The following is a 144,179-nucleotide window of genomic DNA, read 5'->3' as shown; positions in this document are numbered from 1 at the left end:
CAAGCCTGTGCTATGCGGGAGGGTAAAAGATCACATGAGTATCCTGGAAACCGGGGAGAGCTTTGGGTCCAGGAATTGCAAGGCCAGCAAAACAATCCCGATTGCTTCGGTAGACAACTCAGAAGACATATTTTTGACTTGTCTATATCTTCATCACCAGGTCATCTCCTCCATAGCTCAGGAGTATGCACCAAGGCACGCTTTGTGTGTGTGTAGGGGGGGGGGCAGTTAAAAAGTAATAAGGACTGGAGAGATGGTTCGGCCACTAAAGGCTAGGCTCACAACCAAAACCATAAAAATATTAATAAATCTAAAGGAATTAAAGTTATGCAACCCATGTTCTCTAACAACAATGACATTAATATAAAAGCCACAGAAAATCATCTGTAGGAATACCCAAATAGTTAGAAATTTAAGCAATAGCCTTCCAAAAATCCCAGAGAGTCAGAAAAGAAATCACACCTGGGTGCGGTTAGACACTTACAGTCCCAGCACAGGGAGATGAGCTGAGGCAGGAAAGCCTCAAGGTCAAGAGTAAGTCTGAGCTGCACAGCCAAAATCTGCACTCAAAAGTAGAGAAAAAAAAAGGAAAAGAGGGAGAAAGGGAGGGAAAGAGAGGGAGACAGGATGGGGAGAGGGAGAGATCGTTTCAAACTGAGTAAGTCTGGGATCAAAGCACAGACTCTGCAGGATGAGAACAGAAAGTTCCAGGCCCTGAAAGTCTGGAACACTAACGGGAGTATTGATACTGGCTTTGCAGTTTCTTCCCAACTTTTTTTCTTTTTGAGGTGAGTATTCCCCTGACATACACCAGACAAAGGCGGTACAAAACAAAACAAAACAAGCATCACCACCAATGACAACAACAAAACCACCGCAGATCAACGTCTCCTAAACTTCTCCATAAACTCTCTCAACTGCCACCTGGGCAGAGGACAGCAGGCTCTGCCTTGGTTTGCAGTGGTGAGTCCGCAGGGATGGGTCAAGGCTGAATCCTGAGACCTCGACCGGACCAGAGTCTTGATGTTTGAAATGAACAGGCAGGAGGCACCTGTTCTCTTTAGTTGAGCCTGAGGATGTACAGAAGTCAGAAACTGTAAGCACTAGAAGAGTGGTAGGGTAGCGGCATGTCCCACCGCCAGCAGGTGCCACTAAAACTAGAGGCGACAACCAGGTGGCCTTGCCATTGGACGGTGCAGGAAGTGTGGGTTGACTCATCAGGGTTTGAAATTAGGTGACTGGCCACAGCGCTGTTATGAAATCCAGGACCGGCTGCCCCTCACCAGCAGGCAGCAGGCCCTGCCCTGGCATCACTTCATCTGTACAACGGGAGACCCTCGTACCTGTGGGATAGAATTAGGGTGCTGATTTAAGACAGATCCTGCAAGCCCGACATAGAGACGCACACCTTTAATCCCAGCAGAGGCAGGCTGATCTCAGCTAGTCTACAGAACTTCCAGGACAGCCAGAGTTACATAGTGAGACCCTGTCTTGGAAAAAAAACAAAAAGACAAAACAAACACACAAAAAAACCCAACAATGATGAAATAAATTCTTCATATATAAATGAATAAAGCAGGGTTGGGCATACAGTAAGCACTGCACAGTTTTACATGTCAAGGCAGCAATGTTCCTGTCTCCAATCAACTATCCGTTCTTGTATTCTTTTGTTTTGTTTTGTTTTTGTTTTTGCTTTTTTGAGACAGTTTCTCTGTGTAACCTTCACTATCCTGGACTTGCTTAGTAGACCACGCTGGTCTTGAACTCACAGCGATCCGCCTGCCTCTGCCTCCCAAGTGCTGACATTAAAGGCATGTACCACCACCGCCTGGCCCACTCTTGTATTCTTTCAACAAACATTTACTCAGCAGTTCGGCTAGCAGCTGAGTTGCCGCCATTTTGTTACTGTTGTCTGTGTCTTTGTAATTCCCTTAGAAATGGCCAGTGTCAATCCGTCAGGCTCTCTTAACACACTCTCTTCCCTCTGTTCCACTTTTATTCCATAACCATGGCAGTTAACAATGAGTTCAAAGTAGAGCTGGAGGTTTACCATTTACACCAAAGAAATAACATATATACCAAAGTTTGGCCTGCCAACAGTGATCTAGAAAAACCCAGATGTCTGAATAATAGAAAAATACAAGGCAGTTTTTCACTGAAGAAGGTACAAGTCACATAATTTGCAAAAGATATATTTAAGATAGCAATTTAGAAAGGAACTTATGAGGCAAAAAAATGCATCAAAATGCATAAATGCACTCTTAAACTCTACATCATAGGATGCCATCAAACATAATGTGCTTCTTATTTTGATCACTGAAGATTTTCATAATTAAATATATTTATAGGGCTGAAGAGATGGCTCAGTGGATAAAAATGCTGGCTGCCTAACAACATGACTTCAATCCTTGGTACCCACAAAAAGTCATATATGTGATGGCACACATCTGCAATCGTGCACTTCTCTAGTGAGATAGGAGGCAGAGATCTGAGAATCAACAAGCAGCTTGAAGGCCAACCAGCCTAGAATTCACAGTGTCAGCAACAGTGAGAGTCCTGCCTCAATAAGCCAGAAGGAAAGGACGGACTCCAAAGCTGTTCTCTGACCTCCGTATGTGCATCTCCACATACGCATGTGTGGGAGCACGTACCCGTGCACACTACACAAATAAGAAATAAAAATAATTTCACATATGTTTACATGACAACTTCCTACTAATGAACTCTTAAATTTCAGGCCCAGGAGTCTTGAACAATCTAAAGGGCAGGAATCATGTATTATTCCAAGTTTCAATTCCATTGGGTTGGGGAATTATGCAAGATTTAGTAATAGTATAGTGGTTGGTAGGTTTGGGCTTGCATTTTCTCTTTGATTTCTAAGCCCCTTCATCTTCCACAGGAGAAAACATTCAAAAAGACCAGAGGTTCTCAGGCCTGTCTGTTCACTACTGTTAACTGGGACTATCTGAAAACCATGAATTTCTAGGCCTAACCCTCAACTTCTGAACAAAGAGGCCAGCCATCAGTAGTTTCATAGGCTTCCGGAGGATGCTGGGGTGCTGCCAAGTGTTGAGAATCCCTCGTAGAAAGTTAAAGGTTGGTCATGTTGAGCGTCACACAGGTACTCGGTGTCCTGCAGTGGTAGAGTGCCTGTGCCTGCTCCACGTAACACTCGGTACTAAATGTCAAATGTCATGCTGTCCTTTGAGTCAGCGCTCTTGTTTGTACTACCCTTGCTGTGGTAAACAAAGCAGCTTGTTTTATGGCTATCTTTGTTTGTTTGGGTTTTTCACTTTAGAGATTCGGTCTTGCAAAGTAGCTAGTTTCAGACTTGAAGTCCTCTTTCTCCTCCTAAGTCCAGGTGTTGCAGGCTTGTGACACCATTTCTTCTGACTTACAATATTTTGTACTTATTTAAGCTCTCTCAAAAAAAAATGTGCCTTTCTTGGGGCTGGAGAGATGGCTCAGCAGTGAAGAGCACTTGCTGCTCAGTTATGAGTTCAGACCCTAGCACCCATGATCAGGCTACTCACAGATGCTTATAACTCCAGCTCCAGGGGACTGGACATCCTCTTCTGACTTTTGTAGGACACACACATGTCCATGCATGCACACAGAAGCATACACATGCATAAACAGTTTTTAAAAAAGAATATTTGTTTCTTAAATGCTAAACAACAGCAACAACCCAAAATCTACTTGGGCATCCTCTAGTGGCAGTCATTCGCTGTTGCTATGACTACGTACCTCACGCTTTGACCTTGGGATGACCCTGTCTCTCACCTTCACACCTGCTGAACACCTCTCTTGTGACTATCACATCCGTTCTTTCTCTGTTTTCTCATCGCTCACCTGAACACTTTCCTTTCTTTGTGGAACTCCACTTACCACTCATCCTCATTGTTTCTAGGGTTCTGGTCCCCCAAATATTACTTGGGCAACTATCCAGTTCTTCCTCGTGGCTCGACACTGAACTCTCACTCTTTTCCACTTTCTCCTTCTCATCCCTTCATCTCACCATCGCTTTTCTGCTAAATCCTCATAGATAGGAATGGCCTTCCTGAAAAGCTTCCACTGCCTGTTGTACAAGCTTGTTATTGCTATTACATAAAACATCACGGTCAAGAGTGGCTTATGGAAAAAAGAGTTTATTTTAGCTTACAGTTAGGAGAGCACAGGATGGCCAGGGAGGTGTGGCAGCAAGAAGCCGGAGCAGAAAGGGAAATACCACATCTTCAACCACAGACAGAAAGCACAAACTGGAAGTAGGGTTAGTCTATTATCTTCAGAAAACCTGCACTCAGTACTGCACTACCCCAGCAAGGATGCCCCACCTCCCCAACCAGAGCCACCAACTGGGGACCGAGTGTTCAAATACCTGCCCCAATGGGGAACGTTTCTCACTCAAACCACCATAGCTGTGAAAGACAGCTAAGGAGCATAGTTTCCAGCCAATATTGGGTAAAGTGGCTGAGGGAGACCTGGCTCACTTATGGGAAGAAGGTTTAATTGTCCCACAACAGCAAGTAGGGCAACAGATTAATATGCAAGAGCTGTTGTCAAAATACCAAGTAGAAGACTTGAGCCAAGAGTAGTGATACGTCCCAGGATCCATCCAAGAAGAAAAAGGTTAGAGTCAAGGACAGATATAGAGAAACACAAGTAACAAAATGCAGAGACCAGGCCCACGAGTGACATAGATATTTGTATTATTTATAGCTACCTAGATTTATTGCCACACAATACCATTTTTGTTTATTTGTTGGTTTTGGTTTTTTGAGATAGGGTTTCTCTTTGTAGCCCTGGATGGCCCAGAACTCACTTTGTAGAACAGGCTGGCCTTGAACTCGGAGATCCACCTGCCTCTGCCTCCCCAGTGCTAGGATCAAAAGTGTGCAAACCACCTCCTGGCACAAGAGATCTTTTTTATAATGTCACTGGATCAGGGCTTTTCACAGGGGATGGAATGTACCAGAAAGAAGTATTGGCTCAGAAGGCAGAACAAGAAGTAACTCAAAGGGCAAATCAAGTTGCTGTGAACAGAAATCAGAATTTGTGACTAAATAATAGCAATTGGAAGGACAGAGTAAACAAAGAGCCACAGAACAGAGATCAATAGGTCAAGAGGTCAGGAGGTCAAAAGAGGCCAAAGCCAATAGGGCCAGACATCCTTTCATGAGACAAAGCGAAATCATGAAATAAACATTTTATATTGTAGGCTGTACACATGACACACACACACACACACACACACACACACACACACACACACACACACACATCACAGGAAGAATCCACTTACAATGAATTTTGAACATATGTACTAGGAGCATACGGCTAGTTTGGAGGAGGAGTGTCAGGTAATCTTCAATATATCCCTTCTGTCAGACAGGATAACTCCAGTTCCCCATCTGGATTTTTCTTATCAGAAGGCAGAGTTACTCTCCAAGGAGGATGTGAGTTAGCCTATGACAGAGGTTCTCAACCTGTGGGCCTCAACCCTTTTGGGGGTCAAATGATCCTTTCACATATTAGACATCTTGTACACCAGATAGTTACACTATGATTTGTACCAGTAGCAAAATTACAGTCATGAAGTAGCAACGAGATAATTTCATGGCAGCGGGTCCCCACAACATGAGGGACTGTATTAAAGCGTCACTGCGTTAGGAACGTTGAGAACCACTGCTCTAGAGCATCCTTCCAGTCTATGCTCCTCCCACTGGACTAACTCAACCTCCTGATTGTGAGCAATGTCAACCTGACTCATGATTATTTACATAAAGACACACTTGAGATTGCTGTGTGGCAGACAATGGGTACTAAAATTTGGGGGCAGAATAACATATGTAAAAACAATACTGAGAACCAGTAAGAACTGTGAACTTTGTAGCTTAGACTCTCTGTCACAGAGAGGCACAACACAGGAGAGAGAGTGAGTCATGGGGCCGCCTATGGGATCCTGCTCACCTTCCTAGCCAGCACTTACTGACCGTGGACTCTTATTACAACGTCTCTCCTGCAAGTGATCCTGGGAAACCTGGTCTACACACTCTTGTGGTTGGACTCCTGGATTTTATCAGGAGATGCGATAGAAAAGCTACCTACCAATACCAGAAAACGGGATGGTCAGGAGAGATGAACGCAGAGAGCTGATAGATGTAAACACAGCAGTCACTTCTGCATCAGCCCCTTCTCATCTTTGTCACCATGAAGGTATAGAAAGCACACCATTTGCCTGGCCTCTTCCGAAGTAGTTCTGCCTTTAACTAAGAGAATTCCGTGGCAGAATATTTTCATTCTGGGTTCAGTAGCTTCCAAAATGTTATAGAAAAGCCATCTATGAAGACAGCATTTCAGTGTCGGCGTTTCAGAGTAGATACATACTGTTTATTGTTATAATTGTTATTATTTATTTATTTATTTTAGCACAGCCTTGCTCTGTCCTTCCTGAGTGAGGGGTACAGAATCCACTCAGAGGCCAGCATCCTTCTCTATCAGTAGCCATTTGAAGTGACAGGAGGAAAAACTGTCTATTCGCACGCACGTCTTCCTTGGCCCTGAAACAACCAGCTTACTTACTACAGAGTAAGTAAAATTGCCTGAGCCAGCAAGGACATGGTCACTAAGTATCCTGCCCAGTCATGCAGATGTGGGCAGAGGACCCAGAAATGGAACTCTGGTCAATTTTTTTCCACAGCTATGATTTTATTAACTGAGTTAATACTACCTCAAAGCACAGATAAAGAACAGTGTTTGGGAACAAAAATAGTCATGTCCTCTAGACAATAGTTGAGGCTCGCTGGTTTTAACATTAGCTCCCGTCACAAGCAACAGGGAAAGAGAAAATGAGTACAAATTAGAAGCACACGGTGGTTGGGAAGGGGCCAGGGCCCAGCTCTGCTTAAACACTAATATAAAGCCATGGTACATTGTCAGTATTCAAATCTCCTTTAGGGCGGATGGTGGTTGGAATGACAAATGTCCCCCATAGGTTCATGCATTTGACCACTTGGTCCCCAGTAGATGGCACTATTTGGGCAGATTTGCTTAGGAAGTATTTCACTAGGCATAGACTTTGAGAGGATATAGTTCTGCCCTGTGACGGACGCCTCACCTCTGGAACTGTAAGACGAAATAAACTCTTTCTTCCACAGGTTACTTTGGTCATGATGTTTTATCGCAGCAACAGACAAGTAACTAATATGGGGTACGTTAAAAAACAATGTTTGGTTTTGCTTCAATTCTTTTTTCAGGGGCCAAATCTGTTTTGGGCGATTCAGTGATTTTCTCAGAATGTCTAAGTTTAAATTCTCATTCTAGGAAAAGGAGCTATCGGTGCTCCAATAGGTCTACCAAAAATGATCATTTAAACAAGAGGTAAATAGGAAGAGTTATAGGATTATTAAAGAAAAATAGAGCCATTTATGGTCTGAATCTGAAATGTCCCCTATGGGCTCATGTGCTGGGGGCTTGGTTCCTAAACTTGGTGGCACTAATTTGGGAAATTGCAGACACTTTTGGATTGGGGCCTAGCTGGACAAAGGTTGTCACTGGTCCTTGGGGATACAGTGTCCCTGGCTCCTTTCTGTGATTCCTGCCCTTCGTAAGGTTCTGCCAGGCATGTGAGGTCAAGAGGACGTGAAATGAATCCTTTGAAACTGTGAGGCAAAATAAATCCTTTGTCCTTTTAGTTGTTCCATCTGAAATTCTGGTCATAACTGTGTAATATGAACTTCTACAACCATATTATAGGAAATTACAAAGTAAAAGTCACACATAATTCATTCTTTATCAAACACTATTACCATTTAGTGCAATTTATACATACTTTTATAATACAGTTATAGACTTTGTAACAACTGCACATATATTCAGTGTCTTGTTTGTTTGTTTGTTTGTTTGTTTGTTTTTTCAAGACAGGGTTTCTCTGTGTAACAGCCCTGGCTGTCCTAGACTCACTTTGTAGACCAGGCTGGCCTCAAACTCACAGAGATCCACCTGCCTCTGCCTCTGCCTGCCAAGTGCTGGGATTAAAGGTGTGTGCTGATGCCCAGCTTTATATTTTGTATCTTACTTTTAGGGATAATACCGCATCTATTAATATCCACTTTCTTATTTTGATTCATACCTCTGAAATGGTTTGTGTAGCACTATAATATTTAATTAAATGGACTTTACTTGAATTATTTCTCTCACTATTGGATATTTAAGTAACTGAAGGCTTTTGCTATTATAAATTATTCTGCAGTGAACATCTTTATGCAAATACTATCTTATTTACATAGAGTGTTTTAGATTCATCACTACTTAGGGTCACTACCTAGGCTAGGATAGGCCTTAAGCACCATGTATCTCAGTTAAAGGACTAACAAGCTAACCAGTCTCTTCTGCTTTTATCCATCCTGTATAGCACTAGGGATGGGTCATCCTATAGGTCACGTTCATGATACCTTCTACTTAAGATGCCATTGCCCTTCTTTGCCCATTCCTCATACAGTAGTGTGGCTATGCTATCGCTCTTTGGCTTAAATATAAAGCAATCTGGGCCAAGGAGACTAAATTTAGAACACTCTATCCCAGAGGCGAATACTGGGGCTCAACATGCATGAAATAGTTTCAATCAGGACAACAACAATAACAACAAACATCTAGGTCTAGATCAAGTTGTGGTCTTTACTTAAATTATTTAAATTACCTGAGTCTCATCCAGTAAATGAGGGCACAACATCAATAGTCACGGAGTGGTGATGACACGCATAGGCAGGCAAGACCAGAGTCAGAACTCAGGAGAAGTATACCAGCTGAAAAGAACATGCAGAGTCTGTCACTGTGCGGCACAGAGCCAGCAAGAACTAACACGGCAACCGTCCAAACAATCATGCCTGAGTATGTGGCATGGTCTGGCACAGGGGGCCAGGGCAGAACCCCAGCTGTACCAATGAGGTCTCCATGTAAGCACTGGGCAATTTTCTAATAAGTCATTGTTTAAGGGAATATCCACATTAAGTTTCTGGTTTCAAGCAATAATCAGGATCTGGAATTAGTGTACCTGGGTTTCTTAATTTTCCACCCACACAGTAAAAAAAAATCCATTAACCAGGGCCTGGAGAAACAGTGGCCTGGACACACACCTACTCTGTGTGTGTGTGTGTTTGTGTGTGTGTGTGTGTCTAGCAGAGACTGGCTTCTGAAAAGACTCTCACACTGAAAATAAAATGAGTAAAAACAAAACACATATATATGTATGTCAAATCAAAAGCACATATATAGTAGGTAGACTCCTTGCATACAATTCCATTTTCAGCACTTCTTTCTCTTCCCTTGACTTGAAGCCATCATCATTGCTGAAAGGTATAAAAAGCTCCATCAGCTTTAAACATTTGGGTTGGAGACTAAGAAGAGGTGTGTGTGTGTGTGTGTGTGTGTGTGTGTGTGTGTGTGTGTGTGTTTCCAATATTTTTTCAAAATATCTGTTTAAACTCTGTGATGGCTATACTTGTCAACTTGACTACGCCTGAAACTAAAACCCAAAAGTGGATCTTTGAGGTGGAAAGACACGCCTAGATTCCAGATCTTTTGATGGGGGAAGACGCACCTCTAACCTGGGCCACATCTTCCTCTGGAAGCCTATTTACAGGCATGGAAGGAGGAAGCCTTTTCTCTTCACCTGCTCGCCTTCACCTTGCTGGTAGGTCCATTTCTTCACTAGCATTAGGGCCTACTTCTTCAGGATTCCAGTGTATACAGAAGACCAGCTGAGACATCCAGCCTTGTGGACTGAGAAACTACTGGATTCTTGGGCCTTCTGCTCACAGGAAGCAATTGTTGGATTATCTGGACTGCAGTGTGTAAGGTATTCCAATAAATCTAATAAATAAAATTTATTTACGTGTATGTATGTGTATAAATATAAATATATTTGTATTTATACAAATATATACATATATATACATATATATATAAATTCATTCTATAAGTTCTGTTACTCTAGAGAACCCTGAATAATACAAACTCTCATTATAAATATATAGAGATTTTATATATATAATTGGAGAAATAGAGAAAGGGAGAGAGAGAGAGAGAGAGAGAGAGAGAGAGAGAGAGAGAGAGAGAGAGAGGCAGACAGGGAGAGGAAGTTCTACGAAGACCTGGGGGCCTAGCAAAGCTAAAATCTTCAAGGTATCCTACAGGCTGGAGACAGAGGAAAGGTCACTTTGGGGCCAAGTATGACGACCCCTGGAGGCAGAATTCTGTTCTTTTCAGGCACCTGAGCCGCCTTCTCTGAAGGTCTGCCTGCACTGTGGTGGTGTAACCCCCAACTCAAATTTCTTATTTGGACATTAGTCACACCCAAGAATGGATTTCACGGCAACATTTTAAATGCTTTTTGTTAAAATTAAGACATTGGAGCCAAAACCTGGCACATAAAATTACCTCAGTCATAACACAAGATGGCGAGCCTCTGAACATGGAAGAAAGACAGGGACAAACATTTCTTTCCAGACTTTTCCCACATTGTATAACCAAACCTGAAGCTCTCCTTATACCTAAGGACTGACTTCTCACAGGTGCTGAAGACAAACCTTCCTCACAGAACATGCTAGTTCTTCCTCCTGTTTGCTCGTGTTCACCAGCCAACCATGGCAGACCTTGGCGCGCAGGAGTCCTGGCCTCTTCTGCACAGTCTGGCCCACCCGCTTCACTCAGGGAAAAGCTCACAGGGATGGACCTCAGCCAGGTGATGTGTGGGCTCAGACCTGTTCACTTATGGCGAAATCTAAAAAAGAAAAAGGAAGAAAGAAAGAAAGAAAGAAAGAAAGAAAGAAAGAAAAAAGACACAACAGAAGGCACACTGGAAGAAATGAAGCCCGGAACCTCCCCTCTGCAACCTTGGGTTCTATTTATGGCCTTTACCCTCTCTTCTTCCTCTTTAACGTACATCTTTCATTAGTGTTATTAATTTGTTATAAGTGATAAGTTGATATGTATACATTATAACTATGCTGATGGCATACATTAGACTGTCATTTAATGACTTTTGGCAAATGTATCAGATACCTAAAACTAGTTTCATACAAAATAGTTTCACTGCCCTCAAATTCCTCCATCCCACCTATTGGTCATATCCACTGATGACTGATCTTTTTTACTGTGCTCATATTTTGCCTTCTGTAGTGTATCACATAAATAGAATTATACAGCATGTGGCCTTTTCAGCTTTCGCTTGGTAATACACAGTTAAGGTTATTTCATGCCCTTTTTGTGGATTGAAGCGCATTTCTTTTGATTGCTAAAAATTCCAGTGTGTGGCTCCACCACAGTGAGCGTATACATTCGTTTGTTGAAGCATCTTGTTGCTTCCAAGTTGGGACAACTATTAAGAAAGCTACCAATAACATTGTGTGCAGGCTTAAAAAAATTATTTATTTATTATGTATACAATGTTCTGCCTGCATGTGTGCCTGCCCACCAGAAGAGGGCACCAGATCTCACTATAGATGGTTGTGAGCCATCATGTGGGTGCTGGGAATTGAACTCAGGACCTCCGGAAGAATAGACAGTGCTCTTAACCTCTGAACCATCTCTCCAGCCCAGCTGCCTGTTGTTTTCTTTTTCCTTCCTTGATAATTTTGAGTACTGAGGATTGAATCAAGGGCCTCCTGGATGTAAGGCAAGTAAGTATTGTACCACTAAATAGCATGCCCAGGCCTAAGAGCAGGTTTCTGTCTGGACATAAGTTTTCCATCCACTAGAGCATATGATAAGAGTACCTTTAGTTTTATTAGGAACAATCCAACTGTCTTTAAAAAGCAGCTTATTATTTGGTATTCTTAGCATTTGCCCTTGTCAGTGCTTTGGAGTTTAGTAGTTCAAATAAGTAGTGAGGAGTATCTTATGGTTGTCTTGATCCCTAATTCCTCAGTGATACTCGGTGAGCATCTTTTCGTGTGCTTATGTGCCATCTTTGTCTGCTTCGGAAACATGTCTGCTCAGTCTTTCCCATCTTTCATTTGGGTTGTTTTCTTAGGCTGAGTTTTAAATTTTATATACCAGACTTTTCATAGGATCAATTCTGTAAAGATTTTTCTCTCAGTATTTGCACTCCTGTTTTATCTTACAAAATTGTCCTTTTCATAGAACACAAAGCTTCAACTCGGCTTACTTTGCTTTTAGTGTTATTACATAAAAAGTTATCAGCAAACCCAAAATCACCTTGATTTTCTTCTATGTCATCTTCTGGAAATCTTAGTTAGGTGTTTTATATTTAGGCCTAAGGTTTGAGTTAGCCACTGTGAAAGAGATTTCGTATGACATTTTTATATGAATGCCCAGTTGTTCCAGTAGCATCTGTGGAAAAAGTTATCTTGTTCTGTCCTTTGACAGAGATCAATATAGCTATAGTATGCGGATTTCGTTCTGTACTTCCTTTCTTTGGAGATGCACTGAGTCTACAGACTAAGACCAAAAGAAATGGCCTCTTGACAATATTGTGTTGTCCAATTTATGTGCATAGAAATCTCACTTTAGGATGGATCCTAGTGTAAAGGGTTTTCTGTATTTGAAGTTTCACTTGTTTGTTGGATAATTATGTCATCTGTGCAAGGGCGAAGTTGCACTTCTTTTCCTTTCTATTTCCACTTCAATGTCATTCATATTGTGAGAGACTTCAACTTGAATAGGAAGGAGTAAGAAAGTCAGACAGTTTGTCTCACTTTTGTGGGGAAGCATTAGGTATTTGATTAAGAACGATAGATATCCTTTATCAAATGAAGAATTGCTTTTGTGTTTCTACTTTGCTGAATTTTTAAACATTTTTTTAGGTTTTACTTTATGTGTTTGAGTGTTTTGCCTGCATGTATGAATACGCCATGCACATGCCTGGTGCCCATGGGAGTCGGAACAGGGCATTAGATCCTGTGACACTGGAGCAATGGATGGCTGTGAACCACCGTGTGGGTGAAGGCACCTGAGCCTGGCCCCTGTGAAGAACCCTGAGTCACAGCTCCAGATTCTGCTAAGATATTTTTAATCATGAAACTTTCTCAAATGCTATTTCAGCGTCTTTTGATATGATCACTTTTTTTAAATTAATATGCTTACATGAATTTTACAGTTGCATTTCTAGGAGGCACCTAATTTATCATGATCTGCACTGCATCTGATATTTGCTGATAATTTTTACACTTTCTCTGTGAGGACAGTGGCTTTCTGTTATGCTTCCTTTACGCTTTCTTTGGTCCTAGTATTTGGATAATATTGGTCCCATAAAACAAATGTTTTTTTTTCTAATTTCTGAAAGATTCATGGAATATTACCCCTTCCTTAAATATTTGCTAAGGAATTCGCTATTGAGATGTTCTGGATCTAGTCTTTTCCTACTGGGAAGATTTTTAGTAGCAAATTCAGTTAATTTGATGTAGGGTTGGTTACTTGGGTATGTTTCTCATTTTTTCAACCTTGAAAAATCTTGTTTTTTAAAGAACTTATAGGGTTCACTCAAGTAATCTATTATTTTGGCCTAAAGTGGTTCTTTAAACATTTTTTTATTAGGTTTATTCATTTTATATGTGTTTTGCCTTCATGTCTGTGTATGTACCACATGAACGCTTGGTGCCCACAGAGGTCAGAAGAGGGCACCATATCCCTCGAACTGGAGTTACAGGTGATTGTAACCACCATGTAAGTACTAGGAATCAAATCTACAAGAGCAAGCAACAAATGTTCTTAACTACTGAGCCATCTCTCCAGCCCTAAAGCAGTTCTTAACATTCTCAATTTATTTGATGTCTGTAAGATCTATAGTAATAGTTAATAGGCAGCTCAGTCCCCATAGGGGGCTATCTACTCTTTGATTACTTACCAGGTCAATGAGGAAGAGGATGCAGGCAGTCCTGAGGAGACCTGATAGGCTGGGGCCGGTTGATATGGGAGAGGGGCTCCCCTTCCCTGAGGATTAGGGCGGGGGTGGGGGGGTGCGTGCAACAGGGGGAAGAGGACGGGAGGGAGGGACCAGGAGAAGACCAGGGAGGGGGATACGATTGGGATGTAAAGCAAATAAATGTTTTTTAAAAATCTAAATTTTAAAAAGATCTAGCTCTTCTTTCACCCCTGACATTGATAATTATATTTTTCTCCCCTTTGATCCTAATAGATAGTTCTAGACTTTTTTTTTTTTTTAATCTCTTCAGGCTACCTTTGTCTTCGTTGCAACTTGTTCTTCTCCTGCTTATCCTTGGTTTTTTGTTTTGTTTTGTTTTTGTTTTTGTTTTTTTAAGACAAAAAGCTCACTGGATAGCCCAGGCTAGACTACACCTCCTAAGTGCTAGGATTGTAAGTATATGCCACTGAACCCTACTTAATATCACTTTCTTACTGTTTTCTTATAGTTTTGAGTTTGTCTTTTGTAGACTAGACTTTTAGACAACTTATTTTAAGCTTTACTTCTTCCCTAAAATAAACATCTGATATAAAACAATTATTGTATTTTCTAACTTGCTTCATGCTTTTTTCCCCCCTCATGTGTTGTTTTAATGAGTCTTGGTTGATTCCAAATATTTGGGATTTTTCTGTTACTGATTTCTAATTGAATTTCATTTTGATCTCAAAACAAACATTTTCCCTCACCCAATCTTTAGCCAAAATTTACTGGCACAGATTTGATAATGTAGCATTGTCTTAATGTGTGGACATTCTTCTTGTCCTCGAAAGGATTGAATTTTCCAGTTATTAACTGTTCTAAAAATATCATTTAGGTTAATCTGACTAATGATATCCTTAAGAATGTGTATATCTCTGATTCCGCTAGTTACTGAGAGACACGTTAAAATCTTGAACAATTTTGAACTTATTTCGTATAGCTTTCCTTCTTATATTTTGAGCATAGTCATTTATAATTCCTTGGTTTTACCAGTAGATCTTCATTCATTATCACCACAAAATGTCTCATGCCCCTTGCTAATATTCCTTCTCTCCAACCCAGTTCTGATATAAATAGAGTTATTCTAGGGTCTTTATGTTTTTGTCTGTCATGGCACATCTTTTTCCATTTTCTTCTTTCAATTATTGGTTAACTTGTATTCACATTGTGGAAACGTGATTCTTGTGGAGATCTTTTTTATCCAGGCTGACAATTTCTGCCTCTTAATTGGAGTTTTTAGATAATGTTAATTTAATATAATTATCTGTAGGATTGGTTTAGGTATACATTTTGCTATTTGTTTTGGCTCATTCAACTTATTCTTCCTTTTTTTCTTCCTTTCCTGCCACCTTTTGTATTTTTAAAAACTATTTTGTAAATACATTTAATTCTCTCATGGCTTCTTAGCTAACTATCTTTGTGGTTTTATGATTATGTTGTGATGGTATGTACATGTATGTGAGTGTGTGTGTGTGTGTGAGTGTGTGTGTGTGTGTGTGTGTGTGTGTGTGTGTGTGTGTGTGTGTGTGTGTAGGCCAGAGTTTGATATCAGGTGCTTTCCTCAATCTCTCAATCTTTCCTTTCTTTCTTTCTTTCTTTCTTTGAGAGAGTCTCTCACTGAACCGGTTGCTCACTGTTAGACTGCCCGGCCAGCAAGCTGCAGGGTGCTTCTGTTTCTCCTTCCCACTGTTGGGATTATGAACATTTTACATGGGTGCTGGGGATCTCAGTAAGTACTCTGTTCACTCAACTATCGCCCCAGACACTTTATTTTATTTTTATTAATAGTTGCTTTAAGGATCTCAATACACACCATATATCTATCTATGAATTTACATTGTATTAGTTCACATAAAATGCAAGAACCTTATTTGTCTTATCCCCTGTAAGTTTTATGACATATCTATCATATTTATAACTATTTATTATAACCCCATAATAAAGAGTTGTGAGTTCCATTATATAATTCTATGATTTTTTTCATGACATTAAGAAAAAAGCAAAAGTACATATAGTCTTACATTTATCCAATATTTATTACTTCCTTTCCTCTTTATTCTCCTATTGGATTCAAGTTACCAAGTAGTACAATTTTCCCCTCCAACTTCTAGAATTCCATTTAGCATTTCATGGAGCACAAATGTGCTGGTGACACATGTTCTCGGCTTTTGTTCATCTGAAAATACCTATTTTACTTTCTTTTATGAAAGACAACTTTACTGCACATGAAATTCTGCATTAAAACTTATTACAGTAGCTAAAGATGTCATTCAATTGTCATGTTGGGTTCCGTGGGAGATAGACTCTGAGATGAAAGTTCATCCATCATGCTGTTTACTAACAATTAAATATCCTTGTCATCAAAACTGTGGGCAGGAGAAGGAATCAGGAGTAGTTAGAAAAACAAAGTGTAACCTCAGCTGATCCCGGAGGAGATGTGGCACAAAAATGGCCCTTCAGTGTCGTGTTGTATCAGATCAAGGCGTCAGGCTTTCCCACATGGACTGATCACTGTCTGCAGCTACCTCAGGAAGTCTATGGCTGCAGTGAGGTAGCTCCCCACAGCTGAGGCCATCTCTGAAGGAGAGGACAACTTGAAGGCTCTCAGCTAACAGCACTTCCCACTGCTGGGGTGGTTCTTCAATGGAAGGTTTTACTTGGGCATACATCATGATATTCTGTTGATGAGAATTCTAACATATATATATATATATATATATATATATATATATATATATATATATATAGTTTTCATTGTGTAGTGCATGGGGCTTATCCTCCAACCCCTATATCTTCCCAGCTTTGATGTAGACATGGCCATGCACTTAAGAGTGGGTTTCCTAGCATTTACTTGTTTTTCACTAACCTGTGGTCCATTAAGTTTGTCTGGGGAGTCTGATGATATTACTCAAATATTTCCCCCATTCATTTATCTCCTTATGGTGGTCCAATTACTGCCTTGGTGTTTTGTATTACATATTGCATTTTTCTGAGGATTTATTCATATTTTTCCTCTTTCCTTAAAGGTAAATAATTCCCAATCTATTTTCAAATTATGTTTGTATGTTCTACAATCTGCAATTAAGTTTATCAGTACATTTTTCATTTTGGCTACAGTATTTTTCATCTAAAATTTAATCTTTTTATTGCACTGCAACTGATTTCCACATATTATATTCCCCAATAAGTTTTTTTTTAAACCATAGCTATAATGACTGGCTTCTCTGATGCTAAGTATTACCTAAGGTTTGCTGTCCACTATTTTTGTCATTGCTGTGGTCCATGAATCAATTTTGCTGTTTCTTCGCATGGTTGACCTTTAAAAATTATAAATGGCATATTATAGAGAGTTTGGGTCTGTCATGTTGCTTAGCTTTAGCATGGTTGGCCTCAAACTCCTGAGGAGCCTCCCCTTTTTTGAACTAAAGCTAAAATCTCTGGTTAACTCTATTTCACTTTCTTAGTTTTTCTCTTGATGCTTATTCCGAATACAGACAAGAGTGTTAGTGTGTATGTGTACAATTTAGAGCTCATCGCCCTATGCTGCCCATGCTTTTAGGGTTCCTATCTTTCCAGCTGGTCTTCAGTCGTCAATACTGCGCTCACACACCACAGTCTACTGTGACTGAGACATCACCCTGAACTGCTGGCAGGTATCTGTGGTCAAAAGTAAAACCCAGAAGTCACATTGATGGAGTGCTACTCTTTTAAGAGCATGCTCCTCTCTAGGCTTTGCTTACTTATAGTTTCCTTCTGGTGTCTTATATAGCTATCTTTTATATTTAAATTGAGATGTCATAATTGTTATCTGTAGAAGCATTAATCCAACTGATTTATCTCACGTTTACCAGAAGCTAAATTTCCTAACGTGTCCATGTTGTTCCACTAGAACCACACTCTAGCCCCCAGCTTCTCTGTTAATAGTATAAGTTTTCTCTTCCTACATGAGCGCTAATTAGTCTATGAGTTTAACTCATTATCTCACGTCAGCGATGTGAGTAGGAAGAGCCAAGTACCAGGAAAACAGAAATTGCTCTAAATATAAGGTAGTCTAAATATAAAGGGTATAAATGTGAGGAGGTAGTGATCACTATCCGCTAGAGGAAAAAGAGAGAGAGGCAAAGCATCAGTCAGAAATCTACTACTGACCCTCGACCTGAACCACTCAAGCAGATGGTTCTCAAAACCCATCTAGAAGTTTCCAGGAGACTCACAAGCATTCATCTCCTGCCTCCAGCTGATTGAAGAATTGGCCTTCTACCACAGATGGGCTCAGGGGTCCTTAGTAGACAGACTATCTATCTATAGCACTGTTACAGGGGTGGCAAAGAAGACTTTCCTCTTCAGGGCAAAGACCTTAGAGGAGGTGTGTGGTTATGCTGGGTAGTCAAGAGTTGATCCTACAGAGATGTCCCAAATTAACCACAGGGCAAGGAAGAGAAGGAAGCTGGAGAGCTTCTAGAAAGTTATTTGTTGAGAAACTAAGCAAAAAAGACCCCAGAACAGTCACTTTCCATCTTCTTTATTTTTATGTGACTCTTAGAACTGAGCCCGAGAAGAGTCTGTGTAAGCTGCACTTCTCATACGGGAGTTTCTCCTATCTACTCCACACTGTATGGCTATTCATTACTTCGTTTCAGAAATATTGATGTTATGTCTCCACTGACGGTATATGATGTGCAGCTCATACACGTATGGCTCCTTTCCCAAAAACTGTCCGTGTGATGGTCCGTCAGCCCACATGCTCTTCCAGAATTTTCACATCTCACCGATTAATAAGGTCTCTTTCTTCCCCTTGAAATGGAGTGACTGTCAATGACTGCCTTGATGAATAAAAACACAGAAGTGACAGTATTTGACTTCCAATCCTATAGAGTCTGCCTAGCTTCTTTCAAACCGCTCGCCCTGGGAACGTCAGCATCATGTTGTGAGGAAGCTCAGACTCTATTTGTCGTTCCACACGCAGTGATACCCTGGGTTCCACTTCCAGGGAGCCGGTCTGGACCTCACAATCAAAGGTCCCGTTTCTCTCAGGAGTGGCCTAGAGTGCTCAGGTGGAGGCCTGTGGGCTAGGCGAGGTTCCCAGTCTCAGGACAGTGGTTGTGGTGGTGGTGGTGATAGTGGTGGTGGTGGAGGTGGAGATGAGTTTCCTACTGGGTGTGGGTGTTACAGTTAGCTCTTTTTAAAATGATATTATTGATGACTGCAATGGAAACTTGGAAGCTCCAAAAGCCCATTTTAGCAACAAAAGTGTTACAGCCCTTTGTTAAGCTGCCATGCTGAGCCTGGCAGTGGATGCAGGTAAAGGCCTAAAACTGGCCAGAAGGCATGTCCAGTGAGACGCAGGCCTGGCAAGTGCTTCCCTGGTCAGCACCAAGCTTGCTGAGACAGAGCAGGCTTCAGTGGCTACCAAGATATTTCCATCATCGCTGTCCCCCCAACACCCCCTCCCCCATGTCCAGCAGCAATTCTTCCCCAGAATAAATGAGGAGACTCAGATGGTGGAGTGAGAGAGCAAGACAGCCAACTTTTATTAGTGAATCAGGAAGTTATAAACCTTGGACAGTGGGGAGGGCTTTGAGGGTGAATGTGTCTGATTCCTTGGAGCTAGAGATGCCATGGATACTTAAAAACAGCCCTACCATAAGAGGGAAAAGGAGTACTGAATTACCCTATGGGTGGAGAATCTCCAGGTACAGTTAAAAGGTGATTGGTTGAAAGCCTAGACACCAAGACATCTCATTAGCATGGGGGGGGGGTATCTCCAGGAATCCCCAGGGTCTTCTGAACAGGTTTCTTATCAGGAAAAGGGTCAGGCCTGTAATCTTCCCTGAGGACTGTGTGACGACACTCTTTAGGGGATCTAGGGTTCCCAGGATCAGGCAAAGAGGGGACACCCCTAAGAAAAGCAGTCCCATCACCGTATATCAAGTTCAGAGTCTATCCAGAAATGCCAGACTTAGACCTTACAATGGGCTCCCACACTATTAACATCATGTGGAGATGTTCAAATCCATGGTCCCCAGTTAGGTCTCAACTATCATCTATCATCAACTATCTGACGCAGCAGCCTCAGAACATCCTCCTCTTGGCTTCCAAGGGCCCCATCTGTTGGCTGAGTGGAGCAAAGGGAAGGCAGTATGATCCAGGGACCTCTAAAATGCAAGCTAACAAGAAAATGGATGCTTGGGTTTTAAAGCTACTACTACATTTGGGGGTAACTATTACATAGCCATAGTAACTAGAAGGCCACCATGCTGCCTTGCTTGGATGTGAAAGTTCCAACCAAGGCTTCAGATAACATGTAGGTACAATAATCTTGTGTTTTAAGACATGGTTTTGGTGGAATAAGAAATCCTTTGTGGATAAGAAGTTAAAGTCTTTTTAGGCTCAGGAATAGTAGCTAAGATTTGAAAGGTCCGAAAGACATGCTTGTTAATGTTCAATGAATGGAAAAATAAATATGGTGTAGTTAGCAAGTAGTAGTTAGAAAGTTTCTAGAGGTAGTTGACTATACTTATACTCAACAAGTTTTGCTGCCTAGAAATAACTTGGGATGTCTTGTTATAATTATTTTCAGTTTAGGAGCTACAAAACTCATTAATTTTCCTCTCTTGTTCTTATAAAAATGTGTCATGATTACATATATTACCTATTGAACTATGCCCCAAGTCATCCTTGACTGATTCCAAAAGTCAATGCATTACTGAGGATAACCAAAATAAAATTTTAAAATAATTTATTTATTTTCCTTGCACTGATGTTTTGCCTGCACATATGTCTATGAGAGGATGCAGACACTGTGGAACTGCAGTTTCAGACAATTGTGAGCAGCCATGTGGCTACCGGGAATTGAACTCAGGACCTCTGGAAGAGCAGCCAGTGCTCTTAACCACAGAGCCATCTCTCCAGGCCCCAATCAAAATAGTTTAACAGAAGGTAATTTCAAAATAAGAGATTCCTGTGTTTTAAACAACACAGTGTTCAAAGGCAATGGAATGCTATGATGCAGACATAAACATTTCAGCATCCATGGTAATATCTCTGAACAAGGAAATTTTTTTTACCAAATTTGGAGTGTAAGTTCTATTTTGCATGACAAAAATATAAGTTTATTTTTCTCATGATCATACCTCATGTCACACATATATTTAGCTATATGAAGACAAGAAGGAGAAAAGAGGTAAAGAGAAAATCAATATTGTCATAAAGGCATGAACAGATAATGCCCATTTGTTTTTTAATGGTCCTATTGGGAATAAGTATTTTCATTTTTCTGCAGGGAATGTTATAGTAATGGAATAAATGAAGCACTAGCTTTACAGCTTCACAGCCCCACATTTGTTTAATCAGAAGTTAATAGGTCCTTACCGCCCTGCCTTCCTCCAGCCTCACTTCGTGTCAACTGCATAAAGCTGAGTTGTGTGTACAAGAATCTCAGCATCACTCATTCTCACAGGAAACATCAACGTGGCAGCAAAAGTCCTTGCAACAAATATAAATGCCAGCATAGTCAACAATGCCAAAAGGGAACAACGCTTACAGCCCACAGCAAAACCTTACTTCTCTTCCTAAGTATATCCCAGAGCCCAGTGGCAGCACCGCATCCAGACCCCCTTCATTCACTTCCTGTTCCTCCATAATTGTTCTATCACCTCCATACCTCCTACACACACACACACACACACCACCACCACCACCACCACCACCACCACCACCACCACCATCACCACCACCATGTGCTGCTTTCTACCTCAGGTCATCTGCAGAATCTATTCTTTCCTCATAGGCGTTATTTTGCCACCTCTTCTTGGTCAACCAGATTGGCCTGGGACCCATTTACTTATTTTCTTCTTCCTTAACCTGATCCTACAATAATGGAATTCTTCCTTTCAAGGCAAGAAGGGAGAAGAAGCTATGAGTCATAAATATAGTCATACCAACACCTTCCATGTGGAATTATGTTTTTTTCTCAAGGGGTGATAGAATATAGGTAACCTCATTATTAATCTATACAATCGGAATACCAAAGTGTACTAACCCTGGCTACAGATTCAGATGAGCGGGTCAGGGGATATGTTTACAGTTACATATGATCTCAGCTCTGCTGAGATCTGAATAAATTAGTAATAATGTAAATGTATGGGCATCTAATCTGAAGAAGAGCTACCCCACTTCCAAGACCACCCCATTTCCTTTACCTGATATCTCAACAACACATTCTTAGGCCAAAGGGGAGTTTATAGCCGCAGAAGCTGGCCTGGCCGTCAGAGTCAAGTATCCTCATATATATAAATATAAATATAAATATATATATAACGGTTTATATATCTTCTCCATCTTGCTTTCCCTCTGTACTAGGGCTTTCCCCTTAGATATCTGGCAGCCCTAGTAAGAGGCTTATCAACCACAGCTAAGTATATTAAGAATGGAAATTCTTAGGTGTAGACTGAATCTAGAAACACACACATGCACACACATGCATGAGGGTGGGGATAGAGAGCATGCACACAAGCACACATGCTAAAACATCAAGGCAGGTTTTGTTTTGTTTTTTAAGCCTGTGAAAATAGGAGGGTCAGACAAGGCAGTCTAGAGCATGAAGATGCTTAAGTGGCTGAAAATGTTTTGTTGGTCCAGCACAGACAGAAACCAAGTCCACGTGTGTCCTTAAAGGAATATATAAGGTTGTAGCCGTGTAAAAATTTACTAGTCAGCAAATGTGTACAAATAAGCTCAATTCCAAAGCAAAATACTTGTAAGAATGTTTGAAACTCTACATTGCCAAATCGAGAAAACAAGCAGATTAAAGATATAATAAAATGTACACTAACCGGGGAAACAAAGAGGTCTGGGGGGACTCCAGAGGTGAGAGGAACACTCTCTTAAAGATGAAAAGCACTAGTAAAGAGTGAATAGAAAAGTGAGCATCAGAAGTGGTAAGTGAAGTCTAATTGCTCTTGCTTTTTAATTCTCAGTCTTGATGGCTCCCATGAAAAAAGGAATTGCATCCTGTTCTTTGCAAAGATTAATGCTATGGCAATATTACTTCAGAGGACTAGTTACCATTTTATCTATCCACATCAGATATATTTCTATTTTGCTTGCCCCATATTTATAAATAGAAATTAAACAAGTAGATAACTGATTTCAGAAAATCAAATGATGAAATCAGAAAACCCACATGTTTCCTATTTGTGTTGCTTCCCTGTTTTTAAAAACTAAATTGCCACACAAGTCTTAGACCTCATCAAAGTGTTTCTGACCATAGCTTCAACTGTAAAAGGTTCTGCAGATGAAAGCCGTCTCTGGCTCTGCAGCAAGGATACCATAAGGAAAGCTTCTGCTACGAGATCGGCAGCTCTGACCACAGTGTGGTCATAGCTGAGTGTTTAATTTATCCTATGCCCATAAGAGAATTTTCTAGAACTTTGGTCCATTTCTTTTTTTTAAAGATTTATTTATTATTTATTATGTATACAGTGCACATTAGATCACATTATAGATGGTTGTGAGGCACCATGTGGTTGCTGGGAATTGAACTCAGGACCTCTGGAAGAGCAGTCAGTGCTCTTAACCGCTGAGCCATCTCCATTTCTAACAGACTTTCTCTGAATGGTTTAAAGTCTTTTCTGAGGAGCTTTCTCTGGTGAGGCACATCTTGACTATCTGATAGTTTTCCTGAAACTCTGGCCTATTTGTCACATTCAAATCTTGGCCCATTTCTCTTACAGCCTGCTGCGTTGGGGATATATGGGGAACGCTCTGGAAGTGTGACTCAGTGATAAGAGCTGTCTGAGAGAAGGCAGCGCTTCCCTAAGGACAGACTAGGGAGTTCTGGGGAGGCTCTCAAAATGCGGAAGGCAACGGAAAAGACAGATGTCTCCATGGGTTTTGAACAAAGGCTCAGGCAGGAGCAGACGAAGTTGTCCTGCTTTGTCCCTGCTTGCTTCTGCTGTTCAAAGGAATGCTCTTTTGCTGACAGAGTAAATCAAATCCACAAAGCGTAAGAGAGGGAACTGACCTACACTTCCCCGCTCTCCTTGGCAACTTCTTCTGCACGGGCAATCGCTGACCTGCAAGAATCCCATTCCTATCTTGTCTCCCACGTTTCGGAAGGGACAGCCTACGGCAAACCCAGTGCACCTTCCTCACTTTGTCTTACTGCAATGCTGGAAATGGGACACTAGTCCTCCTGCATGCTGGGCTCTACCACTGAGACACATCTCCAGGTTTAGCTTGGTAAAGAACCTACTCGCTGAGGGCAGCTGTCCTTTCAGCTCATTTCCGTGTGTTTCCTCTATAAGCCTTGAGACCCAGAACAAACCGCTTTGCACAAAGACTAAGGGACTGAGTTAATAAATTACACTCTCCGAGTTGCTAGTGCTTAAAACACGCTAGTCTCAAAAGTAAAACAGTAACAAAGAGACACCAGGCCTTGATGGTTCCCACACAGATACCGTTACAAAGAGACTGGTATGCGAACTCAGGGAAGAACGGAACGTCAGCCTCCTCAGTTGGCAGTTGGTGCCTTTCACTCACATTAAATTCACCATAAGAAAATGCCTGAAAGTGTCAGGCGTGGTGGGCACACGCCTTTAATCCCAGCACACAGTAAGCAGAGGCAGGTGGATCGCTGTGAGTTCAAGGCCAGCCTGGTCTACGATGCAAGTCCAGTACAGCCAAGGTTACACAGAGAAACCCTGTCTCAAACAAACAAACAAAGAAAATGCATGAAAGTCCTGTCAGCCCAGTTCCTCATCGAGGAGAAGAACAAAACGAAACCATAGCAACAAAATGTGACTGGATTGTCTATAGAACTGTTCACTTGATCTTTATGTCAAGCCTTCATTGACATGATTAACCAGAGACCGGAAACTGAAGACATGAGAGAAGGAAGGCTACCTGATTGTCTAATCCAATTTTTAGACCTCCTGTACAATTAGTTACACATCCTCAATATATTGGTTCCTATAACTTTATCTAATCTATTTCCAATAGGTTCTAAGCATTGTAGCCCCTTTTGGGAGCCGTTTATTACAGCTAGGCATTTTTTAATGTACTCAACAGTCTTTCTGAAACTTTGATTCTAATTTACTGCATTTGAAATTTGCCTCATTATGTTGTTAGACCCTCTTCTCCAGACCACGTCATAGATGGCTTTTCACATTCCCTTTCAGGAATAATTTAGCCACACTTCTCACAAAGTAGCTGGTTTGTGGTATAAATTATTTTTTAAAAAACAATGTGATGTGTAAAGATTCTATAGTGAATTCTATAGTGAATAAATTAAAGCAACAATTTCATATGCATTAAACTAACACTTTTTAAAATTTGTAGTTCCCGTAGTTTTCAGGCCTGGTTCTGAAGTATCTGGCATGGAGAAACTGAATGGAAAAGATCACTCTTAGAGTGTATTTCACAGGCTGGAGATCAGTCAGCCTCTCCTAGGGATAGTTAAAAGTAGAAGAACCTGTAAAAGTAAAAGTAAGTTTAACATGGAGGCCCTGCAAAGATTTATGATGTTAGTTGGACAGGTGAAAAAGACTGAGCTTAGCACCTCCTCAGATACAATCAACACTAGTCTAGCAGTTAAGAGAAAATAAAGGTACCAGTTGGGAGAAGACATTAGCACCCTCTATATATGTGCAAATAGATGCACAAAATTGAAAGTGACTGACAAACCCAAAATATACTTACAATATGAAGGGAGGATGGTTTTTTTCTTATTTAATGTTAATGTCTATGTTCAGAGGGAATGGTTTCTGATTTCTATAATGGATGCAGAGCGAATGAGCAAACATGAAACATCATCCTATGTAAACACAGGGGAGAGGGTTCTCTGTAGACCTGGCTAGTCTCAAATTCACAGTTATCTTCCTGCCTTAATCTCATGAGTGTTGGGGTTAAAAGTGAGCACAGAGCCGAGAGCTGTGGCTCACACCTGTAACCTCAGCACTCAGGAGGCAGAGGCAGGCGGATCTCTGAGAGTTTGAGGCCAGCCCTGTCTACAAAGCGAGTCCAGGACAGCCAAGGCTCTTGTTACACAGAGAAACCTTGTCTTGAAAAAAAAAGTGCATGTACACATACCTTTTAAAATTAGATTTAAGAATCAAGTTTTAATTCTCTTACTGATTTCAGTTTTCAAAAATATTTTCTTTCTTTTTTCTTCTCAGTATTTATCACTGAGCCTGCATTTTCCCTATTTTATTTATTTCCTTATTTCCTATCTCCTTCAGCCTATGGTCTAACAGTTAAGCACTTTGAGGATGAAAATTTGCTCAGTTTTCTAATTTGCTTTAGGCTTCAGAATGCTGTCTCACCCAGGCTAGGCGTGCTTAGGTAGCCTTATGTCAACAACACACACACTGGAATAATTTTGAGAGAGGGAACCTCAGTTGAGAAAACGTCCCCATCAAATTGGCCTGTGGGCAAGCCTGAGCCAACTTTTTTGATTAATGATCGATGTGGGAGGACGCAGCTGATCGTGGGCAGTGCCACCCTGCGCTGGTGGCCCAGGGTGCTGCAAGGAAGCAGGCTGACCAAGCCCTGAGGTGCAACCCAGGAAGCAGCACGCCTCAATGGCTTCTACATCAGCTCCTGCCTGACTTCCCTTCATGATGGACTACAAGGTATACGGAGAAGCAAATCCTTTCCTTCCCAAGTTGCTTGGGTCATGATGTTTCATCACAGCAATAGAAAATATAACCAAGCCAGGCGTGGTGATAGACGCCTTTAATCCCAGCACTGGGGGGATCGCTGTGAGTTCGAGGCCAGCCTGGTCTGCAAAGTGAGTCCAGGACAGCCAAGGCTACACAGAGAAACCCTGTTTTGAAAAACAAACAAAAAAAGAAAAAAGAAGAAAGAAAGAAAGAAACTATAACCAAAATAGTAGGGAATCAATAAATATCTTAAAGGTATACATTTACTTATTTGACACTCACTTCTCTATAAGAAAGCAATCTCAAAGGCATAATACACTTTTTCTGCCAAAGTAGCTAGAGAATAAAAAAGTGTAAATCATGACTAAAAAAGAATTTCCTTAAACTCACAAAGGTAGGTTTTGAGATGATATAGATCCTTAAAATACACACGGGGAAGCACATGAAGTGAACTATCTCAATAAAAGCCCTAAAGATGAGTTCCACAGGCACACGGGCCGTGTTTAATCACATCTCCTGTTACGTAAACCTGTAACATCAGCTTGGATAAAGTACTAAGAACCAAATGGAAGAGCAGACAGAGACAAGGCAGCCAGTAGGTTAAGCTGTTACATTTACTAATGTGTGTATTCTTCACACTAACTCTGCTTGGGTAGTACAATCACTGTCCTCAATTTTCATGTGGTGAAATTATGAAATAAGGGCTAGGTGCTCAGCGATGGTCTTCTAGCGCTAAACTCACTCTTTGGTCTTGTGGTCCTGGAGCTGCAGAACACCTAGCTGCCAACAGAGGGCATTAAAGAGATGTCCGCAGGATCATTACTTCAGGAAGACCATAAACAGGCACTTGCTCTCGGCCTGAGCCCAGTGGCCATCTAGGAAGGTTTCAATGCCCACCTTGCAAAGTCTTCTGCTGCCAGCACTCTGGGTGTTCTGTGGTTGTCACATAGTCTTCAAAGAACCCAGAACCCCAAATTTGGAGTGGAATCAGGACATTATTTCTACTCCTTTGCTCCTTTACTGTGTACTTTTCTTCAGCCAAAAAGTAATGGGTATTTTGTTGTGTTGTTTTGTTTTGTTTTAATTGGCTATTATTACCACATAGATACCACTTTATTTACCCAGTTTTATTTTTAATTACTTACACACAGGGTCTTACTAATAATCCAGGCTGCCTTTGAACTCAGCATCTTTGTACCTCTGCCTCCCAGGCTGTTTTTGTTATTTTTATCCAACTTAGTAAATAAATGCCATCTACATGTTACTTTTTTGTATATTTGCAATATATAAAAATTGACATTAGTTTTCCCTAGATACAGTACCATTAGGGTACTATATCCCATCAGATGCTCATATGCCCAATACTGTGCCACTGGGAGGCAATAAATAAATCTGAGTTTCAACTCCATGTAGTCTGGTAACAGGAAATACTCTTCAAACTACTATGCATGTTGCCTGGCCTCTAGCATGTAAGATAACATTCAATTTAACATTCATTACAATCTGAACACCTCAAATGAGGGAGAACCCAAGGCTTTTGTTCAATGGCAAAAATAAGAACTATAATTAAAGAACTAAATAAATTACTTCATCTCATCTTCACATATATGGCATAAACTAACAGTATTCAATCTTCAATTATTTTTTTCAAGACAGGGTTTCTCTGTATAGCCTTGGCTGTCCTAGACTCACTTTGTAGACCAGACTGGCCTGGAACTCACAGTGATTCGCCTGCCTCTGCCTCCCGAGTGCTGGGATTAAAGGTGTGCGCCACCATGCCCAGCATCAATTTTTATTTTTCAACTTACTTTCACATACAGAGGTCAACTCAAAGAAGTCTGTAGCATTGGTGTGGAATAAGTAATTGTTTCTGCAGCAAAATCGAGGCCCACAAACACCAAAACATCCCTCAAATCTGTTGTATGCAGGTCACATAAGACCCGCTGAGAATGCTGGGAGTACCATCAGTCCTTAGACTTAAAGTGTGTTTGTTCCAGAGACAACATGTTGGGAAGATGATGAACGGTGCCTTATGCAGAAAAGAGAGGTTAGATAGAATCCAACCAGCGGGGCTGTAAAGGGGAGATTAGTGCCTGGTGACCTAAATGGGATCCTTATAAAAGACAGGCAAGAGTATATGCAAAACACAAACTAGACTTGGTGGGTTTTGGTTTTTTGTTTGGTTGGTCTGGTTTGGTTTGGTTTTTCGAGACAGGGTTTCTCTGTGTAGCCTTGGCTGTCCTGGACTCACTTTGTAGACCAGGCTGGCCTCGAACTCACAGCGATCGGCCTGCCTCTGCCTCCTGAGTGACTTGGTGGGTTTTTTAAAAAGCAAGTGTTATAGAGGGGGCAGTGGGTCCAGGGGGCGTTAAAGGTGAATGTGACCAAAATAAATTGTATGCATGCAGAATTCTCAATTAGTAAAAAACTTAGAACATTGGAAGAGGGAGGCTTACCAAAACTGTGGTGTGAAAACAGAAGCAGAGCGATTAAGAGTTCACACCACCATAATGCAAGGAAAGCTAGCACCTTACAGAACCAGGAAGGGGCAAAACCAGACATTCCCCTGGGAAGTCTCGATGGAGCTCACCCTTGCAGAGACCTTGACTCCAGCCAAGTGGTATTGAGTTTAGATTGCTAGCCTCTGCAAATGTGAAAGAAAGAAGTCATTGTTTTGAGATGGTAAGTTACGATGACACATTGTGGTAGCTCCAGGAAACCTATACACTAGGAAATTTAGGTTTAAATAAAAAGTTTATGTTGTAGAAGACAGTATCCTAATATGCCATAAGACTTAAATACTCAATTTCATTAAAACTAAGACCATTAAGATGCACATTTGTTTGTAATACAAACATTCTATAAGATTTCTATCCAAAGTGTATAGAAAGAACTCTTTCAATTTAAGTTTTAAAAAAGCCATCAAACACACACACACACACACACACACACACACACACACACACACACACACACACCCTAGATGCCAGCATGGCCAATAAGCATATGAAAATGTGCTCAACATCACTGGCTTATTATTGGGGAGTGTAATTTAACATCCTAACAAGACAATATGCCATCACCTCCCCAGAACTAAGATAAAAAGTTTTAATAATACTAAGTGTTGGCAAAGATACAGAATAGCTAGGACTCTCAGACATTGTTAATGGAAGTGCAAACTGAAAAAACTACTTAGAAAAACTGCAATTGACTGAATGTAAATATATGCATATTCTCTAGTTCAGCAACTCTACTCATATATAAATAAAGTATGCTTATATGCACACAAAGACAGTGCAAAAATGAATAATATTCATCAATGGTAGAATGGGTTTTTTTTTAAAGTGCTATAGTCTTCTAATGAAACAATGCACAGCAATGCAAGGAAATGGACTAGAGTCACAGCCAAGAGGATGAGTAAATCTTAGAGACATGTTAACAGCAGCAGCAAGATGCAAAACAGTATGTAATACATGATTCCCCTATAATTTAGTCCATCAACATGGTTTCCAAGGGTGGGAATGAATGTTCTGGGATGGGTCTCAAGGGAACTTGCTCACATGTATAGAAAGTTCAGTGTTTTCACTAGGGCGGTGGATGCATAGATTAGTAAAAATGGTTAAAAAAAAATTTAGTAAAATTAAACTGCAGTGTCCATATAACTTTAATTTAGGTCTAAAGAAAAAAAAAAAAACAAGAAAACTTTATTTTAAAGAAATGGAAGAAAGATAGGCTAACAATCACTTGTTACAATTTTAGAAGCAGGCTTGGTGGAGGTGGCGGCACACACCTTTCATCCCAGCACTTGAGAGGCAAAGGCAGGCAGATCGCAGTTCAAAGCCAGCCTGGTCTACAGAGCAAGTCCAGAACATCCAGGGCTACACAAAGAAACCCTGTCTAAAAAAAAAAAAAATAAAAACAAACAAACAAACAAAGAGAGAGGAAGGAAGGAAGGAAGAAAGGAAGGAAGGAAGGAAGGAAGGAAGGAAGGAAACTGGACTGTCAACCTAATGTCATTGAGAAAAAGGGTCTTATGAAAACAGATTTTTTTTCTGTTGCAAAACTGGGACATTAATATACACTCAACTTGGAGGGCGGTTAAGAGAATTACATCCTATATAAATACACTAAGTTGCTAAAGAAACATAAACACAAGGTAACACCTTTAAATACAATTTCAAAAGTCCCATTTCACTGATATAATCTCTTATAAATACCTCTCTATTATTTTAAAATACCATCACCAGAAGTAAACTAGAATGTGACCCTCTATGAGGCCAAAGAACAAACTGAGCGATAGGGGCCACTGTAGAGTTATCTGTACTGCCTATGTGCCTTAGGATGAGTGATGTCATAAAACTGAGAAGCTAAGACTGACACTAAGGGCTCCCAGAATCTATTTAGGGATACACATTCAGTTCCAGAGACTCCAAAGATACGAATAGCTCAAGCTTGATGCTGCTGCTGTGGTACTCACTCCTTTCTGTTTGAGGGTTAACAGTTGAAGCTAACCTGCTATAGTCACATTTATATACATACACAGCTGGTTCAAATCTTGAAACTTCTTTAATTATAAGCTGTCCAGTATGGTAGCCACAGATGGCCTGAGGCTATTAAGAATCCAAAATTTAGGTGTAAAATACACCTCACGTACTAGTTTCAAAACTTTGTACAAAAAGGATATAAAACATCTCAAGAAGCCTGGTAAGGCGGCACACACCTGTAATCCTAGCACCTGGGGAGGCAGAGGCAGGCGGATCTCAGTGAGTTCGAGGCCAGCCTGGTCTACAAAATGAGCTCAGGACAGCCAGAGTTACACAGAGAAACCCTGTCTTGAGGGGGGGAAAAATCTCAAGGACATTTTACTGATCACATGTCAAAATGATAATAGTTTAATCATTTCTGTTAAATAAGATGTACTAATGAAATTAATTTAATTGGTTACTCTTTGATGTTGTTAATAAAAAAAATCCAAATTATACATATGACTTCTGTTATGTTTCTTTTGGGAAAAGAGAGCTCTAAATAAATATGGAAATTTTCATAATGCTGTTTATTTCTTTTTGGACAGAGAGTTCAGAGAATTTTAAGAATTTATGTTACAGTTGTTTAATGTTACCTAACCAGATTACCTGTCTTTGTCAAAGATTAAAACCTATGCTTAATCTTTATAATCAACTGGGTTTGGGGATGGTCATATAATAAGATGTTTGGCATGCATGATGTCATGGAATGTTTGCCCAGTCTTCCCCAAGCTCCAGTTACGTGTAAACCTGTGGTTCTGAAGTTTCTGGGAACTTGTAAGTACTGAGCAAAACAATGACCTACTAAATCTAAAGGCTTTGCCAGGGGACCTCAACCAGACACTACATTCAAACACAATCAACCCTGCTGACCCTCAGAAGCCCCACGTTGAAGCCCCAACCTCTAATATGACTGGATATGGAGACGGGAGGTGTGTGTGTGGGGGGGGGTTAATTGGTGATAATTAAGGCTAAAAGAAGTCAAAGGGTGGCGCTCTCATCATAAGACTGTGTGGCCTCAGAAGAGAAAGGGGGTCCTGGAGAACTGGCTCAGCAGTGCTTGTTGCTCTTGCGCAGGACCCAGATTTGATTCCCAGCACCCCCATGGAGGCTCCCAGACATCTGTAACTCTAATTTCAGGTAATCTAATGTCGTCTTCTGACCTCTGTGGGCAACAGGCACATATATGGTACACACACACACACACACACACACACACACACACACACATTCAGGCAAAACACTTATAAACATAAACTAATAAGATAAATAATGAATCTAAAACATATTTTTAAATAAAAGGGAGACCCTTCTACCAGGTGAGAATATGCAGCAAAGAATGTAAGTAATTGACAAGCAAGGACAGGAGCCTTCCCCAGAAACAGACTGTACAGATCATGAGCTTGGTCTCCTTGGAATCCTTGCACTGACATAAAGCAAATTTCGTCAGTCAGCCAGTGTTACTTTGTTAACTTAACCTAAACAGACTACTAAAGATGCCTACTCACTTAAGGCAATCTTAGCTTAATATTACTTAATACTAACTGTAGATCTATAAATTTGCTAGGTAAAGCCACAGTGCTTTGTATCAAGTAGAAAGTAAATATAACTTGTTGAATTTCTGTTTCATATCCTTTACACACCAACCCACTCATGGACCATCTTTGGAGGGTTCAGCCAAAAGGGCCAAGAAGTGGTTACTATTATTTTTAGATATTCCCTCAGAACATTGCCCTAACTGTATAAAGAATATTATCTTCCATAGATAGAATTCACATTCCTACTTGTACTTAAAAGTGATAACTTGTTAATATCTTCCCTAGGGATTTGCTTCTTGGGATGACACCTTCAATGATATCATCACCATAGTTTAAGCACAATAAAGTCTTACTTAATGCTCCAAGGCACAAACAAACTCGGTATTATTCAGTCAGTATAGGACTCAGCCTTGTGGCTATTGGAATAAAATTTGACAAGGAAAACCACACACAGGGGAGGGGGGCAAGGGGGTCCCAGAAGGGGGTATAGAATATTTCTTACTTTAAACATCATTGGGTGTTTTAATCCTGGTATTAAGGGGGGAGGGGGACCAAGTGGGATAATCGCCTAAACCATTATCATATTAATCCCTTCAATACCTATTTGAATTCTAAGGAAGGAGATCAAAGAAGGTCCCCAAATACAATTTCATTTCCCCATACACTTTTCTGCAGAAAGGGCCCAGCCCCTCACATAATCTCAAAGGAGGTAGACCAAAAATAATAATAATAAAAATTTTAAAATTGACCATCTATTAAAAGGGTTTGCTTCCCTGGGCTGAATGAAAGCTCTTGGTCTCACCCCTAGGCCAGCCAGGTTTACACTTTCCCATCTCTTGCTCCACACCTGTATCCATCTTGTCTCCAGTTGGTTTGCTGCTCACCGGTTCTCGGGTTTTGTTTCCCAGGTATGTTTGCACTGGCTGCCTCCAACGTTCCCCCTCCTTGCTTGCTGTCCTGCTCTTAATGTCATTGCTTTACCAGAGCGGATTCTGAATGGCTGTCTCAGGTGAGTAGGACTCACCCCATTCATCAAGACACCCCGCCCCTCCCCCTCCCCCGCTTTCCTCACTACTCTTCGGAGCAACCTGATCTTACCTTGGTGCTGGAGCAGTAGCCCTTCCCTTCATCTCCTTTGTACTTTGGTCTGGAAACCGTAGATTTGGAGGCAGTACTTTTTAAGCGTGCCAGATCATGTTCCCATACTATCCTTCCCAGGCGATGTAAAAATCTTTTCTGCTCCCGCTTAAAACATGTTGTAAGAAATGGCGCCTACAGTGAGTGCACACTTAGCTCCCCTGAGGAGACTATTACGTAAAACTACCAACAGCCATCTGTGGATGTCAATTATTTTGGTATTTCTGAGTCAAGTGGTAAAGTCCACTGCACCTGCTATGGCCACTGTTTCTCTAAGAGCCGGCACCCCCTGTACTCCCCTCCCAAAAACCCCATTCCAAGCACTGCCCTTGCATATAACTTCCTCCTACAGCCCCCAGGATGAGGGTAAACTTCACCCCATCCCACAGACTTCTTCGCAGTAAATTCTCAAATCTCTTCCCCATTTGCTTGCAGAGAGCGGATGGGTAAGTTCTTCACCCCCTGCTAAAAGTTGCCTAAAATCGGCGTCTGGCCCAGGCACCGCCCGGCTCTCAGACAGAGCGAGGGCTGGCCACTAAGGAGCGGCGATCCCTGGCTTATTTCTGAAGGCAAGCTCGCCTCCCGGGAGCGGCGGAGGGAGGCCCCGCAGAGCCCGGCATCTGGCCAGGGGGCAGCTCCGCGGGCCGGCCCGCCACGGATACTGCGCCGCGGCCTCCGTGCCTCATTGGGGCGCCGCGCAGCGCGGCCGAGGCCAGCGGTGGCGGCTACAGCCCCCGAGGGATGGCGGCGGCCGGGCTCCGCCAGCAGGTGGCCCCGGGGTCCCGGCGGCGCCGCCCCCTCCGCCGGCGCGGCCCCTCCTCCCGCGGGGGCGGTCAGCGCCCCGGCCGCCGCTCCGCACCCGCCGCCGCCGCCCTCCCTCGGCTCGCCGCGTCCCCCGGGCCGCGTCCGCAGGCTGAGCCCAAGCGGGCCGCGGCGAGCACCCCGCAGCTCCGCGCCCCCGCCGGGCCCCGCTCCCGGCGGAAAGTTGGGCTGCGGCGGGAGGCGTTGGGGAAAGAGCGAGGCGGCTTGATGGGGCACCGAGGGGGCGCCTAAGACACCGGGAAGGCGGCGCCGCTCGAGGGGACAACTTCGCCAGCGGACCCGCGCCTGCAGCCCCCGGCCGGGCTCGCGGTGGTTCCTCCCGTCCCTCGGCCTCCCACCCCCCACCCCCCACCCGCCGATCGAGACGCGGACCTTGGTCCCTGCGGCTCCGCGGCGGTGACACGAGCTGGGCTCAGCCACCGCCTCAGTCTCCTGCCGCGCCGCCACCTTGCCCGCACCATGGAGTTCTCCGAGAGGAAAAGAAGCAGGAAATCCCAGAGCTTCAAACTGGTGAGCCGAGGTAAGCTGCCGGCCCGGGGACAGCGGCGGGAAGCCGGAGCCGCGCTCCGCGCACTCGGCCCCGCGCGCCCCGGCCGCCCGCGGGCTCCACGCCGGGGGCGCGCCCGCCCCGACCCCCTCGTCCCCGCCCGAGCCTGGGGCCCGGCGGGCCGCACACGCCCCGCCGCAGGGAAAGTTGTGCTTGAGGGGACCCTTGGGGTGTTGTTGAAGGTAAACAAGTCGGAGGGCACGTCAGGAAATTAGCAAACAATGACACCGGGGAGCCGAGCCCGCACTAGGGGTGCCACCACCGCGACAGCCGCAGGGCTGGGGTGGCTGAAGGTTTGCCTGGCCGGCAGGCCAAGAATGGACTGCGATTTGTTTTTGTTTTCGTTTTTCACCCCCCCCCCTCCACGCCAAGAGAAGGAAGGAGAGGAAAAGATGATCATTGTTCTTTTTAAGAAGAATCAGCTCATTAGGGATCCAGGCTCAAAGCAGAAATTGTTGACATACAGCATCTTTTCTAGTTGAGTGGTTTGGGTGGAAAGGTGTTTTATGACTAGAACCTACACCAGTCAGACAAGTGTCATTACAAGAAAGAAAGAAATCCAGCTATGTCCTGCCGACTAACAGGTGTACAGCACACTCCTTAGGCTTTTATTTTTGTCCAGGGAGGAGAAAGTTGAATAGTGTCTCCTCTGGGTTCTGTTGCTTGTTTGAGTCTGTCTTCCTGATTTGAGTCTTTAAAAAAAAAAAATGATGACAACTCGAAATAAGGAACACACCTGTCAAAATGTTGTGAGTCACCAGAGGAGGGGTGACAACCTCTCCCCAATGGTAAGGACACAAGTCCCAATACAGAGTTCCAACCCACCCTCTTTGAAATATCTTTGAATCAACTTAAGGTCAAAGCCAGATCACAGAACCTGTCCACTTTTCCTGGGTGAGCCACGTGATTGTTCCAAGGACCCGCAAAAGTCACGTGTAAACAGATGACTATTGGAGGGTGATTGAAAGCGATCGAGTTTTTCAAACTCAGCTAAACTGAAATGAAGATTTTTATAAAGCCCACTTTCGTTGGTTAGCCTGGAAATGGTTTAATTATAGACATTTTGAGGATCTGCTCATCTGTGTTTCCCCTAATTTAGTTTTGTACTGTGTAATGATAGAGGCCTGAAATAGTGTATGTATTCAAAATATTTGGCTACTCTTTCTTGGTACCCACCTCCCCAACAAGGATGTTGATTCGTGGAGTTTTGTACTTTGGAAGTTTGTGATGACCCTGTTCATAGAGTGTGCTTCGCTTCGGGAATGGAGGCTGCTTTCTTATTTATGACCTCAGGGAACTTACTACTCTATCTTAAAAGAGTGTGGTTTTCTCATATTGTCCCTCAGCAGCTAGGGCAAACAACAAACAAACACACCCACCAAAACCTTGGGTAGTTGGGTAGTTGCTGAGAAGGGGCCTCGGTTTTCATACTCCAGTGGTCCTGCTTTGTAAAGAACTACATTACCGCAGTGCCGAGGCTTCCCGGGAGATGGGAGATGTTATGTGTGAAATTTGACATAGCAAGTTTCTCCTTTTCTTCTTCTTCTTCTTCTTTTTTTTTTTTAAATGATGAGTCTGATTCTGCTATGCAGGTGCTTTTCTTTTTCTTTTTCTCTTGTTTTGAAGATAAACTATTGCATGTTCAGTAAGTACAGTAGTTGAATGCAAAAGATTTATTTATGTAAAAGGTAAAAACTTGCTTCATTTTAAAGTATACTTTTAAAAAAATCAGTATCTTTTTATTAAAAAAAAAAGCGTGGTGGTGGTGCACACCTTTAATCCCAGCACTTGGGAGGCAGAGGTAGGCAGAATGTTGTGAGTTCGAGGCCAGCCTGGTTGACAGAATGAGTCCAGGACAGCCAAGGCTACACAGAGAAACCCTGTCTCGAAAAACCAAACCAAACCTACCAAACAAACAAACAAAAACATGTGCTTACTTTTAAGCTGAGATTTTTCTAGTTAAACTGAGTAGAGAGGCAGTTCTGAAGCACACTGTTGATACTCTCACAAAAATGGCTTGTGGAAATAAATTTGGGAAATTCCCTTGGCTTGCCTGTGATTTGGCAAGATTTCCCTTTCCTTACAAATATACTTGCTGTGTCAAAGAAGAGAAACCCGATAATTGGTGTCTGAGGGCAAATTTTACTGTGAAAACTGTAGCCAAGCATACCTGTTCTGTAAAATCGAAGTAATGGCTCAAGTTTGTGTGCTTCGTAGTAAGCAAAGTTTTGCTGATTACCGTTGACTATAGTTTCTTTGAGAGTTCTTGAAAATATGCCTGTAAGTTATACGTACAAAGAGTGGGAGTCCTTAATTGCTTACCCCTATGTCTTGAAGTCATTAAAATTCTAATTTTCGGTTATTTTTTCATGCCAGATTATCACCATGAGGTGTATAAAATCTCAGAATTCAGCAACGATGTTAATGGGGAGACCAAAGAGACACAACCCATTTTTTTAGGTAGGTTCTTATGTCAATTAATTTCTCAGCAAAACAGCATGGTGTGGCCATTTGCAATTTCAGGGGCAGGGTGGTGGGGGAAGAGAGCTTGTGCATGAACGGGAAATGTCTGCCATTGCTTAATGTATGACATTCTTTTCAAGACCTTTTATTTTACAGATTGCCAATATATCCCTTATTAACATTGCTAAAAGTTGTAATTTCAGACATAAATGTTTATTAGTGTCTACACACAGTGCTAATTATCACTCAGTCACAGAGCCAGATGCTGACTGCGCAGTTTCGTCGCTCGGCGCTCACCCCATTTACATTGCATATTCGCTGGCATGCTTCACTGGCAATAGTTTGTGTAATTGGGGTATTACATCTTTGACATCTGGATAACAGAAATTCAATTTCCAGGAAGCTGCTATTTGTTTGGTTCTGCTTCTGCCTTGGGTGGGATAAAGGATGAATGTGCTGTCTTATTATAATGTCCCTTCACCTCTGTGGCCTGGTTGCTAATCCTGCCATGACAAAATTAAATTAAATCTATAGTCAAAAAGCATAAGGAGGATGAAAGTTTGACTGCCTGCCTCACCACCTCGACAGTGCCAGTTACTACCCAACAGCTTTTCGCTTCCTGGCTCGTGTGTCTTTCTCACTTAACATTGGTGGTCAGAGAGAAAAGCTGACTTTCTCCTGCCATGGTCCTTCCTGGTTTGCCTACCTCGGGGACAGGCAGAGCAAAGACAGCATCCTCTAAAGTTTCTGACAAGTGTTGTTGCCCCACAGATGTATAGGTAGCCAAAAGTATAGGCTGTTTGCCTATGTGTGTGTAGCTTGGCCATACGAATGTATATGAAGACCTTTTGGGGGGGGGTTGTTTTTGTTTTTTGTTTTTGTTTTGTTTTTGTTTTTGTTTTTTTTTTTTTTGAGACAGGGTTTCTCTGTGTAGCCTTGACTGATGAGGAATCTTGTGTACACAGTTTGTTACCTGCAATCTTTGGGCCAAAAAATTAAACTGTTTAGGATGTTTCCTTTAAAAGTGCTTATCAAGGCAAAGTGCAGGGTAAAAGGTGACATTTGGCTTCAACTTTGCCGGTCCTGGACTCTCTATAACCTCAGGTAGTAGGCTGAGGGCCAGGTACTGCATAAGCAGGAAGCAGAACATGTGAGAAAATCAGGGTCAGAGTGCTCGAGTGCAAGGGCCAGAGCTGCCCAGTGGCTGGAGATGTCTGTGCTTGGGTTGCTGCTGAGATCCAGATTGGTAGGTTTCTGTTGTTCTTATTCTTGTTGGTTTTACAGATTAAAACATTGTAACAGCTGGAGAGTGTAGTGTATTTTTCCCAAGATCTTTCTGTTTTGGTTTAAAGAAGACTAAAGGTGCAAAGCCTGCAAAGGCCCAGGCAGAAGTCACACTGACAAAGGTGAACTAGGGGAGACATGAGCTGTTCCCACCAGAATGATCACCACAGGCACTCAGATCTTTCTAGTAAAGCAGAGAACGTTACCACAGCCAGCACCTCCCCCAGCACCTGTTGACTGTTATGAACACTGACCACCAAAATCAAGTGAGATGCTATGGCCTAGAAAGAAATGTGTCTCAGATTACACTCTCCTCAGTGCTCTAACCTGGGTCAGGTGAGTTCCTTAAGTACCACTTGATTTAGCCATTTGAGACAACAAATTTGCGTTCTGGTAGAAAATTTACACCTGTCATATAAGTGGAATATGGCTTGGGTTCTTGTCCAGCAAAGGTCTCCTCACAACTCTTTCCCATTAGTTGCTTGGAAAATAGTAACGATGTTAGTTAGTAGCAAATTGTGACTCTGAAAGGAAGGATAGTAGGGCGCTAATGCTCGGAATTCAGTAAAAGCAAGCGCTTGGGCAAATGTTTTCTTCCTCATCTGAACTGGAGATACAAGAATACCATTAAAGAGCCAGGCGTGGAGTCCATCTTGAAAGCGGTTTGTAGAAAGGCCTTCCGAGATCCAGTTCTTAGGAAGATCAGATATGGTTCCCAAAGATCCTCCAGGTCAATGAAAAAGAAGCGCAGATGATTTGGAAACATAATTTCTAGAGCAGGAAATGGCTACAGATAACATCTGAAGTTAAGAATTGTGTTGCTGACAGTGTTAGAGTTTGTGTTACTCCTCTCCAAACACAGATTTATACCAGGCTTATCTCATAAATTGCTGAAGCCCATTCATAATAGTACCTAGCATGTGGGCCTAGGAGAGTTTGACATGAAAGGCTTGAGAACTGCACACCTGAAAAAAGTACTAGCACATAGCCCCCATGATTTTACATAGGATGCTCTGTATTCAGACATGTGTGTCCTCTGTAATGCTCTGCATCTGTAAGATCCAAGTACGAGTCTCAGGGGAATAGAGAGTACCCTAGAATTTGGCAGAGCTTCCCGCGTCAAATCTCTTTCTTTGGAGTATTTTTAGGCCGCTAACTAATGTAGCGTAACTGGCACGGTAAAGCATCACTCTGGAATGATGGCTTGTGTAAGTGTGTCGGGAGTTACTCCCGTGGTTTTGATTTGATTAAGGGCTAGAAGAGGTTAACATCACCCTGTGGACTTTGACTTTCTCGCGCTAGTTCTATGAAACAACGGTGGAGATTTGAGCACCCTTTGAAAGGGAGCAATCTATGCAATCAACTCAGCCAGTGTTTCTGTGAGGAGCGTCCGTGAGCGGAGACCCTTTCTGGAATGTGAATGGGATCAGAAATGGATGGAACCAGGGACATTGCTTTGAGAACTAAAGTCCTTTGGGGCATGTGTGGATAAGGCAATTCAGGAAGAAAGGTGCAACGTGAACCAGTCACAACAGCGGAAGTTTGAGTGAAGCATCAAGGCTCTTTATATGAATGTTCACATTTACTCCTGGGGCACATCTGTCCCAGTGTCGTCATCTTCATTTTTGCTAAGGCTTAGAGATGTTAAGGAAGTGTATCAAAGGTCACCCGGTAGGACTTAGTCTAAGTGGAGTCCTAAGGCTAGTTCTGCCTTAGCTTTAAAGACTCCGCTGTGTGTGTCTCTACCTGAACAGTAATTAATGACAGTTGGAAAGGAACAGGGAAGGGAGCGAGAGCTAGTTGGAAGGGTAGGGCGGGGAGCTAGACCTTGAACAAGTAAAAAGATTGCAAGGCAGAAGATTCCTGGAGGGAAGGGAGGTACCGGCCAACACTGACCAATAAGCAGATACAATTAGATCTTAAGTGTGTATTGCACTTTAGAGCATGCATTCTCCTGTTATCTGGGAGTCTTTTTATAATCAGTTGTTATTATTCCCATAATAATGAGGACTAAAGCTCTGAGTGAAAGGGAGCATCACTAGCCACAGAACCTAACTTCCCCTCTACAGAGCCCAGTCAAAGATTATTGAGGCTTTAGCTAGTAGAAAGACACTTTTTAATAAGTCAATGCATTCTTTGTAATGACGATACAAATATTAAGCGAGGTTCTTTTTTATACTTTAGATTTTAGTTCAGATTTACTTTTTGTAGTATGTAAAACTGAGGCATATTTCCTTTTCAGGTGATCAAGTCTCATTAATTTATTCATTTAGCAAATGTTTACTGAGCTCCAATCGCATGTGTGCTGGCCCCTGTTTGCGTTGTTCTTTTTTATATTTCATTCAGTAACACAGCTTTTAGCATATGAAGTACATGGTTCGTAGTGATGCCATTTGATTGGGGTCCAGATCTCTGAATTTTGTCATCTCTTTTTTGATGAGAACTGCCCCTACCAAAGGCTCTCGAATCTTCCCCCAAGAAATCACTCATAAGGCTCCCACACCTCTTCAAGGCGGTGACATAGTCCCTAACCACAAGGCAGCGCTCCTCTGTGGAGAGCTGGGACGGCCACTCTTCACCTAAGGATTAAACATTCTCGGTCCCACCTCAGGATGGCCCAAAAAAGGACTGCCTCAGGACAGAAAGAACCCCGATGGATGTCTCCTTATGTAGCCAAGAATGAGATGTAGCCTCAGGGCCAAGGGAACCAAGGAAAAAGAATCCCAGCATCTGGCATCTAAAATGTTTCATTTATTCCTCTTACCAGCACTTTCACCCTCAGTGCCATGCCCACTTATGCTCTGTGTACCTGCTTCCTTTCCTTGATGGCACAGTGAGGAGACATCTCTGTGTACTAGGAATATGACAAATATAGGTACCATTTACCAAAAATCCAGATGCAGTTTCATACTAAAGAACTTGGTGTGTTATCACATGCATTGTCTTAATTTTTTTAAAAAAAAGTAGTTACTTCTAATCTGTAAGAGACTCTTGAGGGTTTACAGAGTTGCTCAGTGGCTCAGCACTAGCATGTAAACCAGTGTGTCTCCCCACAGATCCTGCCCTTGGTCACATGGCATGCCTAATTCAGATGCATTCACCTGCAGCCCCCACCCCCGCCCCCACCCCCCACCCCCGGCATGATAAGAGGGGGAGCAAAGCTGCCCCAAGAAGGGTGAATGAGACTCAGAGAACCTGCACCCTCTATGGTTCAGTGAACCCCCAGCTTGTTAGGGTACTGCAGCAATTGCTCAGTAGAGCCTGAACTCTGTTTTCTAAGACTCCAGTCAGCACCAAAATCTGTGACCAAAATCTGTGACCGTACTCTAGCCTCCCCAACCCCACCCCTACCCAAGACTTCAGAAACGTTTGAAAACTGCTTCAGTGTTAGAAAGGCTCTTATGTACTGTGTGTGTGTGTGTGTGTGTGTGTGTGTGTGTGTGTGTGTGGTGTGTGTGTGTGTGTGTGTGTGTGTGTGTGTATAAGTTTGGATGTAGACTTGGTCATTCTTTTTTTTTTTTTTTTAGGATTTATTTATTAATTATACAGTATTCTGCCCTCTTCTGAGCCTGCATGCCAGAACACCAGAAGAGGGCACCATATCTCATTGTATATAGTTGTGAGCCACCATGTGGGTGCTGGGAATTGAACTCAGGACCTCTGGAAGAGGAGACAGGTTGCTCTTAACCTCTGAGCCATCTCTCCAGCCCCTGACTTGGTCATTCTTAAGCTATTCCTGGCTCCCCCAGAGTTGGGGGCATTTGTGAGTCTTGTCTCACTGCTTTCATTAATCACATAATTGCTACCACTGCTATACTAGGAAACACACCTTGGTCTTCTGCCTGTTTTACAAATGAGAGACTTATCTCAGAGATAAAAGTGGCTTGCATAAGGCTACCCAGTGGTTAGCAGTTGACCACACTTAAAATCAGGTGTCTTGACACCCTGCCCAGGCCCATGCCGAGGGCTGCTTCTAACCCTTTCCCCACTCTCCCATTGTCTTCACGTGAGCTAGGCTGACTGGGTGACTCTTTCTGAAGGGGCTATAGAATCACATTTGTTTCTCTTAACTCAGCATTCAGCATCCATAATCCAATCCTACCAGCACGTCTCTGCCTCCAAATCGCTGCTCCCCAGCATGTAGGACTTTTCTAGGTGAAGAAGGGCGCCCCAAGTAGGTGGTTGTTTATAGCTCAGATCCAGAAAAGCTCAGGAACCACTGAGAAAGACAGGGTTGTTCGTGGTCTCCTGTGTGCTCAGCCCCTTCCTCGCTTTCCTGTTTTAACTCCTGACACTTCTGAGAAGGCATTTCCATTTGTAGAATGAGGGAAGTGGGGGTGTAGAAGTGTCCACTTGCCCTGGGTTGGGGAGCCAGTAACAAGAGCTGGGTTTGAGTGTGGCCTGGCCAGAGTCTTTCTGTTTCTGCTTCGTGGAGAAAGGGTGGCCTGTCCTTCTCATCCTCCTGTTCATTGTCTTCCTAACTTGCCTGGCCAGTCTTCTTTTCTACTTTACTTCCACTGAAAAAAATATTGTGTGTCAAAGTAGTCTTTTCTTATAGCTCCCCCGAAGCTCCATGCTTTCTTATCTCTGCCCTCTTAACAAGGCTGCTTTTGCAGTCTGCGCTCTCCTACCCTGCTTTGTCCCAGTTCCAGACTCCCAGCAAAATCCAGTCTGCCCTGGCAGTGTTTAAACTTCAATTCCAATGCTGTGTAGGTCCCAAGCCTTTTCAGTTTATAGCCTAGTAGAGGAAAAGCAGACTTAGGTCCAGAAAGCTCCCGTTTGATCTCAGGTTAGCTCTTACTACACTTTGAGGGGCTGAAGAGATGGCTCAGTGAAGAGCACTGGCTGCTCTTGCAGAGGCCCCAGGTTTGAATCCCAGCACCCACAGGGCACTCACGACTATCTGTCACCCCAGTACCAGGGGAGCTGACCCCCTGTTCTGTCTTCCACAGACATACTTCATGCATGTGGGTACACAGATACACATGCAGGCAAGACACCCACACACATTTTCAAAATAAAGTTTAGAAGATTGATGACACCTTGAACAAAGCCCTCCAGAAGTTTTCCTTCTCGTCTGTGATGTAGTAACTCCTCCCGCCAGACTACGTCGCCAGGTTCTCCCTCAGTACATACAGAATCAATCCTATCTTAAAAAAACATATTTTCAAACCGCAGAGCTCTGTGCTCTTAGCTTGCTCAGTCTCCTTCCCCATTCTGAAGTGGTTTCCTTCTGAATGTTTTCCTACTGAAAACCAGCACCATTCCTCCCCAGTCCTTAGCATGCCTGCCTCATCTTTATTTATGTTTGTGCCTAGCTTTGGTGTTGTCTAGGTGATCATGCAAGTCCTCCCCCAGACCTCTTTTAACAGTCATCACATCCAACTGGCTGTTCATTTTCACCATCTCTCCTAACCTGCCCTCATGCAGATTGTCAAATCCTAGAGGCAAGTGTGGCCTGCATTCCTCCTCAGATCCTCAGAAGCACTTAGCACAGAGTCATGTTTATAATGGTGCTCACCTGCTAAGTCTTTGTTTCAGTGCGTGAACATACCAGACACTGCTGTGTCAAACTGAAGGATTTTTTTTTGGTTTTGGTTTTGGTTTTTTGGTTTTTCGAGACAGGATTTCTCTATGTAGCCTTGGCTGTCCTGGACTCACGTTGTAGACCAGGCTGGCCTCGAACTCACAGTGATCTGCCTGCCTCTGCCTCCCAAGTGCTGGGATTAAAGGCGTGCCCACCACCGCCCAGCTGAAGATTCACCTTAAAATGCAGTACTCCGTTTAGACTCTAACAACAGCTGATAAACCAAAGCTCAGGGTTTCATAGACCCTCTCTGAGGAAGTCTTGTAACCTACCATGCTGTCTCAGTCACTGCTCTGTTGCTGTGATGAAGCACCATGACCAAGGCAATTTAGGAAAGGAAGCATTGAGTTGGAGGCTTGCTAACAGTTTCAGAGGGTTCAACCATGGTCATCACTGAGGGGAGCATGGTGGCAGGCTGGCAGGCATGGCACTGGAGCAGTAGCTGAGAGCTACACCCTGATCTTGAGTCAGGAGACAGACAGAAAGCGACACTGTGCCTGGCTTGAAACTTCCAAAGCCCAACCCCAGTGACACACCTCCTCCAAAAAGGCCATACCTCTTGATCGTTCCTGAACTGTCCACCGATTGGAAGCCAAAGAGTTCGAACATCACAGGTATCGTTCAAACCACCTCACAGGTTAAAGCTAAAATTTGGGTTTTCTGATGTTGGCCTGTGCGATACAATTTGAAATATTTTCTTTTACAAATCCAGAAATGTTCAAAAATGAGAAAATTGCCTGTAAAATTACCAGTAACATGTTAAAAACTAAAATTTGAAAGGTCAGGTGTTTGGCTTGTATTGAACCTTGTCATGACATCGGAACCACTTTACAGAGGCAGCGTGCCTGAATTAATACTGACCCATTGAAAAATCAAGTCACACAAAACTGGGTTTTTTTACTTAAGAAAATAAAGCCAATGCATCATACAATTCCAACAATCACCAAAGCAGTCATCATCACCTTCCAGGGGCAACAGATCCCATATGTACAGCTGCTCAATCGCACCTTCCCAGGGACAAGTGAGACTGGCATCGCCCGTACCCACTCTTGAGAACCCACACAGGGCAGTATCTGTCTTGAGGAAGGCTGCCTCTCTCTCTTGAAGGCTCTATGAAAACTGTAGGTCTTACATTTTACTTTTCCTATATTGATTGTCATTAGGTCACTTAAAAATGTCCTCAAAGGGCAGAATCTGAGACATATAGATAGTTTCTCCTTTCCGGTTCCCCTGACAATATGCCTATGCTTAAATATATGTGGGCCTTTATAAGAGAAAGTAAAAATTTGGAATAGTGTATTTTGCATCTTAAGGTTTAAAATAGGCCTAGGACATTGATACGGGAAGCCTATTATTTTTATAAGTAACAGGTCACTGGAGAGAAAACAACATAAAACGAGTTGTAGCAGCAACAGCAGGGGAGACATCCAGGGCATGCCAGAAACCCAGACATGCAGGAGTTGATTCAGGGGACTTCTTTAGTTTCCTTGCAGCATCATACACACCTTGGTTTGCTCCCCTGACTGACATGCCTCATCATTTGATGCTATCTAGTTAAGACCCACACTCCTTAGCATGTTAAGCCTCCCCACCCACCCCCACACAAATTATTTGTCTCCTTTCCATTTATTCCTGGCACTTCCCTTCTCAGCCCTTATGTTCAGCTAGACCAGCCACGTTTCCCTCTTACAACAAGGCTGCTTCCTCAAACTGTGGCCGTGTTCCTCGCCACCACTCCCTGCCACCCATCGTCCACCTTCACTGGCTCTGTGTCATTCCGGAAGTGTCCTCTAGGTAGTCAGAAGGCAACCCCCTGCCTCTTGTGAGCAGCATTCCTAGGATCCCTACTGAAGCAGAAACTAAGAAGTTTACGCAGCCCTGCTGTCCTCACTAGGAACATTAACAGAGCCTTAATGACTGAAGGAGAGAAGTCTCTGACGTTATATTGGTTTGAAGTGAAACCATCTAATTTGAAACTTTGTTACTTAACATCTTAACCTCTTCAAAGTTCTTGCTCTGGTGGAAATGTACACATTTAGTAACTAACCGGACCTCAAGTTTCAGAATTAAAATAGGTCAACAGTAACAATGGGGTAGTTAATTGTGTATGTTTCCTATTTCACTAGGTTAGGAAGAACCCACCCTCACCCCCAATCTATCCCTCTGGAAACAGATACTGTTTTGTGACCCTGTGTGTCTCCTACCTCCATGGCCTTAGGTACTCACCACTTGTGAAGGTGACCCTGAGATGCTGCAGTGTGTATTCTTGGGCACAGCCACTGCTGATGTCAGTCTAGAGTGACCTGTGGTCCTCTTCTATGTATCCAGGCTCAGCTGAAGTCTCTTTTAAGGGCAAGACTTCTGAGTCTAAAGGCTTGTGGTGTTCCTAGTGCAAAATTTGGACAGGCTCTTAATAACCATTTTTGATTGATTGAATGAGTCCCATGTTGAAACATGCTAACTATAATTTCCTACTAGTTGTCAGCTAATCTGATGAGACAGTGCTTTGAGTACAGGACAGTTTTCTTGCATAGAAATGCCCCGTGCAGTAGTGCAGTGAAGTCTTCCTTCTGTCCATAACACGTTGACAGTATAAATATATATAAATGCCAGTAGATCCCATCAGGATGTTATAAAAATCAAGCATGCCTCCTATATATGTGACCTACAGCATAGTCCTTAGCAGGCCACGGTGTGGTATAGTCATTTTCAGGCAATTTATCTTTGAACAGGTGAAAGCTACAGCTGTGCAGCACTGGGCAAGCCTGTCACTGTGACAATCATAGAACATACAAAGCTGGGATGCTGCAACACTGCCATCTGCCCCAATCTTGTTGCCCACTGTCGCATATTGGTTTCTTGGTGAAAACCTTGTTATGTGTGGTCCAGCACTGTCCCATTACCATCAGCTGGCTGAGCCCTCTTGCCTCGGTGCTTTGGTTGTTGTCTTTTCCTTGTCTGTCTATCTCACAGATGAGAGACTCTGATGAACCGATTCAGCCTCAGGAAGAGAGAGATGGAGGGCACGTTCCATTCATGGTCAGGTTACTGTGCCTCCTTTCTGTACAAAGGACAGCTTATTACATGTGTGCTTGACAATGTATTTAAAATCATTGCAAAGTCAAGACAGATTTTCTTTCCTATTCCAGACAATCACCGTCCTTGTAAATAAGAATCCATAAAATTGTTTTCTGAGTATTACATTTTTTTCAAACTCATACAAATATACTGTGTTATCCGAGTTCCAAGGGTTTTACAATGTTTCTTACTTGGAAATCAAATTTTTTTATCTGAAAGGTTAATGGAGAAAACTAATTATGCTATCTGATAACCAAATGTGTGATGAGACATTTGTCTCTGTAATTAACAGCAAGGAACTTTTATAGTTTCATAAAATCGAGTGCTACATAGAGTATGCTGTGAGCATTTGTTTGGATGAGGTGTCCAAAACAGAGATGTTTATGGATGATATAAAGTTGAACTGAAATGGAATGCAGGTGTCTGTGCATCTTACAGCATTTCTCATTGTTGAAGTGGAAGCCAGAAGATTAATAACTTTACTTTGTCATGATAAAATAAGTAATGTGTTCTTGGAACAGTGGTACGGTACATAAGTTACTCAGTAATTCCAAGAATTTATTCTGTTCCAGGAATAATATCCGTAACAATTTATTTTTACAGAAAAAGTTGATGCAACATAATAGACTGTGAAGTTGTGTGTGTGGTTAATGGAATTATATCTCAAACATGACTTTACGCCCACATATAAAATGTACAGAATCCCCCCCCAAAAAAAAAGCAAGGTTAAGACACAGCTAAAAAGTACAAAGTCAGGGGAGGCAGAAGTTAAGGTTCTTCCATTAACACTAACTCATTCTCACCGCACATATATAATTTTTTCGATTACAGCAAGACTTTAATGGGCACCTTAATATGCACAGCATGAACCATGGCTGGGGAGCTGCTGCTGGGGAGGTCTTAGCGGTTGGATTTCTCCCCAAATTCAGGATTCTTCCTTTGAATGCTCCTCTGGCAGGGCGACCCTGGGCTGGAACACAGCAGAGCTATGTGGCCCCTACCCCCCCCCCCCAGGTTACTTTGGGTATTCTCCATTTGTCAAGTACAGGGAACTGTTTCTAACATCTTCCACACTGGATGCACTAGGTGGGAGAAACAGATACTTCCCTTGGGAAATGCTTTCCCAAGACAAGATCAGGCAGAAGCACATGGTGGCCCTGTGTGCCGTCCTGTGCTCACTCGATGGAAAGGAGACATTCTTTCAAAGGCGCCACAGTTGCCTGTGTGTTTATTTGTTTATTTTTAACTTTTATTTCATGTAATTTGGTGTTTTGCCTGCATGTATGTCTTTGTAAGGGTTTCAGATCCCCTGGAGCTGGAGTTATAGACAGTTGTGAGCTGCTATGTGATTGCTGGGAATTGAACCCCAGTCCTCTGGAAGAACAGTCAGTGCTCTTAACCCCTGCCACCTCTAGCCCAGCCAATTTGCCTCTTATAGACCAGGCTTGGGGTTTTTTTGTTGTTGTTGTTTTGTTTTGTTAAGTTTTCCTTAACTGAAACTTTCTACCCTATCTGTGGCTGAGACACTTAGGACAGGCTGAGAAATGTTAAACCCACTGGGTCCCATGGGAACTTAGGGGGACTCAGGAACATGGCCCTTTAGAAAAAGGCCTTTTCTCCTAGTCGAGTATTTTTATGGAGTAGATTCCTGAGTGTGTAAATGAGTGGGTCTCTGTGTCTCTGTTTCTTGTGTTTTCTTGGGCTCTTCCTCTGTGTTTGTCTTGTCCTATTGTGGTGTGTTAGTTTTTGTTTTATCTTATTTTGTATTTTATTTTACTAGTATCCCTTAGAAGCCTGTTTGTTTCCTAATGAGGGACAGAAAGAGGATGGATGTGCACAGGAGGAGAAGTAGGAAGGAACTAGGAGGGAGTAGTGGGAGTGAAAACCATAGTTAGGATATATTATGTGAGGGAAAAGAATCTATTTTCAATAAAAGAAAAAAAAAAGAAAAGAAAAGAAAGAAAATGTCTGAGCCCTAAAGATGGAGCCTGAAGGTGGGGCTGAGCATTCCGAGAGATACTGGGTGAGGGGCACTGATTCATGGAGGAGCTCCAGAACCTCTGGAAGGCCTTTACTGTATTTAAAGCCGTGGGTCTGCTGGCCTAATGTGACAGCCACTCTCAGATCAGACATTACCCACATGATTTTACCGTGCAGCCAGACCTGAATGCCACTGCCGCAGACATCAGGAGAGAGGTGGCAGGAACTGAGAGAGGAGGCCAGGCAGGGAGGTCAGAGAGCCATGCCGGGGAGCTCTGGCTTCATCCTAAAGTTTGTGGCACTTCACAATCAGATTTGTGTTTTTGAAAGACCCCACGAAGGTCAGGGTGGAACTGGAGGAGAATGATGCTGAAGAAGAGTGATGCTGAGGCGTCTGGGCAGCATCCTCGTCAAGTGATGTGGGAGTGCAGTTGTAGTGATGGAGAAACACCCTGAAGTAACTAAAAGAGGGCAAACAGAACTTAATGATTCAGTGGCTGGAGGAGCCGGAAGAGGAATAGTTCCCAGGCATCTGGCTTGCACCGCGGAGCAGGTGCCACTTACTAACGCACAGTCACAGCAAAGTAAAGCTGGACGTATTTGATTATAAGATGCATAAGAGAGGCTAATAGACAATTGAATAAAATGGGTCTGGGATCCTGAAGTGAAGTCTGCACTGGACTTCTGTATACAGATGGTCAGTGGAGCCAAGAGAGAATCAGGTAACTTCAGCAAGAACGTGGAGGGCAGGAAGACACCTGAGCAGACATCCTGGAAAAAAAAAAAACCAACCTAGGACATTAAAGGCAATGCTTTGCAGACCAGCGGCTTTGACGTAGAAATGGGTTGTGATATCAACTTAGTGGGTTATCACCAGCACTGAGAACAGTAACAACAGAAGGGGCAGCAGTTGTTGTCATAGTAAATAAATAAGTAAACAAATAGATAGAAAATGGCAAAGTGCGTTGATAATGAGTTACAGAATTCGTGAGGCTGCCACCCCATTTGTGTGCATACTGTCCCTGCTCTGGGTTGTCATGGAAATGTGCTTCTTACTTGAACTAAGTCAGGAAGTTCGGAAGCTGCTCACTTAACGCCACCGTTGCTGAGCCCTAGAGATTCCCACTAGGGCTGCGGCTCTCACTCTCGGAGCACCTTTGGGTGCAAGGTTACCTGAATTCATGAGCTCCTTAAAAGAAAAAGACTGCAAATGGGACCCACTTTCATCAACAACATTATTTATATTGAAAAACAAAACTGTGTCACAGCATGCGTATTTGACTAGACATGTATTAAATTATTTAATTACTGAAGAAATGCAATACATCCAGCACTCAGTCATGTCCACATTGAGCTGATCCGTGATGTAGATATGGAAATTAGCATCTTGGGAAGCAGAGATTTGCACTTGTGTATTAGAGCTCCGTCAGAAGATTTCTGTACAGTAGATTAGAGGATCAGCATTTCAAATTATATCGAAAAGGCTGTCTCTTTCCAAACAGTAAGTTATGAATATTTCATCTCTTACTGAACGAAGGCAAGGTTTTTATTTACATTACTACGAGAGTTCAGAAGCATCTCGTGTTTGGTGCTGCCTCTGTGTGTGTGTGTGTGTGTTGTTGCTTTTGGTTTGGTTTGTTGGTGTTGGGTGTGCTTGTTGTCTTCTCTCTCTCTCTCTCTCTCTCTCTCTCTCTCTCTCTCTCCCTTCCTCTCTCCCTCTCTCCCTCCCTCCCTCCCTCTCCACACACACACCTTTTGGGTTGTTTTGCCTTTGCAGTGCTGGAAATTGGAAGACAGCTCTTAATCTGCAATCTTGTTATTTCTGTCCTATGTGTATTGTCAGCTCTTTTGCTATATGTGTCACAGAATGACTAACATAAATACATTCAGATGCTGCTTTTCCGAATGAATCATTTGTCTTTCACAAAACTAACTGAATTTATATGAATCAAGTTTCTAATTTAAAAGGAAATTTATTGCCCTTCTTGGGCTTAGACTAGAGTAGCACAGCTAAGTCAGAACCCATTAAGATGCCCCGTAAGGAGCCCACGGCTACCACCATGTGCGTTGCCATAGCTAAGTAAATAAGGTGCCAAGCAGCATCCAGCTTGTGTGACACAAACTCCTTGGATGGCACACATCGTGAACATGGCATGGAGTCCCGCTGCCTCTCACTTGAGTGGGCACGGAGAGAAGCAAGCAAACCGGGAACCCAGCTCAGTCCAGTTCAGTTCTCTGACCCATGCAACAGTTCTCCCGAGGACAGTGCATAGGTGGCAGTGTTAGAAATGCTCTGCTGATCCTCAGGGTAAGCAGGCAGGGCTGATTCTGCTGCCACTGCAATACGTATGTCTCAGGATAGTAACGCGTGCTGTTCAGTCCATATGTAGATGGGACTGTGTCGTGGTGATAAAAGGCCAGGCGCTTCTGCATAGAGTACTTGCTGGAAAGCTTAGGACAGTGATTTCCAACCTTCCTAATGGTTTGACCCTTTAACAGAGTTCTCATGTTGTGGCGACCCTCAACCATAAAATAATTGCATTGCTAGTTTATAGCTGTAATATTGCTACTGTTATGAATCATAATGTAAATATCGGATATGCATGATATGTGATATGTGACCCAGTGAAAGGGTAATTTGACCTCCAGGTTGAGAACCGCTGGCCTAGAACTTAGTTAAAAAAAACAAACTCTATAAATCATAGCTTTAACATTATTTCCCCTAAATAGACACAAATCCCTTTATAAATAAATATAATACACAATTTATATGGGATTTCAAGGAAGATGATCTCAAACACGTATCCCGTGAGTTGCAAAATACGCAACCCCACAGCACCTTCCTCTCCTGACTTGCTGCTTCCCCAAGCCGTGTTTGCCTAACTTCATGGTGATGTTTTCATTCCCAAAGCTATTGCTGTCAGTTGCCTTATTCCTAGTTCTAGAATACCACTGGCTGGGGACGGGGTTGGGAGGGATGTAAATAATTTCTCTAGAATAGTTTTTTTTTTAAAGTAATGCGTGTTTGAAAAAAATATTTTAGAGGTTAAAACTTGTGAAGTTGAAAATGGGGTAAAAAGTTAAAGTTCCCACCCCCATCACATCTTCAGCGTTAATAATAATGTTTGTTGAAATATGTATCTGAAAATGTGTGTGCATTGCCAGGAGACAAAATGGAATTACATCATATCACGCGTTGCAGGTTTTTTTATTTAACTCAATCTGCATTTATTTCACTCATAATTATTACCTACCTTGAGCCAGCCAGGCAGTCATAGGTCCAGGTTACCCGGCAGTGAGCGTGGTCATCATGATCATAGCCTTCATGGGGTTTATATGTACTTTCAAATTCTTATGCAATGGTCGCTTTCACTTTTTCATAAACGTTCCACCAGTAGCATTTGCATTGTTTCAATCTCAGCATTTCCTTAAGGAAATGATTCTACAGAGACTGTCCTTGTGCTATGCCATAGGTGATTGTCGAAGTGTTTCTATAGAATTAATTCCTACAAAGCAGCTTGCCAAATTTCACTTCAAAAAGGTATTTTGCTTTGTTTTACCAAATTATATAGGTACCAGGGACATACAACAGTGAGTGTACCCCTAGTCAGCAATGGGCTTTATGAGTCCCTGCTATTTGCCAAATAAAGGATAATGACATTCACAGTAATTTTCATTACATCAATCATCAGGTACACAAGGAATGGAGAATATTTATCAAATCATTTGTTCCTCTTGTTTACCAAATCATTTGTTCCTCTTGTGAATTATTTTTGTGTCACTTTGTCTAGTTTTCAGTTTAGCTGAGTCCTCAAACATGTGCCTGCGTATTCGGAGTCTAATGGCCTTATCGGAGCATCTGCCTCACTGATTCAGTAATCTGTGGCCGCTTCTTCGCCTCTTCCTCTTCAGCGGCATTCAGACTATGCTGTGTGGAGCCCTTGGAGTTCTTGAACGTCCTCCAAAGGCCTTACAGGAAGCTGGGACCTGGCACAGCCTCTTCAGTGGAGCTTGCTGATTTTATTTACTGGGGCTTCATTGAAGATTGCAATTTAAAGGGGGGGTTCATCACAGAGAAAACCAATGCTCTCTCCTACCTTGCTTCTCAGACTATGTTCTGTTGAGTTGGAACCCCAGTCTTGTGTGCTCCTATAAGCACATCCCACCGTCAACCCCACCCCCACCCCCACCAAGGTATGCCTGTTGGGAACCTTTACAGTACTTGCATGCTATTATGAGCCTGGAATGAGGTCCTAATCTCAGGTCTCTCATAGACAGCCTACTTCAGATTCCTTTTCTTCCAGTTCAGCGGCCGAGATGTGTGGTGAGGAGAACTGCACCGTAGGCATGAAGAACCTGTCTCCCTTCCTCCTTTGCTCGTGGCTAGCATTTGACAGCTCCTAGCTAGTTCTTCCCTAAGACATGGCTCCAACACCAGCCTCTGCAGGTGTCTGAGAGGAAGTAGTTTAGACGGTTAGTGTAATCCTGGTCAGCACACTCCTTCCCACGGATAACCGCAACTTTTTTTTTTTTGTATTTACTTTAGCAAGCCATTACCTGAAAAATGCAAGGAGTTTTAAGCATGCTTTTTAAAAGTACTCTCCCAGTGTTGTGCAACCCTCACCCGCTATCTGGTTCCAGAACATTTTCCTCATCCCCAAGAGAAAAGTACTCTCATTGTTACCTCTTGTGCAGAGGCTTCTGTGCCCCGACGCTAGCATTTATGAACTGGAAAAGCCAGCGCTTTAAGACCATCTGTTGCCTACCCTCCCGAGTGGAAGCTATTTTTTTCAATCTGCTTTTTGCCCTGTTGATAAAGGCTAGTGTCCTACTCACAACACCCATAGTATAGTTGAAGATAACTAAATCACTCAGTAACTATTTCTTAAGTGAAACAACCCAACCCCTTTAGCCTTTTCTTGGCTTCTTTTAATCATTCTTGTTGGGTTTTTTTCCATTATCTCATTTTTCCACAGCCTCTTTAAAACAAAACTGGACATAGTAGTGTAATAAAACCTAATGAACAGTGAGCATAGGAGGACTGAAGCTAGCTTCCTGTGATGCGGTCCTTGCTAAGGCAAGTAGGTGGTAGCTTTCACACTGGGACAGGGACAGACAGTGGAACTGTTAACTGCCTCAGGGTCTGGGAATTCAGAAGGAATAGGTTTCGCTCGCCTTCTAGCTTAGGAACAAATGTAGTCATTCCTCCATTAATGTTTAACTGCGTGTTTTGAGCTGTCCCCGTGCTGTCGTACATTGAGAGCTCTTCTGTATCCCTGTAAGGCGTCCAGCAATCTTCGGAATTGTTAGTGGGCCTCAGAAGTCCTCTGTCCAGAGAGGACAGCCAGCCGAGGAGCTAGTACTGAAGTTTGGCCTCCTTGGTCAACTGTACACGGTTACATTTCCAAGTGCCTACTTTTTATCTGACTTTATGGAAACAGGGTTCTTGGGGTTATAGCACAGCTCAGCGACAGCAGACACTAAGGCTGGACCTTCAGTCACTGGTACTGCAAATGAGCAAGCAAGGCTCGGTGTATTCTCACACCCTTGTATCCTTCTGTTTGTCACCCTCTGGCTGCGGTTACTGTCCTTTCAGGGATATGAGCTAGAGACCTGGAAGTTACGTGTCGTTGAATTTTCTCTGACATCCCTCTCAGGAGTCAATCACCAAGCCCCTTTGATTAAACCTCTGTAATGTCTTCTTTCCTCTTCCCAGTCCTCACTGTGTCAAACACTCGCCCAGACCTCCCTCCTCCACACACTAGTTTCTCCAACATTTCCCCTAGTCGTTTTTCTAAGGGACTTACCCGATCAACTCTTATCTTTAAAAAGATAGTGAATTTAAGTTACCTAGTGCAGTAACTGATTGTCCCCAGAGTAAAGTTCTTCCTCAGCCTGGTGTGGTGTCTTTGGGACTATGGAACTCTGGACAGAGCTGCTGTTCTGAAGAGTGAAGGGTGGCCGGTCTGTCTCCAGAGGCGTCTTTCTGAGGCTAGAAAAGGGCAGCCTCAGGAGCCAGCGGAGAGCCAGCTGAGCAGCTTTAATTCAGAGGCTGCGAAGAAAGCAGCCTCTTCAGGGGAGAACTGTGCTCCAGCTTCAGGGAGGAAGGAACAAATGTCTCTGCCTAGCCAGGCACTGTGCTAACTAGAGGGCTAGGACACGGAAGGAGTCATAGCGCCCGGGAGAGCTGGGAACATTTTTCGGAACAACAAGTCAAGACAAAAGGATTTGGGTAAAGATGTTAAGAAATTTAGAGGGGAGTGTCTTTCAGTTTACACCTGGTGATCTTTGTATATCTGAGACCCTGATAAATGTCTGTTGAATAATTTATTCGAGAACCTTCTCACTCTGTGCCATTAATATATTACTTGTTTACTACCTCTGTGCTGGCCTCATTCTATTTTGTAAGCCAGTTCCTTCCATTTCTTTATTCCTTTTTTTGTTTGTTTGTTTTTGTTTTTGTTTATTTTTTTAGACAGGGTTTGTCTGTGTGGCCTTGGCTGTCCTGGACTCACTTTGTAGACCAGGCTGGCCTCAAACTCAGAGCAATCTGCCTGCCTCCCCAAGTGCTGGGATTAAAGGCGTGTACCACCACGCCCGGCTCCTTCAATTTCTTAAGAAAGGCCTAGGGGAGTGCTTGCTATATACTGGCACTTGGTGATCTGTAGTGGAAACGCATGGTGCCTTCATGGTAGAGTAAGGCACATGGAGATGACATATTATCTTTTCTTGTAGCTCCAAGACCGAATAATTATGCCCTGTCAGGTATAACAGGGGCCAGACTAAGAGAGATTCTGGGTGTTGCCCTCTTACTTATCATGTGTCACCTAAGTTCTTTATGTGAAGGGAAGTGAAGGAATCGTCATGGAGTGAAGAGTAGAGTTCAGCTTGCAGTGTGTTCTGGACCTTGCCTCCCTCAGTTGCTCCCCACCTTAGTTTGCTCAGAGTCTCTTACCGAAGCTGCAATCTACTGACTCAGCCACACTGGCTCATGAGTAAGCTGGAGGGTCCCACCTGGCTCCCTCCTCCCAGCTGCAGCATTGGAGTTACAGGTACACACAGCCATGCTTAGCTTTTGCATGGGCACTGGGGATCAGAACTCAGGTCCCTGTGCTTGCATGGCGAGTGCTTTTCTGACTGAGGGATCCCCCGAGCTTCAGTCACTAGACTTTTGAAGGGAATTGGATTATGGTGGTTTCACCAATAAGACAACCGCATGGCATAGCTCAACTAGAACATGATTCCTTTGTGTTTGTCTTTCCTCAGTAGATTAGTCTCTTGGAGCTGAGTGTAAGTGACGATATATGTGGGCTTGGAAAGACATCAGAAGTTCACAGGCTTCCCTATAGAATCTTGTTTCTACAAAAAGTACCTCATTCTTGAGATCTCGTTTCCCAGAAACCTATGCACAGAAAAGACTCTGATGCATTAGACACAGGAACATGAGAAGTCAGCCAGTTCTTACTCTCAATCAAAAGAATCAAAGTGCTTGGAATCCACTGTGATCGATTACACCTCGTTATCTGACGACACATGTCGCCTTGAAAGGCATTTGGAAACTTTCTGGACTGCTTCTGCATACCCATTAGGTTATAATTCAAGAAACTAGAAATCACCTGTCTAATAGTCAGTGGCAAGTCAGTGCAGTTGAGAAGTGAGTACAGATCTCGGGAAAACCATCCGAACCTACCTGTTCCACCAACTATCCCTGCCGTCTGGGCGCAAAGGCGCATCTGCCTGCCCCCAGTTTCTGTAGATTGACTCAGCGTTTTTCTGGTGCCTACTTCCGTCGTCGGGTCTCATTTCTGACTTTCTACCCCATCTGTCCTGAATATGCAGCAAAGCAAAGCCCTTTCCCTGTGTCTGCTGCCTGTCCAAGAGTCCCGTGGTTCCCTTCACCCTGGGAGCACTGTCAGTGGCAATAGCTTCAGTTTCTCCTCTCTCTCCCAGAGACAGGGGTACCCAGAGACGGGGGTACCCAGAGACAGGGGTACCCAGCATCCATTCCTGAATGCTGGCCCACTGAGGAGCCCAACCTGCTTCTTAGAAGAGAATTCCCTCAATCAGGCCTTTTCCAACCTTCCAACTTGCCATCCGTAGACCGGGAGCCAGCTCCCATCACGTCATCCCCTTCCAGCTCTGGTTCTCAGTCGGCTCAGTTTTGCCCTTCCCTTCGGAAGATGTTTTGTGACCTTTGTGGGGCTGCTTCCTACCAGCCTCCTCCTGTCTGCTTGCCACCTCTTTCTTTACTCCAGTCCAGTTAGGATTCTGGGCATCAACACAACCAAAGTTATACAGAAATAAAACAAACAAACAAAACAACAGCAGCAACAAAAACTCCAGTTATTTTTTTTTTGGTCTTAATCCTCACAGGACAAGTTCTAGAACTGTGAAACTAAATCACAACAAAGCATTATTATTATTATTATTATTATTATTATTATTATTATTATTATTATTATTATTTTCACCATCATCATCATTGTTATTATTATTATTTGCCATTAGGATGTTCCAGAATCCTCATTACTTTTCTATCCTTTTTCTTTCTTTTTTTTCCCCCCCTAATGGTAGTACTTTATCATAGAATCCTATCGTCCAGGCACTGGTGAACCTTGGTCAAAAAGTATCTCTGTTCCTGTTATATTACATAGGTGGCCTGGCACTGGGTCAAGAGCCTGTTAGCCTGGGGCTGAGAGCAGCTCTTTCCAGGAGCCACAAGTAAGAGGAACAGTAGCACTAGCCTGTGCCAGTGAAGACCAGCCTGTGCACAACCGTGGTTACTCCATGACCAGTCCAGCAAAAGGGTCAAGAGTGGAAACGAGAAAGATGTCTCCTCCCGCTAATTGGCCGGGAAAACCAGTGTCTGACGCTGAGATTCAAAGTACATCTGCCAGGAGGCTGCTTCCAGAATTCCCCTGGGATCTCGTCCAGACACACCCTGCTCTATAGACATAGTGAGGATGGTATAAATTTTGTAGACTCTGTGTTGTTTAAATCATGCTTGGTCATTCATTCTCATAAAACATGGAATGTGACTTATTGTTTCTGGATTATAACTTTGCTGATGTTTGAAAGAGAAAAAAATATTACCAATTAAGATATTTCTCTTCTCAATCATGTGTAAACATATAATAATATAAATTTAGCAATATGGTTTTTCCCTGTGTCCTGTTCTATAGGAAAGGCAGAATAATATGTGTATTGCTGTTTTTAACATTGACGGGGCTAGGGTATTGCTCAGTATATGCCTAGCATGAGTTGGTCTCCTGACTCCACCCCCCCCCAAATTTTGAAATTACTTATTTCAAAATAGCATATAAAATTTCCTTACACAATAATTGGTAGTAAAATGCATTAATAAACTGAGTCTCTACCTGGATACTACAGATTACATAGGTTTTTATACTACTCCCAGGTTCTGCCTGAAAAATCTGGCTTATATGATGCTACGTGCATTAAAACAAAATTATTATTTATTTGTAATGCTACGTATTTCCTTATATTCTCTTTTGTCTTTTTCTTGTCACGTTTTAAATTTTAGGCATTTTTTGGGTGACTACATGACTATGTGTACATATTATGGACTAAGAGTTTCAATGCTTAGATTAAAGGAAAGCACACTGTATCTCTAAGATGATGCTTGTTACAGTACAGTTTAAGATAGCACAGAGTGAGAAGTAGCACGGTGGTGCGGCATACACACATGCAGCATGAGGCAGGCCCTGGGCTTAACCCCCAGCCCGTCGGTCCAGCATCAGGATGGAAGAGAAGCCAGTGTGTTTGCAGTAGCTTCTAGTGGTCGTTCACTTCTAGAGTAATGGTCACTAGTATTTATTAAATAGTATAGAGATATCTTAGTGTTTGGGTTGGGTTGGATTGGGGTGGGGGAGGGGCAAGGTCTCCTGTAACGCTGGCTGGCCTGGAACTGGCTGTGTAGATCAGGCTAGCCTCCGATTCAGAGATCTGCCTGAGTGCAAGGATTAAAGATGCGTGCCACCACATCCAGCTGAAGAGCCTTGGTTAAAAATAAAAATAAAAATAAAAAAAAGAATTAAAACATGCTCTGAAGGAAAAAGAATCTTAATAAAGAAGTTGAAATTTTAAAAACAAGAAACAGATCTCAAGACTGGCTGCACAATAATGTAAATAATATATTACTGATGGTGAATTTTAGAACACACCCATTTTTTTCATCATCACAAAAGAAGTCTGTGTAAGTGACATGAAGTTTGGGATCGGTGATTGCTTTTTTTTTTTTTTTTTTTGGTTTGGATAGGTTTTTGTTTTGTTTTTGGTTTTTGTTTGTTTGTTTGTTTGTTTTTGGTTTTTTGAGACAGGGTAGCCTTGGCTGTCCTGGACTTGCTTTGTAGACCAGGCTGGCCTCAAACTCAGAGATCCGCCAGCCTCTGCCTCCCAAGCACTGGGATTAAAGGCGTGCACCACCACTCCCTGTGTGGTTACCTTTTGCACAAAGTTCAGAGTCAGCACTGTAGGGAGTGGGCAATGGGTTTGGGTTGGAGGGGTCCAACATAGTGGCTGTGATTCCTAGCAGAGAGGCTGCACTTCCCTTCCTGTAGTGATACAGCCAGTGTCTCAAGTGAGCAGGGATGTGTGGGACAGCCTCATCAGGACACTAGAATACGAAGCCCTCCCTCCTTGCTGCACTGGCCCTCAGTTCTCCTGCCTCCGTTGTCTCCTACAGTGTGCTGTCCTGGAAAACAACTGCTTTAAAGAGCTCCACTTGCAGCCTCCTATGCCTTGGCATCTGCTCACTGAGGCTGACAGTGAAGGGGGCAGTGTAGTCACTGGTTACCTATGTGCACTCTGTTTCTGGTACACACAGGGCTGTGGCTGAGCGGATGACTCCACCTTGCTGGTCCTATCTTTGCTCTTCTGTCACAGCCTCCCCCCCCCCCCTTATGAGCCCTCACTCATAAAATACTTCCAAAGAGGAAACTGAAAGGTGGTTTCTGATCCGACAACAATGAAATCTTGGAAATTATTTAAATAAGATGTGTCAGGACTGTGACCTTTAGGCCATAGGCAGTTTTCCTTCTGTCAAGCTTTGTGGATCACTTCGGACTATGGAATCACTCTTCTTTCCCATTTCTAAAGGATGGCTCTTCGCATTGGGGGTTATGGTAGTGGACTATTCATGTTTTGTTGTTTTTGTTGTTGTTGTTAAGTTATAGTGCTAACTTTGACCCTGTTTCCATTAGGAGACGAAAGCATGGAAATCAAAAAGCAAATCACAGGGATGAGAAGATTACTGAATGACAGCACTGGCAGGATATATCAACGTGTTGGCAAAGAAGGAGAGAAATTAAAAGAAGAGCCCCAGGATTTGGATTTAGTCTGGCCACAGCGTTTGAACTCCTCTGCCGAGGCCCCACAGGGCCTCCATCCTCCCTCACGCGGGACATGGAATGAGCTACCAGCCCAAAGTGGACAGCTCTCAGGGCAGTATGGTACACGTTCTAGAGCCTTCCAGAGTCAGCCCCTAGCCTCTGCAAGTTCCAATGGTATGATTGCTCTACAGTATTCAGAATATCCGTGTGGGCAGGTACATTCCCAATGCTGAGTTTGCCCTTTGAGATCGGTTGCCTCTCTCTTAGTTCCCTCCCTGGAATCACTGCGCTCTAGTTAATTTTTTTGTGTGGTACTGAGGGTGGAGCGCAGGGTCTCACACATGCTAGGCCGTGCTCTATCACTCATCTGCAGCTCCTTCCTTCGCTGTGTTGTTTTAAACAGGCAGAAGGGGAAGGCGTACAGAAGAAAGCTAAGTGTATAAAAACTCCAGAGATCTGGGCGTGGTGGCACACGCCTTTAGTCCCAGCACCCGGGAGGCAGAGGCAGGTGGATCGCTGTGAGTTCAAGGCCAGCCTGGTCTACAGAGTAAGTCCAGGACAGCCAGGGCTACAAGAGAAACCCTGTGTCAAAAAAAAAAAAGCAAAAATAACAAAAACTCCAGAACTGAGAGTGAACAAAGTCAGTGGCCCCGTGTTAAGTAAAAGCAGGTTCCTGGTGCTGATTTAATGAAGTCAGAATTCTTATCCACCAGTATACAAGTGATGTTGTCACCAGAGACTGGACGTGAGTGCAGCTCCCTGGTTGTGTGTTGTGTCACCCATGCGTGGTCCTGCTTACCCCTTCACTTCGCTTCCCCATCAGGAGAGCCCTGGTGAGAGAGGGTCCTCACAGCTTTGCCTTTTGTACGGTTCTTTCCTTTAGCCCCATCCCAAGGCTGGAACCTTTAATACGGCTCCTCGTGTTGTAGTGACCCACAAGCACAAAATTATTTTCATTGATACTTTATAACTGTAGTTTTGCCACTGCTATAAGTCATAATGTAGCACACGCCTTTAAACCCAGCACTCAGGGAGGCAGAGGCAGGCGGATCTCTGTGAGTTCAAGGCCAGTCTGGTCTACAAAGTGAGTCCAGGACAGCCAAGCCTACACAGAGAAACCCTGTCTCCAAAAAAAACAAAAACAAAAAACATAATATAAATATCTGAGTTTTACAGTGCTCTTAGGAGACCCCTGTGAAAGGAGCTGTCAACCCCTAAGGGGTTGGGCACTACAGGTATAGAACTACTTCTTTAAAGTAAAATTTCTTTAAAATCCCTGACTATTAAGTGAGGAGGAGGTGCCAAATTTTCTCAAAGCTTAAGGGAAGGAATTGATGCTTTTCTTGGTAATATTAATTTTCTATCCAGTGACACTGGATGTTGTTTGGTTTATAAATTATGCATGGATGTGCAAATCTATAGTTTTCATAAAGAACAAAGGAAAAATAAGGCTTTTCAGAGTCCTTGGAAAGTTGAGGGTTTTCTTCCCTTCATTTTCATTTTGATGATGTCCTTTGGTAAAAAGAAAACTTTCTGATTTTTTTTTTTTACTTAAACACAATTCACAGTAACCAGTTTGGAGAACTGAGACGCCACCCTGAGACACTGAGGAAACAGTTAGGGACCCTAGAGCTGTGTAGATTCTTCCTCTCGGTATCACATAGGCAGGCGCCAAGTCCACACGTTGGCAGGCTTCCAGGTTGGAGGGAGGCTGCTCTTTAAAGGCTCCTCCATAAAAATAAAAGTCACTTCTCTTTAAAATTGGAAAATGATTTATAACGAGCTGAGAAGGACTAGTTTTGTCCTCTAAAAAGCCATAAAGATAGCGCTCCGATTAGTGCCTGGGGGTGCTCTGTGGCCCTCTTAGGGCTACTCCACTAAGAGAGAGGGTGGGGTGCATCTGGCATTATAGTAAATGTGATCCTCCTACATCAGTAGTTTTGGGATAACATATTCTAATCACCGGTGTACAAGGATGGTGGTTTTACTTTAGAAACTGTTACCAATATTAAAAGTTACAAAATTTCCTCCAAATCAGTGTCTGAATAGATCTTTGTTTATTGCTTCCATCATTTCAGTAAAAATACACTATGCAAGTGGCTCAAGAGAGAGTTCAGCAGTTAAAGCGTCCTTCATGTAGTGTGGAGGCCTGAGTTCAATCCGCAGAGCCCACAGAAAAGCCAGGTGCGGGTTTTGTAATCACAACACCAGCAGTGTGAAGTCAGAACAAACGGGTTGGCCAATCAATCTAACCATATGAGGGGGCTCCAGGTTTCCTGAGACACCCTGTCCTTAAAGAAGACACCTGACATCAATCTCTGCACATCCCCCCACGCCACAAACACACACACACACACACACGCGCGCGCGCGTACACCTATGTGAACATATGTATACACCATGTACGCACAGACACATATGCAGGAGTTATGCACGTCTGCCTAAGTTAGGAGCTGGTTTGTAGAGATTTGGAACAGTTTGTGTAAACCCCTTAGATGGGCCCCATAGCCTAAAAATAGTGAAAAAAAGTTATGTGAAAGTTAGGCATGGCATAACTTATCAATGCATAAAATATGTCCATAATATCATTTATTATTTACCATTATCATTTACTGTCAAAATACATACACTTCTTATTTTTCAAAAAATCAAAATTTATTAGAACTTAGGCACACAGCTATAGACTGCGCATGACATTTGCAGTTAAGATAAATTTAAACAAATGTAAATCTTCTAGCTGCCCTCCTGTTACCGCTGTGGGAAGTTAAAAGTGGAGTGGAATCCTCAGCTTCTCTTGGGACTGTCCCCTTCCCATTCCTACAGTCACCCAAGGATCACTTGGGTCCTTGAGTCCCAGCTGTGACTGCACAGCCATGCGATTCTTTCAGATGGCTGGGAGTTCTACAGTTGGGTCACCTCACTTTGCATCCATTTGGGTGTTAATACTTGCGCTGCTCCGTAAGTTGCCTTCAGTTCTTTTGTGGTTTCGCTGTGGTAAACTCCAGTATCTACAAACAATGAGTAATATAGGAGTTGGATTGTGTACAACATATGATAGAACATAAAATTGGAACAAAACCTTTTACTTGACCTCACTGCCTGCCAGAAACTTAAGAAACAGCTACCCCTTAGACTGCCCCATTCACGGCAGCTAACCTGGGGCCAGAGAGGTCCAGCCGCTGGTGCTGTTCTCGGAAGGTTCTAATTCCAAATGTTTTAGTTCATGAGCAGTGGGGAAATACTTATTCATATGTAGGGGAAACAGACGAGAATAGCTTTGTTAAGGAAAATATATCAAATTTAAACAGTGAGCGGGAGACTGGGAATGGGGATTCTAAGAAGCAAGGTGGAGAAGAGAGATCCTTTAAGACCCTTTAACAAGAAAATCAACCTACACATGCCTCTGAACCATCAGGCAAAATGCTGTCCTCTCCCACTTCTTGCTTCTCCCCACCCGAGCCGGAGATATTCTAGAAGTTTCTATCTCCACAGCTCCTCATTGTGAAACTAGTTTTTGTTAGGCTGACTTAAGTTTTAATTTGAACTCCCATAGCGTACGCGCCGGCAGTGTCTCTGTAAGGCCGCTGCAGAGCCGGACCGTTTTCAGTTTTACTTTTGCTGCCTGAGAGAGTAGCAGCGTGAGTGAGAGAGTAGAGTGACTTGTCAGAGTATTGTCATCCGGGAGGACAGGCCTGCCTGGGAAGTGCATTGTGTGCCTGAGTTCACACAGACCTGCTCCCTGGGACACAGCATGCACTCTAAAAAACGGAAGCCAGGGTAATTAGATAAAGTCAGACCCCCAAATTTAGGTTGTGAAAATTACTGGGTACATTTTCCTTCTGGCACAGTTTGATGACAATTGTACATACTTCAAAATCCTGTCAAGATATATATTTTTTTCCTTCTCTTTGTAATTATTATTTTTTTTTTTTTTTGGCATGCTTTGGGAGTATATCATTCTTTTCTCTCGTGCTTAGGAGAACTTCCAGGGGTGAATTCATCAGTCGGACCCAACTGCTGTACTTGTAACTGCCAGTCAACATTGCAGGCCATTCTCCAAGAACTCAAGACCATGAGGAAATTAATGCAATTTCAAGCAGGTACAAACACAGCCTTTGCTCGTGAATGTGTGTCTGTCTGACATCTTCAGTTGTATGCACTGGCCTTCCCTCCCTCCCTTGCTGTCTTGCTGTGCCTTTTCAAGTGTTCATTTTCTCTGCTTCTTCAACAACCCTCGATTTTGTCTTATTTTGGGTTTTTGGCAAATCAAACAAATTTTGTTATTGCCCCTAATACTGCTGTTGGGCTTATGCACGTGAACTCAGTGTCCCTCATCTCATGGCCTCCTGGTACTTCACAAATGCTAGTTAATTAAATTTTGGAATATCTTATGTCAAAGAGCCCTTCAGGAAATGCAGGCTTCCCTGTTGAAGATGCTCAAGGACGTGAGCAAATGAGATCCAGCGAGCCACAGGCTCTGCTTGTGACTTTCTGCTTGCATTAGGACGTAGATGGTCAGACATACCTCCTGTCTGCCTGCATCCTTCACTGGACTCTTTCTGTTTTTTTTGTCATTGGATAAGGTAAACAACCCATCAGGGCACGTAGAGTTGGGGCTTGAACTCCCAGTTTCTCACTCTCTAGCTGGACGACTTCTAGGCCTCCCGTTCTCAACTGTGAATGTAGGATTACTATCTAACTCTCAGGTGATAGCAACAGTAAATGAGATTTCTAAGGCAGAGTACACACGCCTCAGCACAAGGTTGGAAGTCACAGTCTTTATTTAGTGGCTCATTTTCTAATCTTCACAATTAGTAAGAAAACTGGAAATTTTTTCCCATTTCCCCACCCCCATTATTTATTTAATCTCTTTACGGCCTGATCCCAGCCTCTCCGCCCAGCCTCACCCTCATGCCCCCTCTCCCCATTGCTCCCTGTCCTTTTTCTCAGAGAAGGAGAGGCCCCCAAGGGGTATCAGCCTACCCCTGCTACCTCAAGTCGCAGCAGGAATAAATGCGACTTTCCCACTGGGACCCAGCTAGGGGGAAGGGATCCAGTGGCAGGCCACAGAGTCAGAGACAGCCTCTGCTCCCACTGTTAGGGGACCCACATGTTGACCACACTGCACATCTGCTACATATGTGTCGGGGGCCTAGGTCCAGTCCGTGCGTGATTAGTGGTTCAGTCTCCGTGAGCCCCCATGGGCCCAGGTTAGTTGACTCTGTAGTTCTTCTTGTGTTGTCCTGTAAGGGGAGGGGGTGGTGACCGTAGCTGAGACTCCTAGCAGCAGGAGTTAAGGAGTCTGAAGTGGCCACTTCCTGTAGCTGGGTGGGACTTCCAATGGAGGGAGGGGAACACCAACACACCCATAAAACCTTCAACTTGAAATTTGTCTTGCCTCCAAGAAGTGTAGGGATAAAGATGGAGCAGAGATTGAGGGAACGGCAAACCAATGACTGAGCTAACTGAGACCCACCCATGGGAGAGAGCCAACTCCTGACACGTTTTTTTTGTTTCTTTATTTTTCAAGACAGGGTTTCTCTGTGTAGCTTTGGGTATCCTGGACTCACTTTGTAGACCAGGCTGGCTGGGATTACAGGCATGCGCCACTGTGCCCAGCTAACCTCTATTACTAATAATAACACTCTGCTGTGCTTCCAGACAGGAACCTAGCATAACTGCCTTCTGAGAGGCTTCATCCAGCAGTAGATGGAAACAGATACAGAAAACTGAAATTTTTATTTTGTTACATATGCAAAAAATAATAAATCCCTCTGGACATCAGAAACTACTTGTTGATATTAGTGTGGCAAAGCAGGAAAGCCGCCAGCCCTGTGGTGATGCGCCTTCTGACATTTCATCATGGGAGTGTTCACGACAGCATCACTCAGAAAATGCACTTGTTGACAGCCAGCATTCTAGTAAAATCCTCATATTCAGTGATGTGGTTTTGATATAAAAAAAAAAGCTTGATACTTAGACATATCAGTTACCCACTATCAAATTTTTAAAGAAAGCAAAAGGATTTCTGGGAATATTTTTTTAAGGACTTAACTTGGTCTTATCCTAAGGCAAAAAGAAGCATTTTGTGAAGCCAGTAAGCAAGCAGTGGACTCATCATGTCCCACCACGATAACCTGTGTTCTTACTCACCTGGCAGAGGTTGCCATCTCCTACATAGCGGCCTCAGGAGGCAAGTTGCTTTATTCTGATAGATGCTGTTTACAGAGGGAGAGTTTTTTAGTACTTAAGGAAATATGCATATGAAATTATAATGATTTATTTTGTTACTTTAAGCTTCTTACTACCGAAATGGCAAACTACAAATTGCACCCATGTAAATCCTTGGCTGGGGCCTTTTTAGAATCTATTAAGTAAATGCCATTTTGTCACTGTGTTTTCTCTTCCGGACCTTTGCAGATTAGTGAGGCAGATCATTCCAGAGCTATGGAGAACAAAAAGGATAAACCAAATAAATGATTCTCCTTTAATTTTCTCAAACTTAAAAGGATTGTGTTGTGTGGGCAGATTTACTTAAGGGTTATTACCCGTGAGACTTAGATTTAAATTATAATTTTGAGAGCTTCACCTTTATTTTCCGGGAAGACAAGGGCTTAGACAGAGGGGTAAGATCTGAATACAGGGAAACAGGCTCTTTTAAGACTTGCAGGAGAACTAGGACTCAACAGCCTTCTGTCTGGGCACCAGAAACGTCTGAAAGAGTGAGCTTAAGAATGGCTTGGGCCTTAGGGCTGCAGCCTAGCTTCTCCTGCTCATCATTTCTGGAGTCCATTTGACCCTGGCGACAAGACAGGCTAGCCTGGACTTTAAACGCATCTGGCTGTACACTGGAATCTCGGGAGAAAGCCTGCAGTGATGTTGATGCCCTGGTCCCACCAATGGACTTTCTGACCCTCTGAGCCCAGGGAAGATCATTAAGGCACTGAAGTACTTCTCAAAGCACCTCACTGATTTCTGAGGTGCAGCCCATTGCCTCTCATCACCACTTAGGTAGTTAAACAATGCCATCATCCAGCTGGTGGCTTCCAAAACTTAGAAATTGCCTTTTAGTGCAGAAATTAATATGTATATATATTTGGATCAGTATAAATATTATTGATTTTCAGACTGATAGCAAATAAGTAATAGGAAGTAGTCCATATTGATGTGCATTCGAAGCTTTAATTTTCACATGGCTCATGTTTATAGGTTTCTTTCTGCTTAAAAAAAAAAAGGACAGGCATATGTTATCATCTTATTTAGGAAGCCATGTTGATAGATGAACATTTGATGCAAATCAAAGCCATATTTTCCTATTTCCCATTCCGTCAGAGTGTTGATAAATGCTGCTTCTCAGAGTGCACCTGCGAAAGGCAAACTTGCCATCTTGAGTTCTTTAAATGCTTGCTCAGGCTCAGCCTGAGTACTCGGCCATTGCACTATCTGTAGCCTTGCTAACTTACTTGGCGTGTTCAGAACTACGTCTTCCCTACTTTGCATTATGTAAAAGTGAGTTCTGGAGAAGCGGCCAACCTGGTCTGACCCCGCGGGACCCGGTGTGTGGAGAAGGCTGGTGTGCAGAGAATACTTGATGAGGAGAGAAGTTGACCTCGCAAGAGTAAATGCCTAATGCGACTTCCCCATGTCCTCACCCAGCCCCGTTCTAGGTAGAATCCTCCCACACTGTTTCTTTTAGCCAGTCTTGCTCAAATGATCATCATTCCGGCCCTCTTGGACCGTAACTGATCGGCTGAAGTCCAAGTGACGTTAGGGCTGTTGCTGGGATGGGCATACCAGGGCGCATGAGCATCTGTACCTGAATTTAAGTTCTGGGGTTCTTGTTAAACCTGCCACATGGTCCACGAAGCCATGTTTCCCCCAGAGCTCCTAGCCCCTTCCTTCTAGGGGAGCCAGGGTGCTGCACTGGTCTCATGATCTGCTGTGTTCAGAACGGGTTTCTCCTGGGTGACACTCCGCTGTGAGCACTTTGAGGTGCAGAGTGAGATGTGCCTACCCGTGCTTCATCCTGAGGGAGCCTCACCTCAGCGTCAGTTTGTAAATCACAGAGACAGGCCGGGGTAGGTGTTCCTCAGACACAAGTGCCTGTACCATGTTTGTGTTTATTGTCCACAGTTGGAACTCAAAACAGACAACAACCCCCAATTTCCCTTATATGCTCCCAGCGAACCGCTGTCTCACGCAAGAGAAATAAAAAGAAAAAAGTGCTCCCGAAGACTCTGGAACCTGTGACGACTATGAAACCAAAGCCCAGTCCACTGGAAATTGAGAAGCCGGCAGCCATGGCAGCCATGGCCCCAAGGCCATCTGGTCTCCAGGCCGCAGAGCACCCCTCCCCTGAGGAGAGCCACGTCCTGGGATTTGGCATCGTTCTCGAATCTCCTTCCTCAGATGTAAGTTAATATCTTCTGGCTGCCATCCCGCTTAATAGAAGTTTCTGGAACCTTATGTATTAAGACACTTTCCACTTCACTAGTTCGGCCCCAAACAAGCAGAGAAACTTGGACGAGTGAATGTGGGAAAAGGGGGGCTAGTAAGAACCTCCTTGCCTGGGGTTTCCTTCTCTGAAAAAAAAGATCGTATGCCTCCCTCACCCATAGACGGTCCGCTCCTTATCTCTGAAAGATGAGGGGTGCTGTAAATAATCTGCTCACCAATTTCTCTAAGATTTTTAATTTCCAAGTGGCAGTTTTCCATTTCCTCGGTGTAGAAAAGTAAGAGAACATAATTAAATCCTTTGTAGATGAGCATAAATGAACAGAAGACTACAGATAAGGTCACACCTTTGTGGAAACACAAACTAAGAATAAAAAAAGGAGCAGTGGTGCTAATTCTGTTTTATAGATGCAAGCCACACTGCTAATTAGGTGGCAGTGCCATGCCATTTACTCCGCGTAATGATAGGTTAACGCTCGGCAAAGGTTTGCTATTTTTTTTTTTTTTTTTTTGTTTTTTTTTGTTTTTTTTGAGACAGGGTCTCTCTGTGTAGCCGTGGCTGTCCTGGACTCGCTTTGTAGACCAGGCTGGCCTCGAACTCACAGCGATCCGCCTGCCTCTGCCTCCCGAGTGCTGGGATTAAAGGCGTGCGCCACCACGCCCGGCTAAGGTTTGCTATTTTAATATCATAGCTAGGATGTTGTCGCAGTCTGAGATGGTAGATTGCATCTGAGATATCCATCTGACTTGCTGCTTTATATTCATAGGACCATAAGTGAATTTCTTTCATAATGTGCTGAATTTGCAGCTGCATACTCTATTTACAGTATCTTTATCTAAAGGACATTTACGTTGTGAACCCCAACTCGTCAGAGTTCTTAAAATAAACAAGAAAAAGTGATCTGTTATTACTAGATTGCATAGGCTGAGGGTCCTGCTGAGAGCTTCCACAGGATCCTATAGGAATGGAGTTCTGCCCTACCTTCTAAACTTTAAATAAGAAAGAAACAGCTGATTTTTTAAAAAGCAGTCTATTTTGAATTATAGAAAGACAGGTGGCTAGCATATATCCGCATCTGGGCCTTTAATGAAGAGAGGCAATGAAAATAATCATCTCACTGTGTTCAAACTAGAAAATCCTTTGCATTTTCATCCAATTCTGAGAGTTAAGAGAGGCGTTTGGTTTTTATCATAAGTATATGCTGGAATCATTAAGAAGAACTTTATGACAGGCAGATCTGGGTCCTGGGGTCCTCCTCAAACTAAGGCACCAGCCAAGGAAAAATAGGCAGTAAACTTCGAACCCCTACCAAGACCTAGCCGACGAACACGATATTCTCCACTGTTGAGTGGAGAGTGAGATCTGATTCTCACGTGAACTCTGGTGCCCCTTTTTTGACCATGTCCCCTGGATGGGGAGGCCTGGTGGCACTCAGAAGAAGGATAGCAAGTTACCAAGAAGAGACTCGATAATCTTAGAGCATACATAGGGGGAAGAAGTCTCCCTCAATCACAGACATAGGGGAGGGGAGAAGGGGGGAAGTGGGAGGGAGGGAGGAATGGGAGGAAACAGGGGAAGGGCTAACAATCAAGATGTAATATGAATAAATTAATTAAAAAAATATTATATTAAAAATAAATTAAAAAAAAAAAAAAAGATCTTCTAAACTCACATTTAGTTTATAGACTCCTTTATGGTAGTGAGGTTCTGTATAGGAACAGTTCCCCCATTTGATTGTATTGTGTCATCACTACAGCTAAGGCCTGGTTCAAACCCTAGGCAAATCGTATATTTGAAAACAAGTAAATTATTCCATAAAGTACAGTTAGGCTGCTTTTGATAAACTGTCATATTTTCCTAAATTTCTTAAAATTATTTTCTGATAGGCATTGATATATTAGGAAAAGTAATTGAGACCGTAGATCGTCTCCTGTATAGGTGTGTCTAGTGCTATTAGTAATAGAATTATCCCTTTTTATTGTTAAGTTCCCAGCATATTTTAGCATTAAATTGGAGGTCTGGTAATGATGCTGTGAATATTTACAAAATAGAATAGAATTTTTATCATACCAATATCACTATTTATTATGTAATACACTCAAACAATTTACATTTTATTCATGGACATTTTTTTTGTAACGAGCTGTTAAGTTTGATTAAGTGGGCCAGGAGAGATGGCTCAGTGGTCAAGAACACTGCTCTTCTAGAGGACCTGGGTTCAATTCCCAGCACCCACTTGGCAGCTCACAACTGTCTGTAACTCCACTATCTGATACCCTCACACAGACATAGATGCAAGCAAAACACCAATGCACATAAACTTTCAAAAAAAGCATCTACAAAATTTGATTAAGTGTATTCAGAATTGCTCGTGAAAACTCAGGTGCTGGCTGTCTTGAAACAATAGCACGGCTTTTTAAAAAGGCAGGGAAGCTATGAGGATGTCATCTCCACAGCTCCCGTCTGATAACATTTGACTCATCTCTTCAGTAGACAAGATGAGGTGAGTACATGCGCTGGAGAGCTCGGCAGTGAGTTACAGTACTGGCTGGGAAAATGCTTTCCATGGATGGTGCTAAAGTACCCAACTTAGGTCCCTTTCTAACCCTTTAAACGCTTCTTAGCTACGAGGCTTTAAAAGTGTTTAATGGAAATCTAGAGGGAATAATTCTTCTAATTTTTATAGCAATTATCCTATAAAACAAGTCAGAGAAAACACAGGGAGATAGGAATTCTGTATTTGCAAATGGGCTCTGAAAAGTCTCCAGTGTTCAGAGGGCCGAGTCTAAGATCCTAGCATCGGCCATTTTGTCCATCGTTTCTACACTAGCTGACTGGCTTTGGAAAAAGTAGGAAACTTCCGGGAGTGAAAACCTTGGTGCTGCACATGAGGTACCGTCCTCCTTCATCTTGGGGCACGAAGGAGCCGGTGCAAGTTTCGTGTAGACGATCAATCTGCCTGTTGGAGAGTGACTGGCACACAGATGAAGAAAGGAGGCGCTAGAGCAGTGGTTCTCAGCCTATGGGTCTCGACCCCTCCGAGGGTTAAACATCCTTTTCACAGGGTCACGGACCAGATGTCCTGAATATCAAGTGTTTACATTATGATTCATAACAATAGCAAAATGACACTTACGAAGAAGCAGCAAAATTAGTTTTATGGTTGGGGGGTGTCTCCACAGCTTGGGGAAGGGTCACAGCATTAGGAGGGTTCAGAACCGTTGTACAAGCACCTAGGCAAACAGAAAAAGTTATAGAAAAAAAAAAGAAAAGAAAAGAAAGAAATGGTCAGCCAGGCAAGCGTGGTAAGTGAAATGAGGACCACTGAGGAAAGGCTTGGTTGTTGAAGGCAAAGCGAACTCCTGAGTTTTGTTTTGTGAGGGGGTGGACGGCTTTTCCTGGCAGCTTCCCTGGGGAGGAAGCACAGGAGCAAATCTGGCTTTCTGCTCTGCATAGGAAGGACAAGTGAGCTTAGTAGCCTCAAATTGTCCTTCAACTCTTTTGGCAGCGGCGGCTGCGGCGGCGGCGGTGGTGGCGGCGGTGGTGGCGGAGGAGGAGGGTTAAGCATCACACCTCTGCTAATTGCGTTTCAAAAAAAAAAACAAACCTGCGAATTATTTTTCGAAGATTCACAATGTATTAGGTCACTCTTTTTACACTAACTTGTCCTGTCACACAAATGCAGCTGCGTGTATTCACAGCACAGACCCACGTGGCTCTGGAGGTCACTGTCGGTAGCGTGTCTTCTGAGTGATTATCCCTGCTCACACATCCAGGAGTGCACAAAGCCCTAACGCAGACCCACAGAAAATCAACACATTAAGTGGTATTTTGGGAAGATCCTACTGTAATGCCTTGCATATAAGAGGTTCTTAGGAAGTGTAATTTACTTAAATCTACAAATGATAAAATATCTGTTCATGTGTGAAACACCTTGTACACAATAAATGTACAAAGCACTGGGTCCGGGTTTGGCTTCATTACAACCCACTCCTCAGTGTAACCTCCATCACCTGCTCTGCCCCTCTTCTCTGCCTCATACTCAGGTCAGGACTCTAATCTAATTTGAGCACTTCGCCTTTATGGAGACATCTGTGTTTGTTTGTTTGTTTGTTTGTTTGTTTGTTTTCTTAACGATTTCCATGAATCTATCCTTCAGTCCCAGCTTCTCAAAAGCAGGGTCATAATACCCATGCGACATCCTGTGTGATACAAGTCACTTAATTCTTACTCTGGGAAGCCTTTGTACTGCTGTCCTCTTAAAGGGAGACTGCACAAGGTTGACAGGGTGGCATGAGGTCGAACTCGGTCTCCCCCCCAAGTCTGTCATCTGCCTTCGTTCACTGTAGCAAAGACCGTGGGTGCCCGTTAAAGTCACCTCCTCTTTTGATTTTGAATTTTTTTTTTATACGCATGGGTACTTTGTCTTCATGTATGTGTGTGTACTGTGTGTGTCTGGTGCCCCTGGAGGCCCGAAGAAAGTACTGGGCTCCCAGAAGTGGACTGATAGATGGTTGTGAACTGCCATGTGGGTGCTGTGAGTGGAACCCCAGGCCTCTAGAAAGGCATCGGGTGTTCTTCTTAACCACTGAGCCACCGCCCTAGCCCTTGAGCACATTGCTTGGTTATGACAAGCATGCTGAAGCTCCTTACGGCGGACCGTTAACAGGAAAGGGGGCCAAATGGCCCGACTCTGGCTTCTTCATTTTGTGTACTTGGCACCTCCTTAGGGGAAAGTACGTGGGTAAAGGATCAGGCCGCTGCTGCAGGATCTCAGCCATGTGACCCTGAGCAAGTGGAGCCTATTCCTCACTCAGCTTCCTCCCTGCAAGTAGGAATCGTGATGCTTCCACACAGAGTTGGCCTGCTGGAAGAGTTAATGAAGCCTTCTATGTAAATCACTTAGAACAGTGCCTGGCACAGTTTAAGCACTTGATAAATATTGGCTCTTTTTTTTTTTTTTTTTTTTTTACCTTACTCTTCCCACCTAAGTACTGTTAGAGGAACAAATGTAAATACGGTTAAGTAAATTTAGCTGTCTGTATGAATGATCAGATGCACAGGAACAAATAGCACTTTGGCGGGGGTGGGGGGGGGTTGTGGGGGGGGCACTTCATGCTTGTAGCGTGATTATTTGACCCCTTAAAAGTCAATACTTAAATACAGTTCAGACCTGAATTACACAGAAGCAGAAGCAGAAACTCAAGACCAATCTGAAATTCAAATGCATTATTTAGTTCTCTTTTCATGGATTCACCACACAGTGCTGTACTGAGTACTAGTACTGTGCCGAGTACTACTGTACTTAGACAAAGCCGTTGCTCGGTTCTTACATCACAGCTGTCCGATGCCGGGTCTGCTGCCTGTTGTTTCTTAGGATAGCTGTTACACCCTGAACTATGTTTTGCTTTTGTCAGTGGTTGTCTTGTTTTGTTGTGTTGTGTTGTTTGCTTTGCTTTATTGAACCACTCAGACAAGCTTTAAAAGACAGTTTCACAATTTTTTTTTTCAGTTTCACGATTTTTAATCATAGAAAATGTTTTTGCGTGATGGGAGTTGTTATAAACACTCTCCAGAAATTCTAGATTGCAAAACACTCTAAGCTAACCAAAGACAAATGATGAATATTCATCACTTTAAGATAATTTTGCTAATCCTGATTTTGTATGCTTCTTAAATAATTTTAAATGCACTGTTGCCTCCAACCAAAATAGCTTCTTAATTCGGAGTGCTTTCCTGATACCATCTTGTCTCGGTAGATAGGATCAATGAAGGTAAGTTATGTAAGCCATTTTCCATTTACTCATTGACACTAAGGCGGCGTATGTGCATGACAGCCCGAAGTTCTTTCTGTTTTACTTTTTGTCTTTTGTTTCTTGTTCTTTTCTTATTTTAAATTTATATATTCACTTTACATCCCAATCCTAGCCCCCTCCCTCCTCTCCTCCACACCCCACCCTCTTCTCCCTATATCCCCTCCCCGTGTCATCAGAAAAGAGGATCCTTCGTGTACACGCACGCACACACACCTCAGCACATCAAGTTGCATCAGGACTGAGCTCATCCTCATCCACTAAGGCCAGGCAAGGCAGCCCAGTTAGGGCAACGTGATCCAAAGCAGGCAACAGAGTCCATGTCTTAGATAGGACCTGCTCAACTTGACACATGAAGATCAAACCGCCCATCACTTACATAGGTGTAGGGGGCCTAGGTCCAGTCCATGCATGCTGTTTGGTTGGTTTTTTGTTTTTTGTTTTTTGTTTTTTTCCTTCTCTGTATATAAGCCCCCATGGATCTAGGTTAGTTAACTCTGTTGGTCTTCTTGCGGCGTTCTGGTCCCCTCTGGGTCCTTCTATCCCTCCTTCCCACTCTTGCACCAGATTCTCCCGAGCTCTGCCTAATGCGTGAGTCTCAGCGTCTGATTTGATCAGCTGCTGGGGGAGGGGCGGTCTCTCAGAGAATGGTTAAGTTAGACTCCTGTCTGTAAACCTAGCAGAGCATTACTAGTGGTGTCAGGGGCTGAGAGCCTACATTTCTATGGCAGGCTGCATGGGTTCAAATCGTTGCCTCATCACATTAGTTGGATGATCTTTAACAAGTTACTCAACTTCCCTGGTCCTTGGTTTTGCCTGGGAAACTTTGAAATAAATGGCGGTAGCCATTTCATAAACGAGGAAAATTAGAAAGTTGATGTATTCTGTTTCCCTGGGGCCTAGAATATAATAAGCAACAAATAAATATCAATTATATCACTACTTTCCAGGGTTCTCTAAAGAGAACATAATAGTCTTTGCTCTCTAAGGAACATGTGGAGGAGACTCACAAACAGTGCTTGCAGTATCATAAGCCCCAGAACAGAGAGTCAGAACGTCTTCCAAAAACTGGGAAGTATGGGTTTTCTCTATGTGGAAGGTCAGAGACAAGAGTCTTAGCATGAGCATCTTCTCAGAGGAGCAATTCCCGTGGAGTTGGGGGAGAAGACTCTAGACTGTGGAGTTAAAATCTTACATAGTGTCCATTTAGCTCAACCGTCTTTAACATAAATCAGGCCTTAATGTTCAGAGTTATGATTTATTGCCTGAGAAGAAAAAGGCTAGCCACATCTCTGAAAGGCTAGAAGCTCTCATTATGCAGATACAGGAAGAAATTTTTAGGAGACCAAATTGTATTATCTTTTCTAAAAATCGTAATTCTACCAAAACCCATCAATAACTTAAGAGTTAGAACTTTAATGATTTCTTTTTTATCCTAGTCAATATTAAATATGTGCTGTGATTATCACACTTGCTTTTTCATAGGAATTTGGTTAAACACTTTTTAATATCTACTGTACAATATCAGTCTTGATGGAGCACAGTCAGTGGCATCCATTTAACTAACACTAGGGAGCCTCAGCTCAGCCACATCCCTAGACCACACCTGTGCCAAGCTAACAGTAGCAGGCTGACAGGCTGAGCCAGCCAGAGCAAACCTGACCCAGTAAATCTACCGAAGTCAGAATAGACTTGTAGTGTTAATTTTTCTTTTTGAAAAAATTACATTTATGAGCAACACAAAATCTCAGGTTTTGTGTATTTTAATTTTTTTTCTTTCAGGCAGTAGTGGCATACTCAGGAGGCAGAAGAAGGCTGATCTCTGTGAGTTCAAGGCCAGCCTAGTCTACAGACCAAGTTCCATGACAGCCAAGGCTACACAAAGAAACCTTGTCTTGAAAAAATAAATAAATAAAAATAAAAATAATAATATTTTCTTTCATAAGCTAAAACTCATTATATATTATAGTATTGTGAACGGACAGTCTAGCTACCTCTTTTAAACATCATTATCAGTCCCGGGTTGCATTTTACAAGGGACAGAAAAATCCACCTTACTCAGCATAATCTACTTGATTGTCTATAGTCCTTGAAGGTTCCATCCTGAGCCGTTCTAAGACTTAACCAGCTGTCCAACTCCCTGGTCCCCACGTCACATCACCTTTATGCAGACTACCTTGTGCACATGCCTATAAATGTGAGTCTTGCACAGCACAGAAGTTGGAAAAATCGCTGTTTATCATTTTCTAATCTAACAGTTGAAAACCTGGGACTGATGTGCAATATAAACATCCATGCACTTCTTTTCCCTCCTAACTAATGATCATATGTAGCTTGTTAAACATCTTGCTGTGATTTTGTACTATTAATACCTTCTATTAAGTAGCCTGTATCAGATGTGTTCCGTAAGTGACTCATTTGTGTGATCTCTTTAAGTATTTTATGATAGGTTCGTAAGGACGTGTGGGTGGCAGGGTTCAGGAAGATGTCTTTCCATTTATCTTGTTGTAAAATCTGTTATCTAAACTGCTTCTAAGCAAAAGGAACACCACACCGGAAATGCAAAGAAACAACATAGTCAGTGTAGTTGTCCTTGGTCCAGGAACATTTTCAAGAGCTATTAGGACTCAGCAGTTTTTGCTCCCAGAACAGCATCAATGTAAAATGAAATCATACCACATAAGGAATTCCCAGTACCGATAGCATTGCACTCAGTGGCTGAGGTACCTAACGTAAGCAAGGCACTGCGCAGTGGGAATTAATAGGAAACCCTAAAAATAATGACTATAAACACTGTAGCTGTGCTCATAATATGGATGCCGTTATTTAAACATCACCTTCTTTCAATAACAGTAGACTTTGCAAATTAGTATGTTATCTGTCTTGGCTTGAGCATCAAAGGATGACTCTGTCAAGGAAAGTCTAGTTGTTTTGGTTGTTTTTTTTTTTTAATGATGCTTATTTAGAACTATGTTTGTTTTTATAATTATTATCAGTAAACAGATCTCATTTAAACCTCAGCCAATAGACAAAAAAAGATAATGATTCTACAACTAGAGGAAGTGTTTTAACTTGTTTTTAAATATGCATGCAGAATTGTCGTTCATTATATGATAATAATGTACTACGATTACGCTTATAAAATGGAAGAAATGGCAAGGCTTCATAGGGAAAACAAGATAATTAGTATCGTGTTTCAGAGCATAGAGCCAGCCCTCCCCCCTCTCCTTTTTTCTTAAAAGGAACTGGTGCTTTGTGGCACCATTAACCATGCCTTAGTGCCCTGCTGTTACCTGCTAAGAAGTCTGACTAGGAGGAGTCAGGGAGACGCCAGGAGGAGCTGCGCCTCAGCCACCTTTGCCCTTACCCTGCTGCCTGTTGTTGCAGCAAGTCAGACTATGTACTCCTCTGTAAGGTACTTGCAAGTGGGTGAGTTCATGTTCTTTGAATCAGAAAGACCAGCTCAAAATAACTGTGCACTGGCCTGGCAGTGAGAAATAGAACAAAAAGCAACAACAGTTTCGACCCCCGATGGCCCCTCTGCAGTCACACACCACACGATAAGAATGCCGTAAGAAGCCTTGACTCCACAGAATCCTCCAGTGTCTACTTCTGGGCAACATAGCAGGTGCCCCAAATAATAACTATACTGCGTTCTCCTAAGTCTCATCTTCAGGGCCCTATTAGAGTGCTGTCCCGTTCCTTCCTCGGCCTCTGGCACTCCCTTTCCTCTGCATCCCCAGCAGCCAGTCCTGCCCTTGCTCAGAACCTCTTTACCATGCACCACCATGTGGTGGTGGTGATGTCAGTCTCAGCTGCAGAGCCAGCCTTGCGTCCCTCTCCACAGAAGGTCCTTGGTAAGTAGGTACCGAACCAGGTGGTCATCTCTCCTGGTGGCTGCACACGATCATTCGGAGACGCCAGTGTGTGCCTAGGCACTGCATGAAACCTGCAGACCGCGCCCTCTGTAGGGAAGGGGAAACCCCAACCTAGTCATTGTGTGTGGACTCCTATATAGCGTTTTGTTTATTCTGGTACGTATCTGCTGGATGCCAACTGGATTCTTGGCACGCTAGATACAAAAGCTGTGCATCCCGACTAAATGAACACAGTGCAAAAGTGCTGTGACCACGTTTCATAGAAAGTACTCTGCAGAATTGAGAAGGGAGTGGCCAGTTCTGCCCGGTGTTTTATTCAGGTCAGTGTCTCTGAAGCTAGGGTGTGAATCCTCCAGGGGAGAACTTGGGAGTCTCCAAAGCCAGATGTCTAAGTTACAGAAGTTAAACAAGTTGTACTTCCTTCCCTGTCCTCTCTTGCAACTCAGGGACTCCTGTACCATCCCAGGAGGTCAAAAAGCTGCAGCATACACCTGGAGGAGGGTTCTAATAGATTCTGCAGGATCCAGGGACTCCTGTCAATGATCTGAGAACAACTCATTTAGAATTAAAGTTCATACGCTATGCAGAGTATAAAGCCTTGTGTCAGATTATGCTGGTAAAGTTCTCTCTATCAGATCGCTTGACAAGTGCTTTCCGAGTGGTTGGTGTGTGTGTGTGTACCCATCCTGATGCAGAAATTAGGATGCAGCCTCTCGCTCCTCTCAAGCTCCTCTAGACCTCTGACCAGCAAGCCGCAAGATGCGAAAGTCAGGGGGAAATCTGACAGCACTGTGTTTCCAGTGATATTTACCAGGCTTTCGGAAGCCAAGCACCAAGTGGCAGAGCGAAGCAGAGGAATGCTGTTCACGCTATAGTGTGCTGGGCACCTGAACACACAGTAGGACAAACAAAAAGAGTAACTTCTTTTTACCATGAGAGGATCGGGCTCCAAGTATTTGATCAAAGGGGGCTGCTTTTCAGTGTTGGGAATATGATACCTGGGGCTGAGCTGTGTCTATACAGTATATACAATTTGTATATGAAGGGTGACCTTTCATTCTGATTAAATCTATCAGCTGCCATTTTTTTTTGTTTTGTTTTGTGTTATCACTTTATGTGGGTTTTCACTGGAGCAGGGGACCTGTGAGGGTACCCCTGTATTGCTCACCTTAGGTGAAAGAAATTATTTGGGATTTGAATTATTTTGAAGTTATTCTTGGTACAATCTTTTTAGACCCTGGTTTCATCATTTACAAAATGAGGATGTTGTATATAGGTGATTCATGTCTCCTTACCTATAGAATTGTATTATTGTGTAATTATCCAGCCTTCTCTGAAATGTGTATATGGTTGGAAACGTATTTCCAGTGTGTTTGGGTAAGACTTACTGTTGGAATCATAGCATCCCATTTTATGAATTGTAAGTGGCCATCTGTTTTATAAAGTGCAAATTCCGGCACACAGAGCTGAGACTATATTTTACCAGATACTGACATCTCAGGAGCCACTAATATTTTTTTTTGAACTTATGCCCAAAGTAAAAATCCTTCACATCTTGCTTTTAATGAAATATTTCCATTCTTTTGGTAGCCAGAAGTGCAACTTGCTGAAGGCTTCGACGTGTTTATGCCTAAATCTCAGCTGGACTCGATACTGTCAAACTACACCCGCTCAGGAAGCCTTCTGTTTAGAAAACTGGTGTGTGCGTTCTTTGATGACAAGACTTTGGCTAACTCCTTACCCAATGGGAAGAGGAAAAGAGGACTCAATGACAACCGCAAAGGACTAGACCAAAACATTGTGGGTGCAATAAAAGGTTGGTCTGCGGCATTTCATTTTATGGGTTCTTTGTTGAGTTTTGCCTTCATTCCATTCCGATACAGGTAAAGTAGTGCTAAGCTAACGAGAGCCTAATTTAGTTTGCCGTCAGCAACTTGCCTGTGGGTGTGACCCTGATGTGTAAGCTTGTGAGTATCCCCACCCCAGATGCCACTAGAATACTACTCCAAGGCGATAGCAAGTGTAGAACTCATGACTTCAGAATTAATTTTATCTGCTGCAGAACCAAAAAGACTCGGTGAATGCAGATGTTTTTTTCTAGTAGTTTCCAAGAACTTGATGAAAATATGATTTTGACAAATTTTAAACTTAAAAATTTTAAGTGTAAATAAGAATTAAACTGTGGTACAGATTTTATAAATAAAGTAGTACATTCCTTGAAAAGTTTAGAAACTTTGCTGTCGAGACATTGCATCTGAAGATATTTTAAATATAAGTGAAGGCACTTACTGTCTCTCCCCACACATTCCTAGCCAACTCGGTCCCTTTTGTTTTTGTGACTTGTCACTTGGAGGGCCATCTTCGGTTCTTCCCCCTTCCCTCCTTTGAACGTGTGTTGATATTCCACCATGCGTGGCAGGCACATGGACCCGTAACCACTTCCATATCTTACATGTAGTTGTAACCTGTTCAATATCTATACTCAGGACTGTGATGACTATAACTTGAGGCAGAGAAGTATTTAAATGCGATTATCAAAGAGAATATACTCCAAGAAGACTCATTAAATACAACGACCATGGGAATGAAAGCTTGACTTGGAGCTTAGCCTGAAGTCTGAGTGTTCTCCACTGGCTCAGCTCTACCTTGTCACGACTGTCAGTGAGACTGACTCAGGGCTGTCCCTGCCTCCTCTTGTTGGCCATTATCTTACAGAATGAGTAAATGAATTCAATAATGCTTAAAGGATACTTGGAAATTCACAATTGACTTTACAAAAAATAATTCAATTTTTAAATGGAGTTAGCAAGTACCAGGCACCCTTTGTTCATGGCCAGAAGGACATTGCCTTCATTAACAGGAAATTTCTCATAGTCCATCAGAATTTTTTTCACTTAAAGTGACAGTTGGGTTCTATTAAATAAGAAGCACCGCCACAGAGATGTCACAGTCTTTGCCGTTTATGAAAAGGATGGTTCAGCCTGCAGTGACACTGAAAACAAGATTATAGGATTTGAAAACCAGGCAGTGATGTAAATAGGACTCACCGAAGTGAAGGAACTGTTTCCGTCTCTGCAGACTGGGCCTGCTCAGACATGGGAGTCAAGGCTGCTGCGGTGCTTCCAAAATACACATAGGAATTGCCTCCCCTCTCTTTCTTTTGTTATTTTCTAGAATGGTTTATTAACATTCTAAAGGCACTTTGAAATTGGGGAACTATAAATGACCACATTTCATCTGAGTGGAATTAGAAGAGAGCTTCTATAATAGATGGTGATGAAATACATCATTACAAGTAGACTGATACATCAGACAAGGCTTTAAAAATCTGTTACAAATAGTAATAGACTAGACATCAGACAGGAGTTTAAAAATATACTACAAATCCTAAATATGCTTTATTTTTCTAAGCTCTACTGTTTACCTATCAATAAATATGGCAAAAGGGCCCTATTTCTAATACAAAATAAAGCAAATTATTCTAATCAAAAAACTCAAAATTTCTAGCCTGCCCATAACTTTGTTTAAACCTGTGTTCCAGAATTATTCTGTTCCTCTGACAAAACACATATTTAGTTATAGACATATTTTAGTTTCTTTGACTAACTGCAAAAATAATCCTTCCTGATAAAACTCTAATTCATAAAAAGGTTCAGAAAACAGGAAGGACTCCCACTTGAGAGTTTACCCTGTGCCCACCTGCAGCCTTTATTCAGCTTTGAGAGCAGCATCTGCCTGCTTTATAAGACATTTTATTTATTTATTTTACAGGATTTCATATCAGCTCCTTGAAAACAAGCTCTGTCTTAAATGGTCTTATTCCCCGTGCCGCTTGTAGGAAGTCAGGGCACGCAGCTGCCAAATGCGCTGAGTTCAAGGAAGGGCAGCACCTGCCGGCAGAGGCTTTGTCAGAGCTTCTCTCGTGTGCCATAAGACAGGCCTGCCCGGGAGGAGTCTGTGGCCATCATGTCCACGTTACTCCCTTATAATTTTATGTCAGATCATAGATGAGGACTGGAGTGACGTCACACGCAGACACTTGCAAGGGAGCCCGCTGAGTTCGCCCCCAAATCTTTGTCAGAAGAAGAATAGGCAGATGCTTCTAGATCTCACTGGGTAGGGTGTTCGTTCTTCTTCCTGTGTAGACTTGACCTCTTAACCTGCCTGTGGATAGGTTATTTAATAGACTCAGTCTTTGGACTCTCATGGGGTAAAGGGAAACATTCCTTCCTCTGTGCCCTTTGCTTCTATAAATACATGTTGGGGGGGGGGGTGAGTGAGTAGTCATGGAGTTTGTTTTGCATCTTGACTTAGACCTTACTTCGTTGTCATAATAGAATTAGTGCTAAATGTTCTCGTGCCTTCTTATAACCAGTTTGGAGCGATGGCCATCAAAATACACTTGTAAATGTCTGATAAATTTATTCAATAAATTGCCAGTGAAAGTGAAAAAGTGGAAACCCGAATTGACAGTAAATTTTAATATAATTATCTTAAGGCTTCCCCTCCCAATATATCTTCCTTTGCCGTGCCTTTCTCCCAATGGTTTTAGCATACACGTTACAAGTGATTTTTGGAAGTGGGTATTGTTGAAGGACCTATAGGATAACTATTTCTAATTTTTCTTTCTATCAGTAGAGATAAGCTCAAGTCTTTTGAATCTGAGTTACCAGGAGAAACATAAAATGACCTCTTCCAACACACGATCCCAAGACTGTTTGTATTGTTGCTGTCGTTGTCTGCCACATATTAGAGAAAGATTTTGAGTACATTTAATGTGCAATCTCCTTTATTTGAGAGTATCTCTTATGAGATAGTTAACCAGCTGCATATTATTTTTGAAAGGTCCTAAAAACTAGGAACAAAAAAGCGGTTAGTTTTATAAACTATCACATTTGAAAATAGCAGTGAAGGAGCAAGAGTGATTCGATTAATTAAAACGCTGGTTGTGAAATGATGCCAATCTGTAAGACGATGCCTGTCAGAAGGAACAGAAATGCTGTGAGGATTACAGGTATTGGCTTGTGTATGCTGAGCCATCCTCACATCTCTGTGATGAAACCAACTTAATTGTGGTGGGTGATCATTTTTATGTGTTCCTAGATTCAGTTTGTAAGTTTTTTTTAAAGTTAGATTTACTTATTTTATGTTTGAGTGTTTTGCCTGCATGTGTGTATATGGACCACATGTATGCAGTACCAGTGAAAGTCAGGAGACGGCATCGGGTCCCCTGGAACTGGACTTTAAGCTGCTCAGTAAGAATAGAGAGTGTTCTTAACCACCGAGCTCTCCAGCTCCCCTTTGCAGGTATTTTAATTTTTCATCTGTATTCCTCAGTAAGATTGGTTTATAGTTTTCTTTTCTTTTCTTTTCTTTTCTTTTCTTTTCTTTTCTTTTCTTTTCTTTTTCCAGAGCTGAGGACCTAACCCAGGGCCTTGCGCTTTCTAGGCAAGTGCTCTACCACTGAGCTAAATCCCCACCCCCTAGTTTTCTTTTTATTGTGTCTCTCTCTGGTTTCACCCTTGGTATTATTCAGCCCTCATAAAAGAAGTCCAGACTCAGAGGGATTATACAAAGTGATATTTATTATCTTAAATAAACTAGCTTTAACTATCATTAATTTTTTATAATGCATTGGGGGGAAAGGTTATTAGGGGATGATTAACAGCTTTTTGTGTGATAATTCTCCCACAACAATATCTCAAAAGCAAATATTAGGCCTTTTCAGGGATGACACTTTTCAACATAAGTCTGTGGGTTAATAGTGACTTATACTTAATGATAATCTATTAAGAAATTACAGGTAAAAATGAACTAAGGTGTTGCTGCTGAAAGGATCTTATTTAAGAAAAGCTCCCCTGAGGCCTGGGACTGTGGCCGGTGGCTGAGCGCTTGCCTAGCATATGTGGAACCCTGGGTCTGATCCCCAGAATGGTAAAAACATAACAAATTAAGAAATAAAAACCCTCACCTTAATATTTCTGAGCAGCAGGAAACAACTTATTAACTAGAGATTTAGGGGCAGGGCTGGGCAAGCTTAGTTGGGATTGATAACTGGTTTTTATATTCAAAACCTAGAGTGGAGGTTTGTACTCCATTTGCTTGCCTCACAGCATGCTGTCTCCGCTAAGGCTGCCATTGGCCGGCTCACCATTATTTTTGTGTGATATGCTCTGTGGGCCGTGTGGTTTGACTTAGGAGTTACCTCCATGTGATGCTGACTGTCTGGATGCCTTTCAAAAACAGTTACAACAACACAGTTTTTAGAGCCTAGTTGTGAGTTTTGGCTTTATAGTAATAAGGTAAGAAAGTTTTTGCTGTATAACTGGGCTGGAGTTTTGAATCTCCTTGCATACACAACTGAAATCAATCATGTATGTCAAGTGGCAGAGATGGTTGGTGACTTCCATTCTGTCACTTTAGCACCACTGACTGCTTTCCTGAGAGGTCGGCATTGGTCTGTCTAGAGAGCCTCAGGGTCTCAGAACTATGAGAGGGACAGTTTACAGATAGTGGTATTCCAAACGGTTCAAAGTTGAATGTGCAATATCTTTAATGTTATATTGTCACATGCTTTACAGAAATGTCCATCAAGGGCTCCCACTTTATTCCATGACTCTAGACACTTGAGGTCCATGTTTGTTATTTGATAGACCCTCTAATTCCCATAGTTGTAAATCATTCACTTTATGGTGAATTGATTAAAAAAAGAAGAGGGAGGAGGAGAAGTAGCTGGAATATAGGTTGAATATAAATCTAACTCTATCATATTTCTTTAAATTTTTTTTTAAATTTTTATTTTTAGTATTATTATTATTTGACCTCACAGATTTGAATTAATATGGACATGGAGTTTGTATCTGGTTTATTATATTTTGATGGTAATTTTCCTGATTTCTCAGAACTCCATGAAACATTGTCATATCCCTACAGTGATGATTTTATTTCTCTTTGTACAAGAGGTCAGGAGGCTATAAGACATTTAAGTAAACTTAACATAAACCTCCCCAAAACGGTGCCATCAGAGTGGCCTGTTTGACTCCAAAGCCATTTTCTAGTATGCCTTTATTATAGAGAAAAGTTTGAAATTAAACATTTCTCTCTGAAAACCTAGTATTTTGGATTCTTCATGAAGTCTGCTAGGAAGCTGTCTCCCCTGGTCGTCTAAGACAGCCATTAGTTGTCGCTGTGCGAAGCCTATTCAAAGTGAATTTCTCGTTCCATATAGCTCTGCTTCAATTTATTTCCTGGACTCGAGGACAGCTCTTTTCTTGAAGATACTGAGAACTAATTCGGTGATGCCAGGGAAGAAGACAGAAGATTGATCCCTTCTCTAGTGGAAGAAACACTTGTGATACTTTTCTAGTGCGTAGAACTAAAGCTAACAAAAGCTTGAAAGCAAATACTGCATAGAGCTTACCTCCCCCAAGCTGTATGCAAATTAAATTCTTGATTAGATGTTAGGCCACCAGAGCCAGTTAGGGAACGCTTTGCTTCAAGGATCCTTTTGGAAGGTGAAGGGCCAGCTGCTAATTTACCTGGTCACATTTTTTTATATATGTACGAATCTGCTTAAAACAGGACATAACTATAGAACAGCAACAATAGTACATATAGAAAGCTTGGCTCTTATCTGCATCATTAAAGTGTTCTGTTGCGGTTTCTTTGGTTTGGTTGACTTTATTTTTGTGCGTGGATATTGGGGTTTAAAACCTAGGGCCTCTTGGTGTCATGCATGCTCGGCAAGCATTCAACCCTCACCTACTTTTTGTGTTGTAATTTCATGTTGGCTCAATGACAAGCGGTTCATACTGACTCTCAATAGTCCTACAGAGGCGGCTCTGGGTTTTCACTTCCTTTAGAGTGGTTCTCATAGTTTGATTGCGTCAACATCATCTAGGGTGTTGGTTCAAAAATCTAGATTCTGGGGCTCCATCTTCAGTAGCTGTGAGATAGCCCCCAAATCTTGATTTTTTTTTTTTTTTGAGCAAGTGGGCACAGGTGATTCTGGTTCTAGGGGTTTTCAGCACCTTCGACTCCCTTGGAGAAGCCACGCCCATGCTCAGGATTCTGATATTTGCTTTAGATGTCAGCAGCAGCACACATCAGCCCATCTGTGGTACGCAGTGTCCTTCAGGCATCCTTTAGGAGTGCCCAGTGTTCTCTTTCTCATCAGGAGCAAGTGATGACGTAGCATTATCTCAACAGTCTTTCCTTCTTTGAGCTCGAAGTTTCAATGTTTTTATTGTTGTGCAATTTTGTTTTGTTTGAGACAGGGTTTCACTGTATATCCCTGACTAATCCAGAGTTACCTATGTAGACCAGCCTGGTCTTTAATTTACAGAGATCTGGATGCCCTTCTCAGTCTCGTGTTGGGATTAAAGGCATCTGCCTGACCTGGCTTACAGAGGTTTGGTTTGGTTTGGTTTGGTTTGGTTTGGTTAATCCTGAGTTATGAATCCTGGTTTCAACATACTTGAAGTGACGCTCTAGGACTAGACTGAACACTTCTTCATCCACTTCCCTCGCATCACCAGGAAGAAGGAAGAGCGATTCCAGGTCCAGACTTAGGAATCAGGACGCACACTCCAGTAATATTCTTCCTGGTGCCAACCTTACCGTCTCCACACTTGGCAGTCTCCTGACCCAAGTCCCCCTCGATCACATGTGAAGCACTCAGTCTGCCAGTCCCTTCACTAGGCAGAGTGGTGGCTTCTCTTGTTGTCCATGCTCTGTAGAGGTTACAAGAGCAGCTTTTCATATGCCCTGTAAGCTTAGGCACCATCAGCATACATGAGAAGTCCTTTTAAAACACAAGCATTCAAGGGATGGGATAACCATTGAGATGTAATATGAATAAATTGATAAAAAATAAATTAAAAAAAACACAAGCATTCGATACCCAGCACTGTCAGCCAGGAGTGATCCTAGCCCCTGACCATAAAGAACATTCCACTTGGTACAGCTACAGACATGTGAGCAATAACCATAGCATAGACCCATACTCCAAGCCAGAATAAAATAAATGTCATATGCCCACTGTGTAAGGGGAGGAGGCACAAAGGACAACAACCTCACTAGAAGAAGAGCTCCCCAAATAGGTGACCCGGAAGTAGACCCTGAAAGTTGAGCAATCTGTCAAATGCAGAGATTAGACCAGGTTAGCTATGGAATATGTTTAGTAAAGCTTAAATTCGATACCATGAAGCGGAAGCCTTGCGCCTCCAGAACGATTTAATGCTAATTCTAGTTGATGGACCCTGAGTCCTCAGCAACCTATTTACTGTAAACAGTTTAACTTGAGAAACATAATACTAACAAAATGAATTCAGACATAGTTTACGCACAAATGTTTCATTTTTAAATTTGTTGCTACAAGCTACACAAGCACCATCCCATACCTAGTAGGTAAAGCATAATGCTTGAGATTGGGGCCATAGTGAGTTTTAATGTATGCCCGCCCCCCTTACAACTAGTCTTCCAAGCGCTCAAAAGAGGGCTCCCATCTTCCTTAGAATTGTCGGTCCATCCACTTCCTGTGTAAGGAGCAATTGGAGATGTGGGCAAACTCAACAAGCTAGTAGGTTTTCTTGATTTTTCTTCAGCTTTTCACATATGGGCAGAAACCATTTTTTTTTTTAATTTCCAAAATCGCTATTGTATTTCCCAGTTTCTGAACTCTTACCAAGCCTGCATTTTAACACTCCTGTTAGGTTCACAGAGACACCCTCCTGTGAGGAGACGTTTCTGTCACAGAAACAGGACCACTGAGGCACGGCTGCACTGCATAGCGTGATAGGCACCATTACTCTTGTTCACATTGCCAGTTCATGTGTTTATTATGAAAGTTTCATGGCAGATGAGAGCTTGAAGCATGTGGTCTGTGAGAAGAGCTCTTCTCTTCTCTGTATAAGGATACCATATGGGTTAGCTATGGTCCCAACCAGAACACAGCAATGTGTTTCCCACACAGCTAACCTTCCTTCTTTTCAGCTTCTTGAATTATCTGCACATCAGCACTTTGTTTACTGGAAGAATTGTACAGTGGGTCCAGAATTGGTCAGTCACATTCCTTGTCCCATTTTCTGGGACCTACAACTGATGCCAGTAACATTTTCAATTCAGTTTCAGAAGCCAGTGTTGACTGGATCATAATATATATATATCAAAAAAGAGAGATATTAAAAGTCTGAATACAAATGATCACGGAACATTTGTCATCTTAGAGTTTTACATACTAATGGTAAAACAGCAGAAAAACTAAAGGTGAATGTAAGCTTTGAATTTTTTTAAAAAAAGCTTTTAAGATGACTTGGAGGGCTGCCCCTAAAATTTACCTTTCCGTAAGAGAGAGCATGGTTGTATCCATCTCCCTGAAAGCCCCCTCACTAGAGAGGCTGCTGCCCTTTGTAATGACTTCAGGCTTTTCACCACTGTTCCCTTCGGGTTTCTGTGTTGTGTTTCCTGCCGGCCGCCCTGCCTTAGCTCTCGGCCCCTCTCAATGGTCAGCACACAGCAGTTCTCAGAGACCTTTTATACACAGACTTAGCTGCTTCTTATCAACTCCATTCCTTTGATCAGAGAAAATCCGATATTTAAGTGCCTCCCACCCCTGTCCTTCTGTAGCCCAGTGCACCATAACTTAAGTAGCTTGGTTGGGTTCAGCTAAATAAGAGCACATGCCAATTAGACCTGTGGACATAGCAAATGAGCCAGCTGACAGTCCAGCACAAGACACACAGGGCATTGTGACTTGATCGTAGTGTTCATGAGCCCCTTTCACGTCTGACATAGCCGTCCTCTTGAAGGCATCCTGCGTCTTCTAGTCCCAGCACCTGCTTTAGCCACGTTCTCTTGAACAGCAGCACTGACACAGTGTATTCTTCAGGGTTGAAAACTCAGAACCATGTTTAGTGCCTTCATTTCTTTGCAACTCATCCCGCCTGCTGACCCAGCCCTGCTCACTCTTTTTTTCCCCATCATCTCATACTCATTTGTTTTTTCAGTTTCTCAGAGCCCATCTATCTGTGCACCGCTTTGTTCCCAAAAATATCCCCCCCATCTCAACATATTCCCTTGTTCTTTTTCTTCAGTATACTGCCTACTTACAGCCAAGTAACACGAATAAAACCAAATATTGTGATGTCATTTTCCATATTTAGCTTCTGTTTACTGACTCAAGTCCATTCTCTGGGCTTTTCCAGCCTGCCCACACTTGACTTCTCTCTCCTTGCAACTGTCTCCTAGTGCCACAGATAGGGAGAGCCAGCTGAGTGTGGGCACCTGCCTCAGACACAACTCAGCCTTGGGATTTTAAAACTTTGGATTTTATAGTCTCTGTCTTTCAGTTCTTTCTGGACAGATCTGAGTCATTTTTCCTGGATAGGCCTAAGTACTATCACATCAATCACGAGACTTTCTTGAGATGCCCAACTATCAAGGTCTTACATGCTGCAGCAGTAAGTCTTAACCATTTGCTAAACTATTGATGGTTTATGTGGAAAATGGCCTAAATTGAATCAGTTTAGGAATAAAAACAGTGGTGTTCCAATCTCATTGGGAAAACAGATAAGTGAGAGTCTGTGGCCATCTTTTTGGTGTTGAGCATGTGCATGTTGCCTTCCCAATAAGACCGTTACTTTTTAAGTTCTTTGATACATAAAAGCATGCCATATACATATATATGGCAAATGACTGATAAACCCAGGAAAGGAGGGAAAACTGAGCAGACAGCTTATCGTCACTCAAAACAGTAGTTTTTTGAACACAGGCTGGAGAGACAGCTCAGTGGATAAAGTCTTCAATCTGTGAGAATGAGGGCCTCAATTTGGATCTGCTGTACCCATGCAGTAGCTTGGTGTGGTGTGGTGTGGTAGCTAAGTAAGCTCTAGCTTACCTAGAGCCTCAGCGCTGGGAGACTAGTGAATCCCAGGGTCTTTGTCCAGTCAACTGAGTCAAGCAGCGAGCTCCAGATTCAGTAAAAGACCCTGTCTCAAAAAAAAAAAAAAAAAACACTAAAACTTTTTTTTTGTTTGTCTTGAGAGTACTTGTCTCGAGAGCAGACAAGCATAGGTGAGTCCCATGGTGCAGTACTTGGGCAGAAGGGGATGGTAGGTGCCTCCCATTTTATGCTGCTTTGCCTGCCTTTTGGATGATTTTCAATCTTTGAAGTTTTTGTTTTACTTGATATGTAACTTGCTGATCTATAAAATACATGAGTCATACTAAAGGTTTCCAAGGTAGTTTTCAAGTAGAGTTCCTACAAATCTGTCACTTTCAAACATTTTTCTTTGCTGAAAAAAAAAGTGGATTGAACAGTAAATTATCATTCCATCAAAGCTTGTTGCTGTTATTCCCCAGAACTGTACCAGATGCATTAAAGAGAAAGGTGCGCTGTAGCACAGATTGCCAATGGAAAGTGTTAACCATATTTCCCAATCACTGTGTTATAGTGATCTCTGCTGTGGGCTTTCTTAACTGGATATAAATTTAAATTAGCTTTGTTTAATTTGAGAACTCACTGTAGGCACTTTTCAGCCTTCCTTCCAGACAGAGATGCTGCTGTAGCAAAACAGTGAAGGTGGGCAAAGGATACAGGTGTTTTCCTCCAGGCTCTGCTGGTCTCAGATCTTTGAGAATCACTGTGATTAAACAATATTGTATAAGCCTCACATTTCCCACCAGGCTGGAGATAATGAACGGAGCGTTGTAAGCATGCAGGCTTGCTCCTGAGCACTGTTAAAGCTTTGGAAACATTACCTTTTCTATAAAGGAGTGCCTTGACTGGATTTTAAAGTCTCCTGGTCAGTAATCCTATGGTTCAGAAGCTCTGGTCCAGTTCTCAGTAGTAAACCTACAGAATTAATTAAATATGGCCGGAGTCAATGCTGTATATGTTTAAGGCCCTTTTCATAATGGCCGCTGGCTTAAATAATAGTCCTGTTTGGTAGAAGTCAGCTCTGAGTGGCAGGTGGCTACCGTACTTGCCTGCTGACCCTGTACAGCGGGCCACTTGGCTAGTTCCTGCAGCGATGACAAACATCTAGTGCAGAGAACTATTAGCATTAGTAATTTTATTAGTAAGTTCACGATTGCTTATACTACGGAGTCTCCTTAAAGCCTTAATTATAGGGTGCATTAGTTTGTGAGCTATACGAAAGTATTGCTACTAATTCAAATCTGAAATAAGCTTCTGGGCACTGTGTATTTTTGAGACCTGTGGCATTTAGTAAAGAATTTCTTCCTTGGGCTGGGGAGGTGGCTTGGTGGCTTAGTGGGTAAGAGCGCTTGCTGCTCAAACATGAGTTTTGATGTTAAGACCGCATAAAAAGCTGAGCATGGCTATATGTGCCTGTAGCGCTAGCACTATGGGAGGCAGAGACAAGTCAGTGGCTATTTCCTTCCATCCCCCATTCTTCCATGTCACTCTCAGCCCAAGTTCATCAGCAAGTCCCAGCATCTGTCCTGATCCCCCACTGTGCAGACTCTCTCAGAGGACATCTATATCCACTTACAATTGAGTACTGTATTTGATGGCCCCACAAGGAGACCATCAAGGCCAGCAGATCTGGACCCAGGGGGACCTGCACAAACTGTCGCACCAACCAAGGACAATGCATGCAGTGAACCTTGACCCCCTGTTCAGATCTAGCCAATGGACAGCTCATCCTCCATGGTTGTGGTTTGTGGGGGGAGCAGGGCTGCTTCTGACATGAACTCTAATTTGATCACTTCTCCTTGGTAGGGAGGGCCAGTGGGCACACAGAGGAAGGGAAGCAGGCTACTCAGATGAGACCTGATATGCTGTGGTCATTTGGTAGGGAAAGAGGTCCCTTTCCATCAGAGGTCTAGGAGAGGGGAATAGAGCAGAAAAGCGAGGGAGGGTAGGAATGGGAAGATACAAGCGAGGGGATAGCAATTGGGATGTAATCTGAATAAATTATAGTAAATTAAAATTGAAAAAAAAAGAAATCCTATTTCTCTTATCTTTACCAATATCTAATGTTGCCAGAGTTTAATTTTCACTCATCATCTGAAGTACGCTGACACTTGAGTGGTGGAGTCCTCAATCACTAATGAGTTGAGCAGCATTTCACTTGTCGTGTTGCTACTTTCCCTTGTGTGAATTTCTGTGTTTTTCCTATGTTTCTATCCGGTCACTTCTCTCAGTAGCTTATCTGAGTTCTTTTGTAAGTCACGTGTGTTGCAAAACTGCCAGTCATCTAGCAGCTTGTGAAAGCGCTGCACACGTTGCCTTTTGCCGTGTCAAATTTGGGATCGTAACAGCCAGGGTTCTTTTCCTATATGCTTTGTGTTCCCTAATGCCCATTTTTAAATTTTTTCCTCCGCTCATACAATCTAATGGTATTCTCTTCTATCCGCCCCCCTCACACACAGCCATAAAAACCTTTCAGAAGTATTTTCAGGTGTCACTGTGTGTAGCATTTGTACATGGGTGTGTGTGTTCACATGTGTCTCAGCTGGTGCAGTGTTTGCCTAGCATGTACAGAACGCTAGGTTTGATCCCTAGTGCCAAACAAAACTGCATGTAGTGGTGCATGCCTGGAACCCGGTACTTCAGAAGTGGAGGAGGAGAGTGGTTTCCTGGCCTTCCTTGACCGCAAGGTGGATTTAAGGCCATCTAAGAGAGTGTAGACTCTCTGCACAGGAATCTACCTGAACTTTTCTTCTGTCCCTGTTCTGAGAATCGCTATAGATCACCGTCACCGTCAAACAGTGTTGCAGTCAGCTCTTTCTTTTAAGTGAAGGATAACTTTTCTCAGAGCTACTGGGGGTACTCCGGGAACTTGTAGGTTTAGTTGCTGTGAGCCTGCTCCCAGCCTGTGGCTTTTTTTGTAGGCCACCTTTGTCCACTGTAGTTTGCTTTCAGGAAGTCCTTGCTATGGATGTTCTTTAATTTCTTTACTCCAGGTATATATTTGTTTTTATTATTAATCAGCTCAGGAGTCATGCGGGTTTTTTTAAGAAGTCATGCTTCTTAAAACCCATCAAATCTGAACATTTCAATCTATTTTTTTTTCTTTTCTTTTTTTTCTTTTTTTTTTTTTTTGTCTTGTTTCCCTACCTCTAAAACGTCTGTGTTGATTGGACTTTTTTTTTTTATTCTTTCCTGTATCTTTTATCTGTTTTCCATCTCTTCATTACTGTGTGCCCAGCTGCTATTTCCCTGTCTTTAGTAAGATATTAGTTTTTTAATTAACCTATTCTTTGATTTTTTAAGCGTATTTTGTGTGTGTGTGTGTGTGTGTGTGTGTGAGAGAGAGAGAGAGAGAGACAGAGACAGAGATAGAGACAGAGAGAGACAGAGAGAGATGTGGAGAATGCGAGCATGACAGGGACTGTGCGACAGAGGACAGTCTGTAGAGTTGTACAGATCAAACCAGGCTTGTGTAACAAGTCCCGTAACCAGCTGATCCATCTTGCTGGATCAACTACTTTATCTTTTTAATTTCTCTAAGTTATATTTGATTCTTTTCTGTAATTGGCCTTGACATATATGTGCACACACATGAGCCAGCACATGTGTGCAGGTCAGAGGACAACTTACGGCAGGCAGGGGTTCTCCTTCGACCCTATGGATCCCAAGAACCTAACCCGGGCTTGGCAGCAAGCTCTTTCACTGTCTGAGCCATTCCACTGGCCAGGCCTGCTGTTTTCTTGATGAACGAAGTCCTTCCTAAGCAACTTCCCTTGCTATTCCTTGTCTTAAGCTAGTGGAGATCTAACTCTGATTTCCCGCATCTGACTTACAACAGACTGTCTCTTGCATTCTTATTTAAGAATAATTTATGTGTAATGGCTTCTTCTCCTCACTGCCCCCCACCCTTTCCTGTGACCCTGGCTGCAAAAGTTCTCTTCAAAGTGACCCCTCTATTCCTTTTGTCTGGTCCCAGGGACACCAACAGCAATGCTTATACTCATTTATAATTTCAATATAACCTCAAGCCCTAAACCTCTTCAAGGCATAATCCAAGCGTGTACAATTTTCAAAAGGAACTTCTCCCGCCCTGCAAAGGCTCACCTGAGCTTGCCTGTTGCTTCTCTCTCTGAGCTGTTGGTCCGTCACTAATGTCTCCTCTTGGATTCTTTCTGTCTCACGTCCACAGACCTGCATCTCCTTCTCCCTCATCAGTGTGAAGCCTAGGCTTCCACGGTAATTGAGCCTACAGCCACCTGGGATAGCTTCAGGGTGTGCCTTCACCTCTGTGCCTGTGTCTGAAATATCCTCCCTCCCTCCTTCCCTTTCCCCCTCCACCTCTCCCCTCCCTGGCCTTTTGGAGCATTCGTTTTATTCTTTGGCTATTCATACATGTATACAATGTATCTTGATCATATCCAACCCAAATCCCCTCTCCCACCTTCACCCCACCCTACCCCACCCAGCATGCGCATGGAATGTAGGGTCATCCACTGGAGCGTTAGCTAACTAGTCTACTCCGACAGCCACCAACTGACAATTAGCTCCTCAGCTAGGGGTGGGGCCTCATGAGCCTTTTCCTGCCCATGATGGACCGTGTCCTGGCTAGGTCTTACACAGGAACCAAAGCTGCTGTGCATTCACGGTGCAATAGTCACGCATTTCATAGCAGTTTCCATGTTCCAGCTTTTAAATCCTCTCTAGCTTTCCTGTGATGCTCCTTGAGCCTTGTGGGGTTTGAGACAAGTGTCGTGCTTAGGGCTGAGCACTCAACCATCACTTACCTTCAGCACTGTGATCAGCTGTTTGTCTCTGCAGTGACTGCTCTTGTCATTATTATTATTATTATTATTATTATTATTATTATTATTATTATTATTATTTTCTTTTGGGGGGGGTTTTGAGACAGGATTTCTCTGTGTAGCCTTGGCTGGGCTGGACTCACTTTTTAGACCAGGCTGGCCTCAAACTCACAGTGATCCACCAGCCTCTGCCTCCCAAGTGCTGGGATTAAAGGTGTGCGCCACCACACCTGGCTCTGCTCTTGTCTTTCTTTGGTGTCTACTTTCTCTTAACGTTCAGCTTAGCCCTTCATCCAGAAGCTTCCCCTAAATATGGGAGAAGCCAAGCATGGTAAGATGCCCCCAGCTCTCTGATCTTGTGTAGGGTTTGTTGTATTAGTTTGATCTTTGCCAAGTGTTACTTCATTTTGTTTGATACTGAGTCTTGCTGTGTAGTTCATCCGAGATTTGAACTGTCAATCCCTCTGCCTAACTCTTAGGAGTGCTAGATCTATGGACAAGCACTACCACGCCCAGCTTTCTACTGTGCCTGACCTCTTAGTTGCCCTGATCTTCCACTTCACCGCAGACTCTCTGAGAACAAGAGGGCATTTATTCATTAGCACCTGGTAAACCGTGGTGCATTGTGGGGACTTAATATATCGTTTCCTGAATGAGCACATGTTATTTGTATAATAACGCCACAGAGTGTCAAGATTCAAGAGGAAAAGCATCACCCTGCTGTGTCAGGGTCAGACAACATCATCCACAGTAACTGGCCTTAATAATCAACAGAAAAAGGTGAGAGAAACTGTACACTGAAGCAGTCACCTCTCAAAAGATCTTCTGTGGCTTTGTGTCTCACGTTATTCTTCTAAGATTTGTGAGTGCGCAGAGGCCAGTGATGGGAAAGAGAGTTGGGGTATTCAGAGGTCCTGTGGCATAAGAGTATGTGGTCTAACGTAACTGATGTACATAAAGACTTGGGCTTTCCAACAGTCTATATAAAACACTCTTCATGGCGGCACTGTGATTTCCAGAAGTAGGTCTAACGTGGGGACAAGCTGTCTTGTGAGTAGTCTGTGTGTTAACATGGTAAGGACATGGGTGGCCCTAGGACCGGCGTACATGCTTACACTCTGTATCCTGTGCAGCTCCAGTCCCTGCAATTCCATGACTTTGCTTCTTCTCTTCACACGACTCCTTCCTCCTCTTCTCCATCAGCTGGGCTCTCCCTCTTGTTTCCCCCAACTCCCTTCCCTCCGCCCTGGTTTTATGTCTGATACACAGGGCTCTTCACACCATGACTTCTCAGCTCTGTACGCCGTGCTTTCATTGCCACTGCCCACTGTCCTAAGAGGAAGATAGAAGCGGGCCCGGCCCACCTCTGCTGTAGTGTTGAGCTCTCGCTTCCCTGGACATCCCAGCACGCCATCGGGTCCCAAGGTTCAGACTCCTTACGTCTGTCCCCCACAGGGCCAGTTTCTGCTTATCCTCGTCTACTCAACTGGTCTCATTGGTCGGTGGATTAGCGGCCAGAGGGCAGGAGATGTGCCAGATTCATCCAGTTTTCTCTCCCCAGATGTCACCACACTTCCATTGTGTGTGGTTGAAAATAACATTGGCATTCTCATCATCATCGTGGAAATAATTACTTAATCACTGCTTACTTCTTCTATCTAGGATCTGATGACTTTTCTCTCACAATACCTGAACACTCATCTACAAAATCAAAGATTAAACGCCCAGTAATTTTCTATGGAAAACAATCCTTTCTGGCCGCACAATCTCAAATCAGTTATTTAACTTGCACATCCTTGGATCTTGTCATCTGTAATTAAGATCACAATACCTACTCTACTGGTTATTGTGAAGATTAAATGAGCTATGTTAACTGCTTAGTATGTGGGAAGCTAAAATAATAGCCTTAAGAGAAGAAGAGAAGGCTGTGGGAAAGATATAAGTGCTTTGAACACTCTTCCCTACAAGTGGTCCTCAGTTGGGACTGTGCTACAGATGCTGTTGTCCATAGCTCCTCAAAGGCTTAGGGGATTTGGCTTCTAACATAGACCCACTTTTCTCATCTTCTCTATCCAAATCTCAGTTCCCATTTGACTGTTTCGAGTTATAACTGAGTCATTGCAACTGAACATGATTTCTCACTGTTGGCCAGAATCCTTAAGCCACAGAAAGAGCGGATCTCTCCAGATCCCCCACTCCTTCAGGTGCCTGCATGGCACATTGATGTCCTCTCAAAGTCTATCTTCTACTCAGTTTTTTCCAGTACAGAAAAGTCCAAGTAAGAAGACCCTTGAACTTGTGTTGGGGGAACACAGCTAGTCCCCTCTGTCTGAGTTGCCAGACACACTCCCCAGCACCAAGCTCACTGATGATTATATTAAAAGCTGCGTTCCAGAGAAGGATCTGCTCAGCCACCACAAGCTTATTCATTATTTATAAACAATTAAAGGGCATGGTTCAAATGAATGCAAGCATCTGGGAAAGTCATTATTCATGTACGAATCTACTCAAGCATTTGTCATTTCCCTGGTGACTTAGCATACTCTCTGTGCCTTGGGACCTCAAATTATATTAAGCAAAGTAGATGCTTAAACTCTTTTATTTAGTTTAATCGTTGGTTTCATTCCACTTGTTCAGATTATTTGGGCTCATTTAAAATTAGCCCTCCTGTCTCCTTGATGCATTAAAATAGGAAAGAGGGAAATTTCTTTTTAGAACCTATTGCATTCTGGGGATGAATGCAAATTATGCTACTATGATTCTTAATGACCCACTATTAACATAGTAGGAAACCCAGTGCATTAATGCAATGCCACTTTTCACATCATTACTCCTAATGGAACTGTTACCAGGATAATAGCTTGACCTTTAGCTATAGATTCTGATAGCAAAATATATTCTGCTTACTCCATACCTCTGCTCACGTAGCATACCCGCTGTCTTCACATCAATGCAATGACAATCTTTTGGCTTTGTTCTAAGGTCTCATCTGTGATTGTAGTGGAGAGAATAAAATTTCATCTTCAATAGGTAAATTCCAGTTAAAAGTCCCTTTGAAGTTTGGCTAATCCATGAATCAGAATGTCAATAATGTGCCTAGTGGAAGTATTTGTTTGTGCAGGCAGTTCTTGAGAAGCCTGTGCTATCCCTCAAAGGCCTTAGTTACAGGCCCAGGGGAAGGTGGTTTTTCTAGCATTTTTCTGTTGAAAGCAGAAAAGTTTTAACTGAAAGAAAAAAAGAAGAAGAAGAAAACACTGTTGCCTTTTTAAGTGAGTGATGGGATTCTGAGCTCAAGGTTATACTGTAGAGCTCTGAACTGCAGCCTCTCACAGAGTGAGAGAGAATATTCCACAACCTTCCATTTGGTTTTTCTAAGCCGGTTGTTGGCACCCATGGAGCTGTTTGGACATTGGCATAGCCCAGGTCTAGTTTGTTGTTTTGGAAACACAACTTGCTAATGTGTGATAATTTGGGCACAAGCCTTTCACAGTCTAAGAAAAGAGGTTGCCGTGGAAATTAATTGTATACAAAGCATTATAAGGGGAAACATGTTCACCTCGTAAGATGGTCTGTTCAGTCATTTTTTTTGTACTATGCTTTTTTATTTAAGTGAGTAGAATGCTAGATAAAATGCATTGTTTTTAGTTTTTTATTTATTAAAACAGAACTTCAAGCACCCTTTTGACAGTTTTTCAATTAGTAAATGTTATTGTGAGCATTTGAGTACAAAAAAAAACTTTTTTCTTTAAATATGTTTAGTTAAGACTTCCTGCTAATTCAGATGGGCCGTTTTCCACAGTAATCTACATTTTTAAACTCCTCTTATTTGCTAACATTAGAAACAAGACTGGGAACTCTATTGATTTATTCACTGTATGTTTCTTGAGTTTCTTCACTGCATGGGGTGCTTTGAGGGATACAAGGGAATGGGGAACCTGTGTGTCGGAATTCATGAAGCACATCTGTGCCCCAGGAATGCTTTGCTTCCTCTGCTGCTCGCTCTCCTTTACCTCCACAGCCTAAAGTGGGTCGCCTGATTCGTATTACCCTGCTCCTTGATTCTGCGTCCTAACCATCTCTCCGCCCACCACTCGAATAAGTCTGCGATGGCCATTAAAGCTCTGAGGAGATCTTTATACCTCCCTCCAACAACTTGGTGTGAATCGCTCCCCTGCGCACATGCAAACCCATCTGGTCCCTGGCCACATGGTCAGGACCTCAGTAGCCATGCCTTTTTGCTTCTGTCACTATCCTCATCATTCAGCATGCCTTAGCATCTTTCCACTCTGCATCCCACCACACTATTCCAGGCATTGTCTGCTGCCATCTATCCCTTGCCTGCTAACCCACTGGTTATCTCCATTTACTGGTCTATGTAGCATCTCAGACTCTGTCTGTAAACATCTCTCTGGTGTCCGTCTCCTAACATCATCTTGTGCCTTAGAACTCCACTGTGGTGCTGAACTTGTTCAGCTAACCCTAACACCATGCCGTCTCTTCCACCAGTACCCCGCCCCTGTAGACCGCTGCACCCCGTTCAGTGCTTTGCACTTTACAGCTTGTCCTCAGTCTGCTGCTAATTGCCCATTTTCAGCACCACTTCTAAAACTTCCCACACGCCCCACCTCCACGGTGCCTCACCACTGAGCTCACTGAGTCTCTGGAGCCTAGGGCCTCCTCAGACCTAGAGCCACCTCGTAGCAGCACATCCCCTCACCCTCGGCCTTTCCCTTCTTGTTCCCCTCTTGACTTCAGCCCTGTATCCCATCACCCCTACTTCCTCCAAGATGGTTCATTGAATCATCCTTTCTCGTGTGTCCTACAGCCAACTACCACGTTGCCTGCTTCCACTACCTACAGACCACCCTCATCCTTCCTTTCCTTCTCCCGCCCCTCTGTCCCTAGAGCAATGTTGGTGGCTACTCCCTCCATGGCTCTCAGCAGTCACTTGCTAAGCCATTGTTTCACTAATGCTCTAGAGCCACTTGCCGACTATTCTTTCTGAATCCCTTGGCCTTGCAGTCATCTTGGCCGCCTTCATGGCCTTCTCTGCCTCCATCATTTATTCCTAAGCACTGGTGTTCTCCACAGTCTGCGCTCAGCCGGGTGCCCTTCATCCTCTGTGTTCTCTCCGAACAGTTCTTCTGCGCGTTGTTTGACGACCACACATACAATAGGCTCTTCGTGTTCAGTGTGTTTAGCATCCACAGTTTCAACCAATCACAGATTGAAAGCAGAAAAGTTTTGATGCACAGCGTAGCCCAGGGGTTAAGTGTATGCTTTAAATGTGTAGACTTTTGCCAGTTGGTGGTAGCAAACGTCTTTCATCCCAGCACTCAGGAGGCAGAAACAGGCAGATCTCTTAGTTCAAGGCCAGCCTGGTCTACAGAGCAAGTTTCAGGACTACATGGAAAAACACTGTCTCAAAAAACAAACAAACAAACATCCAACAACAGCAAAACCAACCATATAGCCTTTTTCCATGTGATTATTCCATAAATAGTGCAACAATGCAACATTTTACTTAGGTGTTGACACTGTATTAGTTCTCATGAGAATCTAAATTTGATTTTTGTTTTGTTTTGTTTTTTTGGGTTTTTTGTTTTTTTTTTTTCATTTTTTTCTCCTTTATTTATTCTTGTTACATCTCAATGGTTATCCCATCCCTTGTATCCTCCCCTTCTTCCCTCCCTCCCATTTTCCCCTTATTCTCCTCCCCTATGACTGTTCCTGAGGGGGATTACCTCCCCCTGTATATGCTCATAGGGTATCAAGTCTCTTCTTGGTAACCTGCTGTCCTTCCTCTGAGTGCCACCAGGTCTCCCCCTCCAGGGGACATGGTCAAAGGTGAGGCACCAGAGTATGTGAGAAAGTCATATCCCACTCTCCACTCTACTGTGGAGAGTGTTCTGTCCATTGTCTAGATCTGGGTAGGGGTTTAAGGTTTACCGCCTGTATTGTCCTTGGCTGGTGCCTTAGTTTGAGCGGGACCCCTGTGCCCAAATCTGCCTATCATAATGTTCTACTTGTAGGCTTCTAGGACCCTCTGGATCCTTCTACTTTGCCATTCTCCCATGATTCTCTCATCTAGAGTCCCACTAGAATGTCCTCCTCTCTGTCTCAGTTTCCTGGTAAGTGAAGGCTTTCGTGGGACATGCCCCTTGGGCTAATATGCAGATATAAGTGAATATATACCATTTGAGTCTTTCTGCTTCTGGGTTAACTCACTCATTATAATCACTAAATTTGATTTGAAGTATGTGATGACGGCATCGGTGATGCATCAGTTATATGACTGTCTTCCAGGGTCTTGGAACTGATCCCCACAGACTCAGACCTAACACTGTCAGTAGCCCAGCATCTTTCACTGTACCTCTGCCTAACCTTCTGCTGGCCATGTCATGTGGTGCTCCACACACAGCCCACCCTAAGACTGTGGTGTTCTGCCTTGACCTCACACCTTCCTTTCTGTGGTTGCTGTACCATAGGTTTCACCACAGAATGTAAACCATCTGCCCCAGATGCTTGACTGACTGAAACAAGTATAAGCTTCCTAAAGGGATTCCTCTCTCCCCTCCAGCCTGCAGGGCCACCCTCCCCCCTCCAGCCTGCAGGGCCACCCTCCCCCCTCCAGCCTGCAGGGCCACCCTCCCCCCTCCAGCCTGCAGGGCCACCCTCCCCCCTCCAGCCTGCAGGGCCACCCTCCCCCCTCCAGCCTGCAGGGCCACCCTCCCCCCTCCAGCCTGCAGGGCCACCCTCCCCCCTCCAGCCTGCAGGGCCACCCTCCCCCCTCCAGCCTGCAGGGCCACCCTCCCCCCTCCAGCCTGCAGGGCCACCCTCCCCCCTCCAGCCTGCAGGGCCACCCTCCGCCCTCCAACCTGCAGGGCCACCCTCCGCCCTCCAGCCTGCAGGGCCACCCTCTCCCCTCCAGCCTGCAGGGCCACCCCCCCCCTCCAGCCTGCAGGGCCACCCTCCCCCCTCCAGCCTGCAGGGCCACCCTCCCCCCTCCAGCCTGCAGGGCCACCCTCCGCCCTCCAACCTGCAGGGCCACCCTCCGCCCTCCAGCCTGCAGGGCCACCCTCTCCCCTCCAGCCTGCAGGGCCACCCCCCCCCCTCCAGCCTGCAGGGCCACCCTCCCCCCTCCAGCCTGCAGGGCCACCCTCCCCCCTCCAGCCTGCAGGGCCACCCTCTCCACAGCCGTTGTCATTTCCTGCACAGTTGCTCTGCCTGCATCTGAGTTCACACACTTGGCTTTTTCCTTTGTGTATTTCCATAGGACACGATCTTGGAAGTAATATCGCTGATCAAGGGTGTAACCATTTTGTGGATCTTACTATGTTTTGTTATTATTTCCCAAGATAAAAATCCCCAGTCTTCTGCTACTACTATAGTTACGCTTGACTGGGTCAGGTCACACAGTTTTGCTATCAAATACAGCCTTTTTGACATTATTTTTCTAATTTAAGATAGGTATACAAAGCGTGCTTAGCAGTTCTTTGATTTACATATTAGTTGAACATTTTCCCTAGTATTTTATACTTCAAATACACTATTGATCTATAGGACTATTGAACTCACTCTTTTATATGAGTGCACTCTTTAAAGATATTGACCATTCTGAGGCGTGTGTGTGTATGTGTGTGTGTGTATGATGTGGCCAGGCTTGTGGCTCTTTTAAGATGTTTGGTTTTCATTGAATAGGAATTTCAATTTTTGTATAGTTAAATCTGTCAATATTTCCCTTTGTCGTTCCTTTTTGAAAGAGACCTTTTAACACATTGAAATTACCAAGGTTTAAAATACCAGGAAGGCAGTGCAACGATGTGTCTGCTCACTGACCTCACAGGCAGCAAGGTAAAAAGGCGGGTTGAAAAGCGGTCAGGAACAGAAATGTCAACTCCACACCTCACACTTGGCCACACACTGTGCGGCTTTCCTGGGGTCATTGCCCTGTCTCTCTTTTGTCCTGCCTGCTAAAGCACTTAATAGGGCAGGAATTTCCTCATATCTAATGCAGTGTGCAGGGTGTTGGTTCCTGTGCCCAGACTGAGTCTTAGAATTTCAGTAAGTCAGAGTTACTGTGAGTTAGTTATTTACAGCTAGTTAGTTACTTACTGTACAGTAAGTTATTTACATTGAGCACCGAGTCCTTAGGGATCATTGGGAGAACATCTCTGTGTAATGTTGCGTTTGGTTTTGCACAGATAGCACAGAGTCGTTTAACGTGTTTGCTCAACTCTGTCATGAATGGACCTGGCAGAGTCATATGAAGTGTTTTCTTTTCTTTCCATTGGACACATGCACACACAAAGAGAGCAGCTTCCACACAAACTGCTTAGTGTTTCCAGCCAGTTTTCTGTTGAAGCACAAGCCATCACGTGTAGCCACGGCTCAGCTGCTTGCCGTTTTTACGGAAAGCGCACAGTGCCACCGTGGAGGCCTGTCTTAGGGTTTCATTGCTGTGAAGACAACATGACCACGTCAATTCTTGCAAAGGAAAACATTTAGCTGGGGCTGACTTACAGCTCAGAGGTTTAGTCCAATATCGTCATGGCAAGAAGCACAGCAGCGTGCAGGCAGACACGGTGCTGGAGAAGGAGCTGAGAGCTCTGCATCTTGATCTTCAGGCAGCAGGAGACTGTGTGCCACACTGGGCTTAGCTTGAACATAGGAAGCCTAGAAGCCAGTCCCCACAGTGACACACTTCCTGCAACAAGGCCACACCTCCTAGTGCCTCTCCCTATGGGCCAAGCATTTAAGCACATGTGTCTTTGGGTACCATGCCTACTCACACCATGACGTGGGTATACTCTGATGATCTGACATCCTCAGAGATCCACCTCAGGGCTGAGGCAGTAGCTTGTAGTAGAGTTCATGCTTGATGTGTGTGTGTGTGTGTGTGTGTGTGTGTGTGTGTGTGTGTGTGTGTGTGTGTGTGTTTAGGTTAAATTCCCAACACCAGGGAAAAAAAACCACAAAAGACATAGACTTGTTTTCTCATTGGACTGTCTTCCTGTTTTGTTCTGTCATCTTTTGTTACTGTTAAAGTATTTAGTAGCATTTCATGTTTTCTTTCAGTCTTTACCGAAAAGTACTGTACTGCGAATCGCGTGGATAAACTTCCTGGCCCAAGAGACTGGGTACAGATTCTACAGGATCAAATTAAGCTGGCCAGAAGGAGGTTGAAAAGAGGCTCAGGTATGGATGAGCTGTAAAGGAAGTCACTGTGAGTGTGCTTTACTGAACTCTTCGCCTTTATGAAGCACAGCGCTTTCTCTCTGGAGCATCACGGTATCTTTTGTCTCTGGAACGAGATGTTCTGTGTAAGGTGCTCTGCTTGGCTCTCGTGAACTTTAAAGTTGCCATAGGATTGAATAGTAAAAGTTATGTAGGCCATTTGCTTTGAATAGTACGGGATGAAAAGATTTCTAATCTCATCCGTGGTCTAATGGGCTTCACGTGTAGAATTGGGTCTTCTGTGGTTTGATTTTTATCTAACTATTGATTTTGTTTGTTTATATCTACGCAAGCTTTTTAAAGGACTAATTGCTCAAAATTTAAAAGGGGGGAGGGGGAAGCAGCAGGATGGTGCATACTTTTAATACCGGCACTTGAGATAGAGACAGAAGGAGCTCCATAAGTTTGAGGTCAACGTGGTCTACATAGTGAGTTCCAGGACAGCCAGGGCTACACAGTTCAAAAAAAAAAATTAAATTTAAATTTAAAAAATTTATTCTGTCAGAAACACCCATCAGGTTGGAATGAATTTAAGGGGTGTGCGTGTGTTTAAAACTTGAAAGTTGGCATCTTGGCAGTTGTTTTCTCAGGCAAAGTGAACACCAGTTGGTTGTGTCTATCTAGATGTGGTCATCGAAGTGTCAGCCTCCCGAATTGCACCACCTCACCAGCTAGAAATCTCTTTGGGTCAGTTTTCTCCTATCATCCAAAAATGGTTATTTCTAGTAGATCACAAGTCTCTGGGTTGTATTTCTAAATTTCATGTATATTAGTATATCTGTAATCAAAAACAATATTAAGATTCCTGAAAAAACAATAAAAATAGGGCCTGAGGGAGCTAGCTCAGCTGGTAATATGCTTACCTTGCAAGCTTGAGGAGTTAAGTTCCCAGAACCCAGGAAGAAAATAATTAAATAAATAATGAAGCTTGCCCTTGTAATCTCAGCACAGGATCCGCAGGGTGGGCTAGCTAGCCATCTTAGCCTGCTTGATGAGAGAGAGACGACACATGAATAACAAGTCCTGAGATTATGCTCTGGCCCCACATGGGTGTGCACACACTTAACATACACACAAAAAAGAATTTTAATTATCGTATGACCCATTAAACTCATTTCCAGTACATCCCCAAACAATCCCAGTATGTTAAGGAGACATCTGCATTCCGGTATTCATTGAGGTATTTTTCCTACGCGTCCACCTTACCACATCAGTTGATAATGAAAATGTGCTGTACATACATAACTAAATGCTTTTGATCCTTTAAAAAGAAGAAAGTCCCTTGTTTGCATCAACATGGGAGACATTTATGCTGAGTGAAGTAAGCAGCACAGAGATACAAGACCGCAGAGTCTCACTGAGGACGCAACAGAAAGAGCGTGATGCTCGGGCACCAGGAAGGAGCCTGGGAAGATGTTAAGCAAAGGAACACAGCTTCAGTTAGGCAAAAGGAGTGAGAGTGATTATGTGACATCACAACCAGCAGTGTTATTTATGCTGTTACTTGAAAAGAATTGAGTTCACATCACATATTTTCATAAAGTATTTGATAAGTAGATGAATTCACGCCATTAGACACCATTCTACATGTGTATGATTTCAAAATACCATGTTGTTTTCATACATGCGCACGATGTTTTATATTAAAAGAGGATTTTTTTTTAGGTTTGCTTCTATAATACCCTCAGAGTAGTCTAACAGTGGAGAGGCTCAGAGCCCGATAGTTGCCCAGGCCGTGGGCTACAGGCCCCGGCTCTCCCAGTCTGAATCAAGACCTTGGGATTCCTGGAGACCTTAGTCTTCAGTCCACATTGGAATCAGAAAGAAGCTGCTTCTGACGTCAGCTAAGGAGTCAACACCAACAGCAACAAGGTAGATAAATTCAGCGGTGAGAGCGAAGGCCAAAAGAGGGAGGGAAAACAAAAAAAACAAAAACAGAAACCTTTCCTCCTGTGTCTTTTATCTGGGCATCTGCTAGGAAATGCTGTCCACACTGAGAATGGCTCGTCCCGTGTAACTAAAGCCGTCTCCCACAGGCCGCTTGATCTCAACAGTGCCTTAGGATTCCTCCAAAGCGCATCTTGCTCTGTCACATGGACAACTTAAAGCTAACACCACACTCATGTGCTAGCGTTTGGCCCCTGCAGAAAGGAACTACCCTGGCCCCTGAACTTACTTATTCCTTCTTCATTATTAAATGTATGCATGATTTTTATTCATCAAATGAAAACAAACCCCAGATCATCTTGGCAGCAGGCTTTGGGACTCTGTGAGGCTGAAGCAGGAGACAGTTTGGAAGGTAGACGTGGGAGCCTCACCTCACCTCACTTAAGCTGTTATAGAGGTGTGGGAGGGCACCGCTACTGAACCAATCTCTGACTGTTTGATGCTCATTAGCTTACAGTTCTGGAGATTGAAAATCCAAGACTGGGGGCTTTCTTGCTCTATCAGCCTGTGGCCGAAAGGCACAGAGAAAGTGAGAGAGAGGAAAGGGAGACACACCCACCCCTCACTCTAAAAGGCAGGATGGGGTGTTACCTGATCACCTCCCATCAGGCTTCTCCTGCCAGCTCTGCTGGGCTGGGGACTGGGCCTCCGATGCGTCACCTTTGAGGGCCACATTCAGACATAGCAATCTCGAGCGGTGTTTGCAGCTGAGTCTTCCCCGGTGCAGCCCTGTCCTCCAGCCTCAGGCTCTGCAGCCAAACTGGCCTTCTCTCTGGCTCTGAGATGGCTGCTCTCTCACACCTTTCACAAGCATGACAGAGCTTCCCTTCTCCTGAAACGTTCAGTAGAGACCCCAGTACTTTCACTTCGGTCACCTGTAGAGTCCCTTTCCTGATTCCTGGACAAGGAACTTGAAAACAGAGTCCGCTCCTGTGCCATGTTTGTGTCCCAGACAACACAGTGAGCCAGGGCCAACTCTTAAGAAATCTTTGAGTGACTCAAGAAAACATCAGTAATTACAGAAAGGAAGACACAGCCAGCACCCTGCTTTTCTTGTGAGACTATGAAATGCTGAAGAATACTGCCATTTTTCTCACTTAAGGTTCCACGGTTTATTCTGTTCCCTCTAGGCCCATGGGGTGGCATGGTCCCTGAACTCTGCCCACTGGAAGAAAGTCCTTCGGACTCCTGGTGTTCCTTACGGCCGGCCGGCATGTTAGACTCTCCCTAATTGTGCTTCCTCAGCACTTTCTCTCTCTCGTCTCCTTCTCCACTCATCTGCTGTAGCCCCCTCCAGGCTCCTGTCTACTCCCATCCTCCCCCAGAGATTCAGAGTCTACGCTGTCCCGTGGCCTCAGCCAGCTGGAAAATATGTGAGGTTAACCTCCTACTACCCTGCTCTTCACTTGAGTGCTTCAGGCCCTCTGCTTCTGCCCCGTGTGACATCACAAGGGCCCCCTCCCACTCCTGGAAGGGATTAAGACAGGAATAAAAAGGAAAGCGGAAACTCAAGCAACAGTGGCCCCGTTGGATTTACCTAGTGTATAATCCCGGACTGAGCAGTGATGTCTTAATTCAGTCTTACAGGCAAAGCAGGTTTCAGGGTGCCACTTAGGCCTGCGTGGCACCTGTGCCAATAAATATGACGTTGGTTTGTGTTTCCTACATTCTACCTTGAATGGCTCAGCTGTTGGGTGTGTAAAGACTTCCGTCTGCATACCTCCTAATTTGAAAGGGGAAACTGTTTGTTGGACCAAAATACAAAGACACCAGATATTCAGGTTTGAAAGAAATATGAACTGTGTCATAATGAAAAGACATAAACCTAGCATCAGCGAGACAAAGGACCACAGAGCCACGAGCCAGCCCCTACTACTTTTGCTTCGCTCACACGCTGCTCCCAGGGGTACACTGGCTGAACTACCCCAGGCAGGCCAGCTAACACCTGCACATGTGGCTGCTCCCAGGGGTACACTGGCTGAGCTACCCCAGGCAGGCCAGCTAACACCTGCACATGTGGCTGCTCCTGTCCTACTTCCTGAGGACTGCTGGGCACAGTTGGGGAAATGTGAGAACTATTGATGCTCCTCGTTGTAGCACTACAGAGAGCCTGGAAAAGGATGGGGCTTTGATGATGTGCCAGGGCCTGCACCTCTGGGGCAAAGGAATGTCCTGTTGGGCCTAAATATTTAAAGTTCCAGGGAAACCTTTAAAGGTAGAAGTCATAGAAAGTCAGGAGACATTGGAGGAGGATAGTCCTATGGAGGGGAGAAAAAAGGCACAGTCTTGCTGGACCACGAGATGAAGATAGATTCAGTTTAAATTTCATTGTTCTAGTGCCTTCGCTGTCTTACCTGTGTGGATTTCTCACCACTGTGACAACTCAAGGGAGGTTTTGTTTTGGTTCGTGGTTTAAAAAGATGTAGCTCGTCATGATGAGGAACGTGATTTGACGGGACGGCAGGAGCATGCAGTTGGGACTCCTCATCTCCTGGCATCTCTGTAAAACAGAAAGCAGAGAGAGACTCGGGATGGAGCCATGAAACCAGGCCCAGGCCATAACCCTTAAGCCTATTCCCAGTTACCGACGTCTGCCAGCCAGGCCTCCGAAAGGCTCTGCAGCCCCCCAAAAGAGTGCTCGCAGCTAGAAGCCAAGGATTCGAACACAGGAGCCCAGGCCAGGCCAGGGGCCTGCAGACCTTAATCCTTCTCTTGTCAGGTGCTGAGACCAGGGTCAAGTGTCCCGGCCTCTCTCGCCTTTCCCGCCTTCACCCCAGCACACACATCTGCACACAGAGGGACTATGCCTCTGCGTTCCCCACCCATACCCCAAACTGGCCAGTCACACGCACATACACTTAGCTGTTTCTCCAGAAGGAGACCCAAACTGTAGCATGCTCCTCAACCCTCCTTTACTCCGTAGCTCAAAAGATTGACTTGAGACTCTGGGCATCAGGATGTGACTTGAGGCGGTTGGACTTTTGATCAGCAGCTTTACACATGTGCTCCACCGGCACATTTATGATGTGTCGGGTAGGCTGTGTTGGCTACTGAGAAAGAAGCTGACTCTAAGACAGAGCCAGCCCAGACAAGTCAAACCAGAGCAAAAGGATGGCCCCCGGCCATAGCAGACAGAGTGTGTCTGTGTGAACCACTGGCGCACTTCTCAACAACATAAGGGGGTAGGGGGGTTGGGGGGGCAGCAAACAGAAACAAGAGCCACTTGCATTTCCTGAAAGAGCCAGCATCTATAATGTGACTGGCTTGGTTATTTTCCATCGAGATGCTAATATGGATAATGTGCTAAAGACCTACACAACTTCCATAGCCTTGTTTATCATACTCGGCTCAGCTCCTAGAACTGGGTGCAGACTCTGACTGGACAGAGCCAATCAGCTCATGGCTCGGGGGAGTGTGCGCTGACTGTAGGAGAAAGCAGTGCCCCCGCATGAGTGGAAAGGTCGTTATGCAAATCCAAACAAATTCATTTGGGGCTCTCATCACATGTAATAGTTTTTTTCCTATAACTAGAATTCTGTTCCTAGTGGGATTTTTATCATTTTTATTAGATTACTTCCTCAGAGCTGAAATCACAATTTATTGTTTGCGTTAGATCCAGGAGTAAAGCTGTCACTGCTACTAAATTTTTATTGGGACTTGCTCAGTCTCTTCCAAATTTTACAACGTGATCGTTGCCGGAGAAGAGCGGCTGGGAGCTGCTTGTTACAGACAGGTGTCCTAATTAAGTCACTCACGGGTGTTCTTCACCCTTGACACTTGGCCCTATGCATGCAGCCAGCAGATACTAACTTATATGTTAACAGTTTATGTATATTAGGCCATAGGTCCTGTTATGACAAAAGCACATGATCATATAGGCCTGCATATAAGAAGTATGAGCAAGAATGGAGAGACAGCTCAGCAACTTAAACTGCCGGCCGCTCTTCCAAAGGAACAGTTCCCAGCACCCACACAGTGGCTCGTAGCAAGCCATGACTCCAGTCCCAGGGGAACCAGCACCTTCTAGCCTCCAGGGACCCCAGGCAGTTGTGGTAACCCCGGCACTCGGATGTGGTATAAACGAGCTGATCCCAGGCTTGACTGACTGGCCAGTCTAGCTAAAACTGTGAGCTGCAGGTTCAGGATGAGAACTTGTCCCCCCAAAAAATTATGTGGAGAGTGAGAGAGGAAGACACCTGACAATGACCCAAGACCTCCATGTGTGCCCACATGTGGGAGTAGGCAAGGGCGTGCACGCACGTGTGCACACATACCGAGAACGCCCAGGGCCTTTTATCTAGATAATTTTAGTTTGTCTTATATCTTTTCTGGAAATCGCCTTATCCAACTCAATCCTGCCAGTTTTCTTTTTTGTCCTGCTGGTAAACGCTATCAACCTTGACTGTCCTGTAGCGTCTCTGTTTTCCTGCTGCAGTGACTCACATGGGCCAGCAGCTGTTGACGCCAGGTCTACCCACCTTAGGACAAGATAGGAGAGACTAAACTAGAGATAGAAAACAGGGAGCACTTCTGCCTGTGTCTGCCCTTGGCCGTGTTTAACGCACAGACAGTGAAAATGAGAATATAGAATTTGCTTTGGCTTTTCTGCCAGTGCCATACTACAAGGTGAGGCAATAGTCTGGCCTCTAGGCACACAAGTGCAGCCATAAGTGGGATGGGGCAGGCCATAGAGGATGCCACCAGAATTATCCCAGCGGTCACATGCGAATGTTTCCTCTGTCTCTAGCATGTAAGGGGAGACTTACTCCCCTGAGTTACTAGACTTTTGAGCCCCTCCCTTCCCTTTGCATTTAGTAGAAGGGTTTGTGTGTGAGAGAGATGAAGGAGGATCGCCTTTTGTAAAACCTGTAAGGAGACTGAAACCCATATCAGAAAAGCGACTGGAGAGATGGCGCAGGGGTTAAGAGCACTGACTGCGGGGCTGGAGAGATGGCTCAGCGGTTAAGAGCACTGGCTGCTCTTCCAGAGGTCCTGAGTTCAATTCCCAGCAACCACATGGTGGCTCACAACCATCTGTAATGTGATCTAATGTGCACTGTATACATAATAAATAATAAATAAATATTTAAAAAAAAAAAAAGAGCACTGACTGCTTGTCCAGAGGTCCTGAGTTCAATTCCCAGCAACTACATGGTGGCTCATGACCATCTATAGTGAGATCTGGTGTCCTCTTCTGTCTGGTGCTCTCTTCTGTCACAGTCATACATGCAAATAGAGTGCTTATATATGTAAGTAAATAAATCCTCAAAAAAGAAAAGAAAAGAAAAGTGACACTTGCATTTTAAACTATGAAAGGGAGGAATCATTTGAACAAATACGTATTTTCTCTCTGCTTCCTTCATGACTAAACAGATCCAGGAGTTAGACGTGACAGCTCCAGAACCAGGCATCTCCAAAGGAAAGTTCATTCTGAGAATTCACACTAGGAGGGGCCTTAGGGGGTGAAAAGTACAATTGTATAGTCAGAAGGCAGTAACCTAACGTGCCTTCACTGTGTGCTTACACAGCTCATCCTGCTGCTGGAAAATAAGAAAAAATGAGCCGAAACCCCCCATGGTTGACAAAAAAAAAAAAAGGCTGGAAGACTTTTCAGGTTGTAGTACAGGAGGGTTGACTTCTTGTCATGACCATCCAGACAAGACTGTGTTCACATAACGATTGCTCAGACCTGCACTGTGAAGCAAGTGAAGCGAACAGGCAGAAGATGAAAGCCACGTGTACACTGGAGTCGTTTTAATTGTGTTCCTGTATCCCGCAAAATGAATGCGCTCGCCGCAACTAATGAGATCTGTGTTTTATGTTTGTAACCAGCAGAGGTAGCTGACGGTGATGAAAGACTGGACGGCATCTCCCTACCGCCAACAGGTAAACCTGCTGCAAGGAGACATTTGCATTGAAAATGCTTTTACAGTGAGGGATGCAGGTGCTAGGGCAAGCTGCTTCTGTAATAGGCCTGGGCCCTCACATTCAGAGTTTCCTGGGGGCCCTAGGTTAAGATCTGTTTTCACATTGAATATGAAAAGCAACATTTTTCTCACACCCTCTTTTATATTCATAAAAATCTCAGGAATGCTATAGGTAATCTATTGTATATATGTGTAATAATATAAATGTATATGTACAAAAATATTTTTTTTTAAATCTCAGAAATACAAATCCTAAGAAGTTAGTATCGCAACACACTACCTTGCCAAGCCTTTAGACATTAAAAGGCATTTTTAACATGAAACGACATTTAACTTTAAACCAGGATTGTCAGCTTTGTGTGACCAAATTCAGGCCCATTTTGTCTTATTCCACCAAAAGGCCTCTGAGAGGCAGCCATCAGCACTCTCCGCTTAGTAACTGCTGTGTTTTTAAGTGTGATTGAATAAGCCAGTCCAGTTTGAGTGACACACTCCTGGTGTTTGAACCAGGTCAACAAATGCCACAGGGCAGCACAGAAGCGTTGGACGCACAATTGTGTTCAACTGTGGGTTTGATCCCGTCCTCTCCTGTAACACCTCTGCTCCTGGCCTCCTCCCCGGGGGTGTGAGTTCACACCCTGGAGGAGAACACGAGCCTGTGTCCAGCAGTTTATCCCCTCACTTGGTCTCAGGACTCCCTATTGCCCGCCCGTCCTTCATCCATAAACTCCAGACAGTCCAAAAAAGAAACCTTCTAGTTAGGTGGTGGCTGTGGCTTTTGGTTTGCTTTGTTCTCTAGATCTGGGGCAGTGAGACTTGAATTAAATTTATAAAATACGAGTAGAGTATGTAGTATGTTTGTAGGAACTCTTGGTAGAGTCTCTACTGGTCACGTGGTTTTCATAACACGTATCTTGGGGGCTACTAATGCAAAGCGCATAGGTGAACTTAGAGGTGCCAGAAGCCATTACACTGTGCTTTCTCTGCTTTGAGTAGCCAAGCAACAGATCAATGGATGAATAAATTAAATGAGCCACATGGTACACACACACACACACACACACACACACACACACACACACACACACACACACACACAAATCTGCCTATATCCAGTTCTTACGATCTATAGTAGTTATACAAAAGGGGATGTCTCCTTTTGTCTGTTTCCATACTGGTAACTCAGGAGAGTTGAACGTGTGATCTCAGCGTTCCTTACCATTTTCTGAATATCAGGCAACTCATACTGACAATACTTTTGTCACCTTTGGCCCATTCCCAGCAGCTGCAGGAAATACTAATCACAGTCATGAAGCCGTGGTTCAGGGCCCTTGGGGAGGAATGTCACGCGTTTGTGGTTGTCCCCTGGGCATCTACAGCAGCTGTCCTCTGTGTCAGATGACCCAGTGGCCTTCTGCTTTGTTACTTGAAGACCATGCATCTTGCAATTATGCCCTTGCCTTTAACTGTCTAAAGATGGAGGCAGAGATGTTTCAGAGAACAAGACAGCCCAGGGCTGCTGGAGGAGCTAGCTTCATGGGAGTGCCAAGCTGCCAAGGAATCTGAAAATGAAGGGAACTTGGGTGCTCATATGGACCAATCCCTTCTTTTTATCCAACCCTTTTATTTCACAGGGGGTGGAGGGGAAGACTGAGGTCAGAAACATTAAATGACTTCCCCCAGGTGTCACAGCTGTGATAGCCTGGCTAGGCTCAGTCCCCTCAACTCCCGTAAGCCAAAGCCAGCTTTTCTCTGCATGTTTCTTAAAGATCCCGGGAGACACGGACATGCAGTCCCATTAGGATTCCGTTTCCGTGCCTCAGTCTTCACATTTATAAAGTCTGGCGTCAGTTCACTTCAGTTATTAAGTTCATGTCCTCTATGCCTTCCTTAAATTCTGCCCAGGCCTGTGAGGTGACCGAGAAGAAAGGTTGTTGGTGGTAGATACAAGTACAAGCCACTGAGCAGCATCATTTACAGTTCTTCAAAGTGTTTGTCATTTTAGAGGAGGAGGAGGAAAGAGGTCACAGATTGGTTCTCAGATTTTTTAAGTATCAGGTTCAATAATCTTGGCAGCAGGCTTCATGGTTGTCTTTTTTGTTGTTGTTGTTTTGTTTTGTTTTGTTTTTTGTTTTTCGAGACAGGGTTTCTCTGTGTAGCCTTTGCTGTCCTGGACTCACTTCGTAGACCAGGCTGGCCTCGAACTCACAGCAATACACCTACCTGCCTCTGCCTCCCGAGTGCTGGGATTAAAGGCATGCACCACTACACCCAGATCATGGTTGTCTTCTAAAGTAAAATCCACGACCAGGCTTGCCTCCCTGACCACAGCGTTGCTGCAGCTCACCCCTCCACACGCTCTGAGCCAGCCATCCAAAGCACTGAACTCCATGTCTTAAACACAGAGCCGCAGTGGGCTCAGCCTCACTGTGCAGAACTGGGCAGACAACCACATGTGGACAACCACAGTCAACTCCTCGTGTATCTGAGCTGACACAGGTTGCTCCCTTGTAAAGATTCGATGGAGCTTTTTATTACTTTGCCCTTTTTGTTCCTTTAGATTGGTTTTATCAGGGAGAGGGGAGGGAAGATCCCTGGGTTGCTGCGAGCCTGTAGTGATCAGGGTAGAATTACATTCAGGTGGTCACATGGCATTTGTTCCAGTTACTACAGTTAAACCTCAAGAAGGGTTTTATGTAGCCTAGGCTGGCCTCTGGCTTTGAGGTCCTGATCCTCTTGCTCCACCTCCTGGAGTGCTGGGACCATCGGCATGGACCACCCTGCTGAAACGTGTTAACCTGTTGATCAGTGAGCCTTCTGAGCAGCTGCCAGCACTGTCCTGGGGTCCGGTGCACACATCACTGCCCTCAGACAAGGGTGAGAGATATAAGCAGCTTCCTCCACACTGTGGCATGGATGTGGAGGGGGTGCTGGATCAGGAATTGCCCCCAGAAATCTGAGGGCAATTGACATTTACAAAAATCATATAAAGTCTGTCAAAATAGTTCCTTTTCGATTTGGAGGTGAGGCCTCTCAGTTTGAATAGAGTAATATTTGTCTGGGCTTAGTAATTTACATGATCAGTTGTCATCCTTTTGTGTCTATAATGTTTTAGGAAGCTAAAGTAAGAAAGTTTACTTAATCTCATTACTCAGAGACAGCTGTTACTGGTGTTTCCACATACTCAGTTTTTCTCTGTTTGGTTTGCTTATCTAATGGAGATTGAGTAAACAGAATTTTTCTCCTGAGTTGCTTGGTTTTCACCTGAGAAGCATTTTTTCCCCACTCTATCCAAGTCCACACATGCATTGCTGGCTCTTTAATAGTGTTTTCAGGTAAATCATATTTAGCTGTTTTCTACTGCTGAGGAGTATATCACTAATGGTGGTAATGTGTATGCATGGGCTTTGTTTTAAAAAAAAAAAAAAACATCAGAAACTCCTATTCTTGAAATTATTCATTTAGCACAGTTGAGGCTGCTGCTTAGTGACTTGAGTAGACAGTACGGGCTTGTGCCCCACCCTGGAGCCTCCAGTCCACTCCTCTCTCTGTACCCCACCCTGGAGCCTTCGGTCCTCTCCTCTGCTCCCCCCCCCCCCAGGCCCCAGCCATGTGATAAAATGTACAGCTCCACCATGGAGAAGCAGCATCCTTATCTTCTTGTTTCTGTTGTAGGTAATATATTTGTCACCAGGAGAGAGACTTCAGAGGACCCAGAGCCAAGACCCATTGCCTAGACTTGGCGTTTTAGAATACTGTTCTGTTTCCTCAACAATCCAGTTGAGGTTCCTGCAAGTGTGGGTGTTCCGTGCTGGCTTGTCCTGTCTGAACAATTTCTTCGTAACGTGTGGTATCACAACTCCAATTTGGCATAATTTTTTTAAAGAAATCATGCTTAAAGATGTCACCCTTTAAAAGTCCAGTGCGTGTGACCCATCATAAAGAAGCCTTTCTCTTCCTGGTTTTATCCCTTCACAGTCCCATTGTGAATGGACAGTCTTTGTAAGTGTATTTGTTTTCTTGTAAATTGCTTAGCTGCATGCAGGGCAGACCTTCTCTTCTAGGACTGACAGAGGTTACAAAGCAGTGATAACTGGCCTCTCTTCACTCAAAGGAGGGAACGTTTGTTCTGAGAGACAGGAGAGCTCTGACCTGGCCAGTGAAGTCATTTATGACATCAGTCATAATAACCTGAAACAGACATTCGGAACCGAAGAAGTACAAATGATGTACAAATTCTTAGGAAATAAAAACCTTTCACATAATTTATGATGATGTAGTGACCAAAAAAAAAAAAAAAGTAACGCAAAGTAAGCACCCATCTGCTTGGGAGCCATTAAGCATTTAAAAATGGTGTTAACAGAGCGGCCATGGCTTTGACCCTGTTTCATGTTTATTCTGTAGTTTATTTGGTCCCTCATACACTTGCGTTCTACTTTATGTAAAACTAAATATGAGGAAAAATTGGGGTTTATTTCAAAGAAATCTTTGCTGTGTTGATATTTATTTTACAGAAATATTTACCTCCATGTTTCTTTTACTAATGAAATAGTGCATTGAAAATACCACTTATTTAGAAAACCTTGCATATATCCCTAATTTATCATGTAAAGCAAATCACCTTGAATCTTGGGCACTTGACACAAAGGCCAAAAGTTGCTGTGAAAGAAATGTGACTGTTGATCACATCTGATCCCAGACCAGAACCCCAGGGATGAAAGCCACCACCATGCGAAAGCTTACCCTTTTCCCTAGCATGTTTCAGCCATGCCTTAAAAACCAACCTTTAGTGCTTCAGGGACCGAGTCCCAGCCTCTGCTTTGCCAGTGAGAGAACTGAAGACTAGGTTGCCTAGAGCCAGGCCACCCTAGAGCCAGGCCACCCTAGGTGGCCAGCTGGCCGAAGAACTTGGATGATGTCCGTATGACCCTGTCCATGTACTGTGTCGCATCGCACGGAGCATGTAGCACTAAAGATAGGGGGACTAGAGCAATGTTCCACCAAGACCAGCGAATCAGTGAAGACACTATGTGATGTCCCTGGAATGTGACAAAATGTCGGTCTAGTAACTAGACCGTAGTGTCCCACGATGTGTACCTTTTATTTCTCTTCCTCTGGAAGCTCCACGGAGGGCTCAGAAATCACTCCCATCATATCTTACTGGATTCTGTTTCCAAGCAAGTCCTAATCCTTTTGTTGTATTGAGTGCTCTGAAGAGCTACAGACAAACCAGAACCTTCACTTCATTCTGTAGTAGATCCTGACAAAAACTGTCTTCTGTCCCCCAGAATGAAATGCTCCTCGGGGGAACAGAAAAGCTGAATTAGTGCGCTTCACTCTATTAAAGGATGGTGAACGCAGTTCTTTAGTGCAGGGAGAACATATACCTACAACTGTAGCCCTGTTCGCTGTGCACTATACACCTTCAAATAATGCTTCCTTCCAAGCCTGGGTGAGAGCTTGGAGTTGTCAATACTTGAGGAGGGTAGGGATCAGATCGTTCAGCACACAGATAAGTGCAATGGATTGACAAGTTGGGAAGGCAGATCAAAACTGTAATGATAAAACCATATTTTGTAAGTCTACATTGTATTTGTGTTAACTTACTGTGACTACTGTTCAGCTTTGTTCAGAAACCCTTTTTATAGGCTTTCTTAGGGGGAAAAAAGTCCACATTGATGGATGATATGCCTCAATCTTCTGTACATATGTTTTATTAAAATGTAAATATTCAGATTTTTTAAGATTACAATGTTCTTTTAAAAAGAATTCAATGCAAAGCTAGTTGTGAAATGGTGTGTAACACTGTGCTGTGATATCAACTCCCAAGATGCCCTTTCTGTCCATCCTGGAAAAAAATACAATAAATTACTTTAATTGAACACACACGTGTCTTGCTTGCAGCCCAGTCTTCCTGTGTTTATGAAGGCAATGCTGTTCATTAATTAAAAGCTGTTTATGAATATTCTGATGGTTTTTCTCAGGAATTATGCCTCTGTGGGAAATTATGCTTACAAATAAAGCAAACGGATTTCCAGCAGAGTGAGAGCCTGGTAGACGCTACAGTCACAGCTCTGTCTGGCAGTTGGATCAATAGCTACAGCAAGTCCCACAGAAACACTTGGGCACTAAGCACTGAGATGCTCAAAGCCTAATTTTAAATGAATTAGGTAGCCTGATAATCTTCACTTAAAAGGTTAAGCCCTGCTTCTATGGAAACAACACACCCAGAAGGCCAAATCAATCTTCCCCAGTATAAATGGCTGCTAATGCTTATGTACTGTTCTCTTCCTTCAACACAGCAGGGCGCTGTGCCTCACTTGTACTGGCCACACCTAGTTCCCAAGGGCATACTCAATCCCCAGCTCAGAGCACGTGACACTCCCAGGCTGGAATCTGGCTCCATTGGGGACTTTATTTCAGGATCTGTTCCAAAATGAGGGTTTTGAGATGTTTAGAACTGGTGTGGTGGCAAGTGGTGGCTGCTACTTAAGATAGCAGCTGGGGAGGGGAGGCCTGGGGGAGGCAGCAGAATGAGCAGTTTGAAAAAAAAGAAAGAAAGAAAGAAAAATCTACAGTCAGCAAGTCTTCACACATTGTTTTTTCTTTGAAGCTGGGAGCCGGCCACAGGCTCTTCGCTCCTGCCATGTGCCTCCTCTTTTATGAGCTCCTTGTATCCATGAAAATGTTTGTCCATATGATGCTCCACTGCCCAGGGCCACTGGGATTCACCTGCTCCCTTATGCTGGCAAGAACTGGTGTCCTAGCAGAAGGACTCTATCAGCCTTTCAAATCTGACGTGAGCAAGGGCGTGTCCCCAGTAGGAGGCTCCACCGGAAGGGGATGCCTGACATATGCGTCCTCCCACATCCCAGCCTTATCAAGTGCTTGACTAGGACAGTGGGCTTATTTCCCAGCTCCACTCAAATTCAGCTCCACCACGTACCCAGTACAACTAGGTCAGACCCTGTGGCGGTTTCCAGCCAACCAGGTTGAGGTGCAAGGCAGGGAAAGAGGCTAGAACCAAACTGGGGAGGTACCTGGCACCAAACTGCACCAGGGTCCTTCCCTCCCAAGACATTAGGACATCAAGTCAGCCACTGGAGCAGTTTAAATAGAAGGTTCTGTTTACTATTTTATGTCGACCCATTTGAATTAAGTAGACATCAGTCCGCTGTGGGGAGAACTGTGGAAGAGAGAAAAGGACTGCAGGGCAAACCCAGCCACATGCAAGCACAAGAGGAGAAAACAAAATGCAATGCCTTGCTTGGGCTGGAGGATGGACGGAGGATGCTAGCTGGGGTACCATTAATCTAAGATACAGGCAACAGGGTAACATATCCAGAGGCTAGTAGGTGAGTCTGGGCTAGACTCTAGCACATTCATTCATTCATTCATTCATTCATTCATTCTGTGACCCTTGACAACATGCTTAGAACTATACCAGGATCACAAAAAATAAGAACAACAACAAGGCTGGGAGCGGTGGCACACACCTTTAATCCCAGCACTTGGGAGGCAGAGGCAGGCGGATCTCTGTGAGTTCGAGGCCAGCCTGGTCTATAGAGTGAGTCCAGGACAGCCAAAGCTACACAGAGAAACCCTGTCTCGAGAAACCAAAAAAAAAGAAAAGAAAGAAAGAAACAACAACAAAAAAGACCTTGGGGCTGGAGAGATGACTCAGTGGTTAAGAGCACCACCTACTCTTCCAAAGGTCCTGAGTTCAATTCCCAGCAACCACATGGTGATTCACAACCATCTGCAATGTGATATGATGCTCTCTTCTGGCCTGCAGGTGTACATGCAGGCAGAATACTATACATAATAATAAATAAATAAATATATTTTTTTTAAAAAGACCTTATTTCTTGGAAGAGGGAACAAAAGAGGGGTTGAGGAGGACTGTCCAAGCTGTCTTTGGACTTGACAAGACCATGGTACGTATGAACCCACAGCAGCTGCAGTTGCCTGTACAACAGCTGCACAAGATCAAGTCAGACATACAGCAGAACCTCCTGGGAAACATTGCGTTCAAGTCCTGTTTGTATTTGTAAACAACTTTCCCAGAAAGGAGAGGATTTAAACTTGCAAGCTCTGTCCCAGACCAGAAGCAGTTACAATCTGTAGCGCATACATTGCTCTCAGTTCCTCCTTCACTTATCTGTCACCATCAAGGTAATTCTTACGACTGCTCACAAGTAGCTGCCAGGCTCCACCTAGTGACATCTCACCCAGGTGGCCTAATGCTCTCTAGAATCATCTGCGTGCACTTGGTTATTAACGTTCTACTGGAATCTAGGCCTCGATGTCAGGGGGCCTCTCTGTGAGACCATTAAGATTGCTGTCCCTCTAAAAACGTTTGTAGTCGACTTTCCCAGGGAGGGTGAACCAGCGAGGAACGTTCCGTGCAAGGCGGTCATCCTACCTACAGCAAGTTGTGGTCTCCTGCTGTATTATTCATCTTTCCATTGATTTGGCAAAATGCTTGAGATAACTCAACTTGGCGAAGGAAGATTGTATTTTGGCTCACAGTTTCAGACACTTAACAGACCCCACACTGCTGTGGCTTGTGTTGACGCAGAGGATCATGGAGGAGAGAGTACAGCAGGGCAGAGTCGCTCACTTCAGAGCAGGCAGGAAGCAGGAAAAGGAAGAGAGAAGGGAGCTTTTAGAAGCTAAGCTCTCAATGGCCTCTTCTTCCACCTAGGCCCATCCCTGCCCAGCCCATTATCTATAAACTCGGTAGTTCAATCATCTCAGTGACCCCCCCCACACACACACCTCTAAAAACTGCCCTGGGGGGTCCAAGTCTCCAAGACACGAACCTCTGGGAGACATTCAGGATCCAACCCTCCCACCTAGTACCGCCCACGATGAAAGCAACTCCCCTCTCATCAACCCAAATGCTGAACCTCTTATCAGAGACCCAAGAAGGCCCAGTCCAATGGCAACAGGATGCTGCGCTGGCCCCTGAGTGAGGGAAGGCCAGGCAGGCAAACCAATGACATGAGAGACCTGACACTATATTGTCCAACCTTTTTCATCCTACAGTTTAGATCACGTGGGATGCCCTGTCACCCACCTACTGCTTCCATAGACAATGGCGAACTTGTGACAGTTGGTGGCCTAAGAGACACTGACCATGTTTGATGAGAATTGCATAACACAGAATTTCAACCAATGCTGTGTATGTACACAGATCAACTCTTGTATTTTTTTTTAACTCAAGGTGCATGTAATTGGGCATCCCCCGAACATCAATATGTACAGATATATAACATATGTATGTATGTATGTATGTATGTAGTGCTTATTTTGTTATCAGTGAAAACGAACATTTCAAAGAATGATCATTAAAGAGCCAAAGACTGTTCTAGAAACAGAATCCAGATGGTATAATACCCAGAACACTTTACATATAACTGATAACCCAAATTGGGTTCATGTTCAAAGGCTTTTTTCATTGTCTTGCTTGATATCATTTAGATATGTTCGTTGAGAAGCTGGACATTTTAAATCATAAAATTTGGGGCTAGAGAGATGGTTCAGTGGTCAAGAGCACTGGCTATTGATCTAAAGGATCCAGTTCAACTCCTGGCGCCCGCACAGTGGCTCAATCCAGCTCCAAGGGATATGGGGACCTCTTCTGGCCTGCTCCAGTACCAGACACACATGTGGTACATGGAGATACATACAGGCAACATATGCCTATTAAGCCAGTAATTAAATTAGATTTCAAAACCTAAATTTGAGACTGATATACTTTAGGTCACCCTTCCAGAAGTGCAGCTGATACCGGTGTGGTGACCATTTTCTGGCCAGCTCTCTTTCTTCCCATTAATGTGAAAGCTTCCACTCAAAGCTGAGACAGATTCCAAGGGGTGGAGGGCCCTTGGTGTGACTATGAAGTGCAAATCAATTTTACGGGAGAAATGGAGCATCCTAAATTGTTACAAGTAAGTGACCGGTGCCAAGTGCATATTTTGTTAGAAAACCTGCTTTCTGCTACACTCCAGCATGAGAGGGAAAGAGAGTGTTATAATAGAGGGCACTCACCCGGGGCCGTACCAAATTAACTATCATCCCAGGGCGATGTATGTCTAACCACCTGATAAGGGAAATCAGCAGTTACTCAGTTAACACGTGGTGCGCCGGCCCCGCCCCACTGTGGCTATGAACAGGGTCTTCTGCACTGTCCTGATGGGAAGCTCTTTGCCTCGTATAATCACACCCACTCCCTCCCCTCCTGACCTTCGCCAGTGTCCCTTGTAAAACAGACTGGGAAGTGTACAAGTTTGGCTCTCCTTAAGATACCTGTTTGTAGTTAAGAGGTATGCCTGCACTGTTCCGGTTTGTTCTCCCACCCCATTAACATCAGTTTCTGAGTTGTTCCTAGCTGGCCAGTCGTGGGTGTGACCATATATATTATAGTTAGACTGACTCCTGTATCCAGGCTCGAGACTATGACACACACCGCGATTGTGCCGTTACAGCCATCTCTTGTGGTAACAGGATTTTAGAAAATGAAAATACAGGTGCTGGGCGTGGTGGTGCAGGCCTTTAATCCCAGCACTTGGGAGGCAGAGGCAGGTGGATCGCTGTGAGTTCGAGGCCAGCCTGGTCTACAAAGTGAGTTCAGAATAGCCAAGGCTACACAGAGAAACCCTGTCTCGAAAAACCAAAAAAAAAAAAAAGAAAGAAAGAAAGAAAGAAAGAAAATACAGCCGGGCATGGTGACACACATCTTTAATTCCAGCACTTGGGAGGCAGAGGCAGGCAGATCGCTGTGAGTTCGAGGCCAGCCTGGTCTACAAAGCAAGTCCAGGACAGCCAAGGCTACATAGATAGACCCTGTCTCGAAAAACCAAAAAAAAAAAAAAAAAAAAAGAAAGAAAGAAAGAAAGAAAAAAGAAAAAGAAAAAGAAAATACAGGTGCTTTGGGAGCAGAAAAAAGAGGATAAAGCAGACAAATTTAGTCTGGAAGACTACTGACTTATGGGTTTTTAAGAACCAAATGGGTTTTTAAGAACATGAGAGACTTCAACTACCTTCAAGTTAAACATTTTGTAAAACTACAGAAATGGGAACTGTGACCGCCATCTGAAAATGAGCAGATGTTGGCTTAGGAAGATGGCTGGGTCACTCAGATGCTTCTGTGAAAGCAGGAAGAGCTGGGTACCTCCAGTACCCGTGTTTAACAAACAAATGAAACTAATTTCAAAAGCTGAGCCTGGTGATGTGAGCTTGTAGTCCTAGCACTGGGGAGACAGAGACAGAGTAAAATTGATCCTGGGGATCGCCAGCCAGCCTCACCCAGCTGACAAGCCCAGGCCACTAACACACCTTGTCTCAACAAGATGGACAGCATCTAAGGCTGTCCTCTGGCTGCAGCATGCACACATGTGGGTGTGTACACAAACACACACTGGGGTGGGAGGACAGACATAAGACAAAACCTAATCTATATAAATATACAGTAAAGGCGACACAAGATTCAGCACAGCAGAAAGCTGCTATTACAAAGCCACCACCCCGGAAAAATGTAGATTTACTAAAATTCTAACTTGTAACAGCCCAAAGCTGAACGGATGAATAGTAGTCCCACCCTGACCCCCAATCTGATACCGGGGGTGGGGGTGGGTCACCCCAGGGGTCATCCAGAAACATGGTTCAATCCATTGTGCTTTTCTGTCACCCCGTTAGGCACCTATGTGTGCGCCCGCAAAGCTGGCTCCCATGTGTGTGCACCAAGGCCTTGGAGAGGAGGGCAAGGTTAGCAAAGAGGAAATTACTTCTTTGTGAAAAACTCCCTCTAGGGCTTGCGTGTTTTGCTGTGCTTACATTTCCTGGACCAGAACTTAATCAAATGGCTACACCGAGCAGCAAGCAAGGGTAGGACACAGAGCCTTGAAGTGGGTGGCTCTGTGTTTAGGAAAACTGGTTCAAATACAAGAAGAAGAATAGATGGCAGAACAGTGTTGTTCATGCCACCGGTGTCATTTTAACTGGTGTAAAGAGGATAGTGTCAAGGGTAAGTGATGAAGTCATTGGTTAAATACAAAAACTAAACATTTACAAAGATCAACTCAAAATAAGTTAAACTATAAAGCTCTTGGAAGAAAATATAGATGTATATCTTCATCCTTTAGGGTCAAGTAATAGTTGCTTATATATAAAGCCAAAATCACAAATGACAAAAGAAAAATTAGTAAGTTGGACATCAGAGGAACTAAAAGCTTTTATGTTGTGCAGAGTATCAAGAACCTGACGGAGACTCACAGAATGGCCTGTGGAAAGGGCTGTACAGGTGTGAGGGCTGAAGTTCCTCTGAGCCACCTGGAAGCTGGCATGTATGGTGGCCCACCTCGGCCATTGGGAGGGTGCTGTTGGAGAGTCCTGGGGCAAGCTGGCTGGTGAGAGGGACCAAATCGGCAGGTCTGGGGTTCTGAAAGAGGCCTTCCTGCTTCAGTAAGTTCCAGGCAGCACAACTGAAGGAAGTAGCCACTTGATGTCAACTTATCGCCGCCACATACATGGGCACCCATGAGTACACACAACACACACATGTGCATCACACATAAGCAGACATTGAAAAGGAAAACCTCACAGAATGGGGAAATGTTTGCAGATCATGTCATAAGAAAAGCCTTGGGTTCCGACTATGTAAAGCACTTCTGAACTTGGAAATAAAAAAGGCAAATGCCTAATTTAAAATGGGCGACATATTTAAACAGTCTTTTTTCAGGAATATGCACAGGGGGCAAGAAGATCAATGAGTATGTGAAAAGATGCTCACCATCACTCGTCGTCGTCAGAGAAATGGAAGTAAAAAATCACAGTGAGATCCCCTCTTCACAATGATTGGGTTGTTTATAACCAACAAAAAGTTAACAAGCATTAGCGAGATGGGAGAAATTGGAGTTCTCAGACACCGTACTCCTCAGACACCGCTGTTGAGTATAATATAAAGTGGTACAAGTTTTGGGAAACCATTTTGAAATTTGTCAAAATCTTAAACAGTAACCATATAACCCAACAGCAAAGTGAGAAGAAAGCCGTTGCAACTGTGAAGGCATCTGACGCATCAGTCAAAAGACAATGATGGTGCAAAGGTCTTTGGGATTTTTGAGAACAATGCAAGAAAACAAAATTTAAAGTGGGTGGTTGTAACACAATGGACCAGGGACCTGATGTGTTCTGGCCGGGCAGTAGTTCTCTTCTGGCTTCTCATCTGTGCAATTCTGCACTGGCCTAACATGTGCTGAAATGGGGGGGGGGGGTGAGGGGAGACAAAAACCCATACTCAGGAATGCCTTATTTAGCCTACTTGTCACCAGAGAAGAAAAGCTCCATTGAAGAATTGCCTAGATCAGATTGGCTTTTGAGCAAGTCTGCTGGGAAACCACCTTGGTTAGTAATTGATTGGGAGGAGCCCACTGTGGATAATATTATCTTAGCTGGCAGTACTGGAATGTATTTTAAAAAGCTAACTTTGAGCCAGTGACCCAGCCGCTAGCAACAAGCACTACCTTCCATGGTTCCTGCTATGTTTTCCTGTGGCTGTCCATTCCCTGGCCAGAAATAACGCTCCATGAAATAACAATTGCTCTGCCTTCATGTTCATGCCTTGAGTTTCCTGCCCTAACTTTCCCACCACTTCCAGGTGGACAGTGACCTGGAAGTACAAGATGAAGCCAATTCTTTCCTACTCACTTTGCTTTTGAGTAGTGTTCTATCATAACCACACACACAAGGACAGTACAATAGAAACTCTCATGCCCAACATGTGGTACCAACTCTCTATGTCCCGGCTGGTATGTTACAAGACACATAGGCCGTCCAGCACTCCTCTCATGCTCTAGTCCTGGAGGCTAACTCAGCTGATCCTCCAGGCCACCCCGGGGAAATAGGTGCTGTGCTCCCCATGTCACAGATGAGAGGACTTGTGTCAGGTCACATGATTGGAGTCACTGGAACTCAATGCGTGTGGTGCCAGTTTTCTGGTTTTACTGCCTGTTTTAGTGGAGCCTAACTTGGAGGAGAAGGAGGAGGAGGAGTGGGAAGAAGAGGAGAAGGAAGAAATGAAGTAAGAAGAACCCAGAATAACCTCAGTGAGGGTCTTCTTGTATGACTCTCCATCATGATGCTTATTTCACATAATAGCATTGGACCAAGCACCGGTGCAAGGATTTATTGAGTGTTTCTTAGGAACCAGGCGTTGTCCTAAGTATCTTACAGCCAGCAACTTCTCCTCTACTATGAGCCTATCAGGACTATTCTTGCCATCTTCACTTTATGGGTAAGGAAACTGCATTGAGAATGCTTGCTTCTCAAAGCCGTGGAGCTAATGATGAGCCAAAACAAAACCCAAAACCCAAGTGCTGTGGTCTGTTCCTTGGGGGATACGCATCGGGTATTTGTTGCTTGCCTGACCTTGCTTTATGCATTACTCCAACCATCTCATTAAAAATGTCCCCAAGATTCTGCCATAAAGAGGCTGGCCAGCCACTTCTGATGTGTTTGTTGTGTGTCTTTCACTAATACATGTCCAAGAGAAAACAGCCGAGTCACTGAAAAGGAGAGTCAGGAAGTCATAATGACCAAGGTTTGAACATTGGTTCTAACATTAGCTCTTTTCTTTCTCCATCTATCCACTCAAAGGACTGGAGGGAGGGAGAGCATGGAATTAGGTGGAAGTCAAACTATCCCCCAACTGCCAAACACCACCAAAATTACTGGGAGATCTCTCCTTATTGCAGAGATATTTGCTGAGGTGACAAAAGGAAGTGAGGACCTTCAACAGAGATCCTTCAGATGTCACTCCTACATCTGTCACATCAGCATGGCTTGGAAGTGTGTTAGAACTGCAAACCCTCCATGCCAGACCCATTTGTGGCAGATGTTCTATTGATGGGCCCATGTGTTATAGCAAGCTCTCTGGTGATCCTGGTACATTTTAAAGTTTGCAGGGGGGTGAGAACAGCTCTTGACACAGCCATGAGTAGATCATGACCTGCTAAGATAGCAATGTGGGGTTCTCTCCTCTAATGAACTGAAGAAGATTTAAAGTTATCCCCTCTATTGTGGATGGAGAAATCTGAGTGGATCACAGAAGCATCTGTAAGTGTCAGCACCTCAGGAAACCCCTGGATGTGAGACAGAACCCTCAGCCTCCACATGAAGGCTGGAATTGAGGCCAAGAAAGACGAGAAAGATTTAGAGGCAAAGCCAGAACCTAGACCAGAAATCTCTCACTCCTTCAGCCTTGTGGTCAGTCCATGTGATCAACCTGTCAGCCTCCTTCCCAAGTTACAGACAGCTACATCTCTGTTTCTCTTTTTCTTCTTCCCTCTCTCTTCCTCTCCCTCGGTCATCCTTTCTCCCTCTCTTCTCCTTGCATGAATGCTCCAGAGACTCACAGATCCAGCTCACTTTGCCTTGACTATCTCTCTGCCTTGCAGAATGACCCTGACTCTTACAGACATTATACCCAGGTGGTCAGGCAGTGGCAGATAGAGAGAAACTCAAATTATTCCCAGAAGACATTACTCAAAATGACCATTATCTGTTGTATCACTGGAGTGTTCAGGGCCTCTTACTTAGAAAGACCTTATCACAGTACTGACTGCATTGCTGGGTTAAGTGAGGAGACAAGGAATAGACCTGCAAGCCTTGGAGAGACAGGGAAGTTCTAGGAACTTTTGGAAGGAGACACAGTAAAGGACTGAGCGATTTTGCAAGATGTATGGAAAACATCATTTTCCAAACTTGTTTTCCTATGGAATGCTTTTCCTAGGACTACCACTCACTCCAGACTGTTGGCAAACCCAAGTCAGTGGATCTGTTCCTGTTGTGAACATCACCATGGCCTGCCATACCATGTGATGTCCTGCCCCATGACTCCTGACGCTGAGTCACTACTGTCCCTTGTGAGTCCAGAATGATTGACAAAAGTGGGAGTGCCAGGAGTCAAGATGCCATCGGAAGGCTCTGTGGAAGAAGACTCTCAAGCCGGGTCTTGAAGAAGGAAAAGGCTGTTGGTGGAAGGATAGGCAATGGGGCTGTCACCCAGAAATCAGCTGCTGAGAAAGGGCAGGTGTGCGTGGGTCTTAGAAGCTTGTCATTGGGAACAGTGTGAATTTGGCAAAAGTTGGGTGTACCTACAAAGTCACGGTAGGTGAAGCTTCAATTGACGTGGTTAGAAGACCATAGGAAATGCCTTAAAGAATTCCGAGATTCAGCCAGCATGACGGAACACACATCTAATGCCAGCACAGGGTCAAGTGCTCTACCACTGAGCTACGTCCCCGAGGGGTTGCAATCCCAGCTCATGAGAAGCTAGAGCAGAAAGACCACAAGTTGGACGCTAGCCTGGGCTACATAACAAGACACTGTTTTTTTAATATGCTAGCCTGGGCTACATAACAAGACACTGTTTTTTTTTAAATGAAGTTTATTCTGCACAGTAGGAAATCTTGACACCATTTTATAGGATTGGAATAGACGATATGGGCCAGACACCATCTTGTAGGATTGTAGTAGATTTTATGGGACAAAAGACAGCTGTGACCTGCTAAGCCTTAGAAAGCTGCGATGGAGCATATCTGGCCCGTGGAGCCTCCTGAACTGTGACTCTCCAGGAAGGAACAGTTGGATGCAGTACTTTGTAAACTCATTTCACTACAGAATTCGGTGTTCCAGAACTAGTGTTCCAGGAAATGCAATTGTTACAAAATTCCCATCAATGGTCTTGTTCCCTTTGTGAGCCACCATGACCTGCAGAGGATGGCGTGTGGGTCTCGCTGCAGAAATTCTGGAGTTAAATTACTATCTCTGGTGAACCCAGGAGGTAATCAGTACAGGGATTACTGATTCCCCTTCATAAGCCTAACATCTATGAGGCCGACGTGATGGGAAGGCAAAGGGAGGAGAAGGACGGGAAAGGAATAAAGGCCAGTCTTGAAAAGATTGCATATGGAACCCCTGAGGAGATAGTTAAGTCACTGGTGGAGATTCTGAAGGGAAATTGAGGCATGAGAGACATATGGATGTACCACAGACGATACAAGAGCTTGAGCAGAGCACGGAGGGAAGATGAGGTTAGGAAATGAGAGGACATAAAGGCACTAGGAGGAGAGAGAGGAAGCAAGAGATATGGAGGCACCGAGGTAGGTACGCGACCACAGGGGCATATATAGACATACAGGCCTATGGAAATCTTTGGAATAGAATCCAAGTAGATATGACGTTACTTTGAATGTCACAGAGAAACTGAGACACAGGTGAAAATAGTAAGGAACAAAGCAGAAATGGGAGGGACCTCTCACTTCCACAGTCAGTCTAAAGCTCACCTACAGTGGGCCATGCCTTGCAATTGTCTCTGAGACGCTTTCATCTTCTTCACCAGTCCATGTGGTTCATAGGAAAATACAAAGGATTTGAGTGTGTGTCTCTAGGGATGTGCCCAGGGCCTCATGCACGCTAGACAAGTGCTCTACCACTGAGCTAGGACTTAGCCCAAGAAAACTGGTATTTCCAATTTCATGGCTAAGGACGCTAAGGAGATAAAGCAAAGGAGGCGAATGCTGGGTTTTGTTTTGTTTTGAGTGCCCAATAGCTGACCTCTTAGAGCTTAATCAAGGGACACAGCATCCCACCTCCCACCAGAGATGTGTACCACCCCATCTCCCTGGTATCTTAAAGAAACCAAGGCCAACATCTCCTAGATAGCCTTTACTCAGGGCCTGGCCTCCTCTGATTTTTTCTCAGCAGCCCGTTCTCCGACTGATTCTCTTGTTGTAACCTACGTTCCATCTTCCTCAGTGTTTTCCCTTCCCTTTCTAAGGTAGTCAGAGCAGAACTCCAAGATTCCCAGAAACCCTGACTTGAATCAGACAGCCTCAGTGTGGACATAAACTCCCGTGTCAGCATGAAAAAGCCAGCACCTGTCCCTGTGCTGGGATGTGGCGTTGCAGATTATAATGGATTGGTGCACATCATGCAATGCCAGAAGAGCCAAGAGGGGAGGAAGTGCCAGTGGACACTGATGTAGGGCCAGCATACGGCGTGGAGGTCAAGACAGAAACACGGCTATGGGAATCACCTCACAACCATAGGGATCCGAGTTCAGATCTCTAGCCCTTCCCCAAAATCCAAGTGTGCTACCTCACATTTGAAACTCTGGTGCTGGAATGGGATGGAGGGGCAGGGGAGGGGGGAAGAGGGGAAGAGACAAGCAGGTTCCAGGACCTCATTGGCCAGCCAGCCAGCCTAAATAAACCAATGAGTTCCAAATTCAGTGAGAAGACGTAAATCAAAAGGTAAAGTAGTGAGCAGTTGATGAAGACACCTGAAGTCAACCTCTGGCCAAACACAGAGAGAGAAGGGGGGAGGGTGGAGGGAGAAAGAGAGAAGGGGGGGGAGAGGGAGAGGGAGAGGGAAAGAGAGAGAGAGAGAGGTGTTCATAGAATAGTATATCCCCCCCTTCTCTCTCTCTCTCCTCCCTAACTCTCCTCTCAGGATCGCATATAATATCATAGCACATAAGAACCCAGGCCAAAGCTGGGTGTGGTGGCGCATGTCTTTAAACCCAGCAATCGGGAGGCAGAGGCAGGGGGATCTCTGAGTTCAAGGCCAGCATGGTCAACAAAGCGCGTCCAGGACAGTCAGGGCTGTTACATAGAAACCCTGTCTTGAAAAAGAAGAAGAAAGAGAAGGAGGAGGAGGAGGAGGAGGAGGAGGAGGAGGAGGAGGAGGAGGAGAACAACAACCCAGGCCAGAGAGGCTCAGAGTCATTGGTTTTCAACAGCCACTGCCTGTGTCCTTTTACCATAGACTGGGTAGCTTACACAACATTTATTTCTCACAGTCCTAGAGCAGAACCCCATGGTCAGATGGCAACAGTATGGAGTGCTGTAGGGAGCCTTTCCCTGCTTTTCCAGATGGCTGTTTCCTAGTTGTGGCCTCACACAGCAGTGATCAGAAAAAGGCAAGCAAGTTCTACCTGTCTTTTTTTTTTTTTAACTTTCTTATTCACTGTGTTTCACACCCTGTTCTCCAATCCCACTCGTTTCCCCATCCCTTCATATCCACCCTCTACCCTTTACAACCTCCCCCAAGAGAAAATAAAAACAAAAATAAAATAATTAAAACAAAACATGAAAAAGTAAAATCTCACAGTGGAAGCTGGCTGTAGTATGTCACAGGGTGTCCCACAGTGTACCCTTTTGTCCACACATTTTCACTTGCAAATGTTCACTGCAATGAGTCATTGGTCTGGTTTGAGGCTTCTGGCTTCTGTTACACCATCAATATTGGATCCTCACCGGGACTCCACTTGGATAGCCTGTTGTCAGCCTGTATCATGGAGATCCTGCAGTGTTGGATCTGAAGGACCAGCTCTTTCACACACTCTAGCAGTTCGTGGATGAAGTAGATGTTGGGATGGGCCAGCGCACAGCCCTGGATCTGAGCCTGGCTGTTAGCTGAGTCCGTCAGCCCACCAGGTCTCCTGCACCTGCACCACCAAGGCAAGCTCTCCAGCACCTGCCCGGCTAGCTCACCCAATGCTGCATCTGGCAAAGGGAAGAATCAATTCTCCTGCTTTGATGCCCACAGGGCCAGCTCACCAGCACCTGCACCACCAGAACCAGCCCTGCCATGCTCCCCAGTCAAGGTTATGGGGCCCACTCTCCCAAGTGCTGCAGCCAGCGGGGGGGCAGCTCTCCCACTCTTACAACCCCAGGGCCAGCTCTCCAGACTGCCTCAGGTAGCAGGGGTGGATCCATGCCACCTCATAGCAGCAAAGTGTCGGGGGCCAGCCCCCCCCCCTTGCTCACACCCTCAGATCCGACTCACTGAGACCCCTGCCACCAAGGCCAACTCTACTGCGCTGCAGGCCCTGCTATGCCAAGTGCTCTCTCTTAAGAAGGGCACTAATCCCATCCGAGGACCTTCTGAAACCCTCTAAGAGCCTCCCCTCCTATTATCATAGGGGACACGGCACAAGGATGCAGCCCACAGCAATCACCGTCCTCACGAATTCCTTCCATTCCTCAAGAAATGGCCAATGGCCCAACCTCCATTTTCTCGGCTACGTCGTGTCAGCAGTGTAAATAAAGCAATAATTGTGATGATGACAGTTATCACTGTTGAATTTGGAAAGAGTTGGACACTGGTAATTTGTTTCAGATGGATGGTTCTGCTGATCTTGGAATTCAAACAACGTCAAGCCAAATCCTCAGGTCTCTCGGGGAAGGGAGAAATAACTAAAACCTCTACGAGGTTCCCTCTCCATCCCTACTCACCCCGCCCCCCAGTCAGGTCTCCTTAGAACTGGGAAAGAGTACATTATTCAGGAGATCTGGCCTTTTTTCGTTTCCTGCAGATCGCATCGGCAGACAGAATGTGAACAGGCAAGGATCCTTTGAAATAATGTTCATATCGAAGCTGACATTTTATGGACTCAGCTCCGGGATGGCTCATCTACAGAGCTCCTTGCACACATCATCCCCATCTAGAATTCATAAAGACCCTGAGTCTGGGAGCCATGTCAGACATGAAGAAAATAAGGGCCCGAGGATAACTTGACAAGTGTTACAGAACTGCCCCACAGCTTAAGTGCCTTTTGTCCTTTTAATTTAATATTACGTTACTATTATAACAACAACATATTGTTAGTGGGGAAGGGTGCATGTGATGCAGGGGTGCATACCACAGCATGTGTGTGGGGAAGGGTGCATGTGATGCAGGGGTGCATACCACAGCATGTGTGTGGGGAAGGGTGCATGTGATGCAGGAGTGCATACGACAGCATGTGTGTGGAAGTCAGAGGACAACCTTGTGGGAGAGATTCACTCCTTCCGCTTTTCATGGCTGCCGAGGCTCAAACCTGAGTCACCAGGTGTACACTACAAGCACCTTTGCCAGCTGAGCCCTCGTACCAGCCCAAGGCTGAAATGTTAACCAAGCCATCCACTGCAGCATAGAGTCCAGGGCCCCCTCTCTGTCACACACCCGCCCAGAGAACAGCTTACAGCTGTCCTCAGCATAGTTCCTCACTGGCGGAGAGGAGTGAACTCCTAAGATGGTTTTTTTTTCACAAATAAGACAGGTGCAATTTATCATGGTCTAACACTAACAAATTCTGAGGGTACAAAACTCATAGTGTGTGTATAAATAAATTAGCTTGGCAGCGTGAAACTTGATTCGATGCTTTAAAAAAAAAAAAAGAACAACCTGTTTCTTTGAGTTGTGATATTTATTTTATCCCCTGAATTTTTTTTAAAAAATTATTATTATTATCTCTCATTTGCCGATGGAATCCAGTTCTGGTTCTCATTAGCCAGAGAAAGATCACTGAAATAAATCTAAAGTCAGATGTGCTTTCAATTTTGCTTAAATCTGATGGTTGCCCCCCCCCCACACCTCCCGAAAATAATCTGTGTTTCCCAGAGAAATCATGTAGCGCAGTTCTCATTCATGTTGTCGCTGCTGTCTGCTCTTGTTGCCATACACATGGTGTCATTTGGGTTCTAGACCACAGCTGCCTCTCTTATTTCAAAGGACAGCCACGCACTTCTGCTGGTGGCTGGTCACTTCTCGTTCCTGGGGAGGAGCTGCAGCCGAATGGGGAATCTGAAATGGGAACGGTGGATGAACGGGAGCTGAGTCAAGCAAATCATTACTGCTCAAAGGGAACCTATAAACTACAGGGTAGCTTTCTTTGCCCTGTGTCCACACAGTGGCACCGTGGTGAAGAAGTGATGGCTGGCTGCGCTTCTTGATTTGAAATCTTGTTTGTTGATGCTGTTGCTGTTCACTAGCCTCGGTTGTCTGTCCTCGGGACTAATTTGTTTTTGTGAGACATCCTGGCTACAGCCTTCACTCAAGGCTTGGACCACTCAGGGAGACAAACTGATGTTATTTTCATCACCTGTGTGTTGTAAGTCAGCTTTCACCTGGAAAGGCTGCCTCCATGCCTCAAGTCCCACAGTCACTGGTACTTGGAAGGTCAAGCACAGCTCTGGGATGAACTTTGACTTGTTAGTTTTGTTTGTTTGATTTTTGGTGGGTGGAGGGTTTGGAGGAGGGAGGTTATGATATGCTGTTTATGAACGCAGGTATACGTGTGTCACAGCATGCACATGAAAGGCTGAAAACAACATTGTATTGAACCACCTTATTTTTAAGACAGTCTCTTTCAGTTTTATGTTAGTGACTACAGCCTAAGCACATCCCATCCATTCTCTGTCTCTGTAACGCTGCTGGTAATACAGATGTGTGACACCACGGCCAAGGACTGAACTTGAGTCACCAAGCTTGCACAGAAAGTTTACTACCCATATCTCTAGCCTGGGCTTTTATGTGTTTAAGATAAGAGGAATTAAAAAAAAAAAGCCCAGGGTCACTCCTTATTTTATTGCTGAAGAAACTGAAACCAGAAGACTTGTTTTCTTACCAGTCCCCTTGCTAACATCTCCATCTCCCAGGGCCTCAGAACATGGTAATGTTTGGAGTTAGGGTGCTTGAAAGGTAATTAAATTAAATGGGTTTATTGGGGGAAGCCCTGATCTAGTTCTAATCCCAAATATCTGTCTAGTTGAGAATATTTTAAAATATGTAATTTTTATTTATTCCATGAGAATTTCATATAGGCATACAGTGTACTCTGGCACTATTCTGCCCCCTTTCTCTTCTAGCTCCTCCTGAACCCACCCAACATGTCCCCCTACCAACTTCATAGCCTCCTCTTTTTATTTTTTATAACCCATTGGATACAGTTAGTGGCCACATCCCAAGCTAAAACACTCTCCTTTCGCCAGCAGCCATCAATTGCCGAGGGCTCCTCAGACAGGCATAGTGCAGGAACCAGGCAGACTGGGCTGCCTGCCTGTCTTGCTGTTTCATGTCCTGTTTCTAGCAGCTTCCGTGTCTGTGTTTATCTTGGTTAGCTAGTCATGTTTACTGATCTGAGAACGCACCCCTCCCCTCCCCGAGACTTGTCCTCCTGTGTGCAATTACCTCTTGAGGGATTTCACCTGCGAGTGGCATTCCTGTTTTGCTGCCTATGAGAAGGCTCTTTGAACACTAAATAAGACCGCTGCTGCTGCTGCTTCCACTCTCTTAGAATGAAGGACCCGCTGTGTTATTGTGTGTGTATGTGTGTGTGAGTTAAATCCGCAGTCCCTCGCCCTTGACTCAGTACTGTGGCGCCACAGCATAGGGAGAGGGTCTTATGAACACCTCCCCGATCTGCAGGTAACCACGGCTGCTGTGCATTCTGGAGTGTAATGGACATACAGCTGTCCAGAAGTCAGTATTTCACAGCCCTCCTCCTCATCCTCCACCTCTTACATCCTCTCTGCTTCCTCTGTGGAAATGTTCCCCGAGCTTCGATGGTACAGATGTCCCATTTACAACTGAGTGCTCACCGTCACCTCCTCTTAGCACTTAAACCAGTTGTGAGGCATCAACTGCTTCTCAGTGTAAAAAGAAGCTTCTCTTACCAGTGTTGAGAGCAGAACAAATATATGGGTACAAACATAACTACTTAGAAGGCAGTCTAATGACGTGACCATTTAGCAAAGCAGTGATGATGGGTTCCTCCTAAGGCCTATCACTTTCCCAGCCATGGACTTTTGACCAGGTTTACAGTAGTAGGCATAAAGTCCTTCCTGTGGAGCGGGCCTCAAATACAATCAGAAAGTATTTGGTTACTCCCATAACAACCATGCCACTATGGTACCAAATGGCATATCTTGTCTGGTGGATCCAACTGTAGCAGGTCCAGTCCTGGCTACTGGTGCCTTTCCCTGCCAACAGCCTGCATAACACCTCCCATCACTCTGAAAGCTGGCCAGGCCATGATATTCTGTTCCACCAGTGTGTTACATCGGTGTGAGCTTATTGCTGACACCTCTGAACCTGGGCTAGGGCAGGGCCTCCTTAGCTGATGTAGCCTCCGCTGGCACCTGTTTCTTCCCTCATATCTTTATCAAAATTGGTCTGAGTTTATGATAGGATGAAGCCAATTCTTAGGACGCAGGCTGCCTACACATGGTGCCAAGCCTGCACATATCCCAGAGCAGGGCAGAGCTCTTCCCCAAGGCCTCGAGCTTACCTATGCCAGCCACTCCAACAGGTTTTTATATCAGGAAGAAGGAGGGGCTAGGGGTTCATAGTCCCTTCCCTCTAACATGCTTGTTCCTACCGTGAGGCCAAGGTTCCTTTTAGCAACATTTCTACTCTGTTCTTAGCACCCTCAGCATTTCCGATAACAATTGTGACAGGAGCATAGAGCTGGGGGCAGCGACATCAAGATTAACATGTAAAGGGAACCAGTTGGCTGACAGAGCCTGGGAAGCCTTCCCCTACCCTGGGCTTCATACAACAAACTGCCTGCTCAAGGAAAGCACACACTTTACAGAGACGCAGGCAGGCGTCCTTTCTCTATTACCATCTTTGATAATGGAGATTACCGGGGTGCCCCTGGGGATGCTACGCAAGGATGGGATTACAATCTGATAAAATAAAAACCAAGAACCCCAAGAGGGTTAGGGCTCACGTTTTGTTTTGTTTCTTTACTGTAAATAGGGTTTCATATAAGATTAAAAAATAAACAAACCAACAAAACAAAAACAAACAAAAAATCAACCCGCAGGTGTACAGCTAGGAAGAGAGCAAGGTCTTAAGTAGAGATTGATTATGTTAGGATCCTTGCTTTCCAGATGGTGAGAAGCTGACTCTCTTCGCTTTTCCCTGCCTTCCTATCCTCCCTCAGAACATTTGTGCTCCCTCAGATTCCTATGTTGAAAATGCAAGTCCAAAGGTGATGTTGTTAGGTGAGGCCTCTTGGAGGTGACTGGGTCTTTAGAATGGATCTCCTTGGGAGTGGGCTGGGTGTCCATTAAAACACAACCTTTCACTAAGTGAGGGCACATCTGGAAGGTGCCATCAATGAACTCTTACTAGAAACCAACTATGCTTTGACATTGACTCCCAGCTGTGAACAGCAAATGCCTTTTGCCTAGAAGGCAATTTGTGGTATTCTTTATAGCAGCTGGACCGGACTGAGAAGTGGGAGCTGCTAGCTTCTGCTTAGAGGGCCCGGAGAGTTTTCCTGCGGGGATTCAATAACTACTCCCTTGGCCGCTGTGAGTACACATGGATAATGTGTGTGAGTGGCTGGGTAGGTCAGGAGTCAAAGAGGCTGGAGGAGCAACATACAGCAGTGCAGGAGGAGCAGAGACAGAGTCAGCCTTGAAGCATGGCCTCCTTGGGCCCTAAGGACAGGAAGGAGTAAGTGCCTTTCAAGGAGAGGGAGCCCCAGGAGGCTGGAAAGGTAAGGAGCTGGGAGGCGAGCAGGTGAGATTGCCAAGCGGAGGATCCAGGACAAGCACTGGCTTTTTAGGCAAATGACAGGCTCAAACCATGATCTGCCTCTTCTCCCCTGGAACTTGGTCTCCTGATGGGACCCTAAATTCTCTCTGTCGTTTACCTTTTGGCTTCTTTCCTATCAACAAGATGTCCTGGAGAAGGAAGGAAAAGGGGGTGGCATTCTTTCGGTCCATTTGCTAAGTTAGGGTGTGAGCCCTGAGCTGTGGGTCAGAGACATGTACAGCAGCCCGAGGAGTTCTCTTCAAGGCCTCCACTCAGAAGAAGATGGGATTGCTGATGGGATTCACAGCAAAAGAATTTCAGGACAAGCCACAGTTGGGAGTTATTAAGAAGAGTATTTTGCTGACCCCATCCAAGGGCAAGCGAGCAGGAGAACGGGAGAGCTGTCCCCATCCCTCCCTGGGCAGTTTGGGAGAACTGGGCCCAAGGGCATGAAAGCAAGTCCCACTTGCCATGTAGTGGCATGGGCATGGGGAAAGATTCCCCCCAAACCCCTCAATGACTGTGGCAGGTGGGAGAAATGGCTCCACTTCTCACTGATGTGGTGCAGGAGAGATGGCCCTGAGGGTGGAGAGTGGGAAATCTGGCCCTGCCCCTAGCTAGGGCAGTGCTGGAGAGCTGGCCCTGGTGGCTCAGGCATAGGAGAGCTGGCCAGCTGACCGACAGGCCCAGATCTAGGGCTTTGAGTTGGCCCATCCCAACATCTACCCCACCTATGAATTGGTGGAGCACGTGAAGGGGCCAGGCCTGCAAATCCAAAGCTGCAGGATCTCCACGAGACAAGATGACTGAGAAGATTCCTGATGAGGATTCAGTATTGATAGCAAATAGGACTCGAACCATACCAATGACTCATTGCAATGAACATTTGCAAGTAAAGGTGCTTGGGCAAAAAAAAAAAAAGTATACTGTGTGACACACTACAGCTTCCACAACAAGATTTTTTTTTCTTTTTTATTCTTTTTATGTTATTTCTCTCTCTCTCTCTCTCTTTTTTTTTTTTTTTTTTTTTTTGAATATACACCTGAGTGCAGATGTGGGCTTCTCAACAGAGAGTGATGCATAAGTGTCTTAGGGGTAGCCACTTGGTGGTTCTTCAAGTCATCTCAAAGATTTGTTAAGAAACTTGTTTTTCTTCTTTCCTGCCCCTCCTTTTCCATAAATGAGGTGTAGAGTACCTAGAGAGGGGCCTCTGATCTACATTAGAATCTAATGAGATAAACCAAGGGTCACAAGGTTTGCACAGCTGAGTTAAGAAATGTCGCTGCCTGTAAATGGGGTCCCTCGTGAGACTCCTAGTAAATCACAGGTTAGTGCTGGGAAGGAAGAAAGGCCACATCCAGAGGTCGTAGCCACTTAGGTCTTAAGCACGATTAATTGCTATTTTAACATTTTTATTAGAATTTTCTACATATTAAAGGGATATTACCTCTAGGTGGGCAGCTTTCACACCAAATGTTAGTTGAGAGTAATTCTTGACTTTGAGCTGACAAGAGGCTTCATTCCAGACTCTAGGGTGAGGAATATGTTTCCCTTCTCAGACCTCCCTAAGACTGTCTGTCTATACTGTCTCACAGGACAGTGTAGACACTATGTTATTCACAAGGCAGGAATGCCATTGTGGAAAGCAGTTGCCCGAAGACAATATAGGTCAAAGAGCCACAGATCTCTGTGGAGTAACAGGGGCAGGAGAATAGCTGGTACTTAAATAGCAAAGCCAAAGTCCAGCCAGAGGGTTCATGGAGTATCGCTGAGCTCACCCTTGACTGGTGTCTTTCCAAGAAATTGAGAACTAAATGGCTGAAGCCACAGGCTTTGTTGTTTTTACATCTCCAAAGCACCTGGGCACGTCTCTAAAACATCACAAATAAATCTTAGGGTTGAGGAGATGGGTCAGTGAGTAAAATGCCTGCCTTGCACGCACATGGGGACCTACATTTGATCTCTAAAACACTCACATAGAAAAAGCCTGGAATAAACAAGCTTGTAGCCCCAGTGCTGGGGAGATGGAGACAGGTAGACCCCTGGGCTCCCTGCCTAGCCAGTACCACCTACCTGGCCAGTTCCAAGACAGGGAGAGATCCAGTCTCAAATACTAAGGTGGATGGTACCTGAGCAGTGACAACCAAGGTTGGCCTCTGGCCTCCACATTCAGGTGTACCTGTACACACACACAAAGTCATGTGTAGTCAAAGTCTTTTTCAATTTTGCGTAAAAGAGATATTTTTCTTGACGTAAATTTACTTTTTAAGTGTAAAGGTGATGCTACCTATTTTTTAACAGGAGAGAAATTATTGTTATAAGAACAGATCTTAGTCCCAAGCTCCTGCTGAAGGATCCATGTTCTTGTGTTCCACAGCAAAGAACTGGACCAGGGACATAGAGTTAGATATAGGAATAGACAGCTTATTAGGAAAAAGAAGACACTTTTGAGAATGGGAGCAGCCTAGAGAGCTGAGATCAAAGCTCCCAAAGTGTTAGGTTAGCAGCCACATGGCCCTTAGAAACCCATTGCAAGATGAAATCCCAGAGGCTTTCAAAATCCTATATACAGTCACCACTAGGGCACCTGAGCACAGCTCTCCTTTGAGAATCCCCCCTAAACACACACACACACACACACACACACACACACACACATACACACACACACACATCTGATCACATTTTTATTCTTAATAAGCTAACTCTGCTTCATACTGGCTCATTCTAAAATTCTTTCCAGGTGAAATTAGGAATCTAACTCTAAGCCAAGCATGGTGGTATGTGCCTTTAGTTCTAGCATTTGGGAGGCAGAGGCAGGCAGATTTCTGAGTTTGAGGCCAGCCTGCTCTATATAGTGAGTTCTAAGCCAGCTAGAGTGACATAGAGAGACCCTGTCTGTTAACGTTTATTTTGATAAAAACTGTGTTTGCTTCTCTTAGTTTCTCTCTTAACCTATCACACAAATAATCGAGACTCTTTTATATTTGTTTATAAGGCTTTACAACACAATCTTGAGCAGTTTAAGTCTGTTCTTAACCTTCTATTTTATCCTTACTCCATCTTTGCCCAAATCCCCATTGCTTGTTTTTCAGTTCTTTCTTTGCTCCAGCTGAGTCTTCATCTCTGGTTCCTCTGCCTGTGACTGAGTCCCCTGCTGAGTCCTCCACTTCCTGTTCTAACTCCTCCTCCCATGGCTGGCAGGAAGTCCAACCCTACTCCCTCCCTGCTCATCGATTGGCTGTAAGCTGCTTCATTGACACCTCAGGGAGGCAGCTAGGGAGCAGAGTTTATACAGCATTTAGACAGAAAATTCTCAGAACCAGGCTTCAACCAGATATGGGGGAGCGGGGTTTACAGAAGTCAGCATTTGAATTACACAATAACCTCATGCCAACACCTGTCTCAAAAATATAAAAAAATAAAAATAAAAAAATAAAAATAAAAACAACTATCTGACTTTACCCCAATGTGGGTCCCCAAAAGTTTGAGGCTTCTCAGGCTCCTGGTGGCAATGTGGAACTGTCTCCATCCCCACCGCTAACTATTCAGACCATTAGGTCTGGGAGCTAAGTGTAGCTCTGCCTTTCCATTGTCACTGTAATCATGAAGTAGAGGGTGACTGGGTGACAGTGTGTGCTTTGTGCACTCTCTCCAGCAAGGCTTAAATCCCCAAGAGCTGAGTGTAGCTCTGTTTTTAACAGAGGACATGAGGCTGTTGATCTTAAAAAGGACCTACGCTTGTGCAGGGACAGTGGTTGATAAAGAACCCCACACTCCATCAAAGTTCACAGAACAAGTATCTGTGGATGGCTTGGCCTTAAATGGAACATCTCTATTGAACTTCCTCTACCCAAGGCTCAGGAGATGCCAAGGAAGAGGGTACAGAAAGACCGGAAGAGCCAGAGGCCAGGGAAGACTGGAGCAAAACAGTGTCTTCTTTCTGGACATGACAAGACCATTGCATTCATGCACTTGTGGCCACTTTGACTGCCTGCATAAGACCTGTATAGGATCAAGCCAGTCAGCAAATTCCCACCCCTAGCTGAGGAGCTATTGACAGTTGATGACTGTGCAGGAAGGGGGGGCAGTTTTCTTTAGGGATGTGGCCCCTGATAGGTTGACCATGCTCCAGTGTGTGGCTCTATACTCATTTGTGTATGGGGAGCACTAATTGGACTGAGTTATTAAAGAGATAAATGATAGATAGATAGATAGATAGATAGATAGATAGATAACATAAAACAAGGGGTATGTGGGGAGGGGGTGGGTCTGAGAAGAGTTGGAGAGGAACAGTGGGAGTAAATACGATTGAAATGCATTCTATGCATGGGTAAAATTCTCAAAGAATTAATTTTAAATATTATATGTAAAAGAGTGGGTGAGAGAGCGTGTCTGTATCGGGGAGAGATGTTGATTGTATCCTGCAGCCCAGAGCCAGCGCAGAGGTTGCCAGACTTGGAGACTAGGGGCAGAAACAGGTCCAGCTCGGTCTGTGTAATACCAAAGTCCCTCTCCTCAACCTGGATCCTTATCTTCTTCCTGGCTACCTGCCCACCCTTCTCCTGCCCTTGCCTTCCCCTGTTACAGTCTGGACATGAAGACGCCCCAGGAATTGTGGAACATAGAGACCTAGACCCCAATGTGCAGGTCTTCTGTGGTACCCAGTATAGGAAGAAGGGCCAGATAGGAGCCTGACGTCTTCCATGTGCAGACCGTAATAGAACTATCATCCACTAAGAAGCTGTGTGGACACTGGTCTTCTTTGGATTGGGTCAACTGACATACGAGCTTAGTCCTGGAGACACTAAAAATGATGCTTAGTATGCTATATAGAGCGGCCCCACCTGCTGCCCCGTACAAAGACCCTGCCCCACAGTGCCAGTAGGACACCCTGAGCAAACAGCCAGTTTTCCTTTTGTATTCTCTTCTGTCGCCTTGACATTGGCCCCAAAGACCCAGTCCAGTTCCAATTCCTCTGGGAGCTCGTTGCCTGCTTTCAGGCTGCTGATGGCCAGGACATTCAGAAGCATGTGACCAGACTTCTATGTGCTCAAGACTGTTAATCTTCTTAATTCAAATTGATTGGCCTCTTGGAGCCCAGCTCCACGTTGGCGCTGAGCTTTATCAGGTGAGCAGTATTGGCTTGTCTCTTTCTTTCTTTTTTTCTTTCAAGATTTATTTATTTATTATGCTGTGTACAGTGGTCTCTGTCTGCATGTACACCTGCACGCCAGAAGAGGGCATCAGATCACATTATAGATGGCTGTGAGCCACCATGTGGGCACTGGGAACTGAACTCAGGACCTCTGGAAACGCAAACATGCTCTTAACCTCTGAGCCATCTCTCCAGCCCTGGCTTGTTTCTTCTAAAGACCAATCGACCCAACATGGCTCCCACCTCTCTGTGAACATCAACCCCTTTCCCAACTAGGAGCCAAATCAGAAAATATACACAGCTTGGGAGGAACAAAGGCACCCCATAAAATAAGGAGAGAATGTTCTTGTCTCGCTGTGGCTTAGCGCTGTCCAAAAATCAAGTCAAAACACCATTACTAAGAAAAGATGCATTTAAACTGGGCATGGAAGAGTGGCGGGTGGGGTGGGGGGGAAAGGCAGAGCAATGCCAGGGGGAGGGGAGAGATTCTGCCTTCTAAAGCTTGTGAGATAAACAGGCTGGCCCAGGCATATGGAAGAACCAGCTGCAAGAAAAAGATAAAAAGGGAGGAAAGTGAAAGCCCGTCTCAAGTTAAAAGCAAACCAAACATAAGAGACTTGTTTTACGAACAGTTTGGCATTTGCCCACAATGCCTCTGGAGTGGAGTGGTTGCCTGGTGGAGTACAAACCGGTTTAGCAGGTTTTCAGTCTATCTTCTGGCGAATTCTTGCTTACCAGACTTATCCTATAT

The 144,179-nt window shown here is 44.0% G+C and overlaps 1 protein-coding gene across 5 annotated transcripts; it reads left to right on the top strand.

Annotated features, from left to right (window-relative positions):
* The first annotated feature begins 34,665 nt into the window (after positions 1-34,665).
* On the top strand, positions 34,666-118,772 carry BEND7 (BEN domain containing 7). Of its 5 annotated transcripts, none has more exons than XR_014779263.1 (9): positions 34,668-35,123; positions 37,527-37,610; positions 60,765-61,067; positions 64,871-64,993; positions 69,027-69,304; positions 80,630-80,855; positions 104,858-105,005; positions 112,796-112,849; positions 116,566-116,594. XR_014779263.1 is itself a non-coding variant. In XM_084781789.1 (9 exons), exons 1-9 carry the CDS (start codon positions 35,063-35,065, stop codon positions 116,625-116,627), a joined length of 1,308 nt encoding a protein of 435 aa, XP_084637915.1. In that variant the 5' UTR covers positions 34,668-35,062; the 3' UTR covers positions 116,628-118,772. The 5 variants fall into 5 exon arrangements, 4 of the variants coding, with proteins under 4 accessions (XP_084637917.1, XP_084637916.1, XP_084637915.1 ...); XM_084781789.1 differs by having other exon boundaries at positions 104,858-104,977; positions 112,799-112,849; positions 116,566-118,772; XM_084781788.1 differs by having other exon boundaries at positions 34,669-35,123; positions 104,858-104,977; positions 116,566-118,772.
* The last annotated feature ends 25,407 nt before the right edge of the window (positions 118,773-144,179 follow it).

Source organism: Acomys minous (assembly GCF_964271855.1).
Source record: "Acomys minous genome assembly, chromosome: 5".
Classification (NCBI taxonomy): Eukaryota; Metazoa; Chordata; class Mammalia; order Rodentia; family Muridae; genus Acomys; species Acomys minous.
This window is presented reverse-complemented; position numbering and strand designations above follow the sequence as displayed.

Excerpts from the sequence above, each read along its gene's own strand:
- BEND7 (XM_084781788.1), top strand. The coding sequence starts at position 35,063 with ATGGAGTTCTCCGAGAGGAAAAGAAGCAGGAAATCCCAGAGCTTCAAA. Across the intron at positions 35,124-37,526 it reads CTTCAAACTGGTGAGCCGAG|ATTATCACCATGAGGTGTAT; the intron begins GTAAGCTGCCGG and ends TTTTCATGCCAG. Across the intron at positions 69,305-80,629 it reads TCGAATCTCCTTCCTCAGAT|CCAGAAGTGCAACTTGCTGA; the intron begins GTAAGTTAATAT and ends TTCTTTTGGTAG.